Source organism: Copidosoma floridanum, unplaced genomic scaffold, assembly GCF_036245765.1.
Source record: "Copidosoma floridanum isolate Cflo_tuat_1 unplaced genomic scaffold, Cflo_Japanese_pri ptg000016l, whole genome shotgun sequence".
NCBI lineage: Eukaryota > Metazoa > Arthropoda > Insecta > Hymenoptera > Encyrtidae > Copidosoma > Copidosoma floridanum.
In genome coordinates this window covers 15,968,669-16,112,847 of record NW_028321893.1, presented here as the reverse complement: position 1 = coordinate 16,112,847, position 144,179 = coordinate 15,968,669, and the positions used below count along the sequence as shown (strand labels likewise).

General features: G+C 33.1%; 2 protein-coding genes across 2 annotated transcripts in view; one reads left to right on the top strand and one right to left on the bottom strand.

Annotated features, from left to right (window-relative positions):
* Window positions 1-51,718: 51,718 nt before the first annotated feature.
* On the top strand, window positions 51,719-113,472 carry LOC106645443 (uncharacterized). Its single transcript, XM_014361308.2, has 2 exons — window positions 51,719-52,711; window positions 112,615-113,472. The coding sequence occupies exons 1-2, from the start codon at window positions 51,955-51,957 to the stop codon at window positions 112,956-112,958; spliced, it is 1,101 nt and encodes a 366-aa protein (XP_014216794.2). The 5' UTR covers window positions 51,719-51,954; the 3' UTR covers window positions 112,959-113,472.
* Window positions 113,473-137,311: 23,839 nt separating this feature from the next.
* The window catches only part of LOC149374690 (uncharacterized), a 7,312-nt gene continuing 444 nt past the window's right edge, over window positions 137,312-144,179 (bottom strand). The window contains exons 3-5 of the mRNA XM_089592335.1: window positions 143,944-144,179; window positions 143,719-143,883; window positions 137,312-137,471 (exon numbers count right to left, since the gene is read on the bottom strand). The exon at window positions 143,944-144,179 is cut by the window's right edge and continues 12 nt beyond it. Of these exons, the coding sequence (XP_089448461.1) occupies window positions 137,312-137,471; window positions 143,719-143,883; window positions 143,944-144,179 (561 nt within the window). The remainder of the gene's footprint in view (window positions 137,472-143,718; window positions 143,884-143,943) is intronic.

Genomic DNA, 144,179 nt, shown 5'->3' with positions numbered 1-144,179 from the left:
TTATTGTTAATGATAATTTAGGTCATAACGAAGATAATAATAGTGTTTATTTTAATAACGATGATAGCGATGAGAATAGAAATAATAATGATGCTTATAACAATAATAATTTTGATAGCAATAAAGCTGATAATAATTATAACAATGATAATGTTGATGATGATAATGATAATGATTATGATAATGATAATAATGATGATGATAATAATGATATTGACGACTGAAATAATGGTTATGACAATGATAGTAATAATTATGATAAGAATAATAATAATAATGATGTTCAGGATAATAATGATGATGATGACGATGATGATTGTGATAATGATGATGATAATACTGATGATATTGACGATAATAATAATGACAGTAACAAAAATACAACTGATTTTTATGTCTATACTAATGAAAATAACAATTATAATAATAATAATAATACTTTCATAAAATATTTTAATGATATTAATAACAATAATAATGATGATGATAATGATAAAAATAACAATTATGATTAAGACGATAATAATTAATATGATTTTAAAAATAATAATGCCTGAAATGTTTATAATAATCATATTAATAATGATTATGATGATAATGATGAAGATAATGACGATGATGGTACCGATGATACTAATATTTATTATATAGCTTTTAATAATTAGTTTAATGATAATGATAATGATGATGATGATTATAATGATTAAAATAATGATGATGATAAAGATGATTATAATAAAAATAATAATGATGCTGATGGCAATAATATTAATGGTGGCTATAATGCTTAAAATAAATATTTAATAATTATGATTATAACAATAATGATAACGATGATAATTATAATAGTAATTATAGTAATGTTAGTTATAATTACCATTATAATCAAAATGTTAATTATAATAATGATAATGCAGGTTATGTATACATATATTAATTCTAATGTTAATGTTATTGATGATAAAAGAAATGATAAAAATAATAATAGTGTTTATTTTAATAACGATGATAATGATAAAATAATAATAATCATGACGCTAATGACAATAATTATTTTTATGGCAATGATGCTAATAATGATTAAAATGATGATAATGTTGATAATAATAATAATTATAATAATGATTATGATAATAATGATGATGATGATTAGGATAATCATAATAAAAATAACAATTATTGGGATTATGATAATACTGATAAAGATGATAGTGACAATGATAATGATAATGATGATGATAATAATAATGATGACAATGATAATGCAAATGATAAAGATGATAATGATAATGATAATAACCATTACAATGATTATAAGAGAGATAATTATATTGATAAAAATGATATAAAGGACGGTAATAATAATGATAATGATGTTAATGATAATGACGATAATGACAATTATAAAAAAAATTATAATAATAATGATGGTAATAATGATAAAGATGATGATATAAATAATCGCAATGATGGCAATGATAATTTAAATAATTATCATAATCATAATAATGATAATGATAACGATAATTATGATAAAACTGATGATAAAGCTAATATCAATAGTACTGATGCTAGCTATAGTGCTTGAAATGGACATCATAATGCTCATGATGATAATAATGATAATAATTATGATGATGATAGTAATGAAAATGATGATGATTATCACGATAATGATGATAATGATGATAATGATCGTAATGATGATAATGCCAATATTGCTTTTAATAATTACAATAATAATAATAATGATTATAAAAATAACAATATCGATAATGATTATAATGATGATGATGATGATGGAGATGATAATGATATCGATAAAGATAATGACTATCATAATCATAATGATAATTATGATATTGATAGTTATAATAATGATAATACTGACGATAATGATAGTACGATAACGATGATGAAGATAATGATGTTGATGATGATGATGATGATGATGATGATAATGATAATAATGATTATATTGATAATAATAATAATAATAATGCTTTTATTAAATAGAATAATGATAATAATGATGATAATAATGATGATGTCGATGATGATGATGATTATAATGACGATGATGACGATGACGATGATAAAGATCATGATGATGATAATAATAATGATGATTTTGATGGTGATAATGATGATGATCATAATGATGAATATATTTATAATGGTTAGCATGATGATGACAAGAGGGATGATGAAGATCATGACGAGGATGATGATGATGATAATGAAGGTAATGACGATAATGATGATGATAATGTCGATGATAATAATGATAATAGGGATGATAACAAAGGTTTTGATGATGAAGATAATGATGGTCATGATGATTATGATAATAATAATGATGATGGTGATGATAATGATAATAATGATGATAACAATATGGACGTTTACGATAATGAAGATGATGATGTTGATGATGATGATAATAATGATGATGCTGACGTCGATGATTATAATGACACTGATGATTATAATAATAAGGATATGTATTTTAATGATAATGATTATAATAATGTATATAAGGATGGTATTTATAATTTTGACGTTGATGCTGATTATCAGGAGAGTATTTGAAAAAATAATTATTATACTATTTACGATGATTATTATGGAAATGTTTTAATTATCTATGATTATATTGTTGAATATAATCATAATTATAATAATTCTCATAATCTTAATGATTATAATAAGGTTTTTTTTGTAAATAGTGTTGACGTTAATGTTTATAACAATGATATTGTCAATTATGATAATATAGGTGATGTCAATATTGATAATAATAATGATGATGACGATGATGATCATTATGATTTTAATATTGAAAATATTCATTATAATGATTTTAATAATCAAGATTATACTGTCGTTAAAAAAATAATGAGGATGATAATCATCATAAAAATAACACTGGTAAAAATGATGTCAAAAATGATAGTGCTAATGCCAATGACGATGATAATAACGTTGATGATGCTCTGTATAATCAGAAATTAATAACGATGCAAGAAGTTTCTATATTAATAATAATAATAATAAGAAGCGATGATGATAGTTCCATCGAAAGTGTTGATAATGATAATAATGTTAATGTCAATGATAATGGTAATATTAACAATAGTAATAACTTGAGGGTAATGGTACTATTTGTTATAATGATGATAGTAACAAAAGTAATGTGATTATAAGTTGTTGTTATATATTAACTAATGAAAATTATGGTGAGTATTATGTTGATAATTATAAAGTTAATAATACTTATAATAATAACAATAAATATGATAATGATAATGATAATGAAAGTGATAATAATCATAGTAATGTTCATAAAAATGATAAAAGTGATACTTATTGTAGTAATTAAAATGACTACAGTTATAATTACAATAATATTGTTTATCATAATAAACTAATAAAAATAGTTATTTTAATGTTAATTACATTTATTGTGTCGGAATGCAGTTATTATTATTTATGATTATGATAATGTTGATGATAAAGAGAACAATAATGATTATTATAATGATGCTAAAGACAATTATGATATATATGCTATTTACGTTTATGTGAATAATGATGGTGATGACTTTGATAATATTAATGATAATTTTAACGAGTACAATAATTGTAAATTCTTCAATGATTATGATGATCACGATATTAATAAATAGAGTTATGATTACAATGATTTATTTATTGATGATGATTGTTGTAATGATAACGATACTATTATAGATCAGAATAGTAATAATAATAATGGTAATAATATTGACAATAATAATAACATTGTTTAATAATTATTTTCTCTAACACAATAATAATAATGATACAAATAGTAATAATTATAGTGTTGAACTATTGCTTAGAGAAGACGGTATAATCTAGGAAGCTAGGGTTAAGCACTCCTGGTCCGTGGATTTACTAAGTAAGGAGGAGGAGTATCTAATATTGGTAAAAAAAACGCTCTGTTTGCACTGAAATTCAATTTTAATATGTTTAACTAATCTCCAGTAAAACCAATATATGTACACTGAGAAAAAGTAAAAAAGGTGTTCTCATGAACAAAGAAAAGAAATCGAATAATTAAAATTAGATTAAATAAATAACCTTTGTTTTTTTTAAATCTGTTGAATAGCATTTGTGGCAATAAAAAAGCTATTCTCCAGAAGCTTCTTCTAGAAGAAGCTATAGCATTAGCTGCCTACTCAAGAGAGCTACAGAGGCGAACTGCCTGTCTAGACGCTGCTAGCCTTCTTCTCGCTCTCTTGGCCTCACGTAATTTGCTGACCGTCCACAAGCTTGTAAGCTTACAATTCGTGGTCTTAGAAATTTATTCTTGAAAGTGATTGGTGTGCACAGAGAGCAAGACTTTACAGCACGTAATTTAATTAAAGCAATAAACGACAATCTTTACAAATTAATAACACACACGCTTATGTGTTCACATTAAATTCATAACTAAAATTTTAAGTAAAGTATTGATTTTGATCATCATGGTGACAATAATGATCATTTTAGTAATATCAATAATGACAAGGATAACAATGATAAGGATCAATATGATGATTAAATTGATGTTAATGGTAATAATAATAAAGTCAATAAAAATAGTTAAGATAATGACAAGATAAATATTACTTTTAGAAATTATAATGATAATGATAGTAATAATGAAAATGATCGTCGTGATGGTAATGATCATAAGATTGTTGACGATAATAACAATAATGATAATGATACTAATAAAAATGGTAATAATGAGTATACAATCGACAATAATGATATCGATAATAATAATGATACTGAGAACACTTATGATAGTAATGTTAATTTAAACTTTAATACTGATAATAGTAAGGATCAAAAGAACGATGATGATGATGCCTAGAAAAATTATGATAATAATGCTTGTATTATTGCTCTCAAATTACAGATATTTCTGCTCATACCTTAAGAACATGCGGAAAACACAGACAGCTGCTTGCAAGTACTGCGGCTACGACAAAGATGACGCAGAACATTTATTCTCGGACTGCATCAAGTGGCAAGCCGATCAAAACGTGCTGCAGAAAAGGATTGGAACTCTTAATACCGACAACGTCATAGATAAAATGCTACTCAACGAAGAAAGGTGAACTGCAGTAGCCCAATACATACATACACTTCTCTGGGCCAAAAACAAAGATGGTTTTCTGAACGACTGAGTAAGGTGGTGCGAGCGTGGATCCGGTACCATTGGGAGGGGGGGCGTGGGGCTGTGTTTTTGCTGTGGAACTCGAGGGGCTAAGAAGGGCGTGTTGGTGGGGCCTTGGGAGTGGGGCCTCTGGGGTGTAACCGTTGGGTTGGTGGTGTGCAGGATAAGGGCCTGAATGGGTGCTTAAGCGCGTGCAGACTCTTTGAAACCGCTTCGCTCTATCACTTCCGTACCGATGAGCAGCTGCGGCCTGGTGGCCCATGCTTTCGGGTGCTTTGCTTCCGAAATTCTTTTTTTTTGCTGGGCTTCTGGGGTGTGGTCATGGGGCAGTCGCAGTGCGGTATGGGGGCTTGCGTGGATGCTTGAATGCGGGCAAGCTCCTGAGAATCGCTTCGCTATATCACCATCCTATCGATGAGCAGCTGTACCTCGTTGGCCTAGGTCTCTGCCCCTCGGGCTCTGTGGTGGGTTCGCTCCTTGCGCCATTGTTGGGGGTAGCCAGGATTGGCCTTGCGCTAAGGAGCATCTGCCTCTTATTTTGCTCTATTCCTTCCGATAAACAGAGAAGATTATCTTGGATGCATGACGGAAACTAAAAAATATTCTAGAGGAAGCAAAAGTTACAACACAAGTTGGTAACAAACTACTAAAGAGAGCCTGAACCAGGGGCTAAGCCTCCATCGCCCCGGCTTAAAGTGTAAAAGTGTAAATCTCCGAGCGTCCCAGAAAAAAGGTCTTGCCAGTATAGTGGGTATGGTCATAACGAGTCCTACACAGGGGAGGATTCGTACACCGTTCTATCGTGCATAAAAACATACTGGACGACCCCGGAAAAAAAAAAAAAAAAAAAACAATAATAATAGATTATTATGACATTAATAATGGGAATAATGATGATAACAGTAATAATAATGATGTTAATAATACAAATAATAATGACGATAATAAAAATAATAATTTCAACGATAATAATGATTATTATAATAATAAGTATTATCACACTGATAATATTTATATAAAAAATGATGATAATGATGGTGGAGATATTTATAATAATGATGCTACTGACAATATGAATGATTATGGTTAAAGTAATTGTTGAGAAATGCATAGTACTGATTGTAATATTAATAATCAAAAAAATGTTATGATGATAAAAGTACTTTAAGAAAATGATGAAAGTAATGGATATAATAATGATAATATTTATTATAATGATGATGATAATTATGATAAAGATCATAAAGCTGGTGATAATCATGTCAATAGAAAACAAATTATGATAATAATAGTTCCAATAACAATAATACTAATGTTTAAGATGATAATTATAATGATGATGATAATATATATAATGAAGCTGGAGATGATGATTTCTATAATAAAGCGAACAATAGTGGTATTGTTGATAACAATAACGATAATTATTACGATAAAGATCATACTGGTAATAATAATAATGATCATGTGAATGTTAGTAATAATAATAATGTTGATAAGTATTAAAAGAACAATCGTCATAATATTTATGATAATCGTAATGATGACATAATGTTGTGGATCATGTTGATCATGATAATGAAAATAACGATGATAATATTTATAATAATACCGATGACAATTATGATTATAGTAAGGATGATTTTTAAGAGAATAATGATAACATGTGTCATAATAATAATTATTGTAGAATTAAAGATCACAATGGTTTAAGTAATGTCTTTTATCATAAGAATGATAAAAATGTTGATGACGTTGATAATAAAAATGATTGTTATATTTATGATAATAATAATGCTTATGATAATAAAAAAAAAAAATAATAATACTTATAATCATGGTGATAATCATGATGATATAAATGATGATGATAGGAATGATGATGATAATGACGTAGATGATGATGATTATGACAATACATATAAAAATAACAACAATGATAAGTTATATCACAATAATATTGATAACAAAAAAATAAAATAAAAATAGTGATAATCATACTAATAATAACAATAAACATATCTATACAGGTGAAGACGATGGTCATAATAATGATGCTGATGATAATGATAATGATGGTAATGATAATGATAATTATAATATTGATAATACGAGAAAATATTCTGGCATCCATCATAATAATAATAGTAATAATAACAATAAGAGTTATAATAAAAGTAATAAGTATATAAAATTAATTGTTGATAATAAAGATAGAAGAAACGTGTATTGTGGTAAATATGATGAAATAGTTAGTGTCGATAATGATGATAATAATGATGATAATAATTACAAATCTGGTTAAGTTTATGTAAGCAGTAAAAATAATGTTAAAACTACAGCCAATAACAATGAAACTAATTATTATAATTATTATAAAGGTAAAAAAGGATAATCTTTATGATAATGATAGTAATGATGATAAAAATAATGTAGATAATATTAATAATAATGATGCAAACAATTTTAATGTTGTTTATAATAATTACAATGAAAATTTTAATAATGTTGTTAATCATAGTAAAAATGAGACCTAAGATAGTTAAAATAATAACGATAAAAATCAGAAAGCTAGAAATGATTGTGAAAACGCTAGTAAAACTGATAATTGTAATATTAATAACGATAATAATAACAATAAAAATATGATATACATATATATATGTGTGTTTATATATATAATAATGACAACAATAAAGAGAATGTTAAAAATATGAATAGTAATAATAATAATCAGCATCACAATAATAATTATATTGATGATGGTAAAAATAATTATGACAATAACGATGATATTGATAATGTTGATTATAATGATTAAGATATCAATAATGGAAACGATGAGAATAAAAATATCGATATCGGTGATAATAGCGATTGTTTTAATGTTGATAATTATAATAATAATAATAATAATAATGATAAAATTGTTAAGTCATGAAAAATTGTAAAATCGATAATGACGATCCTCCTTTTAATAATAAAATCGATAATGCTTAGAATAATGATAATAGTAATAACGACAAAGATAATCACGGAAATTACAATGACAATAACATTAGTAAGACTAATAAGGATGATAATAATAACGATAATAATAATTATGACAAAAATAATAATAATAATGATGATAATAATAATAACAATGATGATGATCATCATAATGATAACGATTACGATGTTAATAATGATAATGTTGAGGATATTAATAAAAAAAATATTGGATCTAGGGATAAGTATAGTATTATAATTATAATGCTGATAATAATAATAATCTTGATGATGACTGTATCAATAATGATAAAGATGTAATTTATAATGGCAATAAGCATAATAATAGAGATAATGATGCTAAAGATAACGATAATAATAGTGCTCATACTAATAATGTTAAGAACAACTACGATAGTAACGCTGATGATGATCATGATAGTATGAATGATCTTATAAAGAATAATGACAGTTATCCAAATAATGATAATAAGGATAATAATGAATATGATGATTCTAAAGATGATAATGACGACAGTTCCGATATTAAAAATGATAATGATAATAATTATAACAATGTTGATGATAATCACAAATATGATAATGATCATCATGCTGATGGTGATAATGATAATAATAACAATATGTGTTCTAGTGATATGGACAATAATAATAACAAAGTTAACGACAAGTATAATGATGCTAACGATGACAAGGATGATAATGGTATGATGTTGAAGATGTTGTTAGTGATGATAACAACAAAAATAACATAAAGGGATATACTGATAGTTATGATATTGACGATAATGACAATAATGATCATAATATCTGTTCTGATGATTATAATAATGATAACGACTATTGTATTAATTCTAATGATGATGATTCTGATGATATTGACAACGTTCATTATAATAACGATAAAGATTACAGTAATAGTTATAATAATGATAACAATAATATTAATGATGATAATAATAATGACAATGATGATAATAATAATAATGATAATGAAGATCATGACAATGACAATGATTGTGTTGATGGCGATGATAGTAATAAAAATAATTATGATTGTTGTTAATGATACTGGTGATATTAATGATAATGATATTGCTTGTGAATAAAATAAGGACGATAATAATAATAATGATTATAATAATAAGCAATATTACAGTAATGAAAAGTGTAAAGATTATGATTTAGATAATGATGTTGGTATTATTTACTTTCATTTTTACGACGATAGTACTGATAATAATTATAAACTCAAGAATTATGACGTTATTAATGGTGATGGTGATGATAATATAATAATTAAATAATATTCATTATGATGGTAGTCACGACAATAATATTGACAGTGATAAGTATAAGAACCATAATTAATTAAATGTTAAAATTAAAAGTAATAACGGTAATATATATGACGTAGGTAATGGTAGTTATAATAATGAAAATAATAACTATGATTTTGATAATTATAACGATAATTTCTGTGATAGTTACGTTTTTGTTACAATAAATAAAAACAATAACCATGGTTTTGATTATTCTTTCGATGATTTCTATGATAGCAATGTTCTTATCATAATAAAGAGTAAAAGAATAGTAACTATAGTGGTGATGTATGTCTCATTGATGATGGAAATAGTGATGATAAATATAATAAAAATTATAGTGAAAATATCATTATTATTTATGATAAGAATGATAATGTAAATAATAAGTTTGATCATGAGAGTCATGACAATAATAATAACAATGATTATTAAAAGAGTGGTAATGATGATAATGATAATGATCAAGATAAAGACATATGATTATAATAGTATTGATGGTAGTCATAGTCATATTTGTAGTAAGGATAATAGTGTAGAAGATGATAGGGTCAATAATTTAAATCATAATTTTTATCAAAATAACTATAAAAATGATGTTAAGATGATGGAGAAAATTATGATGGCAATAATGATAATCATGACTATAACGATAATAACAATAAAGATAATAATTACAAAGAGATATATGATAATAACAATGATGATAATGAGAACAATCATAGTTATAATAACGATGACAATAATAGCAATGATGATAAACTTAATAATATCTATAAAAACAATGGTAATGATTATGATGACAAAAATAATAATAACGATATCTGATATAGTTATAATGACAATTATTGCTCTGGGCTGAGGCAGTCTGCTTATGGGACGCGTGCTATCTGGGTGCCGAATGGAGGTAAGCTTTCCAAGGGTGTATGGTTCTGAGGCGTTGTGGTGGTCAGAGCTTGTATCTGCTGATGATTGGAACGAAGTAAAATAGCTTTCTTGGACCAAGACGCCGAGGAGAAAACCTCGTGAAAAATTTAAGGGTTAGTTTCCAAATAAAACCAAACATGGGTGACGCTAACAAAAACAACATCCCCCAGGTGGTAACCTCTCAAAGGAATTCCACCACCAGCACGTAAGTGCTCTGCTTTCTAACATTCGAAAGCAAATGACAACTGGACGTTGGTTGATCTGACCAACAAATCACAGTATATAGACCAGAATAGCTAGTATGAACATCAGCTGGCACATGCTGAATTAATGGTAGTTGCTTAACTACAGAAAATCCTGAGTGACACTGAAAAGAAGTAGGAAAAAGTACTAGGTAAGATGACAGACATCCTATGAAGTTTTAAAAAACATTGACAGGCAGTTTAACGTCAGCAGTTTAGTCAAGGACGCCAGAGTTCACCTGGAAAAAAATCTTTGGGCTGTTAAAGGACCTTAAAGGCTGACGGCAGAAGACTGTGGGAGAGATGTTAGTGTTGAGGACATCTCTGCCAGCTCGTGTGATAAGACAGCCTTCGAAAAAGAGAGGTACAGATGATAGCGATACCAAAGATCAGAGCGCATGGAAAAAAAGTAAGAACAATGATGACGACGAACTATGGAGACAAGTCGTAACCAATAGAAAGCAGGCATTTGCAAACCGCAAGGAGCAAGTGGCTGCTAGAAACGAGCCCGTAGGTAGCACACCGACTTCAAACAAAAATAAGCCAAGAAAGGAAATAAAAAAGTGAAAAAAAGGCAAAGGAAAGAAACAAGGCCATCCTCGTGAAACCAGCAGAAGCAAAATCATACGTGGAAGTACTGGGAGCATTTCGCAATGCTGTTGACCCGAGAGACTGTGATGTGGAAGTGACTCAAATACGCAACACAAAGGCTAGTTGTTTTTTAGTGGAGCTTGCCAGAAGCACCAAAGACAAGGAAAAGTTGACGCAGGCCATCTCACTGGCTATCAAGACCGCAGAAAAGGTATAAACAAGATAATCTAGAGTTACCTTGGAGGTACTGAACTTAGAGGCAGTCACTGATAAAGGGGAAGTAATAGCAGCTATCCAAGAGGACGTTTAAATTGAAGAAGACTCAGGCAAAATCAAAGTGGCTATTCTACCGCCAAATCGATGGTAGGAGAGAATGGCGCTGGCCGAAATGGACGAAGCTGGCGCTTTGTTCCTTTTGAGGAAAGGGATGATAGCAGTGGGATGGATGGAGCAACTAAGGCGCAGGATCATCGTCGATCACTGTTACAGGTACCTGGGATGTGGGCACACAAGATACGACTGTAGAGGCCCGGACTGATTAGGCTTCTGCTGGAGATGCATGAAGGACAAGCACAGAGCTAAGAACTGAAAGGCTGAACGAAGATACGTCCTATGCAGTGAATCTGCACATGTAAGAAAAAGTACCAATCATGGGGCTGGATCTGTAGTATGCAGAGACTTTAGACAGGCCCTAGACAGAAGAAAAAGAAGCCTGACATAATGCCCAGAGTTCCTTAAGAAAACAAGAACGGGGCAATGGACGCAAATGCCCTCCTGACACGAATATTATGTGAAAGAAGGTTAGACGTAGCGCTCATGAGTAAGCAGTACAGGAACTATAAGCCACCAAAGTGTTCCAGCCACGCGGCAAATACGTCGGCCATTCCAGTTCTTAGACCAGACGAAATTCACCGATATGCAAGCGGATTGGCAAGACATTTTATCTTGTTTAAAAGTAGAGGCATTACGTATGTCAGCTACTACTTTTAACCAAACACTAGTATCAAGGAATACAGGAAAAGATTAAATTACCTCGAAGATACCATCAAGGATGGTACAGAAAGTGATCTTATAGTCGCTAGAGATTTCAATGCAAAAGCAGTAGAATGGGGAATGCCTACAAAGAATTCTAAGGGTAAGACATTTCACTGGCTTTAGAGAGCCTTGCGCCAATAGTAAAGGAATAGCAAGTAATTGAGGACAAAAATGGAAGGATTCACCAATATGTCACCTTTTAATCTACCGATACAATAGACAGAAGAGGCGTTTAAAGCAAGACAGGATGGAATGTTAAGAAGCTGGACACAGAACGACTAGCGAAAAAGGTATCAATTGGCATCGCTGCTGTTCAAAGCGATGAACCAAACATGAACACAGTAGACGGAGTACAGAAGCTTACCGAGGCAACCATGCGACTTCTAAAAACGGCATGCAAGGCTTCCATGCCCAGGAAGAAGGGATGGAACGGTAAACGCTCAACTTACTGGTAGAACGAGCAAATTGCCGAATTAAGGAGCCAATGTCTCAAACATAGACGCCTCTATCAGAGGGCCAGAAACAGACCAGAGGCTGAACAAAGGTACGCCGAGTATCAGCTTACAAGAAAGACGATACGAGCTGCTATTAAGAACAGCAAAAATCAGTGCTGGCAGACTCTGTGCCGAGAAGTAAAGAACGACCCTTGGGGCAGAGTATACCAAATAGTGATGGAAAAACTGGGAAGACTGACACCAACTGCCAACAAAGACGCCGATGCCATGAGGCATATCTTAGATACGCTATCTCCGTCCCATCCAGAACTCGAGGATCAAGCAGACTTAAAGTTTATAGGAGATGTACCTTTGTTTACCCAGAAGGAACTGGAGCAAGCAGCCGAATTGCTTAAAAATGTAAAAGCCTTTGGACCAGATAGCATTTTGGCAGAAGTCATTAGCACAGTGATTGCAAAACACCTTCAACTGCTCTCAAACTTATACAATGCATGTTTGCAAAAGGGGTTGCTTCCAACTCTCTGGAAAAACGTACGGCTGGTACTAATCGATAAAGGCAAGGGTGAGCCTAACTTTTTGTCATTACTTAGGCCGTTGAGCATGCTGGACACATCTGGAAAGTTGATTAAGGCACGTCTTCTACAGGCCATGAAAAATGTGGAAGACTTATGTGACAGGTAGTACGGATTTAAAAAAGGAAAGTATACCATTGGAGCAGTAGAAAAAGTAGTAACAGCAGTTCAGAGCACTCGAGACATATGCTATGGAGCTACACTTCGTTATTCTGGTGATTTTGGATGTAAAGAACACTTTCAACTCAGCAAGATAAAAGGACATGCTTCACGCCTCTAAACACACATTTATAACACCAGACTGTCTTTTGAGAGTATTAAAAGATTATTTCAAGGACCAAGTCTTAAGCTATACGACAACAGAAGGTGAAACACATAAAAAAGTAACTGCAGGGGCATTCCAGGGATCCGTAGTTGTACCCAATTTTTCGAACGTGTCATACGATGGACTGCTCCACCAGGGGATTTTAGAGGGGATGTTCTTGATAAAATACGCAGACGGTGCTGCTTTAGTGATTGTTGAGCACTTGATAAAATTTGTCCAGATACGACTTAACCAGATAATGGAATGAGTAGCTCCATTGATAAAGAACCATGGACTCGAAGTTGCAACAGGAAAGACGGAGACGATACTATTGACTAGGTAAAAGGGAGATACTATTATCCTTTTTAAGGTACAAAACGAAGAAGAAGTAATAATGAAGGACGCCTTTAAATAATTAGAGTTGATGCTGTATAGAAAGCTCACGCATTAGAGTCATTTAGGCAAGCATCAGACAGAGCGGTGGCAAGAGTAATGGCATAAAGCTAAATCATGCTGAACGTTAGAGGTCTACGACCTGCAAAGTGCAGGCTCCTCATATCTACGGCCCAGTCTATCATTTTTTACGTGGCTGAAGTATGGGGAAATAACATAAAGATCGAAAAAAAAAGTGAAAATCACCCAAGTTCAAAGATTAAGAGCCTTGAGGATAGCTTTTGCCTATTGCTCAGTCTCGGAGTCTGTGATAATGGTAATAGCAGGCGTTATTTCCATCGACCTGCTTGCGAGAGTACAACGATTAAAGCACCTTATGGAAAAAATGGAGTCTAAGAAGAACGCTTGGGAAATTACCTGGGAATTCTGGCAAGAAAGATAGCAACAAAAATTAGAGGTAGATAGACGGCTTGCCTGATAAAAGATGTCAACGAATTGACCTAACAAAGACACGGAGAGGAAGATTACTGTCTTACTCAATCCCTCTCACATTACGGGTATTTTCCCTTGTACCTGAACAAGATGCGGAAAACCCAGATAGCTGCGTAAAAGTATTGCAGCTACGACAAAGATTACGCAGAACATTGGTTTTTTGACTGCACCAAGTGGCAAGCCGAACGAAACATACTGCAGAAAAGGATCGGAACCTTTAATCCCGACAACGTCATTGATAAAATGCTACTCAACGAAGAAAGGTAGACTGCAGTAGCACAATACATACGTACAGTTCTCCAGGCCAAAAAAAAGATGATTTTCTGGACGACTGAGTGGAGGTGGTGCAAACGTGGATCTGGTGCCATCGGGGGAGTGTGGGATTGTGTTTTTTGCTGCGGCGCCTGGGGGGTTTAGGGGGAGTGGTGGCGGGGCCGTGGGGCTGGGGCCACTGCGCTGGGGCGTGGCCGTAGGGTGGTTTGTGTGCGGGATGGGGGCCTGCGAGGGTGCTTAAGCGCGTGTAGACTCCCTTAATCCGCTTCGCTCTATCTTCTTCCTACTGATGAGCGGCTTTGGTCTGGTGGCCCATGCTCTTTGGTGCTTTGCTTCCACTGCCGTAGCTTTTTTTTTTTTTTTTTTTTTTCAAGGGCTGGATTTTCGGGGTATGACTGCGAAGTAGTTGGTGTGCCGGATAAAGGCTTGCATGGGTGCTTTATTGTGGGCAGGCTCGAGTGAATCACTTCGTTATATAACCTTCCTGTCGATAAGCGGCTGTACCACGTCGGCCTATGTTTCCGCCCCGTGGGCTCTGTGATGAGCGACCTCCTTGCACCTCTGTCGGGGGCAACCAGGTCTGAGCTCGTGCTGGGGAACGTCTGCTTATTAATTTGCTTCTACTCTTCAACTTAACATAGAAGAACAGCTTGAATGTATGGCAGGAACTAGAAAATACCCTAGACGACGGAAAGGTTACAAGACGCATTAATAATGATGATGATGATGATGGTAATATTTATGATGATAGTGATTATGATAATAATGGTAATGATGATAATAATTATTATAATGATTATAATAATAACGCTAACAATGATTATAATGTTGGGGCTCATCATCATAATAATACTGATAATGATTCTGATAATAATGATAGTAATAATGATAATAATGATAATGATGATTATGATGATAATGATGATAGAAACATAGGAAGAATACTTTATTGAGACCACGGGGTGCAACTTCAAAATGGCCGTGTTTCAATTTGTTCAAAGAATTACAAAAGATTTACAGAAGATGATGATGATGAGGATGATGATGATAATTATGATAAAGATAATAATGATAATGAGGAAGATAATAATAATAAATGTTTTATTAATAATGATAATAATAACAAACAAAATAACAAAATTAATAAATCTTATTATGATGATGATGACATTGATCGTGTTGATAACGAGGATTATAGTAGTAATAATCATAATTCTGTAAATAATAATGGTAATTATATTAATAATGTTATTGATGATAGTGAAAATAATGACGTAAATTATAATTATAATATTCATAGTAATTAATACGATAATAATAACAAAAAAAGAAAAGATAAGGAAGCTGACGATAATGTTACTAATGTTCATCATGATTTTTATAACGTTAATGCTTACAATAATAAAAATGACGACGATAGTAATGTTGACTTTTATTACAGTGAAAATATCAATAATGGTTGTTATAAATGTTATATTAATAATTTAAATAATAACAAGAGTTAAAGAGCCAATAATTTTAATCGTAATGAATAAAATGATAATAATAATAATCATAAGGCTGTTTATTACAATAATAATCACAATTATAATTATAATGTTTTTAACTATAGAATAATAAGGACAATGATAATAATAACTTTAATGCTAACGATAATAAAAGTAATAATGATGGTGATTATATTGATTATCATAATAATAATGACGATAACTAGGATGACGATGATAATGATGATAACATTATTAATTGCAGTGAAAATGATTATTATTATAAAAACGTTGATAGTAACACTGCTGATAATGGTCTTTACTATGATTATTCAAATAGTGACTGTAAGAAATACGTATGTTGTAATAAAAATAATAATTATTAAGATGATAATACTGAAAATACTAATGAGGATGTCGATAATGATAAATTAATAATGTCGGATACAATAACGACAATAATGATGATGATGATAATTACAATTATTATTACAGTAACGATTACAATAACAATGACCTTGATAACTGTAAAAGTAATTATAATGATAAGGATCATGTTATTAATAATGATAATAATAGTTTTGTTCATGACAATAATAATAATGGTGATGACAACAATGAAAATAGTAATAATACTAATAATAATAAAGTTTGATTATAATGCTGGTAATAGTAACAATAATACTTATGCAAATGATAGTAATAACGATGATATTAATGACAATGTTGATAACAATGATGATGATCGTAATGATAATGATGAAAATAATAATGATGATGATTATAGTGACAGTTATGGTGACAATGTCAATGATAATCATAATGATTAAATAACTATGCTGCAAATTATATTGTCATTTATTAAGATAATGAAAATCGTGGTGCTTATAACGATGATAATAATTATTTTAATGTTGATAGTGATAATGGTGATATCGATAAAATTAATGTTGATAAGATTAATGGAGGTAAAAATAATGATAAGAATAATAACAATAAAAGTAATACTTACAATGACAATAGTACTAATAAAATTAATGATAATAGTTTCAACGTTAATAATTTTAATATTGCTTACAAAAGAAGAATCGATGATGATGTTGATGATGATGATTATGATGCAGATGATGATAATGATGATGAAAATGACTATAATAATAATAATAATTATAATGATGAAGATGAAGATAATGTTGATAATGACGATGACAATATTTATGTAATAATAGTTATGATGATCATTATTATCGTTATGATGATTATGATGATAGTAATAATGATGATAATGATAACTTCGATATCTATGATAAGTACAAAGGAAAACATGATAATAATGATTTTAGTAGTAATAATAAGTATGTTAGAATGACGATAATAATAATAACGATAACGGCTGTAGTACTCATTACGGCGATAGTAATTATAATAATGATAATCATAATGATAACAATGATAGAAACGATGATGGTGATGTCAATCATGATAATGATGTTTACAATAATGATAATATGGGTTATAATGTCCAGGATACAGTGAATGATGATGAAAATTAATATTATGATGAATTTGATGATAATAATAACGATGATGATGATGATGATCATGATAATGATGATGATAACGATGATAATGATAATGATGATAATGATGCTAATAATGATGATAATAACATTAATATTTATAGTTATTATTTTTATAATATTGAGAATGACAGCTAAAGAAGATATAATAATACTAGCGATAGTAATAACAATGATGATAATTATCATAATGAAGATGACAACGATGATAATAATTAAAACGTTTATAGTTAAGTTGATGATGATAATAATGATGATGACGATGATTATGATAATTTTGTTAATGATTTAGTATTAGTAAAATAATCATTATGATAATGATGATGATTGTAATGATGATAATGATAATAGTGATAATGATAATAATAATTATGATGATAATGGTAACGATAATATCAATAGTAATTACGAAGAAAGAAATGGTGATAACGATTTTGATAATGCTAATAATTATAACTATATTAACGATAATAGTAATAACAATAACGTTCATAGTAATTATTATAGTGATGGTGATTATGATAATGATAATAATAATGATAACGATGATGATATTGATATGAATAATAATCACTGTGATAATGTTAATGATTATATTGATGATGAAAATAATAATGATTATGATGATATGATGCTGATGATGATGATGATGATGAGGATGATGATGATGATGGTGATGTTGATGTTAGTCTGATATGATCATGATTCTGACGATTATAGTAATGATGATTATGATGATGATAATATCAGTTTTATCGATAAGGATGATAACGATAACATAGGTGATGATGATGATGATGATTGTTAGGATAATGACAATGGTGATAAAGGTGATAACAATGACGATAACGATATTGACGACTATAGTTATGATGGTTATGATAATGATAATGATGGTTTTGATGTTGATGATGTTTCTTTTAATGATTATGATGATTTTTATGTCCCTCAGATTCTCTTAACTTTATGGTCAAGCGCTTAACTAGTTTTTATTATGACGAAGGCCTTATATTTTTGTTAGGTACGTAATGTGTCTTTTGTGCAGAGAATATTTGCTGCTGTGCTTCTAGTGATTGATATTAGTGCCTTGGTTGGTTGCAGAGAGCGTCAAACGCATTTCGGTTTTTTTACTTATTTTATTCAATTCTTGTGTAGTACTTACCTTGTTGGATTCAGTTTCCAAGCACAGGTGTTTAGGCATGATTCGTGGGATAGATTTCTTGCACAGTGGTTCGCCTGCTTTCGTGCATGCACTAGACGTTCGGTTTAGGCTTTTATCAAGTTTGCTACAAAACAAGTGTGCAGTACATACATTAACAGTCGGTTTGGCAGAGCGCTGTTAAGCAGAAATGTAGCATTTCTTTTACCTTTGCTATATTATTTATTCATACAGGTGGCAGACACAGGGCTAAGCACTGGGCTTCAAGTAAGTCAACTCTGTACTAGTAAAGACCTCGGAGTAGGCCCTTCCGGAGCTGGCCTATTGGCCAGTTTTTTTCTGGTTACCTTCTTATCTCAAATAATAATCGTATGTTTTTTATTATTATAGTAATATACTTAGATATCACAGATATTATTTATTTTTAAAAGGCCACCATACTTACGTAATAAGAGTGTTCTGATTATACGCTGATATGAGTAAATTGAACTATTTTTTGTAATAGCTTTATGTCACTATAAATCTTAGTGTATTGGATTATCATAGCATTTAACTAAAATGGTCAATAAGTTTTATTCTTACAGACCCTTCAGTTAAAAGAAATGTAGAGTTTTTCGATCAGGCACTGTACATCTACAGTAAAAATTTGTTCAAATTTTCTCATATTTCTTTTGAATAGCATTGTGCCATCTTTAATCTTAATATAAATGATTTTTAAAATATAACATTACGATGTCAAACAGTTTTCATGGCACATAGGCTTACAAGGCTTTAAAAATAGAAAGGTTTTCAATTATACGTGGATACAAGCAAATCAAATTCTTAATAAAAAATACTTACTGCTTGTTTACAGCTTAGTACCACTTTTGTTCTTAGTGTTTTGATTTATTATAACACTTCACTATAATGGTTTGTTAGTATATATCAGTGCCCTCTGGTGCATTTGGAAATTCGAAGTGATCAGTGATCCGTTGGGGGTGAAATGTGAGAAAATAAATAAATACAAGTAAAGTGTATTTAAATTTTCTTGTGTTGATTTATTAATGCGCAACGTTTCGCTGACAATATGCGTGAGCCTCATCAGGCTACAAAATTAAAATTAAAAACACACAATGAGTGATCTGGAAGGCTCAAACGCAAAATACAATAAATTTTGATGTAAATTGTTACCACAGATCGAGTTTATCGCCCTTTACCATCTACCTTTGCGGCTCCGCCTATATAAGCGCTGGCTTGTTGTTGTAATTTATTGTCAGTCGATAGCACAACAGGTGACGAGTAAGTCAACCAAACTTACGAATTCTCGCGTACCTGCCGTAACAATTTACATCAAAATTTATTGTATTTTGTGTTTGAGCCTTCCAGATCACTCATTGTGTGTTTTTAATTTTAATTTTGTAGCCTGATGAGGCTAACGCATATTGTCAGCGAAACGTTGTGCATAAATAAATCAACGCAAGAAAATTTAAATACACTTTACTTGTATTTATTTATTTTCTCACATTTCGCCCCCAACGGATCACTGATCACTTTGAATTTCCAACTTCACTATAATGTTGATTAGTTCTTTGGTAATAATGAGCTCTCAAGGGCTGGAAAATATATAGTTTTCCAATAATATGCAACTGCTCGTAAATTAAAAAACTGATTAAAACTAATTATCACAGTTAAATAACTTTGTGCTGTTATCAATTTTAACGTTTTTTAGTATCATAATACTGTGATGCTAAACTTTCTTCGTTTGTAGGCCTACCAAGTTTGGCAAATAGAGAGCTTTATGTTTAAAACCACATACGTGTAAATCAAATACTTAATGATGAAATTTTGTAGTTAACTTAAAGTCAATAACTATCAAAAATCTACGTGACATTAAATTTAAATGTTTTGACAACTTATTTCGTTTATAACACTTGGATTGATAGTGGCGTAAAACTGTTGAAAAATGTAAGATAAAGTTCAACGTAGTTTTTGATTTACGCGTATTTGCGTGTGATCGGAAAACTCTCTGTTTTCTAAGCCTGGGGGGTCTCTGTAAACTTGAAAACCTCTTAGAAGACTTTGTGTACTGTTAAAATAATAAATCGTAGTACGATTTTCAGTGGAAAAAAAAAAATTTTATTGTTTACTATTTGATTAACATATATCTGTGGATGATTAGAAGACTATATTTTCTGTGCCTAGTGGTTCTATTAGTATAAAAAATTTACTTGATATCTTAGTATAATTATACCACTATTAGATGCACTAAGATAAAAGGTATTACAAAGCTGTTAAAAAGGGATATAGAAACTTTTAACGATTTTTTACTACACGGGTATTTACGTATGATTGAAAAACTCCATATTTTCTAATTCTAGAGCTATTTAAGAAAGAGTTTTAGGATTAACTATAGGTTATTTGATTTACGTGTATCTGCGTGTGATTAACGGACTTTTTGTTTTGTAAGCATGGTGGGTCTATAAGCATAAAATATATATTTAACATCTAAGTTTATTATTCTAATAATTAATAACACTTTTTTCTAAACCTGGCTTGCCTTCGTGTATCAAAAAAATATTCGGCAATCTAGTCAAATGTTATAACAATTAGTAATACTAAGATTTCAAGGGTCACAAAGGTTTAAAAAAAAGCTATAAGAATTTCTTAACTATTTTTTATTTTACGCACATCTGTGAATACCGAGAGGAAAAAAAATTTGTCGTGATTGCCCGTACAAAAATTAATAAGCTGTATGATAATCGAAGAACAGGGCAACATCGTGAAACTCTTTGCCTAACTTCATTAGTTTTTACTGTGTTTTACAGTAAAAATCATTGGGCACCCAACAAAATTCACTCTCATCACTCTGTGACTCCGTCATAGCAATATTCGATGAATCGAGAAAAACGAGAATCCATGAAGCTTATTCCGTAACATTACACGGACGTACTGGAGAAAAAGTAAAATTTATCTAAGGACTGAGGGCTCACTACTCTCAAAAACTAGTTTGGAGTAGCAGCTGTATTTAATATAATCATTTTAATGGCTTGCAAAATTTATCACATTTCTCACATTAGAAGTTTTTTCAAAATTGATTGCAAAAAAAGGCCCAATAGAATCGGGGTGTCGCTAAGCCGCCACTGGAGGTCACGCCTACTTCCCGTATGGACACTCTGGAGGTTTTGAGCAAGCACGTTTGAAATAAGAAAGTTTTTTTTTGCAATGAATCTTTAAGATACTATTAATCTATTCATATTATAATTACGCATTTTTTTTATGCAATACCTTTTTATATGCAATCCTACGGTTTTCTTTTAGACGTGAAAAACCTGTTTTGGCCATTTTTGCTATTTTTTGGGGCCTTGGCTGACTTTTGTAGATGTTGAATTCCATGTCAATTGTTTACCATACCTCTAATTTACTACCCTTGTTTTTTCTAGCTAGTCAAAATTATTAAGTTAAAGAATTAATTCTATCATTCTACAACCAGTAATTTAAAGAAGTTTACTATAGTACGTGATGAGCTCAACTTGTGGAACACAGCCCGAGTTCTGATGAAAGTAATAAACGTACTTGGTAAAGAAGTTAAATTTTGTCACGATACAACAAAATGATTTAATATAACAGTTACGACGTATGTAGCTCCCTTGTATGATTTCTCACAATCACGAATCTGTGCAAGTTACGGAAGTTTAATTATTTGGTCCCTTAAATTACCTATTTAAAATTTTCTATTTACTTACTGTATTCAATAGGGCATATAACGTAGTTTACTGTAATAAGTATTGAAATGCATTTAATTATTACGTATCTGAAAAATCAAATGTTTTTATGGTTACAATATTGTTATGGTTACGGTTACGATGAACAATAAACAATCTTTATTAAATATGTTGACAACTGACGTATTTGAATTGCCTTAGCTACCAAAACAATGCAACAGCATGTGTTTGGAAGTATTGGAAAATTTAGCTTTGGCTGTAGGCCTCAAGAATTGTCGATTGTTTTAACTCTCATTCAAAATCTCTTCCTACAATTTTGCTTTGGCCAATGTTCAAGCAGGGAAGCACGGCTCTTTTTGTTACAGACAAACATTCGTCATATTCCTTTCAGAAGGAGCACTGGGTCGAGAAAGAAGACTCTCGACAGCGGTGAACAAAACTTTTATTTAATGTAAACAAAAGGCCGTGCGGGCGAATGATGTACTGCTGGATCTGCTTTAAAGGACTTGAAAAGTTATCGCAAACATTTGACGAATGTCGAGCTGTCCACCTTGAAAGTAGTCGTAGTAAAAACTTCCCCTGGGACCCGGAGTGAGGTGCCGTAGACCGTATCTGCTGGAGAGGCCTTTAGCTTTGTAAATGGTTCTTAAGCCAAGAAGTACCGATCGACCCAAGGCAAGGTGGAGCACTTGGGCGCGGCCTTGAGAGTCCAGTGGAGGCGCTCAACCATGCCGTTTGATTAAGGGTGGTACGCGATGGTTTTGACGTACGTAGCGCTGATCATCCTGGCCAGTTCTTGAAACAGTACGGACTCAAATTGTGCTCTTCTGTCTGAGGTGATAAAGATCGGAGTGCCATGGGCGCTGATCCAGAGGTTTAAGGCCTTTGCTACAGTGTTTGCTTGAGTGTTGGGCAGTGGGATCGCCATAGATCAACGTGAGAATCGATCAATGATCGTAAGACAAAACTGCATGCCCTGGACTAAAGGGAGCTTGATGAGGTTGATGTGTATATGCTCGAACCTGTTGTCCAGCTCTGCGAAGCTACCGAGGGCAGACCTGTTGTGGCGGCTCACCTTAGCGGTTTGGCAGGGAACACAGGTCTTCGATCAAGCAGAGACGTCCTTGCACACGCCTGGCCAAACGTATTTTTGTGCGACGGTACGGGCAGTGGTCTTGACTCTGGGGTGCGATGAGTTATGTATAACCTTAAAGGCCGTGCGACGAAGTTCTGTAGGCAGGTAGGGCCTGACAGTGTTGTGGGCTACATCGCACCAGAGGGAGTGTCCGTCTATGACAAGCTGTTGCAGTTGTAGACTAGAGTCTTCTAGCAGACCTGGTACTTCGGTGTCGGTGGCTTGTGCTACCGTGATGATCTCTGGACTCAAGCATCAGGGCATTGAGATTGATGCGGTGGTAGCAATTGGCTGAGGGCCGGTGTTGTCGCTGACTTTGATCTCAGAGTCACAGCTGGACACGGCAGAGGGTTGCAGGAGGTTGTTTTCGGGCAAACATGCTTGAGACAGTGCATCTGCAACGACGTTGTCCTTGCCTCAGGCATGCATTAACACGGTGTTAAACCGCGAGATGAATTCGAGGCAGCGAACTTGTCTTGGTGTGGCTTTGTCAGAGCGTTGACGGCTCGCAAAAATCAGTGGGCGGTGGTCCGTGAACGTAGTGAAAATTTTCTTTAAAAATGTCTTATGGCAGCGCTGATTGACAGCAGTTCGCGATCAATGGTGCTGTAGAGGCGCTGTGTCAGGTCTAATTTCCTCGAGAAGAAACCTAGTGGTCGCCATGCGCCGTCTTCATCTTGCTGTTTTAGTGCTGCGCCGATAGCTATATCTAGGGCATCGGTCCTAAAGGCTTGTGGCACATTTGGACGCAGAAAGGTGGTGCAAATTACTTCGATGATGGAGTCCTTGCAAAATTGAAAGGCTTGTTCCGCTGTGGTGGTCTGAGGAAGCTTTCTTTTTTTTAGTTCGGCCTTTGAGCAATTCATGGAGTGGTGCTTGTATGCTGGCAGCGCGTGGAATGCATGACCTGTAGTAATTAAGCATTCCTAGAAACCAGTGGAGCTCTAAAACATCGGTTGGCCGAGGAAAGTTACTTATTACAGTGACCTTGGTCTCTGGAGGTTGTATGCCATCTTCAGAGTCCTGAAAATCTAGGTAGAGTACTTGCGGATTTCCGAAGGTGCACTTTTGTCGGTTGACCTTGAGCTGGGCTTCTCTAAGAGCTGTGAAAAGTTGCCAAAGGTGCCAACAACTTTGAATTGTACTTTCAACACCAAGCAATACAGAAAGAATGAGAAAAAAAAAAAAAAGAAAAATACGCACATCTCGCATGTTTATTCCTATTGGCTTGTTAAGTTTTACTCTAAAAAAATTTTACTTGAAGTCTTTTTGTAATCATAAGTGTCATGTCCAAAATTAAAAAAAAATAAGCCAAGAAGATTACACGCGTCAAGCCCATTGATTCAGCAAACTTCTTTTACTTGTAAATTTTATTTAATATAGTGTGTTTTACATGTTTTGGAAACCTTATCCCCTACTAAGAAAAAAAATTCAGGGATGCAACAAGAGGTCTTATGCTTTAAGTGCGTTTAAGCTGCATGATTCTTTTACTTACGTTTGACAATGAAAGAATTTGATTTTGTAGACATAAGTATTAAATCAGATATTAAAAAAAAGTAAGCCTAGAAGATTATACGCGTCAAGCACATTAATTCAGTCCATTTCTTTTACTCCTGAAAACTTACTAATAAAAACGTGTTTAACGTTTCTTGGAAACCTTATCCCCTAATAAGTAAGAAAATTTAAGAACACGAAAAGAGGTCTTACGTTCTAAGTGCGTTCAATCTGAAAAATTCTTTTACTTTTTACATTTTAAAACAAAAAAAATAGATTTAAATTTTATAATAACAGTATTACAATATCACAAATTAAGAAAAAAAGGTAACAAGATTATGCTCGTCGAGTGCGTTTATTTAGCGTGATTCTTTTAACTTTAAGAACTTAATTTTAAACGTTAGATTTGAAGTTTTTCTTAACTCTAGTACCAAATTCAACAAATAAATTAGAAAAGGCAACACGATTATTCGTGTTGATATAGCACAGCTTTTACACTTTTTTTTATGTTACTAAGAAAAAATCATAAACTTTCTTAATTAAAGAAACTTATTATAAAAGAACAGAATTTGAATATTTTAAAAGCTCTATCGCCCCCATGAAAAAATAATTCAAGAATGCGAGAGGGTCTCACACAATAAGTGCGCTTATTCAGCTTAATTCTTCAACTTTTGACATTTAACTATGCAAGGATTGGATTCAATTTTCGAACATGAGTACCATGTCAGAAATATAAAAAAAATCAGACGCGAAGATTATATCCCTCGCAACTCTGTTACTTTTACAAAGCATAATAATAAATAATTATAATAATAATAATAATAATAATTATGATAGTAATAGTAATAGTCATAGTAATAGTCATAATAATAAGAATAAAAATAATAATAACAATAATAACGAAGTATTAAAGAAGAAAAGACAACACATTTTAAGTTCGTGTATTCAGTGAAGCTCTTTAAATCTTTTAATATCTCTAAAAAAAATGTGATTATCATTTCCCTTTTAAATATTAGTATCACATTAGAAATTGGAAAAAACAGGGCTAAAAGATTACTTTCGTCGCTTACGTTTATTCAATGGTATTCTTATGATTTTAAGAACTTATTTTCGAACCATAGAAAAAAAGTTTTTTTTCAACTTTGTTACCTGACCAAAGAAATTAATCGAAAAATGTAAAAAGATCCTATGTATTGAGCGTGTTATTGTTGTGCATTCTTATGGGGATTGAAGTTTATTTTACAATCAGTTGATAATAGATATAATAGTACAGGATAATTACGTAAGTAAACCACATAGGTTTTGCTCAATATCTCAAATTTTTAAAAACAAATAGTAATTAGCAGTATCTGCAGTAGTGTATATTAATTATTTTTAACTACACAATTAAAACGGTTTCGATATAATAGAACACTCCTATTTATAGGTTTGGGTTTCTGAAATCTCTCTGAAACGTTTGTAACATCCAAACTATCGTATCCAAATGTTGTGATAGTGGAATGGGTTGTGCAAACTCTTTTGGTCTCAAAGGTACTGAGTCTGAACAAATGAATACGGCTGCTTTTTGGCAGAGATCATGGCTCAGTGGTTAGCATAAAGTCTATCAAATTCTAGTTATTTAACTTGAGCTGCAGCTCCACTTTTCTGACTGAGCTACGCATTACCAGAGTTACCTGTTCTTTACCCACAAGAGAATCCCTGAAGTTTCTTTCGTAACAAAAATTGTAAAATTGGTGACAGCAGTGGGATGTGGTATGGGAGACTACCTGAGGCGGTTGAGTAAAAAATTCGTGCAAAATAAACTCGGATATATGCCAGACACATCCATCACCAATTTGGAGGACATCTGTATTACTAGCGGTTGTTGATGAAAACTACGTATCCTGATGAGTTAATACCTCCTAATAAAGCTACATTGTCAAAAAGACAATGTTGAGTCAAGAAGACCGGGCAAGAGAGTTTAAAAGAAATGAGGATACAATAACCTGTCAAGGGATGCCAAGACTTATGCAAAAAGACCATGAAGAGTTGTCAAATGCAAAGAAAATACCCAGCAGGCCACGTGGCAAGAAGAATCATGAGGGATGATGACCCATTAACTGGAGAGGCTTCGTTCAGTCAAGCCAGCGCCTGTGTGTTCGCACATCGGCGTACAACTGACGACAGAATAGTTCACCTAAGAGCAATTAGTACAGCAGTTCTTGGTGGCGATCGTGGCTTAGCAGTAAGCGTGAAGTCTTGCAAATTCTTAGTTGATTAATGAGAGCCTCAGCCTTGCCTTTGCGGTGGTGCTACTCACTATAATAATTCAGTCACTTGGATCTAATTTTTTAATAAACATAGTAAGTACGCTACGTGCCATTATAAGTGCAATCGAAACCTTCTAATTCTGTCTGAAAAACATATTGTTATTTCTTTTTGTATTGCAGATGAAGGACGTGCATATTTAGCTAGACTCCATAATGCAGTCAACTGGTAAAGAAAAAAATGACTTGACAGTGGAACAGCGTCCGACTAAGGAAGCTTTTGTTCTGGCTATGACTCTATCATGCTGGTAAATGAGCTATATAGTATAGTCACAAGCGAATCATACTCCAACAGACCAGGCAACTGATTTCGTAAGAAATCTAGATGAGCTGGATCGTTGAGTCGAGAAGACAAAAATACAGGTCTTGTCTACAAATTAATTTTCTTTTAAATTTGACAACTCTTACAAATCTTTATAGTCTTCTTGCATATGGGGCGTTTCACTCAGAACGTCCCAGGCCTGCCACCGGAGCGCTAAAAGTCACTGTTTTCAGCTCATTTTCTTGACCTTATTCCTATCCTAAAAAAATGTTGCAAATAGCATTTTCGATGTATTTTTCAGTCAGCTTTCCGATGAAAAAGACGTTTTTAATGTAAAAAAACCTCAGCTTTCCATCTAGCTATTAAAAAAAAATATTTAAATTGCCTTTTTCGAGATATAGCATATTTTATGTTTTTTTTAGTGAAAATAAAATGTGTTTGGAAAACTAACCACTTCATCGGAAAGCTGACTGAAAAATACATCGGAAATGCTATTTGCAACATTTTTTTAGGATAGGAATAAGGTCAAAAAAATAAGCTGAAAACAGTGACTTTTAGCACTCACGACGTTGCCTGGGACATTTCGCGTGAAACGCCTCATCTATTTGAGTGTCTCTCGACAAGTTTTTGTACCGTTTTTTTCTCAATTGAACTATTTTACCATGTCTTCTCACCTTAATATCGTTTCTCGATGAAGAACGTAGCTTTAATAGAATTGACTGACCAAGAGATGCAGTTTTTATCGACCACCAAAGGTATTGCGAATTTCTTTTGAGTTGGTAATAAATGTGTCTGGCACATATAAAAGTTAATTTTGTATAGATTACCCACTTGACCGCCTTTGACAGTATCCCACACTATATTTTACCTAGTGTCATTAACTTTGGTATGTTACTAAAGAAGCTCCAGGGACTCTCGTGTTAATAGGAAGCAAGTTGTTATGGTTTATCAAACAAATGAATTATTGTGGCCGAAAAATTATAGGTTGTAGCATTGCCATAAAGCTGGAGCTGGGGCTTAAACCAATCCATTAAGGATTCTCGATACTTTACGCTCTTCACTGATCTACGCCTTCCACCAAAAGTGGATGTATTAATTGCACTCTTAAGTGCACTATAGCATCGTTAGTTATACGCTAACGTGCCATCATGCAGGTAATGGCTTGGCTGGCTGAGCGAAATCACGTTTGTGACAGTATATATCTCCCTATCGATGTCCAATCTACATTCAAGGAAAGATTTTTTTTCATTCTTGTGAATAATATAAAATTTCGTCAAACATATATCTTTCAAATTTTTCAGATTCAACTGAAAAATTATTTACCATTATAAAAAGACATGAACGGGCTAAGAGGGCTTGAAACAGTACCTCCATCCGTATATGAGCCGATAAAATTATTGATCCCTACGTATCACAAATATTGCTTGTTATACTGGTGATAGAGTTATACAAAAATTTTCTATATCTCCCTATATTGTAGGCTTGTATGGACAAAGGCGAGTCCTAACTTCCTCCCTGCCTTCCCTACATTTCCTTAACTTTTTCTCAGTCCCCCTTGATTTAGATAGTTGTTCGCTCCCCCCTCAGCTCACGCTCGTTTTTCCTTGGCTCATTGCCTGTATTATTGTATAGACCAACGTAAATCTCAGCTATTTTGCTTATAGATGACGGATAATCTTTTTTTTTTGTTTTACTATGTATAAATTTTTTTTTATTGTTTAGCAGCTTCTTATAGTTCAGAGAAAATAGAAAATAATTGTTTCCACAGTAAATGACGTTACTCTTTACGTTAATACGAAAAATGTATTTAGCTACCGTTATTTTATAATGGAAAATGTCAATAATTACTTGAGTTACTTTACAAATTATTTGGTTGTGCAACGCTTAATGCGAATGTATTGCAATGAAAAACCCAACTCATAGTTTAAATTACCAAGTTTCAAGATTGTCATATTAACTTTTTAAATTTACTGATTCAAAGTAAGAAGTCTGTTTTACTTTTATAATAATATTATACCCATAAAAAACACTAACATTAAACAAAGAATAATTTTAAATAATTTTAAAATTTTTAAAGAAAAGTGAAAGAAATATATATCCAACAGCAAAAAAATAGAAATAATGATTATAAATACATTAAAAATAGAAAAATGTATTTTCTACGTCGAAAAGAAAAAAACATGTAAAACATAAATTCAAAGTAACTAAGTACAATGCCACAGTAGTATAAAAATCTAAAACAACTAAAAATTTGGATATTTGTTATTCGTCAAAAAAAGCTAAAGAATAACTTAAATGAAACATTCTCTATTTTTGTCCAGGATATTATTTTATTAATTTTTAATTATTAAAATAAGTACTATTTATTTATTTTAATCGTTTTGTTTGGAATTGATTTTAAAAATGTGATGCGCAGTTCCAACTTCAAACTTTGCGCTTGATAGTACCACCTACCACTCACTAGATGGCAACTACTATCTTCTAGCAGACATAGCAAGTAAGAAAGTAGCTTATAGTACATGAGAAGGGCTGCGTAACTTCTTGAAATCATTCTCCCAGGTCACCTGATCTAAGCTTAAGCCAGGTTCTCGCTTGACGAAACCTGCGCTACGTCAGGGGCTAGAGTGATAGTTAATTGCAATAAATCCTAATGTATAAAACTACGCAAAAGCTTTGTATATTGGCTCTTTCTTCACCCACTTTTGCCGTCATCGTCTGTATTACTTGGCATTGTTGTTCAACCACTGCGAGAATCTGAGAAGCATACTGGCAACGGGCTCTTCTTGACGCTGCGAGTCACTGCCCAATCACCTACCAGTGGCACCAACTCCAGCTGTGGTATCAGAATCCAGCAGAAGTGCACTACTTCTTCACGCCTAGAGCCTCTAGCACAGGGTGCTTACTATCGCTTGATCTCAACTGCCGATCGACACACTCAAAGATGGCTCCAGCCACCCTCAACTTTCCCTATCTGCTTTAAGCCACTAACCCCTCTAAAGGCCAGTCAGTGTTGAGGGCGGCTGTCTGCTCGTAAGTTGGTAAAGGTCTTCTTTAGAGATTCACTGGGTTAAGGGTACATTGGTTTGCTGTCATAAATTTCTCATTATGTAGGATACATTTATTGAAAGAAAAAAAAAATCATTTTAAAGCACGCTGGGGTCCAGTTAAGATAGATTATCTTGCTTATGGTTTTGTAGGGTTAGTTTTTTTATTTTGAATGGTTAGAGGTTATGGGTAGCTTGATTATGTTATATATTTTGCTAGTCATATGAGAAATATTTAATAAAAAAAAAAAAAAAAAAAATAATTATCATGCTGTGGCAGAGAATAGTTCGGTTAGCCTGATTATGGTTTTGCAAGGGAGGTTTTTTGGGGTTAGGATGGATAGGGGTTAAGGGTTGTACTTTAACGACATAACTCACTTGTGATATAGGATGTATTTAGTTAAAACAATAATAGATACACATGATGTGACCAGGGTTCCGTGATTTTACCTGCTTCTGGCTCGATAAATAGGTTCGATAAGTGATTTTTGGACATTTGAGGTTAAAAGTATTAAGTTAGGGGTAGCTTAGTTATCTAATATATTTTACTAGTCATATGGTACATGTTACAGAACAACGAATAAATAGGCACACTGTGGCCAGGGTTAGGTATGTTAATCTGCTTGTAATTTGCTAGTGATGCATGTTAAGATTAACATACCCCAAAAAAACTTTTTCTTAAAAAATCCTGAAACACGCCAATTTTAATCTCTCATTTGCTTATTATAAATGCAGCTTTTAACCTGCTTGATCTAATTCCACAAATTTAAAATCACAAAACAGGAAAAAATAGAACTTTGGCCCCTACAGCAAAAAGATTTGTTATTCCTTCGTGTTGAACTTAAATCAGTAGAAGTGCCTACTTATAAGAAATATTTTGGCGTGGATTATATTTATAAATATTCATTAGATGCAGAGGTATATTAAAAAACGATTATTTAGGGTGGTTTTTAGGCGTGTATTTCACTACTAAAAAGATGACGTCAGCCATTAAAAAAAAAACTGTCAAGTAGATTTTTAAATACCACATTATATCTTAAAATTATTATCATCGGTGGGATAAAGTAGTAGTGGTTCTGCTATTAAACTAGTTTTTAAATACTCGGTATTTTTCAACCTTAAAAAGCAAACTTAAAAAATACAGTATTAAGCTGATATTTAAGAACACAGGGGGTTCTTGCGCAGACCACACAAAGTGGAGCCCCACTATATATATATAAAGTTTTATTATTCATTTGTTTATGTAGTGAATTTTACGCAAAACCTTCACACCTCCTACAATAACCCACAACCTTCTACCGCCACCCACAGCCCTTCACAAAATGAGGTGAACCCTCATCACCTCCACAATATTATTATAGAAGACAACTAAAACTTTACTGATTATCATGAACCCTGATACCTACCCATACACTCAGCTTCGTTTACAAATAAAAAAAAATTTAGAATGAAATGAGCTGTACGCTTATATATGGTAATGGAGAAGTTCTCTAGGAGTATGTTGACGTCGTTTCTTTTATTTTTTGCTTATAACTTCATGGCATGGTCTAGTGGTGCTACTGTCAACCTGTTTTAACTGTCAGTAGGATTGCTGTCTGACCTACGTAATACCTTTATCACACATTTAAAAATAAAGCTATGGGTTGCGGATTGGATTAAAGAAAGTTTTTCTACCCTTATCTCAACTATCATGAGCTATATACTAAGATTGCCATAACGAATAACGCACAGTGTTGTGGCAGCATTTGTGGGGTACAACAATAACTTAAGATTACATCCTATATGTACTTAAGCATATACTTCTAGAGAATGTACAGAATTATATTTACTTAGAGAGTGACAAAGCAGCTCAAATTTTAGTAGTAGAGTGGGTCAAGGGATGGTAGCACAAGTCTACTATGCTACAGGCGTAAGTCTGCTATGAATGGTTTCACTATATTCGGGACCCACGCTTACAAACATAACAACCGTATCCATGTGTCAAAATTTACGTTACAGTATCCACACACAGACACGCACACCCCTTGTATATGTATATATATATTGAATTCTATTGTATACTATATCCATACATTTGTCTTACTTTTAACAAAATTTTTTAATCTTGACTTAATTTTAGAAATATCAATACTGAGATATCAAAATTCTGGATTAAAATCCTAAGGTAGATTAAAAGTTTTATTAAGTTTACGCTCAAGAGAAGGAAATTAATTGGTTATAGTATTCTTCACTTTGTTGGACCACGTACTTGATTTTGATGTTATGTTTACGAATCAAATTTTATGCCTAAAAAGTTTTCAAGTTTGATGTATTCGTTATTTGATAATTTGTCTACATGTCAAAGAAATTTTTACGATACAGTCACCTATTTGCTTAAATTTAACACTATGAAGTTAATGCATCGTAATTTATAGTCTGAGATGGACTGACATAAAAAATGCCAAATCGATTAAAATATACTTAAGTCGTTTTTAAGTTATACATGTATACACAAAAGCAAGTTTTGCAAACTATTGTACATGTAAGACCTATCAGTTTTAAACAACTCTTCTTAAGGAGGTTTGGAAGTGTCATTCAGAGAGGCGAGGAACGGGGAGTCTCCCCTTTCCACGCAGCTGGGCCCCCTTTACCGCGCACCTCCTCTTGCACTCTACAAACTTGAAACTGTACGACTGCAACTGCTTATATTTTTGAAAAATGCCTGGCAAGGCCTGATTTTCTTTGTCAAGCATCTTCCTTTGGCACTAACGTATCTATGAAAATGTTTTTTTTTATTTCAACACATTTAGAATGTACCTTAATTTTAATTAAAAGGTAAACCTAACCTTGCTCTCTCATAAGAGACCGTGTTAAACTGTCAATATTTCATAATTTTTTTCTTGAAAATTTCCCCGGGTGAAAAATGTGGAAAAATTCATGTGCACTCCTAGTATTCTCAAATAAAACATACACTTTTTTTTGACGACTCTTTATTTTCAACTTTTCTCCCAAACCTCCTTAATAATAAATAAAGCAAAATTGCTGAAACCGTTGTAATCGCTAACCACGAAAACTACTCAGCCGGTTTTGGTAAAATTTTGCATACTAGTTCTTGACACTTTCTAGATGGTTGTATTATCGTTTTTGTCTTGAAAAAATTAATAACAATAAGAATAAATAAGCTAAAAGTTTTGTAAAAATACACAAGCTTTTTACTGCAGTTTAAAAGGATTCGCTTACAAGTGACAAGCAACTTACGTGGAACTTCATCCTGAACCACCAAGCTTGGCAAGTGCCACCGATGAAAAAGTGTTCTAAACGCTAACGTCTCTAGCGAAATACCAGGAGATGTGTCTAGCGAAAGCACAATTTGCTATAGCATTTTGAAATTTTATGATTATTTTTTCTACCATCCTGGGGCTACCAGAGCAGATTTTGCTACAACAGCAAGCCAGGGAAATTAATACTGAGAAGCCACAACGGCCTCCTTCTCAGCAGTCGTCCCAATGGTATACCTAAAGTCTGTGGGCCACACAGAAGGTATTCTCCAGGCCCACTTTTCAGACTACTAGTGAGCAGTTGGTTATCTGGGGAACGACCCGAAGACGAGATATTCTTTAGTCAGTGGCGTACCTCTCTCCAGCACATTCTCCGTATACAGAGACTCCAAGAGTACAAGTTAAGCTACCCAAAGACAGCTTACCATTATCAAGAATTTTAATAACGAACAGCTAGAAATTCACCACTGGCTCTTTCAAGGCCATTATAAGTATTTGCGTTTCCTACTTAACCATTAATCTCATCAGTTCATTCAAGGTTAAACTACCTTGCCAAAAAATACGTTTTTACTACTATTTCCGGCAACAGTTTGTCGACTAATAGACTATATGAAGCCAGCCACTATCAAACCAAGTCGGTTTTTCATTGGCAGACGTCACGAGCGGAATAGTCCGTCGCAAGGATGGGAACTCCGATGACCGACGACCCTATACTACCCTTTTAACTCCAAGCATTTAGCCAGGGATTACCAATCCTCTCCGAGTTTGTGCAAGGGGAACCTAACAGCTATAAAGGAAAAATAAACTTTAGACAACGAGATCTCTATAACGGGTAGGCATCACGAACCAATCTTCTTATCTTAGATCATTAAAATAGTTGAGCTAATACCAGGAGACGTTCGTAAAGGTTCTACAACTAGCATCAACGCTTCAAACTATGTTGTTCTCCTTCTGATTAGTCTACAATAACAGACCAGAGAACGTTACCCTGAGGTATAGAGGAAGTCACGTTGGCTTGAAACTCTAGTCAAGAAAGAATTTAGCTTACCTGTCCTTTTTGGAGCCATTGGACATCAAAGTATCTTGCCAACAATTATATAAGAACCTTAGAGAGTTGACAAAAAACAGCCTTTAAGGCTCACAAAAGTCTTAACCATCCCAAAAGTCATAAGAGGGTGACTTAGAAGAAAACTTAAAATGCATCTAATGTATATAGTTTTGGGCGTCAAGAAATTGATGCATGTTATTCATCGAGATTGAAGTAGCAGCATTAAAATTGACAAATAAAGAATTTATTAAGTGAGTAATCAGCTTTTCATTATAACCCTCACAGTAATCTCTTAAATCTTCCAGATTTTTTAATAGGTACTTGTATTTTTATTGCAATAAAAAATGCAGGGATTAAGCTCCAGGGCTTGGTTCCTCTAGTAATAAAGTTGTGAGATAAGAGAAAAAAATTTTTTAATTATATTTTTTTGTGAGTTCTAAATTTGTACAGTTTTAAAAATCGCTCTTGACGTAGATTATGTACGGGAGAAGCTACCAATCCATGGCCCTTTAGGGCAAACGATTATTTTATGGCATAAGGAATGCACGTTACTCTTGAGCATAATTTTTTTTTTTTCACGCTTGACAGCTTGTTACTTAGCAAAATAAACTGTATGTCTTTCAAATAAATATGCTTTGAATAGGAAGATTTCCGTTCTTAGAAGTGTCAGGAATATATGTAAATTTTTTAACTAAAAACGTTTCTCATTACATGTCAATACTTAACGGTGCTCCATTTATTGAGTCTCGGGCAAAGCTGGGTTTATTACAAATAAAGTAACCATTTAACATGACTCTTAACGAAGAAAATGTTAACTTGGGAGTGATAATAGAAAACAACTTGATCATAATGTTTTGAGTGTGTATGTTAAAACTAAAATATCTTTTTGTTACGTTAAACTGCAACAGAAGAGAAAAAAAAAAATTAAGAAATACATTTTAAGTCAATTGATTGGATAAATAGTAAAAAAAATTTTAACAATTTTTTGTTGATAGCAAAAAGTGTTATTATTTATACGTACAATAATATCTGTTAAAAAATATGAAGAATAAAAAATATACTTGAAATATTAAAGTCTATATAGTTTACAAGTATATGTTTTCTTTTTCTGAACAAATTTCTATTTTAGTCTTTAAGTAAAGTCTCTTATGGACCTTACTGCCTAAATTTAAAGAAATAGTATTATTACTCTCTTTATGGATGAATAAATTATTTACTTAAAACTTATGTGCAGTGCCTAATTGTATAATCGTTAGATCAGAAACATTTAGGGTATATAGAGAAAGGTGGCCTAAAGTGGGTTGGTGGCCTAAATCGGATAGTCACTTGTGTGCTGGTGCAGATACCGCAAAGGGCAAGGTATGTGTATATCGAGGTTACTTGAGTATTAACCTCCGAGTTTCGCTCAGTCTCAAACAAGCTGTTACACATCGCGTAAATACACGCAATTTTTGAAAAATCAATAATTTGATATAAAAAACTAGATGTATTTTTTTTGTGATTAGATAAATACACTTATTGTATCGTTATGAGTTTTTTATTAATTTAAACCCATTAAAGTTTAAATTAAGCCAAAAATATTGATATTTTCTTGTGAACACTTAAAGGTAAGCATTACGTCAATAAAAACATGTACTCGGGTAAAGTGCACTCAATATTCTTCATTTATTTCACAGTTCAATAGGTCCTCTATAAAATAAAAAATATAATTCATCATTTTTATCATAAAAATAATGAATTTTTAGGGCTTAAAACGTTCACTAATTTGCTTGGAACACCTTTCTCTAGCGCTAGAATTCCATGTTATTCACTGTCTACTATCTTCAGAATATTGTGTTTATTTTCTTCCTTATCATAATTTCTAGTATTCTGATATGGGTATGCTTCTATTGTAATATAAAAATGGTCCATTTTCAATCACATTCCATGTTAAAAAAATTAAATTAGAGGCCTAGAAACATATCATATCAAATAAGTACGTTCTCAAAGAAAAATATAACAATTTTAGGAGTTTAAGAAGGCATGAGCGGCCTCCATGCAAAAAATTTTAAAAATATCGATTGAGCTGAAACCGTACAACAGTTTGATTTAAGGTTCTAATTTTACGATGGCATCAAAAAAATTGTGGGTTAACTACCAAATTTCAATGTACCAGTAGTTTCAAAATCGTATGTTTAGTGCATGTCTTATGGGAACAATTCCTAAGTAGCACAATGAAACAAATCACAAGCAAATACAAATTTATGAATACGCATGAAAAAGCGATAGCATGTACATTTCTTCACGTTCTTTACGATGGCAGAAAAAATATCCAATCTTAAGGTGGCTCCAGCGCCTAGTGCCGTATCAAAATGGGGAGACTAAAAATTAATCATTACTTTCTTTAAAATATGGTATAAAATTATCGTAGATACTGTTGTAAGCCATATTCTACATTTTATCTGTTACTTTAGTGAATTAATATAAAAAAACAAAAAAGTTTTATGGTGCCCTAATTGATGAGCTGTTACGGTACGCTCCTAAGTTCAAGAGTAGTTATACCTATATATATGTACTCTGCAGAATGCAGACAGCTGAGAGCTGACTTGCACTCGCAACTGTATACTTAGTCTCCGATTATTTAAAGATTTTGTTCAATAACAAGACACTTTTCTTATGTCATCGAAAACTGCGTCATAATATATACAAGATAGTATGTTTTTTACACCTTACGGGTTATTTATATAAGTGCAGCAGAAGGTTGTATATCGCGTAAGTTTGAATTTCCTATCCAACCCGTCTTAAAACTACAATTTTGTAAGCATGATTTCTTACAATTTTTATGGTCAACCTTAATTTTTTTTTATACGAATAGAAAGATGGGAATTCGAAGAATATAATTCAATTTTATTAACCTCGGTTGGGTTATTTATAATTTTAACATTGAGGCCACTGGAGCCACCTTAGCGAACAAAATCTCGAAATATTTATAAATCAAGTAAGTCAAATCTATATGTACAGGTATAGAAAAAGCATATGAACGCCCTAGAGGTATGTGCTTTGAAGCAGTTCTAACCAGACAATTCGTACTATATATGTCACTTGCATATATATTGCGCTCATACTTCCTTAAATGATAAACGTATTACGCAACTTGGTGAACTTATTAATATCATAATGAAAACTCTAAGTACAACTTATTTTTTGTAGCTCAGTAAATTCAAAGTAAAATTTATATCCAAAAGTATGTTATTATGGCAACAGTGTGGATAGCCACACCATAACCGTCCATCACTTTAGTGTACGTGTACAGTTTATGTGTGCATTAAGAAAGTTAAAGAACCAGCTAACTGCATAGAAAGAATCAATACTAAGCTTTAACAGAAACTCAAACGTAAAGGTAATGTCAATTAGAAGATATTTTACCATTTAACTTTCTACTCATTTTTCACTTAATAAAATCGAATGGGATTTCGTAAATCGATTTACATTACGTAAGAAAGGGCACTTAACTCTAGAAGTTACCTAAAATCATCCGATAGAGATATTTCTTTTTTAAACATCACCTCTTTGTCCTACGTTCTCTTTAATGACAGTTATGTGCAAACATACATAAGAAATTTTTTTAAGATTTCATCTCCTCTGTGTCCAATAATTGAAGTACTAAAAAAAAAAAATTTCTTGTTCTTATTTCTTAGGTAACGGACTACAATTTTTGTTTCAAAGTGGCTCTGAATAAAAAAATGATACAGCTTCTGACAGATATAGGTTATGTTACCTCAATCATTAGTCTAATACCGATTGTTTAATTGTTTTGCAATGTCAGGGTTCTGATTTAACCTAAAAAAAGTCAGAAGTTTGACGTTCAAGTGATTATTAGATATTTTTTTAACAGGTTTGACAGTAACGTAAAATATAATAAAGAAATATTAATTAGAGCTAGGTCTTTATTTACATTTCTCATTTTTATAATGTAGTTGAGTAATTTTGTGGACTGTTTTTTTCCGCTGTAAAAAAATTAAAAAAAAAAAAAAAAAACATCTTGGGAAGACCAAAAAAATGTAAATAATTTGGTATATTTTTCAATAATCAACTTTATATATTTAATGAGAATGTCTTCGTTTATTAGAATTACAATTTTATCGGTCAATAGCGGTTACGTAAATTTTATGGTTTCATTTTTTTCTTAATGTATGAGGTATTTTTACTCCATATTGCATAACCCATAAGTATTCTAATGATACTAAGCATCTTAATTATTACAAATTAAGCAACTTTGTAAGAAATCAAACTCCTTACGCTTTACGAACCTACAAAGACCTCAATGCACTAATTGGCTTACTTGTTCGCTAAAAGAGGCCAAATACTTTCAAAAATTGCGTTTGATATCAAAATATTTGAAATTATCGTTTCTTGATGTGTAAAGGTTTCTTTGACTAGTTATTTGTATTTACTGTCACAAAGATTTTTTAAAGATTGGTTTTTTCAAACAAAAAATATTTTTCTTTCCTCAAACACGGTGCTTTAACACCAAGAAGGCACTTTGGGCCCTGTAATTACTTTGCTTCCACAGTTGGGAATAAAAGTTCCAGTTATGCAAGGCTCAAAGTTAGTTCTTACCTTAGAGTGCACTGTAATTGGCAGGTGCCAACGTGTCTTATAACATATAACAACCAAGGTTTTTGGGCATGCAAGTTATACTTTATGCCCAAGGTAGAAAATACACTAAATTATGATACAATACATTCAGAAAGGTTAAAAGTTCAGGTGTGTTGTTTGTTTTTGTATTTGTAAACGATAAAATGAAAAGGTATAAGAATATGTATGAAGGACAATTTTTTGAGTCCTTTTAGCCTTTATTTACTTTTCTTGACCATAGGAGCTTTGTTGTTTAGGATGTCAAATATTTATACGATGTTCGTTTTCGTCTCGACTTACACAATCATCTACAAAGATTGTTAAAGGGAAAAGAAACAATGAGTTGTAGGACCCACGGAAGAAGTGAAGATTCGATACAGTTTTTGTTAGAAATTATTTTTTTTAATCATGTAATTATTGTCAACGTAACACTATTTTATTAATAAAATACAAAGTATGCTCATTCATCATTTTATATTCATAAAAATTTATCGCGTGTAGTTTTGCCGTTTTGATTTACATACTTCAGATTCTTGCGCCGTTTGGGAACGTCATGCTTACACATATTCTCAATCAGAAATTTAAACTAGACTGTCCATCTAAAAAATGGATGACAGAATTCCATGCGTAATTACTTTGGGAGAGCCATGAGGCATTCCATATGGTTTTACATGTAGGGTTTTGTATTGGTGATGGAATTACAAATTGAAAAAAAAAAGCAAAAATTTATCATCTAGAAATAACTGGAGAATAGTCTAATCTACCATACTTTTGAATTTCAAAAAGTTTTGTTATTCTTTGCATGAACAGGGCAACGTACTTAAAAACGTTGCCTAGTTTGCTTGTTTTTTGTAGGTAACTACATTACAGGTACGTTGAATAAAATGGATAAGCATAGCAGAATACTAACTTAATCAGTGATTTTGAAAGGAATTTTAACGATTTTAATGCTCAAATCTGTAAAAAATCTTGTAACATGGGTTGTAACTTTGAAAAATTACTGCTTGATTAGTTTTTTATCAGTCCTGTAATTTTTGTCGACATGCATTAATTCTATCATAGTTTTTAATACTGATTAAGCAGTCGTCTCATAAATAACCAATGTTAAACACGACTTTTCATCGTGTTATTTCTTCATTTTTGATACTATAAAACGTGCTAAAAAAATATGAGTGGATTTGTAATTGCTTAAATATTACTTTTCTTCTTTTTTATAAGATTACGTTATTATTTTACATAAATAGGCAACGTTTTTAACTATCAAAATAATACATAAGTATATTATGGTTTACAAATTACTAGAGTCAATGAGGATAATTTAAGTGTTTTTAAAGTAGATATTTTTAAAAATCATCAAAGTTCTATGTACCCCTTACGTAATAAATCATTTAATTTTCTTAATCGATAGCTCTTTTCTTTAAATTTCGAAAAGTTCTAAAAATTCTATGGAAAATCGGAAAATTATTCTGTAAACTGTACCTAAATAGGTAGATACAATTACTTCATAAATATATAGTAATTGCATGTACCTATATAGATACAGTTTAAGACCAATGTATGCTAGCTAGGGTGCTTACGTAGAAAGTTTCCGATCAGGGTTTTTTAATATATTCCTGGCTCATATGGTATCTTGGAAATGTATACCTTACCTGTTATATTTTCGGGTTTCTTGTCTAATTTCACTTTTAAATTCTTGCGTCATTCGGTGATGCTGAGAGAAAGAAAAAGAGAGAGCGCGCGCGAGTGCCTGCCACCGTACAGTATATACTTACATACTTTTTTTTATATTAGGGGAGACCGGGGAATAACAAGCTTACTAGGTAACTCTAGCACCTCAGTTTCTCCCAAATGAAAAAATATTTTCAATTCAAACCGTGTAAATAACAATTCCTAATGCGATTACTTTTTCCCTCTCCAAGTAAAACACTAAACAACGCAGCGTAAGTTTAATGAAAAACATGTAAAATTTTATCTCATAGAGTGCCTGCTCTCGCATTTTTAATCGCTCACACTCGATACAATCGAACCTGTTTTAAACTATCTAATTATGTCTATATTGTAGAGTAAACCTTGAGCTTTAACACGCTTTTTTTAAATTTGCTCTAGGAGGCATGAAAAAAAAGTTATTTAAAAAATAATAACATGTTCTATATAGGGAATGACCGGCACCTTAAGGCGGGGTGCTACTAGCATAGGAGTTCTCTATATTATCGGTGATCTCCGACCGTAAACACATTTCCTAACCTTATCCAGACATGTAAACATTGTGATGTACAGTGATACACCGTGATACACAAGGTAATTTAGTTTTTAAGATGTTTATTGTTTGAGCAAGTTTTACAAATGGTGCGTCACAAAAAAAAGTAACCGAGGGAACTGGGATGAGAACTAAATGCCAATCAAAAATCAAAACTATAATTCCAAAGTTACAACTTCAATGTAATTTAAAATACTTGTAATATGTATACACGTATACAATCGTCATTTTTTATTTCAATTTTATGAGTACTCAATAAAAAAAAAACTTCTTTTTCAAAATTCATTTTACGAGTAACCCTAACAAATCATCATGATTTATCAGACTAGTGGTACCCCGCCCCCTGCTAGAAGTACCTCACTATGGAGCACCACTAGCAGTTTTAAGAGGTTTGGTTTGTGCCGTACTTAAACAAAAAGTTTTATTATTTTTATATAATTTGCTTGTGTTGTGATAACTACATTTTCTTTTCTTTACAAATCGATTTTTTTGGTTAATCTTACTTTAAAATTAAAGCTGTAATTAGCTGTTCAAGAGAAGATGTCCGTCATTCCCCGGTATCCCCTATAGTGCTTTACGTCCGGCTCCTATAAAGGGCACTACTCTGGGCACTTAGCACTTAGGAGAAGGAAGGAAAGACGGATGGGAGGCCTCACATTAGCTGGTGAAAATTAGGCAATTTTGCTGCGAGAAGGTCACCTAAGCCTCCTCGAGGAGAATTGCGTGGTGAAAAAGCACGTATGAAAATTCACAGAAGTACTTGCTCGAAAAAGTCGCATTAGCCAGGAATCAAACCGCGGTCTCCCGCGTGCTGACCCACGACCTAGCCATCTGAGCCACGGCGCTCTCACCAGTATATATATACACTACTTTCAATGTTGAGAGAGCATGCGGAGGTGGGGGGACGAACACGAACGAAGGAGGCAGGAAAAAGAGTGACGCTTTCTCCTATTTTTGTCAAGTGAGGACCCTGCATAACAAGTTTTACTTCAAAAAATTTTGTTGCAATCATGTATGTGCATGCCTAAACTCACACCACGCTAATAGAATCAGATATAATCATGTATTTTCTTACTGGTACAAACTTAGTACTTGTACCAGATTTTTCTTACTATCATAAAATCAAATAAACAAATGGGTTGGATAAGTTTTTTTCAACTATTTATGAAATGTGTTAGTTTTGAAACTTCTGATATCGTTTGTTTTTTTTGCATTAACAATAAAATTGTTTATTTGAACTATATTATTAAGTTAATATCTAACAAGGTTTTGAAAAAAAGTAAAATACCAATTTACTATGTTAATTTCTACATGGTCTTAAATTGTAATGAGAAGTATCATGATGTGCAAAATGAGTTTCTAATAATGATTTGATAAAATAATTACAACTTTTTGTTAAATCTCTCAGATAGTGTATTATTTAAACATCACTTGTTCTTACAACTGATTTTCAGTGTAAGTATATAATACATTTTAGAACTTGACAACTATGTAAATTTTTTTTTGTAAGCATAAATTTCAGATATTTAACATGGCCGATGGATTGTATTGCGGTAGATATAGAAATGTATACGCGGACGAAGATGTGCCAAACCATGATGACTCTAACTAAAGTAAAATTTTAGCAGCTTCGATTAAAAAAAAGGCATTTTTATCATGTGATTCTCTTGAACGCAATAATTGCCTATAGAAGTGTTCACTCAAACAAGCCAATGATACATCTCAAGACAAGATTTGGGAAACTCTTCCTGCTGATGCAGGCAGTAATAATATTTCAGAGCTTACTAATTTTCATAATTAATCTCATGCAGTTGATAATTTAGATAAAAATTTAATATCGCGCTTAAACGAATTAGAGAATTCATTACAAGGACTGAAACACAAATGTTTAAGTGTGGAAGGTAACGATCTTATGAAGGTACGAGTTCTAACCATATGTTCACACAAATGGAGCTGTACAAAAATTGCAAAGCAGTTTACCACAAAAAAATAATTAGCTTAAAAAATCTAAAGAACTGAGAAATCCTGGTGGGCTTTCAACTAAAATTCCAAGACTACTGAGGTAACTCTGTGAGGAGTAGTGTATTGTGTTTATACTTCGACTAAAGCTGTATTATGTCTAAAATCAGTGGAATACACTCTATGTGTGTTTGCACAAAACAATAAAAAATAGTTTTATGCAATAAAAATAGCAGACATAACTAAAAATTCTGATAATTAACTAACAGATTATAAGGACTGTTTGAATGGGATAGTTTGTAAATCTTCCACATCTTATTATTATTTTAATGATTCCAAACAACGTCCAAACAAAAACTATTTATCAGACATACTGACTAAGCCCCCAAGTAAGGCAGAGGTTAACAAGGTGCAATTTTACACAGAGCTTCGTGGTTCTGGCTAACTTGAATATTGTACTTGGTTATTTGGAATTTCCGTAGTAAGAATGTTCTATTTTGCTTGTACAAAGTTAGCTTTAGCCTGTCTTTGCCGAAGGTATTGACGTTACATCCTACTTTTTTTAAAAAAAAGCCTCTTCTTTGTGAAGTTGCAAATAAAATTTTACGCCCTGTTGATACCTGAATACAATCTTAGGGCTTATAACTATAGACCTTCTAAACTGCCTGTTTACTTGAGCCCTATTTGTAGGCTTGTTATATTAAACGCTTATCTTTGCAGCCAGCGTACTATGCACGTCCCCCAGGTTTTAGTTGAATTAAGTTAAATTTTTTGAATTTATGATGTTGTTCATCCCTGTTTAACTAGGAATATTTAAATTTACTAAGTAAGTTACAAACATAAATTATGTGGATACCTACCAGAAATACAAGCTTAACGTCGGCATACTATTCTGTTACAGAATTTATTATCAGAAACAACAATTCTTCTGTGTCATTTATGGTTTATATACTGCGTTAGTTATAAGAATGGTAATTTTGGATTTAGTAATTCAAATAACTTAGAAGTACTCTATACGTTACTGTCTTGTCAGTTAAAAAAATGTCTATGAATTACTTGAACGTCAAGCTTCTATTTTTTTATAGGTTAGGTTGGAATCCTGATATTGCAATGTAATTTAAGAAACAAGTATAAGTCTAATGATGTAAGTAACTTGCGAAAGTCTTATTCGAAATTTATATTTTTATTCAAAACACAAGGGTAACTTGTAATATTTTTATTTTTTAAGGTTATAAGTTTGTTCAGACATTGGAAAGTATCTTCAGTTAAAAATAGTGATTAATTTTTCTCTGTTATATGCAAATGCATCATTTTTGTTCTCATTGATTGTTAAAAAGTTAAACTTAAAGCTTTAAAATTACGGTTCTTAGCTTTATTTAAGGTTAAAAAAATGATTACCTTGTACGGTATGTTAGACATAGAATTCTTATTCAGGGACCTAAAATGTACGTTATTATAATCATTTTTTATAAAGTTACCCATTTTTATACTTAATATAATTGTATTAATACATTTTTTGGTCAACATTACCTTATATAACCTGTATCCATCGTAAGCCATATCATTTTTTTATCAAGAGCCACGTTCTAACAAAAAGTGTTGTACAATATCTTTAAAATAAGCACAAAAAATTTTTCTCATATTGCCTTAATTTTTGGGCAGAGAGGGGAAGGTCGAATCTGAAAAAAAAGCCCCATCTTCATACACAAATTTTAAGTAACTTTTCACGTAACTCCTGAATATAAACGTAACCAGGTTACTTAAAAATCTTAACGTACGTAAATGCATACCTACTTTCATGCATTTATACAGCCGTACAAATGTTTTCTTGCCCATAATTATGCATGCACATACATACATGTACAACATATACAAATTATACCAATAAATAAAGACGCTTTAAAAATTATATATAAAAAAGTAATAATACTAACGTAACGTTTAACTAAAGTACCCACAGGGGTGGCTTAAGACATTCTGGTACCCTGGGCAACACTGACCAGTTTGGCACCCTATATAGCCCTATAAGCTTTTGAGATAGGTATAGTACTTCATGAGAAAACTATTTAGTAATTTTGTCTGATTTTTTGACAAACATCTCCACCGTCAGTGACGGTCACAAATTTTGAATTTTTTAATTTGACCGCACTGATGAAAGTGGTGTTAAGAAAGGATAATAACTGTACTCAAAATTTCTATATTTTTCGGAAAAGCTAAGACATACTCACCTTATGACGCCAATCGTTACGTTTCAAATAATTTTTATTACACTTGAAATATTTATTTCTGTGTAGCAGCCGTACAAAAATAATTACATTCGTTTTAAAATGTCCCATATTCTAAAGTAGAATTTGCTTTGTGACATACTAAAATATCTCATTACACTGCATTGCTATTCAGTATAGTAAAAATTACTACGAGTGAAAGTAAGTTTGTATAACGTCTATAGGTATACACGTCTAATGATTTTCAAATTTAGGGATATATTAATGTAATCATGACAAGAAACATATTTTTTTAATTTACAATGGTTAAAAATGAATACCTGCAGACAAATACTTTAGAATTGACTGATTATTCGTTATTAACAGTATTGTCAACAGGAAATCTACAAAAGACGAAGGTTGAATTCCCAGTCACTGCAGATCTTTTTTGGAATAAAACATTTTTTAAACACTTTAGTAGGTATCTGTATTCTGAAAGGAAAAAGATATCTATGCACAAAAGAACTATGAATTTTAATCTTCTGTTAGTTACATTTATATATTTAGTGTAAAACATATATGTGTATGTATATATTCCTTATCTTACTTTAATATAAAACTCATTCTTGCACGAAGTAAAAATTACTATGTCAAATGACAAATTTTAATATAATCTGGTTTTACTGTGTAGCATAGTAATTTTCATAATATGGCGAGTACATCTCAGCTTTTCTATAAAATATAGTAATTTTTATTATAGTTGTAATTCTTTTTCTAACACAAATTTTCTCAGTGTACAAACTGTAGAATACAATAAAATTATTTTAAATTTGTAGGTTGGGTTATTAGCATATTACAGCAACTTTAAATATAGAATAGTATATTTCTCACCTAGGGCAGCAAGTAGAATTTGCGCGCCCGAAGGGTGCAATTTTTGTTATATGTTTGTGCCCGAGATGAGAGCCACATATTTTGTATCGAGGGTGGAAAGTGCAACTTTGCGCCCATGGGCACACTTGCTGCCCGCCGATTACCTTCTACCCTAAAGCGGGAACAACCTTTTGGTCCAGCAGGGCCAGAATGTTTCTTCCTGCACGTAGATGGAAACTAACTAGTAGACGGAAAGTTTGCACTAGGGTGCAAAGCACTCCGCGCGAGGGACGAAAATGTATGTTTCAAAATATTTTTTGTTTTTAATTTCATATCAGTACTACAATTATGCCAATGCACGTCGTAATCATATTGTAAGACTATTTTAACAGAGACATAAGCTCAATGACTGCAAGATACTTGATACAACTAGGTGATAAAGGTCTCAAACAAACACTACGTATTGGTATAAGGTATTTTTGATACGTACTCAAATACGTAACAAAACTACGTAAATATTTTTAATTGGGTATGTACTTTATGAAAAAACAACAAGATATACTGTTTACTATAAATTGTATAAAAATCACAGTGTATTTTTGAAAAATGCAAAATCTTTAAAATTCTATGTATCGATCTGCCATATGGGATTTGTCTTTTTTTTAATTAAATTTTTAAGACCATGATATTCATCAGCGACCTTACAAACGTATTGTATATAGCTTTTTTCCAAAATGCTTTTTATTCTAACAAATAAAAAAAGGAGAAGAAAAGTGCATCTTTTGAGCCCTGTAGTGGTCAGAAAGGGCTTAAAACAAAAGTTTATGGCTTACGCTTGAAAAAAAAAAGAAAAAATAAGTTATAAGGCTTTCATACTTTCCTAATCTTTGATTTCAATATGAAAAACTACCGTCATATGCTGGAAACCCAACCTACAAAATTTTAAAATAATTTTATCGTATTTTACGAAAAAACGTTAACGAAAACGTATTTCTTTTTTTTTTGACCCGCATAATTTTTCCCCTAAAATTGGCAAGGTTGCGGTCAAAGTGAAAAATTTAATATTAGTGACCGTGGCTAACGGTAAAGATGTTGGTAAAAAATCTGAAAATATAATATTATAGCGTTCTCATGGAGTTTTACCAATCCCCAAAGTTTAAACAAAAATTTTTTTCTGTTTCAGTTCACGTGAAAAATGACCCACGCACAAATTTGCTTATAAGTGTGCCTGTGTACGTCTATGTGTGTATGTAATTACGTACGAATAAAGTATTCCAAAAAGTAGTAATCTAATTAAATACTGTTGTGAAAAAGTCTTTGTCTCAATTGACTGTTGCGCAACACATTTTTATTGCGAAAGATACTAATGGACTAATTGAGTTATACCATGTGACACTTCAGTAGAATATTAATCATATATATTTAATAATCGTTTATTAATAATACTCAAATATCACTGATTCCAAGGAAAATATGGTAAACTAAATTTGAAAATGTAAGTGGTGAATTAGTTTATTATGATGGTTTAAGTTTTATATTAACATTTTTTATTTTTACCTAGAAAAAATGGTTTTCATAATGCAACAGTATTCTGCGTTGTCGTTTACTTGGCACCCCTGCCATTCTGGCCCTCTGGGCCAGTGCCCAGTTTGCCCCACCCTTAAGCCGCCCCTGACTGTACCCAGCTTGCTTATGCAGAGAAATAATGGATACAGTCAAGGTTAATCTGAGCTGCCGCAGTAACGGGATGTTCACATGGGATTCTCAGTAAATAAAATTCATAGATTGGAAAACTTGTATAAACGTCTATTACTTAAGTACAAAATGAGCCAAACACGTTCAGTATGATTTTCAGTGAACGAAGTTCGTTCATTCTCATCATTAAGCAACAACACGTGTACGTACTTTCCCTGCAGGGAACGAAAATTCGGCGTTCAATGTATTAGGTACAAACTGTTCTCCGAATATCTATAAGCAGATTTCATTCTGAAGAGTTTTAAAAAAATTTGTTTTGCCTTACACAAGGACACACCAGACAATGCTTTATAAATCAGTTTTTATGGAACCATTTAAGCTCTTGTGCAGTGCCATAAAAGAAGAATCGTACGTGAGAACATGTTACACAGGTGCACATTAATACATGTGTGCAGAGTTGATACATGCACACCTAAGTGTTTGTGTACTTATAAATATTTCTATTTTTCATTATACAAAAGGAACGCTATGAGGTAAAGAAAGTTTTTTTTGGAAATTCTTCTGCTTTATTTTCTGTCTCCGTAAAAGACAATTTAAAATTTGCTCTACGCAGTTATTAAACATTAAAAAACATGTAATACACCCACCAAACAAAGCACCTGACCTGCTTGAATCAAAACAAATGAAAAGGCCGTGTTCTCGTATTATCAATTATTTATAATAAAATTTTAACGCAATTCATGTTTTAAAGTCTTATCCATTGTATGTTTGTTAAAAAAAAACAGTATAAATTTTTGCAGTAAAAAAGTAAAATCATGATTTTAATGAGTATTTGTGGTGTTTTTTTAGTTTTATTTCTAACATTATTACCTTGCATTTATTTAGATTAAGGACTTAATTTATTAGACTATAATCCTTTATGAGTTATGTAATAATGACATTGGTAAATATTATCTCTAACATGATTTAAAGTGATTTGAGAAAACAATTTATTTTCTTCATTCAGTACAACGTAAACAGAATAACTTTTTATCATAAAGGCTTCATGAGTACTTTGCGCATACGTATTCTTTATGTGCTTATCCTTTTCATATTGTAACATCGTAATGCAAAGCATAAAACGCTTATAAAATATTAACGTTATACATACATTACCCTATCCAAAATATCAGTGATAAATCAATGCTGAAATCAGTCGTAAATTACATCGTTGATTCTGCGTCGAAGAGGCCTCGAAGATCAGAAATCAATTTACAACTAAGTTTCCTTTGTTATTCTATAAATATCCTTATTCTTATGATCAAAAATAAAGCATGAAAGAGCGGTAAATAATGACTGTTAACATTTTTATTCATTCATTATGAGCGTATTTATAACTAAACTATGTAACATTTATGACTTATTAAACTAATATTAGCTTAAAAATATGTATACAATGCAAGTAAATTAAATTACGAGTGTAATATGAACAATATTTGAAAAAAAAATTTCAAATCATCTTAAAAGTGATAAACTGATGTCAACGAAGTGTACAAAAATACATTATCGGCAAGAAACTAAAAGAAAGAGAGGGTTATACATAAAAACATGACTATAAAAAAAGTAGTGAAGCATGCCGAAAAGGAAACATACGTTATTTTGAGCTTCCATTTCAATAGGGTATGCATAGAAATGATTGGTGAGTAAATACAAGTGGTGGGCGTGGTTATCTGAAGAATAGGGGTGGAGCAGCTTCAAGGTGGTTTGTTCTCAAGTCTTCTCATGTAGTTGTAAAGGTAATAAAATTATAAAAAACGTTTTGTATAACAATTTCATTTTGAAGTTTCTAACTGATGGGTGGTTTTTATATCTACTGGTATTATTATTTAAATGACTATTTACTTACTTGTAGTAACAAAAGTTTTGAGTTTACTGAGGTAGTAGAAAATCATTCCTTATAGTTGTCTTAAAATAATCATGAACAAAATTTTGTTAAATTTTTGAAGTTATTTCCAGTACAAAGTTTCGTCTCAGGAATATTTTAATTTATAACCTCTTAGGTTTTTTTTTTTTTTTTTTTCAGAAAGGCACAAAAAAAATATGAATAAAATAAGAAAAAAGTTACTTTAGAATAAAAAAGAGCCGTAAAATGTATTACCATTAGAATAAGACATATAGTATATCATATAAGTGTAAGCTACCATAAGAATACAGCAACTTAGCAAAGATTACATTAATAACGCATGCACAAATAGACTACATGGAAAGTAACCAAGTAAAACAAAACAGAGATACATGTAAGCCCGCCTCACCCCCTCCTTAAACATGTAACTGCATTGGGTACTAAGCTGTTGAAAGGCAGTCGACGAGTAGAAAAATCACAAGGGTGGGGAATCACCAACTAGTATCGAATCAACATTGCTTCAGGATTTTGTGGGAGGAGCTATTACACTGGACCTTGATAGAGATACAATCGAGGCTGTCTAATCCAGTAAACTCGTCAGCCTATCGTAGAAGAAGTGATGGAAGGGAGTGAAAGTGGGCATGTCTTAACAACTTTACACCTCACTAGGGGCTAACGCCATGGCCAGCGAAGTTTAGACATCACTAGGCGACGGATGGATAGCCAGTCAGAGTTGTCACGGCAATCACTTCGGTCCTAAGAAGTTTTACGGAAAACTTTGTTAAAATTATGTTAAATGTACATAGTCAGCCAGTATGGCAGAAAAAAGGCTGAACAAGTTGGTAGACTTCCAATTTTACTATTTTATTAGCTTGTTGTTGCATTTGAAAGCAGTACAACTTAAATGTTTCTTGAGTCTTTGAGTTGATGATCCAGTTCGTGTGTGTATTTGTGCTGTGAATAAGTGTTAAAAGTTACAATAATTTTAGTTCTTAAAATACTTATGTTCATAAAAAGCAAAGATAAGACATATGTGTGTTCGTAAAGTATACTTGAAGCTGTAAAAAAACATGGTTCTCCAAAGGTTGAGAGTGCATTTTTCAGACAAATTTAAAATAATAACATTTTCATGCAAGTAAAGACAGTAATACCTAGTATTATAAAATAATGAGTGTAGTACTGGCAGCAATGGACGTAGCACACGCCTTTAGCAAATTTGCTATTTCAAGCCAACAGCAAAGTATTCAAATACAACAACAGCAGCACATGCCAAATGAAGATAACGTTGCAACGTCAGAGCCGAAGCACGGAGAAGAGCTGCATAAATCATCAGAAAACTCATTGCTACATTTTAGTGTTGTCAATATACTAAGGCCAGAATTTGGCCAAGCAGCCATTCTAAGCACTCGTAACTTATCTTTGAGGCAATTGACTCCAGTAAAGGTATTACAACTACCCATTGAGAGGTCACTTGGCCTCCCCCAAAATCTCAGTCTTGCGTCATCGAGCTGTCTGTCACCTAACTCTTCCTCATCGATATTTGACTCTGGATTTAGCATTGTTACCGCAGTTCACAGAGATTCACGTGATAGTCTCTCATCACACTGTGGACTTGACTCACCCACACATAGAATTTCCTCTTGTCTTAGCAGAAGTGGTAGTCTTGAAAGCTTGGCCAGTAGCCGCAGTTCTATAGTAGGAGGATCAGTTCACTGTTCATCTTCATCAACATCATCACCGTCCTGTTCTTCCTCTACTTTCTCGTCTTCTGTTACTTTGTCTACAGTACTCAGTACCAGTCCTGAGTCTCACAACAATGACAGCATTTCTGACAGTTCTTTAAACTCAAAAAACTCCACTAACGCACAAAGTCTTTGGCCAGCTTGGATATACTGCACCAGATATTCAGATAGACCTTCTTCAGGTATTTTTGGCTTTTAAATCATTAAGACAAATTTTATGTAACAGTATGTACCATCTACTTGTTTTTATGATTTTTTCTTGGTTACTTAACTTTTCTACACCTTTTATTATTATATTTTCTGGAAGTACTTGTTAAATTTAACTTTTTAATTCTTACGTTTCAATTAATTAGTCATTTTAATCTCCTATGCATAACAAAATTTCCTTCCCCCCTTGAAACATAATATTTACAAGATTGGCAATAATTTTAAAATCATTGCAATACTAATTGTTTCTAATTGTTAACTTTAACTAAAATGCTTAATGCAGAATATTGAAGAATTGTACTAATAAATAGTGTGAAGTAACTGCAACTAATATTAAGCAAAAAGTAAGTGATATTTATTCATAGTATATAAAATATTTACTGCTCTTAAAATCAACCTCTAATGAATATTATTTAAAACGAATTCTAAAAGGTAAATCATTCTAAGTCTTTAACATAAGAAAAGTGCTTATAACATTACAAGTTATTGGTTTCTTTACAACTGCAATACATAAGTATCTACACACGTACGCAAAAATATTTTCTTAACAGCTAGTTCCTCATTAATTAAATTAGTTGACTTAAATAAGCCCGACAGTCTCCATTGTTTTTAAAGAGAAACTAAAAAAAAATTTTAACATCTTGGGTGCATAGTTATAACAACGTTACATCATGTAGTCGGTTCTAGTTTTTACAAGCAAACAATTTACGTGCTGGAGCATTAACTTTATTTAAAAATCTTATCTTTTAAGATTGATTGCCATGTGGCTAAAGCCATTTTATTCGTAGTGGGATTGATTGAAAGAGGCCAAGTGTATTATTTGGCAGGATTTTTTCAGAATCAATTGCGTTAAATTGTAGATAAAAGTAAAATGAAATAAGCTTCTATTGCACATATATTCATTAGTAACTCTTATTAATTTGTTGACTCTGAAGATATATGTTTTGACAAAAACTTGATTTAATGAAAATTAGAATGAAACTACATGTTATTATCGCAAGTGTCTTTTACTAATTAAACTACACTGCACGAATTTTTATACAAAAAAACATTTTAATTTATTACTTAATTATTCATTTGATAATATAGCATTTCAACTAAAAGTTGTCTTTAAAGATTTGTTTACTAAGTGGTAACATAAATCTTGCAAGGGAAAGATTGAGAGTGTTTATGTAAACGTTTATAAAGACTGAGAATGAGCATAATTGTGTTCTGCTAATTCAAAAATAAAAATGAGTACAAAAGTTAAAAGTTGAAATTTACAATAACCAAAAAACTTCAAAAATTAAGTCTGATACACATTAAAAAAAGTCTACTAAGAAGCAATTTTTTAACAGACACTACTTCTGTAAAACCGTTAGATGTAATAACCGTTGGAGTAGCAACTAGCAACCAAAAATCAATTCGTATATTACTTAATAATAAAATAACATCATTTTTAAGTAAAGATTGTTGATAAGATTTGCAGAAAATGAAAAGATTTGTATTCCTTGCTTGTAACAAAATAGTATAATGTGACCACAAAGAACCTTTTATATTTACTACTTAGTTTTGGAAATCAAGCTTAAATTACTTAATTACAAAACTCTTTGTACTTATGTTTTTCGTAGAATGCAGGATTTTCTAATTTAATTAACCAATTGAATTATGCAGAATATTTATAGAAGTTTTTTATTTTAGATAGAGAAAACCAGTTCATATAATGCTTAGAATCAAGAAATATCTTCGTTAAAGTATTCCCGTATAAAATAGAATATCTAAAATAAATATAAAATTATTAGTTAAAATAATTTAAAAATAAAAAATTAATTAAAATTTTCTGAAGTATAAAAATACTGTTTAAAAAATACTAAAATGATACACGTTGCTTGCCTGAAGGCTTATTTTTTTGAATGTATTAGGAATTGACAAAATACAGTACAACACTGATATAAAGGTCTTTTAAAAATACGCTTAAGATATTTTGAATGCTGATGGTATGATTGCAATACTTTTAAAGTTATTTTTATACATCATTATAAATCATGATTATTTTTATTAATTTAAAAAAACGTTGTATAATAGACATTGAATCTGATGTCTATGTAAAGAAAGAGAAAACAATCCTGAAAATTTGTTTGCTAGAGTGGTAATCAGGTACTTTTCTATGGTTAAAATACCTCTTACTTTTGTACTATTGTTAACTGGTTAACTGCGTGTACGATGAATTTTACCGTTATAAACAGTATTTTTGTAGTAAGTCCAGTGCCTTCAGCTGCTAGTACATTGAAAATTATAGTCTAGCATAGAAAAAATAAGATTGCCAAAAAAAAGTCTGTAAATAATAGTGACTCCAGATTATTATTCTAGTACAGCAATTTTTATAACTCCTTTTTTTCTTTATGACTATATTACTCTCCTTATTAATGCGATTATTTTTTTACTAAACTGAAGAAAATGTTGTTAGAAAAATTTTTACAACAATAATAAAAATTACTACACTTTTTAGAAAAGCTGAAACATACTCACTATGTCATAAAAATTACTACGATACGTTGTTAAACAAGATTATATGAAAATTTACTATTCAATATCGAATCAATATAATAACTATTTCTTGGTTCCAAAATAGTATTTATATTTAAGTAAGAGGAAAAAAATATCTATTACATTAATGGTTCTCCATAAGTGAAAAATACCGCTTGCTACCTGGGTGGGATTTCTCACTTACCAAGCGCCAGAAGACGTAAAATCGTATACGCACAACATTCGGAGGTTAAGAAATGCCCTAGATTTCACATTAACCGCCCACGGTTTTACTTCAGGTGGTTATTCGTGTAAAATCTGCGACATCCTTAACCTCGCTCACTAGGTGCATAATTAGCTAATTCCTATCATATACACTGAGAAAAGTAGTGTTGAAAAAATTATTCTACCTATACTAAGAATTACTATATTTTTAGGAAAGCTTAGACATACTTATCTAATGACGCAAAATTATTATGTTTAAAATATTTTTTATTTTATTTTAAATAATTTTTATCATGCAGTAGCCCTACAAAAATTATTACACGGCATAATGAAAATTACTATGTCTAACATAGTAAAAATTAAATAGTATAATCTTTGCTGTACAACACAGTAAACTTTATTGTAATTTTTTAAAAATGTCCCACATTCTAAAGTATAATTGGCTATGTCACATCGTAAAATTTCTCATTTCACTGCATTATTATTCAGTATAGTAAAAATTACTATGTTTAAAACTAGTTCTGTACGATGTCTATAAGTCCATACGCCTATTAAGATCAAATTTAAAATTATACTTATGTAATCATGACGAGAAATATATTTTTTAATTTATCACGGTTGAAAGTTGATACGTGCCGACAATTAATTTTAAATCAACTAATTACCCGTTATCAATTCCGTGGTCCACAGAAAACCATTTGATTCTTAACTTTATTGTGTGTATGATAATCCGTACACGTTTCCACACGTACTTTATCCATACTCGTGTGAACATCGTATCCCGTTGTCTAGTGGTTGCGGAGCCTGACTTGGAAGCTGAAGGATGGAGGTTCAATTCCAGTCACAGCAGATCGTTTTTAAAATATTATTATTTTTAAAGCACATTAACATACCTGTATACAATGAAAAAAAAAAAAATTTATACACATTTAAATGTACACATTAACCTTCTGTTTAACACATTATGTAGTATATGTGTAATATATAATGTATTTTTCTTCTCTTACTTTAATATAAAAATCATTTCTGATTAAATTAAAAATTACTATGTTGAATTATAAATTTTAATATAATCTGGTTTTACTATGTAGCATAGTAATTTTCATAATATGGCGAGTACATCTCAGCTTTTCTATAAAATATAGTAATTTTTAATATAGTTGTAACACTTTTTCTAACACCATTTCTCTTAGTGTATGCGCAGGGAATATATATTTAACCGTCAAGTGATTAGGATATAGTTTTTATTTATTTACATATTTTTTCCATAAGACCATAGATATAGATGCATTTTAAAAATAAATTTCATTTAAAAAAAGATCTCCTCTGACTAGGAATGAAACCACTGACCTTCGGCATCCAAATCAGGCTCCGTGAACATTAGACCACGATATATGTGATATATCTGCTTAAGCATCGATATAGTACATGTACGAATATGCACTATTTTATGATACACAACTTAAACTTAAAAATCGAAGAATTTTCTGTAGACTACGGTGTTGTTTACGGATAATTAGTCGTTCAAAATTGTTTGTTTGCGCGTATCAATTTTTGACCATTACTAATAAAAAGTATGTTTCTCGTTATGGTTACATCATTAGTATAACCTCAAATTTGAAACTGAAGAGGCGTGTATTCCTTGAAACGTCGTGTATAATTATTTTCAAACATAGTAAATTTTACTGCATTGAATAGCAATGAAATGTAATTAAATATTTTATTATGTCCTATAGTAAATTCTACTTTAGAATCTGGGATATTTTAAAATGATTACAACAAAATTTACAATGTTGCATAGTAAAAATTATACTTCGTTATTGTGTACAGTAAAATTTTTAAAAAATTTTTTACTATGTTTGATACAGTTATTTTTATTGTGCTGTGTTTTAATTTTTGTAGGGCTGCTACATAATGATAATTATTTAAAATATAATTAAAATTACTACAAATGTAATAATTTGCGTCAATGAGGTGAGTACATCTAAACTTTCCTAAAAAATGTAGTAAATTTCAATACAGTTATACTTTTTTTATCAAAACTTTTCTCAGTGTAGTATTACAAAACTCACAATCTTACATGTTAACATGCCGAAATAATGATTGTCAAACCCTCGAGACAAAGTAAATGTCTATGTTATAACAAAATTTCACGAATTAAGGCTCTTTAGTATTTTTTTAATATCTGAATGTCCTCGGTAGTTACCTATGTTGCTGTACATTTTAGGGTAATTTTATACTCAGAAATTTTGTTCTCGACTGATGCTTGCACTTAGCACTAACTCTTTTCGTACGCCAGTTTTAAGGGGGCTCCAGCGAGCACTGGTACCAACCCGAAAACTATTCGGTTAGTTGGTATCACTTCTGTGAGTATATATCTATACATACGTGTATATATAAGCGAGCACCATCATCTATATATATGATGTGTCCGTACCTATGGTAAACAAATAGCAGCTTCTGTCACGTACAGAGCGTTTTATTTAGAATTAGTTTTTTTGTGTTATAAAAAATGAAAGAAATCACACATCACTGTAAGAGTCATCAAGACTTTTAGGATGCTGAAATTATTTTGCAACAGCAAAAAAGAAATAAAAAAGTAATTGATGATAATAAACAAAAATTAATTGTATTAAAATGTATTATTAATGATAAGATAATTTATAAAATGGCCAAAAAATCGATATCAATAGAAGTATTAGTAGATGCATATAAAAAAGATCCTACAAATGGCATCACCTCATTATTATCTAGAGTGTAAATAATAAAGTAAGAGTTATTTCAAATAAAAGAATTATTGACGCAATTTTTGATAAAATAAAAAATAATTGCAGTTAAAATTTTTCAATGTTCTATTTTATTTAAAAAAAAAAATGTGTAAGTAATGCATAGGAGAACACGATTAAAAAAGAGTTACAAATGACATGAAACTTATGTAAGTACTTGCAGTGTAATTCTGAAATATTCAAAAGCGCGCGCCTTACAAACAACAAGATGGCATCCCGTCATGACCCTGCTAATTCAATGACTTGATCAATACTTTACAAAATATCTCAAATATTTCCAGGCTTACCTATATTTTTGAAGGTACCATCTAAAAGCTGAGATGTTTTTCTATAAAACAGTTACCGTCCTGACATGTAACTCCTCAATTATTGTTAGAAAATACCGATGTTTTCACGTTGCTCTATGAGAGGCTATGTATAATGTACGAACTTTGAGAGCAAATATCTCAAAATTTTTCAGGGTTAGAGGGGTAAATCAGGACACCGTTGGAATCAGCGTGTTTTTATCTATCAATTAAGCTACCTGTGACCTCCTAACTCCTCCCGCTGGAGCCCCCTTAAAGTCATCATTCATGGCAACAGTAAGGTCTTTTCTAAAAAAAGTTGTGTAAAATAGTTTTTTGTACGAAGTCCACCGAAAGTCTCAGTATAGAATGAAAAAGACACTAAAACCAGTTGGTAGTTATATTGTCAATTATTTCCACGTTAACTTACTGTTAGTTAAACAGCATGTTATTACAGCATGATGATGAAAAACGTACGTCTTACCGTTGACGTCTGGTCTCGAAGCTGCTTCGTTAAGTTCAAAAACAAGTTACTAATTCAGTTGGCTGGAGTCAATTCGATAGTTGAAGATCAATTTTTGTCTATGTAAAGGACCATACATGAAGATATTGGTTTTTTTTATCGTTTTTATTTGATTTCCGTATTCTCTCAAGATATTATTAAATAATAAGCAGCTGTTAAGCGTTTCATAGTGTTACGGGCGTGGATTGATTCAGTCAAGCCAGTGCCTGTGTATTGGCCTACTGGCGTACAACTGACAATACAATAGACTGCGTCGGAGAGTGCAACTAACACAGCCACTCTAGGTGGCGGTTGTGGCTGGTCATCGTAAGGTTTCGTGAATCCTTAGTTGACGGGCTCGAGTCCCTGCTCTGCCTTTTTAGCGGAGCATTTCACTACAATATTTTGGACTCTTTAATCCATTTATTTAATAAATTGGAATTACCTGCTTTTAATCTACACGAGAATCCCCAAAGGTTGTTTCATAACAAGCGTAATTTGGTATCAGAAGTGGGATGTAAAATGGCCTAAGACGGTCGAGTGGGTATTCCATGCAAAAAAATTACTCAGATGTGCGCCAGATATATCCGTTCCCAACTTGGAACAAATCTGCATTACTTCCGGTGACCGATAAAAAACTACATCTCCTGGTCAGTCAGTACACTAATGCAGCTATACGGAGAAAAAATCTCAAAGCAAACGCATAGCAGCGATGGAAATGCCCCTAATTTTTTGAGCATATGCGATTGGCTCATGACATGTGTGCTTTCAACGCATGTAAGCTATGCCCACAAGCATAAGCGCTAACCGCGGAGCAAACGCATAAAGGCACTGGCTTTTTTCCATCGTGCCGATACATTTTAGGAAGAGAGGGGGTACACACATCGTTTTAATCTCTTTTAAATATAGTCTAACTATTGAAAAAAATATTCTTGTCCAACAAAAGCGTTGGCTTAATTGTTATTAAATAAATGTTATGAACAAATTAGTTTATTTTACGGTTGATCAATAATTATTAAATTTTAAGACAAGAAAGTATCTTCTTTTGTTTTACAGGTAGTCTGCTGTTATTATTTACAAATTATTTATATACACACCGATAAATATATATTTCAATAATCAATATGTACTTAAGCTTTAACGTCTGTAAGTGGTAGGTAAGTAATAAATGACATGCATTAATGCACCAACGGTCACACCTGCAAAAAGTAAAATGTAAGAAAACCAATTTCATGAAATATTTAATGTAATATTGACTTACAAATGATTTTTTTACAAAAATTTTTTCTAATTAATAAATTCAAAACTTATTGAGCTGTTGTAAAAAATGCTAATTTGCTTATAAAATTTGCCAAGAGCATCGTATCAAAATTAATTTTTTTAAATACGTAGAAAACTATTTATTTTTGTTAGAAATTAGATGCGTTTTAGCATACCTTAAATTGACGAAGTTTTAAGCATTTATGTGACTGCAAAAATTATTGTTAAAAAAAGAAGTTAAAATTGAAAAAAAAAAATTTTCTGTATCATTGACGTTCTTTATATTCTTGATAAAATGCCGTAGGAATTTTGGGTCTAACTTATTTTTACGCTTTAAGCAAGTTAATGAATTTTTAAATTAATAATTTGATTGTGGTATCATTTTTTTAAATAAACAAAAAGCTTGTGCACAGTTAAATATGCTTATAATAGGTACTTAACACCAAATTTTCAATTATTTTAATTAATAAATAAATATACTACAAATTCGTAAAAAATAATTTTTAAAATAAAAATTTCACGCTTTTTTGCAACTTAACATTGCAAAAAATAAATTTTTAAATAATCGAAAAAATCTTAATCGATAGAAAATTTTATCACGAACAATTTTGCTACAGTCATTTTTTAATCAGACCAACAGAAAAGAAGTTATGAGCCAAAATGTTTAAAAAATTCGATTAATTTTCACAATTTGTTAAAAAACAATTGCAGTCGACGCTTTTTTTGGCTTATGAAAAACCATGTCACAAACCCTTAAATTCATGAACACGATTCTTCCCTTGTTATTGAGGGTACATAGAACAAGAAAAAACTTATTTCAAAGGTGTGCCTTATAAAAAAATTTAATTTTTTTCTGGACGCGTAAAGGAAATTTGGATTGGATTTCATCATATGCGAGAAAAGACTAATAAACAGTTGTTGAATTTAAAGAAACAATACCCAGCAGGTGACGTAGCATCATGTGTTATCGGGGATGATGACCCATAAACTGGGAAGGTGTCGCGGACGTGGCTTGGTTCAGTCGAGCCAGCGCACGTCTGTTGGCACACCAGCGAAAAACTGACGACACAATAGTGCACTCTAAAGAAGTGCAATTAATACAGTGGTGGTTGTGGCTAAGCGGTCAGCGTCAAAATTCGCAAATCCTTAGTTAACGGGTTCAAGCCCCTGCTCCACCTTTGGGGCGGAGCATTGCACTACAATATCTCGGACTCCTTCATCCATTTATTTAATAAATCAAAAATATCTGCTCCCCATCTACACGAGAATCCCCAAAGCTTGTTACGGAACAATGATTCTGACTAATTAAATAAACGGAATAAAGAGCATGAAATATTGTAGTGAATTGCAGGGGCTCGAACCTGTCAACTAAGGATTCGCGAAACTTGACACTGACTGCTCAGCCACGACCACTGCCATGCGCGACTATTTAATGCACTTCTTTAGAGTGCACTATAGTGTCGTCAGTTGTACGCCAGTGTGCCAACACACGGGCACTGGCTTGACTGAACCAAGCCACATTCGTAACAATAGGAATTCATTGAACTTTATTTTTTAGTATCTAACTTTTTGAAGTATTGAAATGGTGAGTGCTCAATTGTTCTTTGCAAACCCAACAATATATTGAGAAATAAAAGAGATGTTCGGGAAAATAAGGAACAACTGCTAAATACTAATCATTCATATTAAAATACTTTCGGCAACAACTATTAAAAATTTGTTTCCTTATTAATTTTTTTCAGTACGTTCCATGGTGTTTACTTTACCCGTTGAACAAAGTTTTTTTTACCAAACAATTGCTCACTTAAAGCCACATAAACGCTGATCTTAACGCATTTTCAGTGCTAAATTAACTTTAAATCAAGCTTATTTCACGTTCAATCAACTTAAACTGAACAGTAAAAGTTGACCATAACCTTAAGATGACTCGAATTTTTCCGATCACTTACCTATTTACTTAGGTAATCTCACAAGTACCTACTAAGGCTATACAGCTAGTCAAACGGTGGGCACCCTTTAAGCAACCTAATTAGTCTGTGGACTACGTAAGTAACGCTGGCAGCGCTATCGAAAGACACGATATTTCAATAAGAGTGTCGTCAAAAGAAATAAATTGCTATTTTTTAACTAATGTTTTGTTTTTAAGTTCATTTATAGTACTGAATTAAGGTATAAAATAATTAAGTAAAAACAATATTTCTTAGGAACAAAGTTCCTCTAAAAGGCTGAAATCATGTGAAATAAATGGCTATGTGGATCCGTTGAGGTATGGGGGATCAAGAAAGACAAGTGGTCTTCTTAATTCTCTTGCTCACTTTAAATGGCTACAATGGATATAAAGTAAGTATATTTTATATGATTACAACTTGGTAGAGACTTCATCTCCAAAATACCATTGTTTGTACTGCTTTGACACTGAAATTCAATACCAAAAACATTGTTGTGCCTCATAACGCTTAAAAATGATTTAAAACTTATTATACTATTTCTGACAACACCCTTTTCAATAAATATATATATATATGTATATATCCACTAGTGGGCGCGACTGTCTCACACCGCGATACATATACCTATGCATATAGCTGTATTTATGTACTAGTATTACGCTGCCCATAAAAAGAGCCAAACATTATGAAAAAATATGACCTGTACTAAGCTTTACCCTACATGCGGATGCAAAGACACGTATATACAATATCGTGACATGTTACGTACTAATTGTTTGTTTCATCAATTTCTCATTTTACAAGCACCCACAGTTGTTGAAACTTTCTACAAATTTTTTTTTATACCTTTTTGAAGCTCTGCGCAGATTTTAGTTTGAAATTGACTGTCAATTGCTTAAGGTAGTCAATCTCCTAAAATTCTAAAATTAACGAAATACTGCGGAAGAATTGTTAAACTAAAAATAATTACCAGTAATTAAAACATTAGAAGTAAAATTTTGCCGAACAAGTAAATTTAATTGCTGTACTTTATTGTAGTGCAGATGAGTGTGAATATTATAATGTTCAATCAATGATTAATTAGTTAATTGTTTGTAGCTAATTTTTAAGAATGCTAAAGGTTGGTCTGGAGGAAAAGCTACAAGGACAAATAAAGAAAACGAAACTTGCTAGTATGTTATGTAACTTAGTTGGATCAACTTTTTTCCCAAATTAAGATAAGCTCTTAAGGGGGCTCCAGCGAGCACTGGTACCAACCCGAAAACTATTCGGTTAGTTGGTATCACTGCTGTGAGTATATATCTATATATACATGTATATATGTTACCGGCAAAGTGTATAATCAGGCATTCTATGGAATGCCTAGGCATTCTATAGAATGCCTAACAGAGTTAGGCAAAGTATAGAATAAGTCTATATTTCACACTTTGCCTAGGCGTTCTATAAAATGCCTAAGAGATACCCGGCAAAGTATGAAATTATCAACAAATACTCGTTGATTAGCGAATTTCTTCTCAGTTTGCTGTTTACTTTTGACGTACACGGTCATAGTTTGAGGACTGGCTTAGAAATGGCTCAAGAAGCGAAAGAAATCATGAGGCAACGTTTTGAGAATAAACTGAAATCAGTAGACAGCAAATCGAATTTGGTTATACAAAGTAATGTGAAAATCTTAGATCTAATAAAAGTAGTTAAAGAAGAAAAGTGCAAAGAGACTGGTAAATCTTCACGACATTATTGGTTGCTGCAACACTACGATGTGCTAAACGTTGAAGGACGCGAAAAGTTAATTTTGCCAATTAGTGAAGCGAATGCTGATATTAAGAATGATTGTGCCATGGAAGATTTTGACGTACTGTACAAACAATTGTATGCACGATCGCAATTTAGTGTTTGTGAAGAAAATTTGATTCGTATTGACGAAGTTCCCGAGACTGAATCTTCGGTGCGAGCTATAGCAACTGCACAAAGTAATGGAACTGGGCAAGGAATAAAAAAATGTTCTTGCAAATCGCGGTGTACGACAAAAAAATGTATATGTTTTAAAAATAACAGACTGTGTAATTCGCGATGTCACAAAAGTTTATCGTGTTGTAACAAATAAGTTTTTTTTAACCATATTAATTTAAATAGATCGTCTGTAAATAGTTTTGTAATTAGAATAAATGCATTTTTTCGATGCAAATGCAAATTCCGAGCCTCAAATAAATTTACTAATAGCAGATTATACTTAATTTTTACTTTGCCGGATACCTCTTAGGCATTCTATAGAATACCTAGGCGTTTCATAGAATGCCTAGGCAAAGTGCTGAAAGAATCTAATATTTCATACTTTGCCTAAAACAGCCCAGCATTCTATAGAATGCCTGAATTTCATACTTTGCCGGTAACATATATATGCGAACAGGCGAGCACCATCAACTATATATATGATGTAGTACCTATGGTGGACAAATAGCAGCTTCTGTCACGTACAGAGCGTTTTATTTAGAATTAGTTTTTTTGTGTTATAAAAATTGAAATAAATCATACATCACTGTGAGAGTCATCAAGACTTGCAAGATGCTGCAATGATTTTGCAACAGCAAACAAGAAAAAAAAAAGTAATTGATGATAACAAACAAAAATTAAGTGTATTAAAAGGTATTATTAATGGTAAGATAATTTATAAAATGGCCAAAGAATCGATATCAACAGAAGTATTAGTAGATGCATATAAAAAAGATCCTACAAATGGCATCACCTTATTATTATCTAGGAGTGTAAATAATAAAGTAAGAGTTACTTCAAATATTAAAATTATTGACGCAATTTGTGATAAAATAAAAAATAGTTGCAGTTAAAAATTTTTCAATGTTCTATTTTATTAAAAAAAAAAATATAAGTGTAAGTAATCCATAGGAGAACACGATTGAAAAAGAGTTACAAATGACATAAATCCTATGTAAGTACTTGCAGTGTAATTCTAAAATATTTAAAAGCACGTGCTTTACAAAAAACAAGATGGCATCCCGTCATGACCCTGCTAATTCAATGACTTGATCAATACTTTACAAAATATCTCAAATATTTCCAGGCTCACCTATATTTTTTATGGTACCATCTGAAAGCTGAGATGTTTTTCTATAAAACAGTTACAGTCCTGATATGTAACTCCTCGATTATTGTTAGAAAATACCGATGTTTTCACGTTGCTCTATGAGAGGCTATGTATAATGTACGAACTTTGAGAGCGAATATCTCAAAATTTTCCAGGGTTAGAGAGGTAAATAAGGACACCGTTGGAATCAGCGTGTTTTTATCTATCAATTAAGCTGCCTGTGAGCTCCTAACTCCTCCTGCTGGAGCCCCCTTAACATTTCTAGCTTAAAATTTGGGCCTGAAGTATGGTTACTAATTCGAAAAATATATCAACATATAGTTGTTAGGAGTCAATTTGCTACACAGATAAAAAGTTTTAATCTAATTAAATTTCTTGGCTCTTTTCCTATTGTCCTCATATATTAGATGTCTGTCAACAAAATCTTCATGTTCGGTTAGGTCTAAGTCAATCAGTTAGCCTACTCAAGGCGTACCGTTTGTTTTATTAAATTGCTTTAGTAGGCCCTTAATAACTACGAATCGGCAATCTACGGAGGCTGAACGACAGCAACTCTAATGTTTTTGATAGAGCTTCGAGCTTTTTATCGAACGTACATTGAGTGTAAGCCCGTAATAAAATTTCTGGGACATATTATGCAAGATATTCTACAACATATCTTACAACAATATTCTACACGAAATTTTATAAGATATCGGGAAAGATTTCTCGCACGAAAGCCTACACAACACCCTACACAATATTAAGCAAGATTTTTAGCAACTCACAAAGAAAAACGTATAGTATGTAACCCTTAAATTTTTAATTTTTTCTGTCTTAACCCGTTATAATAGCTGATATTAATAGTAAAACAACAACAAAAGAAAGAACCTTTACTGCTGATGAGGAAATGTAAAGAAATGATTCTTTTCTTATTTTAAGTATATCGTTTATCGTTTTGGTAACCTAAGTAATAATTTATAAACAATTTAAGAATATGAATTCGACATTGTTTCGTGTGTCTTAGTACGTTTGTCAGCAATTAATCTTGTCATTTATTTAACGACTAATTTCTGTTTACGGATTTTACTTTAACTTTCCAAAAACTTTTCATTCAATAGAAGAAATAATACATCATTAAAAAACTAATAAATTTATTGTAACTGTTATAAATAAGTGGCGGGTTACCTTTTCCTCTTCAATACTTTAATATGTATCGAATACCAGAATAAAAACAGATTCTTTATTTATTTTTACAGTTAATAGGTAAATTCTATGACCTATGAAAATATAAGTTTATACACAAAATAGGGTGTTCTTAAAAATTATTTGATTTCACTAAAAAATTAGGAAAACTCCTTTTTATTTAGTACTGACGACTGTGGAGAGTATTCAATTGAGGGCATAAGAACATTATTAAATGTTGTTTTGTATGATGTTGTTTTGTTTATTTTATGTTTCATAATTTTAATAGTAGCCGTCTTTTTTACGTAGTATAGTTTGAAAAAAAAAAATTGGTAAATATGGTAAAGATGTGTTCTATTTAGTTAACTTTAAACTTTTACCATTGCAAGATGAATAAATATTGCAAAACAAAACAATTTTTAAATAATCATTTCAAGATAGTTAAGATCCACACATTTTAAAACACAAAAAAATTTTTTTATTAACAAATTGTGTTGACTTTCGTTAGTTAAAACTATGCTAAAATGTAATTTTAATACTACTCCATAAAGTAAGTACATAATACACGATTATTAGACAATTTTAGAGTTACTTTGCAACTGAATATAAAACTCATGGCAGTGGAGTCCCTCACAAGCAGTGCACACGTGCGGAGGAGCACACATAAGAATAAGTAAAGAGTAAAGTTAAAAAGTGGTTTAAGGTAAGAAAAGTGGGATTATTGAATAAAGAAGTAACAGTAAAGAGAAGTAATAAATACTTTAGGAGCATAATACAAAAAAGCACTTTGCAAAAAAAGACTCAGTTTGTTAGAGTGCAGAAGACAGTACGAGACAGAAATACGCTTACAAGGATCAAAGTAAATGCATAATTCAGGAGCTGTGGTTTTGTGTTATATAAAGGTTAGGCTTATTGAGAAAAGCAAGTAGCAAAGCTGAAAGACGAAATAACAAAAGAGATCAAAAAGGTCGAGACAAAAACCATTAAGAAAATACAGGAGCTCCAAAAATCATACTGGAAAAAGCTAGAAAACAAGATGGAAGACCAAGCGAACAAAGAAAAAAATTAATGTAGAAAAGAGCTACATTAATTCAGAAAATAGAAGAACTGGACATCAAGGCTGAAAGAAGGAAGAGAGAGCAAAAAAAAAAACCATTATTGTCAAGGGTAAAAAGTTAAGTGACTACAAGTTAGTACTACATGAAGTACGTAAGTTTTTAACGGACCAGTTTAAAATATCAATTAAGATTAAGAAAGCATATATGGTCAAAAAAATGAGGATAAACATGGCACAGCATTACGGTGGCACCTCTACAAAGTGATACAAGAAATAAATTCATATAAAAATATAGCGTTCTACCACATTACGTTTTGATAGACAGTGACATGATAATAAAAGAGAGAGAAATACAAAGAAAAGCAGTAAAAATAACAATAGGGGGAGAAAAACAAGGGTAAGCAGATATAAATAAGGGTCAAAAAATTTCAGGTAGATAAGATATAGGGGAAGCGTAACGAAAACAGTGGAAAAATTTAAAGAGCAGAAGCAACGCCCAACAGCAGAAGGAGTAAGGGATTGAAGGGCATAGAGAGTCTTAAAACCAAATTAGAGAAAATTATGAACAAGATGAGGGCGACAAAAGAGAGAAAGAGAGAGAAAGAGAGAGAGAGAGAGAGAGAGAGAGAGAGGAAAGCAAGAGTAAAAGATAAAATGTAAGATCAAAAAGTATTAAGTTAAGTGTAAGTTTGTGTTGATGTAAGTGTGGAAAGGCATAGCGTCAAAAAAAAGCTAACGTAAGGTGTCATGCAAAAGATTTAAGGATTTAAAATGTCGATGAAGTAGAGACATTAAGAAATCGAATAAGCTTGGTGTATTCAAAGTTAAACAAATATAATAATAATTTAAATGTATTATGCATAAGAATTATTATAAGCAGGTACAAAAAAATTTTGTAAATTTTGTTATAAATCCAATTAAAGTTGAAAAAATTCTTGTAAGCTTTAAAGTACAGTAAAAGCTATCCAAACATAAAAGAGTTGGATGTAAATAATTGAAATATAATGTAAATAAATAAAAACAAATCGAGTAGTGACAGCAATAATTGCACTTTTTAAGAAGAGTTGGATACTTAATTTTTATTTTTAGCCTCTAAATCTTTAAACTTTTTTAACTGAAAAAAATTACAAACAAACTACTTATCTACTTTCCATTAATATACCTATATGTATAAAGTCATGAAAATCAATCTTCCCAACGCAAAACAGTAAGTATTTGTAAGCGGTGTAAATGGTAAAACTTGCATGACATAGTTAATTTATTGATGATTTGAACATCATTAGTAAGCCCTAATAATGTTAGTGATACTGCTTGTAATGTATTATTATTAGAATTCAAACTCCTAATACACATATATTTTCATACTCTTTAAAGAAATAGTATTCCTGTCTTATTTTCAAAAATTTCATTTTGATAAGGAATCTTTGAAAAAGCAGTAAAATAATACTTTAACCTTTAGTGTACCTTTTTAAGTCATCATACGTTAAACAAAAAACTTGCAGTCTATTATAAAAGTATGAAATGTTTTAAGAAATAGAAGTTAACAATTAAATAAGTCATTTAATTGAAAAAAAATATGATGAGAATATCTGAGTCTTTAACTCAAAAAATCTGCATCTAAAACCAATGGCTTAGCTGACAGTGTTAGACCTAAAATGTTAGCGTATGCGTAAAAAGTTCCATGTACTCGTTATCATTTTTGATTATTTAAGGCTAAAAATTAAACTTTTCTCATCAAAAGTACCACATTATAAGTAAAATTAGCGCTTTTATTTACCAAACATTATTTCAACGCATCGACATTTAACCTTTAGTTCTACAGGTGTAAATCGTTCACTGTTTGCATTGCAGCAAAACTGTAGCACTAAATAAACTTAACATAATATGTAAAACACTAAAAATTAAATTGTATAACAACTTGAATATAATCCTTTTTTACCATTTTTATAATTCGTTCTCATTAAACCATGTGAATCAAATTATTATTACTATATCCATGAAATAAATGACCTAAATCAAACCTTATATAAAATAATATTTAATGATGTTCCTACGTCTTCAAGCAAATGTTTTTTGAAAGCTTCTGTAATGTTTAAAAAAAAAGAGATCTTCTTATTTAAAAAATACTTATTTAGGAAAAGTACAGTTTTCGTTTTAACTGATATTTTAAAAAATAATTTAATTTATCCTAATACTATAAAAATTGCTTTAAATAGCTATTTACACATCTAGATAGTGGAGGATGATCAAGATTTGATGTGTAGTATCCTGAGGCAGTATTGAAGGTTACAGATACGAAATCTGAATATTTCTCACTCTTACGAGTGGTGTGTGTACAATTTTATACCTTAGTTTAAACAGAAGTGCTACTTGACTGTACAAATAGCGGGAGGTTGGAGATTAGTTTTGGGCTGGGTGTGGTGTACATTTATTTTTGGCTGGTATTTGATTCCCTTATTTAGGTATAGAAAAGAAAATGATTATTTGCAACTTTGTTGTAGCAATTATACTAAATACATTAGTTTTAATATAGATTATTTTTTCTTTAGAATATAAATGACGTATAGAGTTTCAGTGGAATTTGTTAAGGAAAAGTAGTTGTTGATGAAAAGTGTATGTTAAGGGTGGTAAATGTTTTACACATATTGAGGGAATAAACGTTCATTTTAGATAGGATTTTTTGTACCAGGTAACTTGGTGGTAAGGGATGCCTTGTTTGTTGTTATTTCTAGTACTAATATTAGATATTCAAACAATTTTTAGACATAAAAATTTTTAAAATTCAAGATTTACACGTTAGACATTTATATTTTTGGTTGCTGTAGATTTTTCTTGATATCGTGGAGGATTTCATGTAAGCTTTCGTGCAAGAAATATTAGACAGTATCCTATAAGATCTCATGTAGGATATTTTGTACGATATAGCACACGAATTTTGTTACGGAAAACAGTGAACAGTGGAATAGCTACGTATTATCACAGATAATGTCAGGTACATGAATAATACTTGTACAGCTCAGGCAAACAGATAAGGTACCTTACAATCAACGTATCAATCTCAAAAAATATTATTGAAGTGAAAACTTCTTACGGCGCGTTGGGCACTTTTGTGGGTGAGCATTTTCAGCCGTTCTCGCGACAGACGAGATTTTACACAGATATACTCCGCGTGTATTCTTATAATATATATATACTGTGCGCGCTCTTTGCATGGGAATTCGTTCGTGCTCTCGCGACAGACGAGATTACATACCTATATGTTTACTCAGAGTGTATAGATATGCGAGAGCGCTGCTGCTATACGCAGCAGCGTTGGTCTGAGCATATCACAGTTCATGCTTGATCGCATATAGCGCCGCTGCCTGGATCTCACCACGAACTACTTGGCGCGAGAATTCAAATTCAAACCGTATGATTTTTTCAGCAGACAGTAAGGCGCAGAAATTCAAATTCGAAAGAAATCTTTGTATGTATTGGCTAATTAATGCCTAAAAATATTGGAAAATGTTGTATGATTATAGAGATCCAGAGGTCGTCTGTAAGAGAGAAAAAAGGTGTTTCGTCCCGAGAGCACGCCAGGACTTATCAGCAAGGCTGATGACGTGCTTGCTGCCTTAGACACAGAAGAGGTGTGGGCTTAGAGTGACTCGATCGCGCTTATATATGAATCGTGCGAGAATTTCGCCGCTTGACGGGAGCAAATATCAGGGGCTTGGCCACCTGGCGAGTAGAGCCCGAAGCGCGAGAGATGTGAGACGCCACATGATTACATACATAAATAGTATACCAAGAATTCTTTCAAATTTGAATTTCTGCGCTTACTGTCTGTTGAAAAAATCATACGATTTTGAATTCGAATTCTCGCGCGAAGTAGTTCTCGGTGGGATCCAGTCAGCGGCGCTATGTGCGATCAAGCATGAACTGTGAGCGTGGAATAATGCTCAGACCAACGCTGATACGCAGTCTTTGCATGGGCATTCGTTCGTGCCCTCGCGACAGACGAGATTGAGAGTTTTTTATATTTATTTTAAAAATGAATATTAAACGGAAAATTTATTTATTTAAATATTTCATTTGACTTTTGTTGCTGTTATGGTATTGTGTTAAAAAAATTGATAAATTTTGTATTTACTATTTACTAATATTTACTGATTTAAATAAAACCACTTCCTTCGAATATAGTTTCTGTATTATTATACTTCATGTCCATTCAAAAAGTGCCCACATTGCTTTGATAAACTTGATTTTTTATGTACAATTTCTCATGTCGCGAGCGCACCTAAAAATGCTCACCCAAAAAAGTGCCCAACGCGCCATAAGTTCAAGTTTTCACTTCTGCCTGCACTCCTGGAGTGCTACTTGTACTTGGTTTAAATCTTTTTTTGCGATTCAATTTATTGTGTACGTAAGGGTGTATTAGCTTCGTAAAATAATGATGTAAATCAAAAGTAAAAATATGTACCTAGTAAAAGACATTCATACCGATGCACTTTATGACATATTATATTTAACCTACCTCTAGTAGTCCAAACATTATGTAGTGGTTTTTTTCCATTTATTACAACAATTTTTACTTGATGGGATTGATGGGAAGCTCCAAATCGGTCATAAATACAAAAAAAATTGTTTGAGTCTTGATTTCAGTTTTTCGGAGGTAAGACAGAAATATAAAACATAACCCTTATTTAAAATATTTTTTAACCTGCTAAATTTCTTTCTACCTTCCACGCATTATAAGAGAATACGATAAACCATAATTATTACTCTAGCCTCACTTTGTTGACGTATTCTAGTCAGTTAGCTTCAAGTATTTAAGAGATTCGCACTAAATATATCACAGTATTAAATTGTTGTTGTCAGCTTTAAATACCTAAAGCAACGTAATTGTTAATTTGGGTTATTAATATGCGAATATTGTTTGGATTAAAATATTGTAATTTGTTATTTACAATAATTATTGTTATCAATAGAATAGTTAGTTTTTCTTCTTCAACTTATATCTGATTTTTGAGTTATTCAACACAACTCTTAACTTCATCAGAAGTTTTCAGTTTAAAGAAATTTTGAAATTTATATGTATGAGCCAATAAATGTGTTTGCCATAAACTGGTAAAACAAACAATGTTTGGGATACGTATGGTGTGCATACAGCATTTTGATGGAACTAAGTGCAATTAACTCTACGTTGCTCTGCTTGTTTCTGCTACTGATCTTGTTACTGATGTGCCTAGTAAAAAGTAAACAAACATCTTAATGTAAAATTAAACTGTACTCTATATCTTCAAAATGGTGTTTTTAGCCTTACTAAGCTATTCAATTCAATTGAGAAATAGAAATTTATTTTATTATAATAAAAAGATTGACTCAATTAACTTTTTGCATTCGACACCTCTTACACCACGAAAAAAAAACTGAATTTCTCCTTTAAGGCCTATAGTATTTTTCCTGAGTAGTCATATTATATAGGCATGTTCGGTAGTACGGTAATATTCCCAATAGTTACATCAAAGTACATAAATAACACTTAAAGCTACTTCTTGAGTTAGTGCAGCATAGACAGCTCATGGCACGAGAAAAACTGCACTATTTGAGTTCAATCGAAGAAAGACGAAGAGAAAAAAGCTGTCAAGTCTTTCAGTGTCTAGGAGGGCTTTGCCTAGTGATGTGTAAAGTCCATACATGGCCATAATCATACAAAAAAGTATTAGAAAGAGCTTTTGTAACACTTTTTTTGTTCCCACTTTCTTCCACTTAGAACTTGTAATACACCATGAGGAACTTTGTTCGAAAAAGTTTTTGTAAAAAAAATATTGATTTCACATTTTTTTTAGCGAAATATAAGTTATACTTAAAGTTTTTTCTGAATATAATAGCTTAAATTCTATAACCTGAAAAAATGACAGTTTAATTCAATGTTTTGATGGTTATTAGACTTTTTTAAAAGAGACAAATTTCTTATAACTTTTTTAAAGAGATCATTTTGAGAATAAATAAAATTATAATAAATTCATCTTAAAGTGATGTTATTAGAATAAAGATTCATAATGGCTCCTTGAGAACAGTCTGGTGATTATCAAAACTTCTTGCTTCACCGATCGTGTTGTTTTGTCTTGCAGTATATATATAGTAAGCCCTTTTTTGGTCTTAGATAAAGACTCTGCCCTTTTTTAAAATCCAGACGAAAACTATGCCCTTTGCTTGAGTCCAGACAAGTATTATGCCCTTCCTCCTGAGTCTGAGCGAAAACGATACTGTTTTTTTTAGCTTGAATAAGAACTATATTTTTTTGCATCCTGGTACACACTATTATTTTTTCTGTTCTCGAACAAATACTGGAATATTTTGCGATAGTTTACTGTATTAGATCAGCTATTCTTCCGAAACTGATCAATGCATCAATAGTACATTAATGATTAAAAACGTTGGCAACGTAGATAAACATTTTTAATATCTTCTTTAAGATCAGAAATATCTTATTATAAACATAAATGCAACGTGAGCTTAGATAAATTGCACTTACTGTTAAATTAATGATACTCCATTGCGACTTTAAAGGGTATGCTTACATCCTTTTTCTAACGAAACAAAAATTTTAAATGACAGATAGGTTTCATTCAAGTTTTTTAAACTATTGTTTTTTTTATATAAATAAATAGTTTATTCCCACCTTATTCATATTTCAAATTTTTATTAACTACAATTCTATTTAGGTATCTTCACAATAATATAAGAAAGTACTGATTTTTACTCAATTTGATTTGAAAATTGAAATAATATATCCAGAATTAGTCAGAAATTTTCAAAAAATATATTTTAATACTGTAAATGTATTCATGTAAGTATTGTATTATGAGTCTAAACTCAAAAACAGGACGTAGTCTTCGTCAAGAATTCCAAAAAGGCCCATAGTCTTCATTGAGACTGTAGGGTAAAAGGCACAATTTTCGTCCAAGATTAGAAAAAAAACCACTCTTCATTTAGACTTGAAAGCAGGACATTGTCTTAGTTCGAAGCATTGATATATGATCTGAAAGTAAGGAATGTCCATTGTTAGAAACAGAGATTGGAAATGTAAAACTAAGGACTAATTTTTTCAGTTTCTTTCAAATGAATAAGAGTTATTAAATTTATAATAAAACCAATAATAGTAATGATGTAAATAGCTACCCTAAAAAAATTAATTTTTCTATCTCATGAAGAGTAACAACATATGCGACAAAAAAAAATATAGAATTGAATAAAAGGAGTAAAAGGAAGCTTACCTTACTTACTACTTTATTAAAATGTAATAAAACAATATCTTATACATTATATGTATTATAGGGAATACAGAATTAAAAGATTGTTTTCAAAACCAAAAAAATTTATTTTTTGTGGAATTACCCACACAAATCCGTACATGTAACTCCAAAATATATTTATCACAATTCTGCACAGCATTTCGTGAAAGTGAAATTATTATTTTGAGGTTACATTGCACAAAACAATAGGCAAAAAAGTATATTTTTTTGTATTTCATTGTTGCTTGTTTTGTTGAGCTAAACATTTTTTTTCAAATATGCATTTAAAATTCTCTGGCAGTAAATTTTTTCATTACAAAAGTGTTACTTTGTGCTACAATCTATTTACAGGTTTTGTGATAGAATGGCATAGAATTTTTTTTTTTTATGAATAATCGTTTTTTTTCTTCATTTCAATTAGCAGTGTAAAAAATTCTTTAAATTATTTTGTCTTCCAAATAGTTATTACATTAAACCATGAGTTTAAAGTAGTCTTATGTTCTACTCTCCTTAAAAAGTCAATTAATTCTTATTCACTACGAAAAATTGTATTTTTTGGATGATATACTTATATAGTTTTGAAAATAAACCTATTCGATGACTGTTCTTAAAAAAAAAAAAAAAATAAATGACAATAAAGAAAAACAAATTGTTACTTAAACTTTAAATCTGGATAAGGTAGATTGGAACTTTTTGATGTAGTTCATAATGCATAAAGTATTACTGCAATCAACTCAAGAAAAAAAGACCAATCAAAAAAAAATTCTTGCACTTTTGGCCACGTTTTCAGTGATAGAATCTACTGTGCGTTTTCTGAAGACTTAAAAGTTTTTTAAAGCAGATTCTTAAGCTTTAGTTACTAGCAATCCAGCACGTCTTTCTGTTTTTTCGTATTTTTTTCCACCATTTTAGAGTTTTTGAATTACAACTTGGTGTTTACAGTTTACGTCACTGATGATCCGTAAGTGAAAGTTACCTGAAAAAAATTAGTGAAATAATGTACACTCTTGAATTTTTAATTTTTACAAGCTCTTTCTTATAATGCGATATTTTTTAAGTGTTCTACTTAAAGCAAATGGGAACTTGCTATTTGCCTTCTATCGGAAACCAAAAAAAAAGAGTGTTTAGCAGGAGCCACTAAACTCAGCAATAGTTTCTGCCATGTATTGCAAGAATATCAAGAAAACCTTAATTTTTTTTGATATATATTAATCGAACCTTGAAAAACAAACATTTTTAGTCAATAAGATTATTTTTGAGGATAAATAATCATTTCAGCTCTGTAAACTGTCCCACTTTAAGGCATAATTGTTGGAGTGTCTTAGTACAAGATAGATTACCTTATTGTTAACATATTTTTGTCACTAAGTACATGCATAAACATTATCAAGATTCAATCGTTGTAATACAAAAATTTTAAACCTCTGGTTTATTCATTACTGCTTGTATCATCGTAACATATTATCGAAATAATCGAGTATTTATTATTCTGAACATTGACATGCATCCTTGGGTAGAAATTTCACTTCAAATAGTAATAATAAAATAACTTATTCAATACTAGTATTGTCGACCTCATACTAAATATGTTTATGTATTACCAACCATCAAAAAGGTTTATTGGATTATCAAGTGACCAGCTGTGGGTTGATGAAATGACAAACTGAAGCTAACGTTCTATGAATGGCACAGATATTCCACTTAATGTGGCCTACTGTTTCAGCGAGAGGTGCTCTAGCAGTACCAGATTAGTTGGAAGGACGGCAATGACGCTCTAAAGCGTTAGAGCTGGTTGTGCTCACCCAACATCTCCTGGTGTTATACTACAGACAATGGTGTTCAGAACGCTTTTTTTTTTAAGGCACTCAGTATCTTGAAAATCCAGGGTTGAAATCAGCATACGTCGCTTACCCATTGGAGACTGTAAGAGTCAATAGGGTGGTGGAGGGTCGTCCGTATCCTGTGTACCAAGCTGGGTAATAAACAGCTTCATTCTTAAGCAAATCTTGATGTTTTTTTAGTGATGCAAATGACCAAGACTTCTAAGACAAAAACAAAATTTTTTATCAAAAAAATCTACTTCACCCTATGAATCTCATGAAAACGTTCTTAAAAAAAAGAAAAAAAAAGATTCATTGTATCCTATCAATAAGACTTGTTCATTAGTACTGATTAATATTTCTTATTGTGCAAGGAATACTTACTTTATTATTAAATTTTTATATGTACTTTAATCAATATTAACCTTTTTGGGTGTGATTTACTAAAATTAAGAAAATAAAATACATCTCTTTACTGATGGATCAATAAATTTAAACTACATAGAAAGCTTCTAATTACTTACAAAGTAGTAGAAAAAAATAAGTTCACCAAGGTATTGAAAGCTAGGGTAGTCATTTTTTCAGTATTCGTTGCTTATTCAATAATGATATTTTACATTTAAGATAGACACAACAAATTTATTGACACCCTCTCTGCAAACTAATATCTAAATATCATTGTACACTCCTTATTCAATCAACTCAATTTTGAGTGTTGAGACTGTTTTTACCTGATTTTTCTTTAGTTTTTCACAAAGTAAAATATAAAACACAATAAGATTTATACTTAACTAGTAAAAATTATGCATACAATGTGCATTATTACTAACCATGAGTTATGAATTCGTATAAAAATGTACTTTAGGAAAGTGTCAGATGGGAGCTGTGACCATTCATACACTATTATAGGACATTTTATTTTTGTACCACTTGCCAGTGATAAGAAATATTTACCATGTATTCATAAAAATAGTGCCCTGTCATCCAACCATTTAAACTTTTTACAACGACAAGCAAATGAGACAACAACGAAGCAATGTGGCTTGGTGCACTAACACCTTTAAACACGATCATACTAGTAGCTAACTGGCCTCTTTAACTGCATGAAATTGAGGTTGCAAATCATTATTTATTATCTGCACAAACGTTATACACTAATTTTGGCCCTTCTGAACAACGACTTCGTCAGTTTTTGGTGATAAATAAAAAGCACTTTTATTTTCATTGAATATCCTGGAGCAATTATTATTCAACAGTCTCTTTAATGCAAGGTGGTCATGAATTTCCTGGTACCCACCACGGAGAGCAGTTTCAGTGACAGTTGCTCGTTATTGAGTCAGATTTGGACTTGCCTTTATTGATAATTACGAATGTCGTTGAAAAAAAAGTGTTGTTCCATTTTTAATGAGGTCGTCAGTTCGTAAAAATAATATTTTTTTTACCCTTTTAAAACTTATTTTCTCACTATCTAATAACTGATGTTTTGTTAGTGTATATCCTTCAGATGCCATGTGCAGTATCTATTTCGTCAACTCGATCTCTTCAGCAGATAATAAAGTTGACAAACGACTTTTTTGAGTGTCAATGGCAAACTTTCCGTCGTGTTTGATCTACATCGTCGAGTATAAAACATGATTTTTCCTCGATGCATGTTAGCATCCTGTTGATGCAATCTTAATACGAAGCTTGTTTTACATTTTTCGTAGAGTATTATTTTTCTTTTAGTTTTGTTCGTGCCGTAGGTTTTCCCATCTGTAAATGTTATTGTTCATTAAGAAAAATAATATTTTTCGCTTTCAAGAAGCAATAATTCAATGGAAGCCCAAAGAAAAATTTTTGTTAAATTATTTTAACATGGACTAAACCTTAAAGTAAAGTAACCTCAATACTTATATAACATGAACAGTATATCTGGAGAAACTTGCAAGATTTAGTAAGTCGCAAATATTCAATATCTTCTTTAACACGAGAAATACAATTGCTTACAGTTTATGGAAGGAAAAAAAACCACAGTGTGATTGAAAGTCGTGGTCAATTTTTGGTTTGCAGGCTTTTTGGTAGAACCAATTCCAAATCATTAATTTTTTATTGATATACGCTAAAAACTCAAATTTTTTGGATTTTTCCAAATGCATGCCTTTGTTTGAATCTTAATAAAGTATTATTACTCTGCCTTGACTTTGATTTCACTGTACAGCACTCTATCTTTATCTCTCGAAATAACGACCAAATTAACTTTTGTTTTACTTTATATGCGTTCGCATACTATATAAACGCATCACTAAGGAAGATTTAGTACGGCAGTTTTCTCTCTTCCTACAGCAGTTATACCAAATCATGATGAGTCTGCTGTCACTAACTACTGGGATAGCAGGTATCCCAGTTTGAACAGCCTGCGTACCAGCCCAAGCACTGTCGTATCCTAAAGTAGCATCGTAGCGTTACCTATAGTGAGGTTCAACATAAATGCCATAGGTTAGGAGCAGTGCGTACACAAGTTTTAAAGCAGCTCTTGTTTCAACCAGTATCGCTGACACACTAAACTCCCAAACTAGTACTGTACTACTGGTAGTACTTTGACGGTGCCAACTTTTCTTAGATTGATAGTAGTAAGCACTGCAAGAGTGGCGGGCTAGTAGTGTAGTGTGATAGTCGAGCGCAATATAGTTTATTGACTCCATCTAATGTTCAATTAATTTTGAATTTAAATATTTTTAAATCTCACTTATTTCATTAATAATGGAAAATTTTATTTTTTTTTTTGCGTAATATCCATAATGTTACTCATACAATTGGGGCTGGTCAAGTTTTAGTGCCTGATCGAGTGTTAGGTCCTCTACCTCACTCACTTTGAGAACGATGTTGGAAGAAATCAGAGTATCTACGGCAATGCTCTAGGTAGAGGGATTGGCTCGTAAGCCGACATTCGCATTCACTGGGCTCGGCTGCTATACGATGGTTGAATAAAGACGTTTTTATTTTGTTTTAGTTTTCTCGCATAACTGGAATTATGCATCTTATTATAAAATATTAAAGATGCTTCGTGATAGCATTGCTATCGATAAAAATGAGACAAAAAAAAATTGTTTTGAAGATATTATCGAGTACACGATATAAGAGACATCTAATTTTAAAATATTCAATATAGTAAGCAACGTATAGCATCATAAATATACCTTAGCTTTATTTGGATCTGTGAGTCTGTTTTTGAGAACCGTCAGATTCAGCTTTTTCGATTTTCGGCTGGTTTTTTTTAATGTAAATAAAGAAAGAAATTATCAAAAAAACGTTTCCCTTTTTTGGTTGATAAAAGTTTTTAAAAAACGTATACTCAATACCAAATATATAGTTTAATTGTTTTTTAATTAAAAACACACTCGATAGCTTAACAAATGGAAGGGAAATAATAATTACAATAACAACAACGAAATCTTCGTAAGTTTAAATTTCGAGGGCACTCGTTATACGTAACGAAAAAAACAAGATATATTTTCGTACCGGAGGCTGGGATTGACATTGTGCGACGTTTAAAAAGGCAGCCGATGAGACGTAGATGTGTGGTTGGGCTCTGGTGGGAATGCCAGAAGGATTTACGCGCCATTCGCGTTCGCTAGGCTTAGCTGTAGGGAATCATAAAAACGATATCAACTTTATCGCATCGATAATTAGGTAAAAAAAAATAAAAACCTACGAGCTAAAACTGAAAAATTGATTGAGAAGTGTGTGAGGATACGTGTTATGTGTAAAAAATAAAAATGAAATATATTTTAGTACCTGAGGTTGCGATCGGAATTGTGCTGTTTGTGGAAAGGCAGTCGGTAGGATGTGGGACTGTAGTTGGGCATTGGCGGGAGTGCCAGAGGGTTTCGACCGTACACCGCCATTCGCATTGGCTGGGCTCTACTACACGAAATCATTAAAATTTTATCAATTATATCGCGTAAAAATGTCAAATTTTACGTTAAAATAAATATAAAAAGCTTAAACTGAAAAATTGTCCAACACGTGTGTTAATCGTCGAAGTACGCGTACTCTTATGTTTCGAAAAAATTCGTTATGCGTAACACAAAAAGCAACATATACTTTTGTACCTGAAATGCCGAGTGATATTGTGCGGCGTTTGTAAAGGCAGCCAGTTGGATGTGATCGTGTGGTTGGGCTTTGGCAGGAGTGTCAGAGGGATTCGCTCGTTCACCGGCATTAGCGTTCGCTGAGCTCAGCTACGGGGATTCGACGAGTTGTAATTAGTTTTTTTTTTTGCGTCAAACGTGTCAATTATTAGTTTAAAAAATGCGAGATATAACTCTGACAATCTGCCCGATCTAACATTCGCTTTTGCTTGGTTGTGCTTTAGAGAATCATTCAAGCATCATTTTTTCTAGTTAGATACGTCGTTTGTTAGGTTAAGAAATGGAACCTACTGAAACTAAGAAATCATCCTTTATTTGACTTCAGAGGAAATAATACCACTTTTACAAATAGATAGACGTGCACATGCATGAAATATTACATTATGCGATGTAATAAACAAATTTATATCATAATAAATACATAGGTAAAATTGTAATTAACTACTTAATAATAACTTACCCTGGTGTCCAAATCACAAAATAATAAATTGTTATGAGTTTAACTCAAACTAAAAAAACAAAACAAATGGACAAATTCAGTTTTTAATAATAAATATATATATGACAAAATGCGTGAAAAAATTTTTATGCGAACTTCATAGTTATACCAACGAAGGAAGGTTGCAATTTTTTTACCTGTATCTGCAAGTAACAACTTCCGGCAATCTGCATAGCATTCGGGTGCATTTCGATTGGAGCAAAAGCAGAATCTACGCCGGTCGTCACGTTTTTTTTTATTCTATAATTGTCGCTTCATTATTACACTTGTGATTTCTTACTTTTAAATAACTACATATTTAAGGTCAGCAGCTCTCTATAACAGGAAATAAGTCAAAACGTGAATTATTATCGGGTTCGTGATTATTTACAAAAAATTATTTTCAAACGTAAAAAAACTTTCAGTTTTTGCTTTTTTTACGTGCTTTTATGAGAAAATCACGGGTTTTATCGTGTTGTTGTGGCTCAGTGTGACATAAAAACAAAGCTGTCACTTAAATAAAATTCTCATTGATAAATACCAATTTGAACATAGCAACCGATCCGTTGCTATGGACATTTCTCCCGGGAGAATCGTCCTTTGGGATAAATGTCCGTATCTCGTTTAACCTAACATGAAAAAAAAAACTAACTTTAAAAAGATGTTTTCAGCCTTAATAAACGATTTCATAATATAAAAACAATGACAACCCAACTCTCGTAATGTTAAAAATATGTGCTCCGGGAACTTTTTGTGTCCAACACTTTTTCCACCACGAAAAAAAATAAGAACCTAATTCCTCTCATAAGGCCTGTACTACTTGTCCTCTAAGTGTCATATATATCGCCATGTCACGTGATACAGGCATGTTTCAAATAAGAACCAAGTACACTTTGATTTAATTTTGTTGAATTATTGAATTTTTCCAAGAAATCGTATGTTACGCACCTAGTGAGCACGGTTAAGAATGTCTTAGATTTTACCTAAATAAACGCCCAAGCTGAAGTTGATAGTGGTTAACGTGAAATTTAATGTATTTTTTAACCTTTAAATGTGACACGTACACTGTTTTTTACCACTCCTGTACTGGGAGAAGGAATTTTCATCCTACGACGTGAGACAAAAGTTTTTTTTTCCCGTACCCCTGCCGAAAGTACAACTTTGTTTCCTGTTTTCATGAAGCAAAGTGCAACATGCCTTCTAGATAAAAAATCGTATGTACTGCTTGTAGGAGAAGTATTTTGATATTCTCTGCAAGGTTGCTGCCCTTTTGTTCGGCTTGGGAGGCAATTCCCTCGCAGGGAATGCCAAAATACTTTTCTTCATAAGCAGTAAGTGCGATTTTTACCTGAAAAGTTATTTAGCATTTTTCTCCCAAATCATAAAAAAATGTCGTATTTTCGGCAAAATCAATCACGCCTTCGAAAATTATTCTCGAAAATTTTTTTAATTTCTTCCTGCAGAACACAAGATATTTTACGATCTCTTGGTCATCATATTAATACGATATGACGCATCATGGATTATTCCATGGATAAATCTCTGATAGCTCCCTTTTCATTAACTTAGAGATTAGAACTAAAGTTAGTAATTACACAAGTATTAAAATAAGTAATTTAACGTGCACTTCCTTTAGTGTTCACATCAGTACGTTAGTGCCTACGTACGTAAGAAATGATGTGAGTACGTACTCAATCTTTTAAGGGGGCTCCTTCGCGAAAGTCCCCAAACAGAGATATATTATTTCTTGTAAATAAAAGTCTACTGAATTTAATGGTGGTCTAAATTATATTTCGAATGGGTCAAAATTTTGAGAAATCCGAGCTCAAAGTTGTAACTATTAGCACGTGTTCCTATGGGGCAGCGTGAAAAACAATTTGTTTTCGTTTATAATAAACCTAAATTAAAAGTCCCAGCAGACTAAATATATCCGTTTTGTAGATGAAGTCTTCCTCTGTAATATGCTGTATTAAAAATTGTGGATAAAGGACCATTTTAGCGAGATATTTGTGATGGAAATAAATAAATAGTGTCCAGGAGGTCAGAAGGTCACGTGGGTAGCAGACGTACTTGTTCACGACATATATATACCATGTACCTATATATTACATCGCTATACTACACCAACACAGGTGGTCTGGTCTGGTGGTGTACCCTCGTATGCACTAGACTGGTCAAAACAATAATTAGTTTTTCGTACAAAGTTAAACTGCACACATAAATATCATTTTTCCCACTTCATACGTTATTAAAAATATCGTAATGATTTTCAGACACATTTGTTTATTGAAAAACAAAACTTTGTTTTTTGTTTGTCTTTGACCTCAGCAGTAGTCGTAGGAGCCCCCTTAAGAGGTACTAGTTATAAAATTTCTTCGTAATATTATGCAAGTTATCCTACAAGCTGTATTTTGTAATATTGTACACAAAATCGTCAAAAATATCTTGTACAATTTCTTCTATAAAATACATTATATACGACATGAAGTAAGATTTTTGGCATCTAAAAAACAAAACAGTAAGACTTGTTACCCTTGCATCTTGAAATTTTTATTAGCTTAACGGTGTAAAAATAGCTTATATAAATGGAAAAACTAAAAAAAAACAATCCTTTTCTTCAGTGAGGGAGTTTGAATTTAGCCCAAAAATATCCACTTAGCTAAAGAGGATCAACAGTCAACGAGAAATTGAAGTCATTTTATGGTACATATGAGATGTATATTTCTTTTCTTGTTTTGTGCATACAACTTAAACTTTTGTGCACAACACCCTTGTCATACATTTGAAATTTGTATTATTGATAATTAGTACTTGTTGGCTGATAGAAATGTGTGATTTTACATCGATCTTTGTTTTATGTCCGTAGTATCTTTCTCACTAATGAATCTAGTAATTAATTTTAGAACTACTTCAGTCCACGAACTTTACTGAATCTTTACTTATACTTTTTGTTTTAAAGGCTAAGCAGTTTATCATCACCTAATGTGTGATTGTTGATGATTGGAATTTGACAAGGGTACGCCACTAGGTACAAGCAGGCAGTGTACGTAAAGAAATCTCAGTGTGTGAAGTTTAATGTGCATTTATTTATTCTTGTTACTACTAAGCACAGTACTTTACATAATCGAAAGAGAAACGTTAATTTACTTTCCACATTTCAACATTCTTGACAATTACGTATACACACATCGTCGCCAAGAACCAACGCATACGCAAACTTTCTTAACGAAGATGTTGCCAGTTTGGAGGTTGCGAGTAAACAGAACAGACTCAGCCAGCAGCAAAGTGCAGAGCCACATACACGCATGTGCCAGTAACAAACAAAGGGATAACAGACACACACAGTCAAAACATGATACATATGGTGCATAGAGCCACCGAAATAATGCCTACCTATTTTACACATATAAAGTCTATCCATTTCTCTCGCTCTCACAATATACCTTAGACATACGGATCTATGGTTACAGTGAAGCTGTCATCTGTAGGCGAATAAAACTACTATACCCTCAGACAAGCCACCCACCTTGAAATATATTATTTTAACAGATTTTCATTTGACTTTTAACTGCGATTTAACCTGAATAGTGTGCTTTTATTTTTTAAAGAGTAATTACTCGATAAAGGTATGAACATAGTTGACAAAGTAAACATAACTAAACACAAATGTTACACAAATCAATGAAGTAAACTTAAAGTATTAAAAAATTATTGAGTCAAAATAGTGTGTCTATTTTTATTATTCTTACATTTGCGGACCTTCAAGTTCAATCAGAAGTAAAACGATTTTAGTTATTGGACGAGTATATTCTGACATTGCAGTCTTTAGTTTTAACTACACGTACGTAGCCATCGAAGCTACATGAAAGATTGTTGTTACCAGAATAAGCTATACCCAAAGTGATGAGCATAGAAAAATAACGTACAGGTCTCGAGATTTCTGCAACCAGTCTTACATTTTTTATACTTATCTGGATCACCGAAAAACCTGTGACTAGTCGGTTTTATAACTATACTTGTACAAGTTTTTTAATAGCTTTGGTACAGGATTTTTCTGTACCATAGATAGTCTATTAAATTTGTATACTGCGCATGGCTTTCTACTGTACCGTCTACCACGCATAGTACGTGCGCTTATAATATACAGTGGAGATATCTATGTATATATATGTATTACTTGCGTACATGTATGGGATTGTCATTGTTATTTTGGCTCAATATGTAAATTGTTCTTCGCGAGTGAAAACCAATTATTATACGCAACAGGAAAGTGACTACAAGTGCCTACTGCACTTATCATTACATCTTGTTGGATTCGTATCAATGTATTGAACTTTATATTGTGTTGTGGTGGATATACTGAAATCCTAACCTCTTGAACTTTTACAGCTACGTATGTATGTATATATATACCGACATTCTGAATGCTCCCACTGGCCGACTAACTTTCTGTACTAGTACAGGAAAAACCCGTCCCATGTATCGGATTTTGACATACTAAGTATAAGGTTTATCTATACTCAATAAGATACTTTAAAGTACACTACCGTACCAAATATACCTGTACCAGTACACATTTTTCTTGTACAGAGTATCGAAAATACTTGTACTAACATATAGAACCTGTTTTTCTGGTAACAACAATCTTCCGTGTAGGGTAACATTTAATTACTCGAGCTAGATTCTATTTAGCTGGAGACAAGTTAGGCTTCCTGAGCAGTACCGTATGCCCCACTTTAATTTGAATCTGAGGAAGACGCCACTTAGTTTGATGTTGTAGGGATTGTAAATAATTATGTGACCAGCGCTTCCAAAAAATCTCAACCAATTGTTGCTGGCATTGCCATTAAGATAGTTAGTTTTTGTTTATGTCAAGTAAGCAACATTGGGGTACTGCATTAAGTGGTCCTCCAATGAGGAAATGTCCACGTGTGAGAAGGTTAATATCATCAATATTGTCGTTTAAAGGTTCAAGAGGTCTGGAATTGAGAATTGCTTCGATTTGAAACAAAAGGCCCTCTAAAATAAGGAGCCACAAATAGAATAAGCTGCCAAACCACGTTATCGTGAGATAATAACGACTGAAAAGAGGACCCTGACTTAAATTTGGGAAATTCTTCTTGTAGTAGTCGATATGCTCCTTTAAATGTAGTACCACGATCACAATGCATGAACTTAGGAATGCTGTGCCGTGATACAAAGCGGTTGTATGCAGTGATGAAAGCAGCAAAAGAGTAATCTGATACGACTTCCAAGTGAATAGCTTTTACTGATAAACAAATAAGAACTACACGTCCAGGAGGGTTCACTTGTGATTTGGGCAGATCTGACATTAATTGTGTTAAAAACTTTGTCTAAATTTGAGCAGATGGAAGGCATTTATACAAAACTGATTTGATTAGTGGGCGTGGGATTACAATCCAGATAGTTTGACGTAGAGTACTAGAAGTAAGTTTCATACCTCTATGTAGACAACGAATATGCGCTAAGTGAATAAAGGCATTTACAAGAGGTTGGTCCAGAAAAATGATTGGATGTTTTGACTCGTAAGGCAATTGAGATTAACTCAATTTCCCTCCTACGTGGAGTCACCCAGTATTTTTATCAATAAACAGATTTAAAGAGGAAATTTGGCTCTTCGGTAACACATATTGTCCATTTTTAATTTCTTTAATTTCTGAGGCTAAAGTTTCTTGGTTTATGTGCCTGTATATGGCGATTTGTGCTTTTGAAAAATCTTATGCCATCAGATTTAGTCTTGAAAAAGGACTTTGATCATCGATAGTTGATTGCCCATTGTGAGCCTTGAACTTCATATTATATACGTACTGAAGTACATAAGCCGTAACTCTGACTGCCTTTTCCCATGAAGAAAGTTTTTTGGAAATTCGTTCCAATGGCAAGTCTTGAAATTTGGCCACGTGATGAGTAACAGCCTTTATTTATGTATCTATATTCATACGAGGCTTGGGAAAAGTGTTGGGCCAAGCATTAAAGGTCAGTCTGAGCCAATCGGGATCCAACCACCATAAATTACAGTTTACCAGAGCCGCCGTCTCGATTCCTTGTAAAGCTAGGTCAGCTGGATTGCTGCCAGTCAGCACATGCCTCCATTTGTGATTCGGAAGCAGCTTATGAATCTCTGCTACTCAGTTAGAGACGAATAATTTCCATGTGGAAGCATGTTAACTTAACCATGATAAATGATGCTGAAGTCAGTCTAACACTGAACTGGAATGTTCTGGAAGGTACGGATTTCCCCAAGTGTTTTGATAAGCTGAGGAAGCAACAGTGCTGCTTGCAATTCCAAACGATGAATATTGAGCTGCTTAAGAGGCGCAATTTTGGTTTTTGCCATGATCAGAGCAACATTCACATGACCTTCTGAATTAACAAAGTGAAAATACACCACAGCACGATAAACGTAATTTGCATCACAAAATCCATGGAGTTATGAACTTTTGTAACTTAGTTTATAGTTATTTTCCCGAGGAATGTGAATTTGTGATAAATAACTGAAAAAGTTAAAATAACGAAGTCACTGCGTAGTTACTTAAGGCAGGTTATCATCCCACTGATAATCATAGAACCAGAGCTTTTGCATTAAGATTTTTCCTTTGATTATAACTGGTGAATAAAATTTCAGGCAAGACATAATTTGTTAAATCAATGTCACTAAATAGGTTAGGATTATTGCTTGCCAATTTTTTAAACTCAAGCTTAGCTTGGCTTAGAAGCTGGATTACTTCATTTCTTATTTGAAGAGTAGAAGAATTATCATATACGCCAAAAAGCATATCGTCAACAAAGGTGTCATGGTTAAGCACCGTTGATGCATGAGGTAATTCTGCTCCTTTATCTGAAACTAATTGTTTGATCACTCGAAGAGCTAGATAGGGAGCTAATCAGGTTCTATACGTAACTGTATTGGGTTCATATTCTTGCACAGGCTGATCAATGGAGGAACGCCAGAGAATATGTTGAAAACGTCAATCATGAGGGGCAATCAGAATTTGACGGTACATCATTGTTATGTCTGCTGTTAAAGCGATGGTGTTAGAACGCCATTGAGATATGACAACGTAAAGGTCAAACTGTAGTTTGGGTCCATTTAGGGTATGATCATTTATTGAAGTGCCATTCAATGTTGTACACGAAGCATTAAATATGACTCTTAATTTTGTTGTCTGACTGTTTTCATAGAATATCGGGTGATGCAGAAGGTATAGTATGGGAGTACTCTGTGAATCAACTTGCTGTACTAAATTCATGTGACCTAATGATTCATACTTTTGCATAAATTCTGAATACATTTTTTGATGTACTGGATTTTTTATAAGTCTAGATCCAACTTTAGTAAGAATTTGTTGTATAATAGTACGAGACTGTCCTATTTGGCGAGATCCATTTGGTTTGAAAGGGATGCAAACAACGATTCTACCATCCTGGTTTCGCGTATGACTTTCTGCAAAATAGAGTTCACTAAGCTCATCTTCAGGATATATAATCAATTTTGAAGATAAACTCTCAGTTTCCCAAAAACAATGGATAAAAGCATTTAAGTTTTTTTAAAATGTCGAATACATAACCTGAACTGTCTGATCATGAGAACGATCCAAGAGTGTTGTTCTTCCAAATACTGCATAGCCAAAGATAGTCTTTTGAGCAATGGGCTCACCTTGTTTTCCCTTTTTAATATCTTTTAGCAAGAGAGAACCATACAGATTAATCCCTATCAACAAATGAATTTCACTGTCATTGTTTGGATCATCAGTGAGAGGAAGTTTAGATAAATGAGCATAACTTGAGAGAGAGACATATGTTTATCATGTAAATATAAAGATATTTGAGGAATAACAACCACTTGAGTTTCAACTGCTGGAATGCCTGTATGAATGCAAAGAGTTAGATTTACGATGGTAAATGTGGATCCAGCCAAGATACCACCTAATCCAGTCATAAACGCAGTTACTTTCAGTCGTTTCTTAGTAAGAAGCGTTGCAACTTTTTCTAAGACGAATTACCATGTTGAACCATATCGAGCAGAGCACAAACTTGAATTTTTTGAGCAGAGACAGCAATAATCTAAACTTTGGCAATAGCTAGAAACGTTTTATTCATCTTTAATTGAAGAAGAGAAATCATACAAGTTTAGACGATATTTGCAGTGGTTTTGGCAATCAAATCCTGCTCAGTCTGCCCTGTACTCAACTTGCTTTCGTTCATGAAATCATGATGGAGCATTGTATAATGGTTTTTGTCATATTTTCTGCACAATACTTTGCTTCCACATGCCTTATTTTTATGTCCTTTCGCAAGATCGTTTATGCAGAGCTGTAGGAATCTTACAAAATTATAACGCTTAGTCACAGGCAACTCTTTGAATTTCAGATACTGATAAAATTAGTGCTCTTGATTACAGACATGATATTGACTACGTGGTTCTGATCCAACATAAGAATTAACAGCTATTTCCTTTTGTTTGTAATTTTTAAACGAAGCCGATGACTGAGCGTTGCTTCAGTTTAATTAAGATTTCGTTGAGTGATTCGATATTTCAGCTTGATTGAGAAATTCGAGTACTCAAATTCTTTCAACTAAAAACTTATCTAAGGTGTCATAGGTAGGATAGGCTAAGGTTGATGCAATGCTAATCTCCCAATCACGTTGAGTTTTCGAATCAAGCTGTTTGGTCTTTAAATTAATGAGAATTGCACCGTACTGGTCTGTGGGACAACATGAATTTTTAAGTGCTGATAAGTTTCTTTTTACAACATTTCTTAAATAAAGAAGATTAAACACGGACTCATTTTTTAAAGGTTCAAACTTAAACATTTTATAAAGATGCGCATAAGTCGCGGCACGCGTAATTAAATAACGATTTTCAAGTGATTCCCATGCAATATTAAAATTACCATCAATAAGTTAAACATTACATATGATTCCATTTGCCTCATCTTTCACGCATACTTTAAGATAACATAATTTTTCAATATCTCTTAAAATTGCGTTTGTTTTTACGAGGGCTTTAAATAAGTCTTTGAACGCTGCCCATTCCATAAATTTACCTGAGGAATTAGGAATTCTCAACTGAGGTAGTCAAGCGTTGAAGTCTGCCATGTACATCTGTTATTATATAACCTCCAATGACCCTTGGGCATGGGTTTGCTGAATTTGTATCCTAGGTTCATGCAGCATGCAACCAGATGGTCAGCTGGTCATTGACGCTAAGGTATTCAACTTCTATGGCTTAAAATTTATGGTCTTTGAAATAGCTTCGGTGCTGCTGATCCATGTGAGTTGTAAGTTCTTAAATTTCTTTGTTGAGAGCGATGCATTCTTCCCAGCACTTGTTGACATAGTCTGCGCGACTATTTATAATCGGTACAATTTGATGCTTTTGTTCAAGCGAGCAGGCATTCGTAACTGCACGCTTCAATGCTGATATCGCGGTGACTTGGTTTATGTATAAGTCGTCAAACCTTGCTTGGATTTATTTTTTTTTTTTTTCATCTTCATTAGTCAATATGAATAAAGATCACGACTCGTGCAACTTTTGCACACTATCGAATTTAAGAGAGCCAAGCGATGAGACACTGAGAAAATGACCGACGTGCAACCAACTTTGCCAACAAAAGTTCTCGAATGATCACGTGAATTTGAATATCATGTCCGTCAACAGAGGAAAACGTTTACGTCTGTGTAGGTACACTAGAGAGAGATTTTAGCACACACACATCGTCGCTGAGAACCGCGCGCAAGCAAACTTTCTTAGCAGAGATATTGCCAGCTTGGAGATTGCGAGTGAACAAAACAGACTCAAATAGCATTAGAGCGCAGAGCCACACACACGCATGCACTGGTCTCAAACAGAGGGATGACAGACACACACAGTCATAACATGATGCATATGGAGCATAGAACCGCCGAGACAATGCCTACCTACTTAGCACATATCAAGTGTATCCATTTCTCTCACTTTCGCAGTATACTTTAGACATTTGGCTCTATGGTTGTGGAGACTCGGTGCTCTGCCTTGCGGACCTTACTTCGCCTCCCTCTTTCCCACTTACAAGCGAGAGCAGGGCTTCTTCGTTGGGCGTAAATCCGGCGCTCTCTTTCTTCTCTGTATGGCTGCTAATGAGGGTAGTAGCATACTGTACGCTAAGATTAATAAAGGTCTCTTCTGTTGTAGTTGTACCACCTGCGTACTACTCATTCATCCTCGCCTGAACACATTGGCTTATGAGAGCCATCATCCCCTGCCTGCCAACCAGCAGGCATCACGTGGTCAAGGTAAGGTTTTTTAGTGGTTAGCGGCCATCTTGAAGATTTTCTTTGCTGATGATACCACTACAGCAGAGGAGAGAGAGAGACAGCGCACGTGTTCCGGGAAGTGCAACGAACTTGTGCTCGTTTCTTTACCAGGCTGCTGCTGCTGCGTGCTCTGCACGCCTTCTCCATTACTGCCGCTGCCGCGTATTCTGCACGTCTTTTCTACTACTACTGCTGCGTGTTTGATACGCCTTGTCATCCCCGTTGCTTCATGCCTCTGCATGCCTTTACCATGAGTGCTGTGGCCATTGCGTGTTCTGCACACCTTCTTCACTAGGTTGACATATGAAAGCAGTGCAATTGAATATTTTTATCTATAATATTCTTAAGCTTCAATCTTGTGGTGACTTAGTGACAATTTAATAACATTTTAGTTAAGTAAGCAAGAGATTTACAGTTAGGTAGTGGCTCAACGTTTGACTTCCACCTTACACCCCATCCTGAACTGCTGGCTTTTGCTGCTGCATTCAGTAGTCAGGCTGTGGTTGTGCGAACACCGTGACTTGTGGAGGTATGATAACATAAAATTTGTATTATTGTTCACCGTCAATGCACACTTATGTCAAAGTAACAGTCCTTGCTAACTTGTGGTTTATCTTTATCGAAGCTCCCTTACAGCTCACAGACACTGCACGCTACAAACAAATTTAATTGGTGCCTTATCTGATCACTGTTTCGAGTACTTGTGAGTACACTTATTTTTTATTAATTTACATACGAATTCTAGCTTATTTCTGCCAACCTGTGATCAGCCTTTTTGCAGCGCAGAGGTGCTTCTTATTTATTTTTTATACAGTTCAGCATATTTTTTATTAACTTTGCACTTTTGGCTAATCCTGCGACTTGGCGTAAACTTTTGTTATTACTGAACTGTTGTATAGTGTAGCCTTGGCAAGTCCCTTTACAACTCCCAGGTCGGAGCTTTGTTGACCAGGGTATTCGATTTGGCAGTGTTGTTCAACCTTGTGTCATCGCTGTTTATTTTGTTGTAAGTCGTAAGGGCTAAATATTCTTCTTACTCTTACGACCAGATTCCAAAGAAATAGGAATTAAAAGCTGAGTTGCAAAACCTTAAGGAACAGTTTGCTGCTGCTGCTGCTGCTGCTGCTGCTGCTGCTGCTTAGCAAACCCCCACAACACAGACTACCCCTCAGGTAGCCGCTTACAAAGCACCCAAAATTCCTCTTTTCGATCGTTTAAACCCATCAGCTTGGTTTACCTTGGCTAAAATCTCCTTTCGTAATGCACAAATCATAGTTTTCTCTATAAAGGCTGATTTTGTGGCAGAAAAGTTTGATATGGATACAATTAACTGTGTCATGGATTGCTTTTGCAGACAATTTCGTCCTGAGGATCTGTATCAATGGATCAAGGAGAAAGTTATTGCTAGGTATGATGGTTCCTCTGAATAACGTTTAAGACAGCTTCTTTGTGGTCAGGTTTCTCTTGATGAAATACCTTCGACAATTTAAGACCACATAAAATCTTTGTAATACGGTGCCATTGAAGCAGTCTTCAAATCTGTCTTCCTTGATAAGCTGTGCTTATTTTATAGAGCTACACTTTCAATCTAAAATTGTACTTCATTGATAGACTTAACAGAGGCTGCAGACAGGATCTCTTAATCAAATCTCTGCTATCGATGCAACGGATCCCACTCCAAACGTAGATACTTTCAGTTTCTCTCTATCTAATATAGATAAAAAGTTGTCTTAAATTACCTTAATACTCCATAAGCTGGAAAAAATATCAGCGCAGTTATTCTCGCAGTCGCTCAAGGAGCAAAGCTACAGCACTCAATGCCAATTCTTCGGCCAATGCCTCTTTCAGTGATCTATGTTGCCTTCAGAATAAGTATGGCAATAAGGCACACTATTGTAAGGAAAACTGTGCTTGGCCTCAACTTTCCGTATTGAAAAACTAGGCCACTCTCCTTAATTGGAGACTTTGAGCAAGGGTGGCAGACTTTAGTTATACCAATAACTGGTGCACACGCCGTTTCAACCTCTTTAAAACTTTACGCTACAAATAATACTCTTATCAATACGTATGGGGAGGTGAAACTTTTTCTAGGCCTTAAACTTAAACGCACTATTTTTTGGAACTTTACAGTGGTCGATGTTCCTTATCCCATCATAGGAGCTGATCTGTTACACTCCCATGGGCTGATTGATGACATTCGCAGGCGTAGACTAACTGACCCCTTTTCCAACACCTTTACAGTCGGTGTAATCTTAGCTTTTCTTTACACAAAAGTGAGCATTATTGATCCTTCTTCAGTATGGTCAAGGTTCCAGCTGAATTTCCAGAGATAACAGGTAGCAAACCTGCCAAACCCATCACAGCCTCAGATATCTTTCACTTCTTCGAAATCACTGGTCCTCCGGTACACAAACGTCCTCGTTATCTTGACCCTGTCAAACTCAAGGCAGCTAAAAAGAAATTCAAGGCTCTTGTTCGAGAGGGTATTTGTAGGATTTCCAAAAGTCCTTGGGGCAGCCATATCCATATGGTGAGAAAAAAGGACAAAAGCTGGCGCATCTGTCGTGATTACCATCGCTTAAATTCACAAACTGTGCCTAATAGCTTTCCGATTCCTTGCGTTTATCTAGAAAAAAAATATTTTCTAAGCTCGATTTATTCAGGGCTGACAACCAAATTCCAATTACACCCACAGATGTTATTAAAACTGATGCCACTACTCTCTTTGGATTATTCGAGTATGTCTTTATGCCTTTTGGAATGCGTAACGCCTCTCAATCTTTTCAGAAGTACATTTCACAGTCCTTAGGTGGTATCAAGTTTGCCTTTATTTATCTAGATGATGTGCTCATCTTTTTCACTTCCATCGAAGAGCATGAACAGCATTTAAAAGTAGACTTCGAAAGACTGAAGCAGTTTGGTCTTCGGTTAAACGTCTCTGAATGTGAGTTTGGAAAGTCCGAACTGGTCTTTTTGGGTCATTTTATTAACTCCAAAGGATCTCAGCCATGTTCTGACAAGGTAAAAGCCATTCTCAGCTTTCCTTTACCTGTCACAATGGCTAATCTTCGCATATTTTGTGGGATAGTGAACTTTTATCGTCATTGCATTCCGCATGCAGCTTCCACTGACGCCCTTCTGTTCAACTATACCACTGATTCGAAGAAAAATAACCAGAGAGTTATTGATTAGACTCCTGATACCAGGAAAGCCTTTGATGACACCAAAAGGCACCTCTCAGAGGCAACTCTCCTTGTCCATCCTTCTCTTGAAGCTGAAACGCGTCTTGTCAGTGACACATCAGATTTCACTATGGGCGCTACCATTTAGCAGCTCTTTGAAGTTGTCTGGAAGCCCTTTACCCTTTTCTCTAGGAAGTTTAGTTTGGCTCGGCGTAATTATAGTGCATATGATCACGAGTTAACAGCAATTTACGAATTCGTAAAATACTTTAAACATTTCTTGAAAGCTCGTTTGTTTCAGATCATTACTGACCACAAACCACTAATTTATGTATTTTCTCAAAGAGCTGACAAGGCCTCTCATTGCCAGCGGCGTCAGCTATGCTTTATCTCGCAATTCACGAAAGCTGTTGAGTATCTTCCAGGCTCCAGTAACGTGGTTGCTGATACTCTTTCTAAAGTGGAAGTAATTCGCTTTCCTCTGGAAATTGAACTTCAGGATTTGGCTAAGGAGAAATTGCTAGACTCAGAGCTTTCTAAGCTGCTTAAGTCGCCCAGTCATTCTTTCAACTTCAAACCAATTGACCTGAGTCACAGCTACACAAAGCTATTCGGCAACCTTACAGGAAAAATTATCCGTCCTTTCATATCCATATGAAGACATATCCAATTATTCTGTTCTTCGAGCTTCTTATGAGTCCTGGGTATCACGTTTTGGAGCTCCCAGGTTTGTGACCACCGATCATGGGTTACAATTTGAAATTCAGCTTTTCTTAGCTACTTATCTTTTATTGGCTATCGAAGAAAGAGAATGGTGACTTACCACCCTGTTGCTAACGGCATGATAGAGTGGGGGCATCGCAGTTTTAAGGCAGCCCTCATGCGTCACAATGATCCTGACTTTGTCAAACTCTTGCCAATAGTTCTCTTGGCCTTCATACTGTCGTGAGAGTGCCTCTTTGGCAGACTTTCTTTATAAGACAAACATTTGTATCCCGGGTAAATTTTTCATCACCAGCGACTTCACTGCTTATCCTCAAAAAAAGCTTAAACCTATACCTGTGGCCCATTAGCGTAAGCCTCGTCCTTTCTTTTTTAAGGATTTACACACCTGCTTGCATGTCTTCTAGCAAAAAGCTGCCATTAGAAAACCTCTAGAAAGGCTTTACACCGATCCTAATAAGATTCTGGAAAGGTTTTCTGATCAGAACTTTAAAATTGATTTCAAAGGTAATCCTCGAGTGGTCACAACGGAGCTCTTAAGGCCTACTCATTTTGTTTCCGAGAACCTAGCCCCTCCGTTGCCTTCAGCCAACTCTCAGCCAACCCTGAACCTGCTCCAATGCATATCCTTAAAACTTACAGTAAAAAGAAAACTTTTGACGCTTTCATTAAAAGCAGCAAGCCTACGAATTAATTTTAAGTTTTCTTTCAACTATTTCTTCTTACCAATACGTATTCATTTAACATTGTATTTTGTATACGTTTAAGACTATAAACCAAGTCTTTCAACAACTAGTCGGCGCGGTAAAAATTTTGTTGTTGTTATGCTAGCTTTAAGTAAAAATGATTTGTAATAGTACATTTTTATATGATTTTAGCTTATAAGACTACAAATCTAGCCTTCCAACAATCAATTGACTTTTTAATTGCGTTACTCACGTTATTTTATATAATTATTTAATTAAGTCCTCAGGTAATGAAGAATTTTGTACTTGGGTAAAGTAAACATGGACCAGAAAGAGAATTAAAATGTAAAAGTTCAGTCAAGTTAAACGAATAATGGTACTTCAGAGACATTTAGTAAGTAAGGGGGAGCGGATAGACAGAGGAAGACCTGTGATCAGTGATTTAAAAACCCTAAAAATGAGCTATGACTTGAGTACTAAATTATGTATATTTTTTAACAATTATGATGCCGAAACACTCTATAAATAAGTATTTTTTGGGAGGGGGGTGGTGGAGGGGGAGTTGGGGGTGCTGAGGAAGAGTTGAGAAGGGCGGGGGGAACTTACTCAAATATAATGTGATCAAAAATGATGTAAAAACAAGCAAATAACTAGGTAAATTGAGGGGAAGCTGAGGGGGAGCTGAGGGGGAGCGGGGGGGCTGAGACTCACTTTTGTCAATACAACTATATAATATAGGGAGATAAATTGTTACTGGGGGGGATGTGTGTGGGGACTCGGTGCCTTGCCGACCTTACTTCCAGGGTAAAGCCCTCTCATTGCACTACGGTTAGGTTGACCCCTGCGAATATCCCTAATGTGGATATTCTTCTTTGTTTGGCGTAAAACTAGCTCTCTCCTTCTTTTTTGTACAGCTGCCGATGAAGGCAGTCGCATAGTGTACGCTAAAATTAATAAAGGTCTCTTCTGTTGTAGTTACACCACCTGCGTAGTACTTATTCACCCATTCATCATTCCCTCCTTAGCAACCAGCATCATTATAATTTCCCATATGGTTACAGTGAAGCTGCCATCTGTAGGTAAATAAAACTACTACACTCTCAGACGGTAATGAATTTATCATAACTGCTACAATAAAGTTTCAGATTATTTCTTTATCTTTGATAGTTTAATATGGGTTTCAAATATCAGTCAAAAAAAAAAATTTTTCACTAATTCATACATCAATTATGTAAATTAAATAAAGTTTTTAATCATAAGCTTATACTTTAAATGATATTTTTTTTAGAACTTTTTGATTGAAATAAGAATAAAAAATAAATTTTATTTAACCACTGCTTAAGTTAAGTATTGTAAATGAAGTAGTATATGAAATTTATTTAACATTTTTATAAATGCGGTTGAAATTAAAATACCAAAACAAAAACTTGTTCATAAATAATCATGCAAAGTTTAGTTGGCCCTATAGTTTTGCTTTAATGCAAAACTTCAACTTTAAGAAATCATGATTTAACATCAATGCGTTTAACTAATGAGTGGTTAATAAAATCATCTATTTGCCTAAAGTTTGATTATTTCGACCGAAAAAGCTTGGTAACTGGCATAAAACAACTGAAAATATGTTGAAGTCAAAGCGTATGTAGAACATTCAAACCTTTACTAAAAATTTTAAAAATATTGAACGTTTTATTACATTGAAAATACTGTCAATACATAATGCTTTTTACTTGCTGTATTGTTTATAGAGAGTCTTCGCGGGTAAGTAAGAAAAATGCTACAATATAATGGTATTAAATTTTTTTTTGGATTTTACTATATGAAGTAAAGATAAATCTTCACGATTATTTAAAATTTTTATAAGTACTTTCTTGTTTTTAATACAAGAGTTGTAAATCATCTCCTTAACTACTTTTCATATATAAGCCCACATATATAGTCATAAAAACTGATTTAACAATGTAAATGGTTAATTTTCATAAGAAGCACTAATCATTAGGAAATGATCATACGTTATTAAAATAATACATAAAAAAAAATTATTATAAATTAAGGGATGTCACTGAACGGGCTTAAAAATTTGAAAGTGAAATTAAACACAAAAAACTCTTAAAACAAACAAATCAGGTTGCGCTTTCACGCAATCTTATTAACTTAAGATTGGAAGACACGGGAAAAATGTAAATTATGTTTGAACTATACTTTCTTTAAATAATTATTCAAACTATGAAAAAAATCATCTAATAATCAAAGAAAAAAAAGGTGAAATAATACTTTTTGTTGGCATTAAATGTTTTGTTACCCCTATAAGGTTAATGTGAGTGAACCAACTTACTTACCATCGAGGGCTGTATAAAAATTGTAAGTTGTAACTTTACAGAACACAATATATTGTGATTTTATTTTCTTACTAAAATGTCGGTAAATAGTCTTTTCTTCGAGTTTGTCGTATTATTTAGAAAATTTCTGAAACCAAGGAAATTTTAAGCCTTACCAGGGTATTCCGATCTCAATTTATTGAGATTGCATGTAAGTGCAGCCCACAAGGAAAACTTTTTAAGATAAAATATCAAAAGATTATAAGTAACCATGGGACGCGTTACCAAACGGCATAAAAATCTTAAATTAAAATTAAACGGAAAATACTGTTAGTTCAGTAGAACGTTCAAAAAATCATTAGGGTGGGCTTCTATGAAGTCTGGGAGTCTGCTTATAAGTCTGCCAATAACCCCTATAAAAGTGAGAGAGAGGTTTATCACGTTACCACATCTAACCTCTTTTTTACTCTTATAAGCTTTAAGCGAGTCTGGTAGTCTCCTAGACTTCATCTAAACTTACCCTGAGCCTGTCAAACAAAAGTTTAAGTATTTCAAATGAGATGGCAAAAATTTGCGCGATAGTTGTAGGAAGAAAGTATTGAAAAACGGTTCCAATAATTTTTTTTTTTTTTCCTATATTACGCAAAAGTTTGCACAATGATTGTTTTTAATATAAACGGAAAATGTTAAAAACAGGTTTAAATGAATGCCAAAGAACACGCAAAGGTACTTCTGATTAGTACCAACAACAGTGATATTGCATAGTGTAAAGCAAAGCCATGAACTTAAGATATTACTCGAGAATCATCTAAAATTTTTTGCAGCCTTTTACGCTTATAACTATTTTGACCAGGGCCACGCTGCAGCTTTCTTACTTTCATAAGCTAATTGACGATTCGCTTCTTCCATGAGTCCCACTACCCATAGTTTTTTTTCCTCCATAATAAAATGTATTCAATGTTTCAGTATAATCTGTGGAGTAGGAGTACTCAAAGAACTAATTGGTCCGAATACTATAACAATAAGTGTTAAACGTAAGTTGATACAATTTTTTTTAATTATTACCTACGAGTTATTAGAAACAAACATTTTTTGTTGGCAAGAGTAATTCCCTCGGAACTTTCACTAGCTCGTTTTTTAGAACTTGAATATTGTTTAGGTCTTACATTAACAATAAAACACCACTTGGTTTTTCTTAAGCAATCATTTTTTATTTATATACTTGTCAATATTTCGTCTCATCATGGAAATCTAAAATTTTTGCTCAAGAAAAACCAAGTGGTGTTTTATTGTTGATGTAAGCCCTAAAAAATATTTCATGTGTTTACATCTTTTTTTTTTTCTTCTCTTTTTTCTTAACCTTGCTGTGTATATTGGACCAACGATAATAATAAAAGTATTCATCAAACAGCTATATAGAAAATGTCAAATAGATTCGTTTGTGATTATCTGCGTCACCTCCGATGGATCGCTGATTTTAAATTTGTACACTATCAAAAATTTCTATCATAAGTATATTAACGGTAGTAACATTTATACATTTGTAAAATAAACATTTGTTTTAGACGTACCTGTTTCGAACGTGAGTTCTTCTCCAAGTTACACGAATCCTTTGTTGATCAGATTGAGCTCCCACTCCGTCTTTTTAGTGGAGTACTCACTACAATCTTTTAAATACTTTAATCCATTAATTTAATACATTGGAATTGTCTGCTTTCTATCTACACAAGAGTCCCTGAACCTTGTTCTGCAACATCATTCACCTTGATCTAATTGTTTTTGTCTTTTTATAAATTAAAGAAGTGTAAAACTTCAAATAACATTTATTCACAAATTCATTTCAAGTAATTAACACAGTCAATTATGACTTTTATTGCTCACCAAGACTCCTAAAGTAACGTGCAGGTTACTTAAATTTTTATTTAACATTTTATTGATTCCCCATCGATGAGATCATTGATAATGACTGTATAATTATTAAGAACCCAGGTTGTGTTGAATTAAATAAGCCTTAGGTCTAGAGTTTGTTAGCAAGGACCATATTTATATGATCGAAGTTACTTGCCTTGTCGATTATATTACGTACATGTTTGAAGTTTTTTTTTTATGTAAATAGGTATTTTATAAAAAATTGAATAAACCATCAAATTAAATGATTGCCACTCTTACTCATAGTACACAGTAAGAAAAATGGAAAATCAAATTATTTTCTGAGTGTTTGCCATCTCATTTTTTATTATATTTTTAAAGCTACAAACTATGACACTAAATGCAGACTTGCTGCATTGCATAATGGTAAAATAAAGTATGTACTTCTGTTTCCAATAAAATAGTTAGTTACTTAAGAATTAAGAATGAATAGCTAGAAAGTGTGAGTATGGTAGTGCATGTAGAAGAATTTCATTGTCTTTGGATTGCCCACTACATATTACTTACAATTAGTGTTCATCAAAAAATCGAAGATTTACCATAGTTTACTCAAGTTTATCACCTTCAAAGACAAAAAATGGTGCATGTAACTTCTACTGTTAAACAACAATTATTTAGTATGTTGCTAATAATAAATTTAGTTATTCATAACCTAAATTTTGACATTGGACCTAAAACCTTGACGCTTAAGACGCATGGAGTACAGGACTATAAGAGTGTACATCAAATGTATTTGGGATACTTTATTTTTTAAAATATGATATTTTCTGCCTAGTAGGCACATACTTGAGCAAGGCTGCTTGCTACCTACCATGAGTAATGTGACCTCAGAAAATTTCTGTAGTTGATGTCAGAATGTTTGCACCTATTCCAACTTTACAGAAATAATTTGGCTGGTAACTAACTTCACAATAAGACTACACTATAAACACTAAGCTTAACAAAATCTATTTTTGAGTACTTGAAGATCCACATATCTCATTTTGGTCATGTCTCATTTCGTTGTAACTACTTTGTGGACCATATGTGTCGGTAAAGCTGTATAATAGGGTTAAACAGGCTAAACTGAGCCAGAATACTTTGTATACTAACAAGTAAAATTTTTTGTTATTTGAAAATTTCAGCATGCTTAATTTATGTAAATAGTAGTGCTGTTCCCGAGGCTTTATCTACTCCCTCAATATAGTAATTCTGTAAATAACATACAAACGTGTTCTGCCATGTTAATCTTAAAAATAAAATGTACTATAGATGTATACATATTTCGAGTCCCTTTTACCATGTGTAGCACCATCGATGTGTGTGTCGAGTTATAGACACTATTTTCTTTCAGAATTGCCTAATTCCTACGATTTGTCCTGTTCTTTTCATAAGAACATCGTGGTAGCCAATAAAAAAGTGTACTTTTATTCAGATCCCATTTAGAATATCACTTATAAAACTTACTAGCAGTGCTCTCAGGCTACTGAGTAATATATAATGTACATATGTGCTAATACACTCAGACAATACTACATACATTTTTAAGTTTCCTAATCTTGACAACAATGTTTTGATCCCCATACTGAAAAAAAATTCCACGAAAAAGTTAAATTTAGTCATGGAAGCCTTCGATGTTACTGGTCACACATACGTGAGCAAAGACTTTTGATGGACAATTCTATTTTAATTCTTATCAATATGACAACATAGATACAATTTCTTTTATCAGAAATAATAAATATTTTTTAAGAATATTAAAATGCGAAGATATACTAAATTTTATCATATTTTTCGTTACGTATGCATCTTCCTATATTAAATAAAGAATATCAAAAGTAGTTCCACACATTTACCTCCACCCTTCCACAGTCTGCTCTAAAAAAGATAAAATTCTATTCGTTTCTACTTTATTTATGTTGGGTAAAATTTTTATTTGGCCCCACTCATAATTTTACAACTCAATAAGTCTCTTTCGCAATTTTGAAGATCTCCCTTTTGCCACTTTTCAGCCGTACCTCTGAATAAGGTAAAATTATATAGGTCATCATGAAACTTTCAATTTAATTACGTTGTACATTCTTCCTCTTAGTTCTCCTTATACTTTTTGAGTCATCCCCCTCACCCACTAATAATTTCTAAATATATTGTCGTACCAACGCTCCAATATTGTTCTAACCATCTTCAGCCACTCAGTAATACTAGCCTTACTAATACTTTATATAATTTTTTAGCACATTGCCACACCACCCTGGAGATAGTGCTACGGGACGCGGGTTTTTTTTTTTTTTTTTGTTTGTTTAACTGCCAATAAGTTTATGATTGATTGCATTATCTAATATTCAGAAGAACATGACATGATAGTTTCATACTTTATCGAAAACAATGGAAAATTTTATGTACTGTTCGAACCTTGGACCTCTCTCGTAGCCCTATTTACCACAAAAAGATAGAAACCATCTTTTCCTTTCTATTAAAATATGTCAAGTATTTCAATGAATTTCTCCCTATGGTCTTCAACCTACAAAATGCTAAACGTACAATAGAAAAAACTTATATGCAATAAGAACCCTACTTCATTTAAAAACTTGGTGTACATTATATTTTAATACATTTGTATGTACGCTCTGATTAAATGTTTTAAAATGACACATGATTTCAAAATAAATCTGTGATTCAGGAATATTCTTTTTTTAATTGAAAATATTTAATAAAACTAAACAGTATACGTTAGAATGACATATACGTATAGTAATACAGTATAATTTCGTTTTTTAATATAAATGAACAGTATAAAATAATTTTAAAATTTACCTTGTGTCATGACACAACATTTTATTTAATCTTTAATATTTTCCGGGAATGAAGACCACGCAACAAACTGTCTTATGAATTTATAAAGAGGTATTTAATAAATAAACACTTTTTGGGTAGTGTGCTCTTACACTACTTTACAAGAATTTTTGTATTTTTTTAACTTTAAAAGGCAAACTAAAAAAGTAAAGTATTCAACTCATACGCGAGAACTGGGGTTATTATGAGGCAGAGACTTTTGACTGTTTACGCTACTTCGATTCTCAACACTATAAAAATACAAATGCAATTAGATAAGTATAACAAAAAAAGAAAACAATTATGAATGTTATGTTTTTTTATCACAAATAAAAATACACTGATACATTTGTAAAATGGAAAGATATATTAGAATCAGTCACATTTATTAATTTAGATATATATATATCCCTATATTATATAGTTGTATTAACAAAAGTGAGTCTCAGCTCCCCTTTTCTCCCCCTCCCCTCAGCTCTCCATAAATTTACTTAGTTACTTGTTTGTTTTTACGCGTTTTTTGATCCAATTATTTCCAAGTAAACTCCCCTCCACTCCTTCCCTCTCCCCCTCAGCTCCCTCTCGCTCCCCCACCCCTCTGAAAATACATATATTTATAGAGTACTTAACCCTCTGAAATATTAAAAAATATATGTAATTTAGTACCCAAGTCGCACCTCGTATTGAAAAATATATGTAATTTAGTACCCAAGTTGCACTTCGCTTTTATGGTTTTTCAAGTTTCTGTTCATAGGTTCCCCTCTGTTTATTCTCTCCCACATGCTCACTACATGTCTCTCAAATTGCGTGATTTATTTAATATGATTTAACTATTACGTTTGGATAATCTCTTTCTGATCCTTGTTTACTTTTTCCAAAGATAAGATTCTTGATTTACTGAGGACTTTATTTACAAAATGATAGAAAATATACATGAATATTAGTATAGTACGTCACGAGGCAGTAAAATGGCTGAATTACGGCAACGTGGACTCCGTCATCTGAGGTGAAGCCGAGGGGGACATCATACGGTCGTCCATCAGCCACCTTACTGCCGAGTAACATATACGATTTTTCATCATCCCGTTTAGAAAAATTTGTTCAACAGGTTAATATTAGATGACGTAAGAAAAAAGAAATAACTCGGTGATTTGTACGTTTCTTATAAGTATTGGTCCTATGCACTGAGGTCCTAATGGAGTGCGAATAAATGGTTGATGAATAATCAAACGTGCCCAATAGTGGGTACGTTTTTTTGTAATCGGTCTTCCAGTCATACCGATTGTTTTAGCATGTATATATCTATGTGCATAGTAAACATAGATATACTTTCGTGAGGAATTGAACTGACCGATTGACAGCAAAAAAATGAAAGCATAATTCAGTAGTTTTTACTAAAATAATACATTTTTTTTTGAAAGTTCTTTAAAGTACACTAAAAAAAGAACCTTCATCAAACAATACTTTATTTTAGGTTTTTCAGTCCATGTATTTTTATATAAAGTGCAAGATTTTTGATGTAACAGTCCAATAGCCAAGAAATTTACTCATCATTACCTACAAGTAACCCTGAACTTGAAATTAAGTTTGTAAAAAAAAGCACGTAGTAGTAATTCTAAGGACACATACACAAGAGACGAAAAAAAGATCATACGATCAACGATTAAGTAAATAAAGGTGAAAAATCGGGCAACACTATGAATAATATAGAAGTTAACTATCTTTACGCAACGACAAAGGCGGATAGTAGAAGGCACTTAAAAGACGATGCGTACATATGTCTGGCCGTCAAAAGAAAATAACACATGGCCACCATATATATGTAGATGCAAATATTCTTTATAGATCTCATATATAAAGATACCTATACAGTGTACTTTTAAAAAAATAAACCTCCTATAAATGCCTCACTCAGTAGACATAAGGAAATCCCGTGGCCCTACATTTGTCATTTTACATCTTACCAAGTGGACGTAAGCAATAAACTTTACATAAAAAGTATCTTCCAATATTATATTGAGATTTTAAAGGGTCATTTCACACAACTATCCTCCACACCCCTTTAACCCTTATTGGTTTCCATAAGTCCCCCTTCAGCCCCCCTCTAAATAAGGTGAAATTCAAATAGTTTTAACGTAATTTTTATCAAGTTAAATTATTAGTGAGCCTTCCCTCCAAATCTCATCGGCCCCTCTTTAGCTCCTTGCTTAAGTTTGATGAGCCCTTCATAGCCTCTCCACCACTCTCTTCAGCTACCCTCTAAATAAGGTAAAATGAGAAACCGAATAACACAATGAGCCTCCCTTACAATTCAAGAGAACTTCCTTCAGCCTTCCCTCAGCAGCATCTTTAAATGAAGTAAGATAACATCAGTTATCATCGTATTTTTAGTTTAATTACTTTTAGTATTTCCACTCTTAGCTCTCCTTATACTTTTTAAGAAAACGTCTTAGAATTCTCACAATTTTTAAACAGCTACTTTTCACCAATCCTTAGCTCCACGTTATGATTTCGTATAAGAATGCAATAACTATTTAAGCTGTATGACTTGATAGCACATTTTTATAATGTTAGTTTTTACCTAATTTTTATTGGGTTGAGTTTTTGTTTAGTCTCTTTCCACCCCTACCCCCTTGTTACTCAATAATCTAATAACCGGATAATCCAATACAGGCTGAAATTGATTCAACTTAGAAGTATGGTAGATTTAAGAAACCTGAACTTACACGCGTTTTTTGAGCATGTGTTATAACACTTGAAAGAGAAAAATATGAGACTAAAAAAAGCTATTCAACACTTGTTATATGGGACAGTGGTAAAAAGATTCAATGAAAAATATTAGAAACTACACATATGGATAATTTTTCGATGGTGAGCAAAAAAACTTTAGTTCAGTAAACCCGTTAAGTTTTGAACCCATGTTACAATACTTTTTAGCAAGATATATTAAAAACAATAATCAAGTAATGTGTTTGAGGTTAGCTTAGCAATTTTTAATTTAAGACAAAACAAATGAAATAGAGCAAAAAAGATGGTGGCACTCATGAATTAATTTAAATGCAATGGCACTGTACGCATAAAATTTTTAAAATGCATTTAAAGATAAAAATAAACTTTAGACGAACGTTGATTATGAAGGTAACTGACTCAGAGATAAAAGTCCAGGGCCACGTTTTTAATGAATAAAAACACTCTAATACTATTTAACCAAAAAAGACAAAGAAGGACACATTATTTAATTTCTCAATTTTGATTCTTAAAATCACTTTGATTATTCATAGTTTTAATATGACCAAACTTCAATTCGATTATAGATAATGCTCTCAGAACAAATTTTTGTGTATGTGTGTGCAACTATATTGCACTAACTTATGCATACAAAGTATTATCCATACCCGTATTGACATTTGTATTTGACGTCTAAAAATTAGGAGAGTAAAGTACGTAGGATGAAAACTTAGGAAAAAAATAATTTTAGCTTCAATCGCTAGCTAGAACTCATTACTACTTTGGCACACTTATGAGTTTCAGTGAGTAATCAAGATCAATACTACTCCATGTTTTTTTCTTATTTTCTTGTATCACATTTTTCATAATTAATCTATCTATGGCGGTACGACTTTATCAAGCTCAGCTGAAATTGTACCAAAGAGATGAAACTACCTTTACATTCTCATGTACATAAGATTTTTAAGAGCTCCCATTGGCTAAAGTCTTAGCTTCCTAGCATCCAGTACAAAGTCGTCAGTTGTCTTTCTTATATACTCTGCACTCCTTTATTGAGGTGCAAAGTATAAAATTAAATAGGAATGTAACTTGCTTAATAGTAATGATACGGTGTAAACATGAGGGCGTACTATATAATTTCCTGCACATATGCAAATAGATAGATCTGCTTCGATTTTCCATTGGAGATTCATAGATAATTAATTGAAATAAATTATATATTGGTACAAAATCTTAGAATCCCTAATTTTGAAGTAAAAATTTACACCCATGTTTGTAAAAAAGGTAGCATGAAGCAGGTAGGTGGCGTTAAGCCGGCTGACGCTTGTGATCCAACACATTAAATGCCAGGGGCTAGGTATATATATATATATATATACGTTTACAAGTAGTGACTTATGCGGACTTTACGTGATTCTAATATATATATATATATATATATATATATATATATATATATATATATATATTACATGGTAGGATTATGCGGACGTCCACATAATTCCCTTTTGTCCTCATAATAACCCTTACATATACGTGATTGTCACTTCACCCACCTGTGCGCTCCGCGCGCCATCCCTCACTAACAAATTGAGTAGACAAAATAACAACATTACTCGTGTATTTATCAATGCAGGCTGATAATAAGTTTACAACAGCAGAATACGTGACTCACAAAGGAGTTGATAAAACATAGGATAACATAAATAATAATTTTCCAATAGAATTTTTTAATAATATCAGAGAAGCTCTTCCACCCCATGAATAAAAATTAAAAATAAATGCTATAGTAATGTTGATAAGAACTTTGAGTATATCAGACGGTCTCTGTAAAGGCACAAGATTAAAAATAACAAAATTATTTAAGTATAATATAGAAACAGAAATAATAACGGGAGAAAAAAAAGAGAGCAAAGTTTATATTCCAAGAATAACATTGAATACTGGCACCTCACCATCATTACCTTTTGTCTTCTATAGATAACAGTTTCCCTTTGTATTAGCATATTCTACGTTTATCAACAAATCACAAGGATAGAGTTTTGATTCCTTAGGATTATACATTAAAAAACCTCTATTCTCTTATGGACAATTATACGTTGCTTTATTAGGACGTAAGAATTCAAAAAAATGTTTATTTAAATTGAATCCGAGAATAAGTCAGAAATTAAAAGAATTTTTAGCAGAAATTTTTCAGTAATTCAAAAATATGTAACTTTGAAGATCGTCACATTTAAACAGACGTATGTTAATTTATAAAAACCATGAAAAAGAAATATGTGACACATGTGGAAAGGGTTTTAAAAGAACAGATGGGTTAAAACGAGACATGAAATGTCACAACATTAAGCTAACAGAATGAATTATTGTTTTAAAAGCTTAATTGTGTTCGTCTATTTAATTATACCTTCTCCTGAATTCTGTCTTTTTGTAAATAAAGTCCTCAGGTAATCAAGAATTTTATATGTGGGTAAAGTTCACATGGACCAGAAAGAGATTTGAAATGTAAAAGTTCAATGAAATTAAACAAATAATGGTACTTCAGAGACATATAATAAGTAAGGGGGAGCGAATAGACAAAGGGAGACCTATCATCAGTGACTTGGAAAACTCTAAGAACGAGGTATGACTTGGGTACTGAAATACATATATTTTTTAACATTTATGATTGTAAAACATTCAATAAGTAAGTATTTTTTGGGTGAAGTAGAGAAGGTGGTTGAGGGGGAGCGGAGGGGAGGTAACTCAAATATAATTTGATCAAAAATAACTTTAAAATAAGCAAATGACTATGTAAATCGAGGGGGAGCTGAGTTAGAGCGAGGGTGAGTGGGGGAGCTGAGACTCACTTCCGTCAATACAACTAAATAATATAGGGATAAGTATATATATATATATATATATATATATATATATATATATATATGTCAAAATTACCCATCACTTCCAAGTTTCGCTCAATTCCGAATGATCTTTAATCCACGTAATTTAAAAAAATTAATAATGTATTTAAAAATTTGAGGCTGTGTAAATTATGATTAGTTTAAAACCATAACAGTTATTATTTTAGCGAGATATATTGCAATATTAAGAAGAAAAGTGAAAAATCAGATCACATCTTGGCAGTCCAACATCTAATTTTTCCTTTTCATCTTGAATTCTTAATTGATCTTGAAAAGAGTGAGAAATATACGTTTACTTTTTTTTCGATAAAATAGCTAGTTGTTAAATAAATAATGTCATAAGGTTGTAAAATTATAGTAACCTTATCTGTAAAGTAGGAAACTTTGACTGTCTCTGGACTGCCCTTCATGTTTGGGAAATTAAAAATGTTCTGTTGAAAAATAGAAATTTTTAAACAGTGTAAACGAATTTCTTTTACATTCATCTTTTGAAGTATCTGGACATCTCAGGTGTCAATCAATTGTTTTATTAGCTGAACAAAGAAAAAAATTTTAGGTTAAGTATTGGGTATTTTATTTGTGAATCTAACTTTTTTCGTAATCCATTTTAAGTAATTGAATCTCGTTTTATTTTTGAGTCAAGAACATCTTGTACTTTTTCGTACTTTCTAGGATTAGTTTCATAAATTCTACAATATTTTCATTAAAGCAATCACCTTTGATTTAAAACTTTCTAAATTTTGTGGAGTTATTTAAGATGGCTTGGGCGGTTGATACCATACCTTGGGTAGGGTGCTATAAGGGCCCCTAAAAAATCAACGCGGTTCGACAGTATATTTTTCAATAAATATGGTTATTTTGATAAAACCAAAGCACAAGATCAAGAAATTTCCAGAAAAGTACCGTGAAATTATAATTGTAAAAATTGGGAGATGTTGCGATGCAAGCCAGATTAATATTTCATACTTCTCTTTAGATTTTCTCTCAAGTTAAGTCATTGACTCTAAATTTTTAAGAATTTAATAGATAGTTTGTAATAAAAATATGACAGAACTATTTTTAATTTTTTAGGTTACCCAAAGATATCTGAAGATATAGTCGATTTTGTGACTACTGTCCATAAGAATAAGTGATAAATTGGTGAACTTTGAGTAATTTTCAGTAGCAATTTGCGGAAAAATTAAGTCGTTGACCAAAGTATTTTCTTAGCGTGAATGAATTTGACATATTTTATTCATTTAATTCTGGAGGTTTTGATCAAGCCGATAAAAGTCGCCCAAGCCTTTTTAATTAATGTTACGAAATAAATCGTTGCATCACATAATTATAATAATAAAAAATGCTATCAATAAGTATTAATAGATTTCAAGCAGAAAAATAATAGTGACTAAAATAAAACTTGTTTAAGATATAAAAAAAATACATGTGATTAGGTTCACAAGAAACCAATTTACTTATGGTACAGTTAATTTAAAAGTATTGTAATGTCATTTTACACTATAGTTACGATGGAAATTTAATCATAAAACCTTTGATCTTATTTTAGATAAAAAACAGAGTTGTATAATCGTTATGGGTAGGTGCTATGTTCCTAAATTATTAGTTGGAAGCAACGTCTAATGATAGTACTGTCATACTTTTGTATTTATTTAAAAACAAAAAGAACGTTTCAACCGTTTGGACAATGTCACAGCCCTCATTAAGTACAAAAAGCTATGAGCAATAAAAATAGCCCTTACACTCCAAATTTTAATGATACACAACAAACGAAAGTTAAAATGAGTGTATAAGATACCTCTGGCTCTTACAAAAAGAATGTTAAATCGTAATGTTGTCAGAGTTACAAGTTTAGCTGCTTTTATACTCCATGTATACACAATTGACGTAGTACAAGCATGCAATACAATTATATAAGAATCGCAAGCAGTTCCTTGTAATAAGTATATAAACAGTATATATGTTTTTAACACTATAAATAAAAGAGGCCCGCCAAATTATCTACATCAAGTGAATCCTTTTTCCTAATTGCCTTAACAAGAAACTTACACCAATTTTTCAGTTTCTCTCTATCTTGTTGTCTGTTAATATTATTATTACAGTAATGTATATTTAACATTTCCGAACAAAGACATTTTATGTAGTATAAAAGCAGCCAAACTTGAAACTCTGACTGCATAACGATTTTACATCCCTTTTGTAAGGGTTAGAGGTACGTTACACACTCAACTTAATTTGCGTTTATTGTATTTTATTCAAATTCTTATAGTAAAAAATTTTTTATTACTCATGATTTTTGTACCTGATGAGGGCTTGGGCGTCACGTCGTCCAAACGGCTAAAACGTAACTTTTTTTTTTTTTTTGAATAAATGCAAAAATATGACAGTACCAGCATTGGACGCTGTTTTCTATTATCAACCAACTGTTATTGGACGTCTTTTTTAATAAAAATATTAATGTTGACGATGTCCTAAGACTTAATTCTTACTATATTATAGTCTTAATGTCATAGATTTAAGCACTGTTAGAAAACTAAAAAACTTTTATAAAAGTTGAGTGCTGTAAAAATGACTGTCCTCAAATCTGATACATCCGTGGAAAATGCTTTCTTGCAACTGAACAAATGAATGTATGTTCACGAGGTGTAAGTTATCAACTCAGAAGTTGGAAAATTGGAAAAAACATGTTAAATTCATATTACGATGATGGCTACGTTTAAATTTCCTTGGGTAAGAGGGTTTTCTTATTTTATGATAATTTTCTAAGATCATAGAACGCTTCTATTTTTCTATGAAGCTGTAATGCATTACTATGTTCTTAGATAACAAACAATTAAGAAAAAATTATGGGTTCTTAGTAAAAAAAAAGACCAGGATTGTAAAAGATTCTAATACTTAATTCAATACATTCAAGACACACTATCTGAAAACTGATAAGTGTTTTAATAATAATAATAATAATAATAATAATAAAAAAACAAATAAAAAAAAAAAAAAACAACGACCATGACTAAAATGCCTTGTATTTATATTGAATTTGTGTAAGAGATATTACATTAAATAATTTTAGAAGAAAGAATTTAACATTTTTCAATAATCTCTTAGAGAAAAATAAGATGTTGACATTTTTAAATGTTGTAAAGAATCAATAAGGAATATAACATGTGTTGGATTTAATAAAAAATGGTTCTTGATACACTAATCTTAGCCAGTCCCAAAGAAACAAATATTTTCTCTAACGTCACCAAACGTTACAAGCACAGGAATAGCAATTAATAGCAAAAGTTGTAGCTAGTATAAGTTTGTAATCATAGAGTAAATTTGGGGACTTAAATTCAAAATCATGTCAAAGATCGTGTTATTTTCTGAAGCAAAATCCGTAAAAAAATCATCTATTTATTGTCAAGACACTCTTGTCAAACGCATTTTATTGGTATTGTCTTCATAATAAGACCTACTTATTGTGTTGCATATTGTCTTGAAATTCAAGACAATTCATAACTCTCGTAAAATCCTAGTAATTTAGAGAAGCAAATAAGATTTGTTTCACGTTATCTCTTTTGAACTCACCACCTGATAACAAATAAAAATATTTAAAGGATATGTTTGTCTGTACTTAGATACTGTACCTACAGAATACTCATTACCAATTTTCTAATAAGCTACTACAGGTGTTCTTCATTTGCTATTTATTTCTGTAAAAATATAAAAATGATTTAATTCATTTAAATAATTATATTTTTTACAGGACCACGAACAAGACGAATTAAACGCATGAATAACGATAAAAATTTGAGTGTAGCAGAGGAAAAACGACCACGAACTGCGTTTAGTGCTGAACAACTAACGAGGTTACGGCATGAATTTACAGAAAATCGATATCTGACTGAGCCTCGTCGTCAAAAGCTATCCAAAGAGCTGGGACTTCATGAGCAGCAAATTAAAATCTGGTTTCAAAATAAAAGAGCTAAAATAAAAAAAGCTACTGGTCAAAAAAATCCACTAGCACTTCAGCTGATGGCTCAAGGCCTCTACAATCACTCAACAGTTCCAGTGGACGAAGATGGTGATGAAATGTCTACAAGTCTTTAATAGATAAAAATAGTACTCCAGTGTGGTAAATAAAGTTCAAATATAAAAAAATGGTTTAAAAGATTTATTACAATGATTAAAATTGCAATGAATGGACGTGCTAAGATTTTTTAAACGAATCTAATAAAAAAGGGATAGTACTTGCAACCGATAACTTGTTAAAAGACGAACCTTTAAAATATAATGCTGAAAATTGCATATTCAATTAATTATCTATTATAATTGTGCTTGGAGTTAACACTAGTATAAAATACATTCATATAAAAATCTTACAAACTTGTCAGGGGTACTTTTTACAGAACTGCGGAAGCAACAGTTTGTCGCTAATTCTATTTTCAAACCTTTTGTTAATTCTAAAATTGATTGCGGAAAAATCTGTAATTATAAGTACTCATAGATAATGGATTATACGAGCATATTACATGAAAGCCAATTTAAAAATTTTATAATATTTATTTTTTAATAAACCTAAAATTGTATACCTCATTGATTGTTACAGTCAAGAAATTTTCAATGCAATAATTTTTAAAATACTCTTGATGAAGCAGTCGTATTCAAGAACTGCTTATTTGTTTTTTTCGATGTAAATATCTGTATATAAAGAATAAATTAGTGCATATGTAAGATAATGCTATTTGTGGCATTTTACGTACAAACATGTAAGAATGAAAGTTATTATGCGTACCATTATAAGTATTCAATAATAATTTACCTAAAGATGATTTTTAATACTTTATACATTATTATAATTTTAAAGAAAAGAAGCAGCGTAATACTTTGTGTTTACACTATAAAAGATACAGCAAATGACAAAAGTGACGATTTGGTATTTTTTAAAAGTAACGATCCATAAAAATTTTAAGCACTCACAAATCTATGGAAAAAGTAAATATTCAGCTTCTTGGAGATTAGATATTCCATGTCACTATGCAAATAAGTCATCTGTTTTTATCCTTAGTAGTAGTAAGCGCTGACTGTACAGTAATTATAATAGCAAAGGCTGTTAACAAATCGTTATTTGGAAATGCCATTCCACATTCTCTTTTATCGAATAATTTTTAAAAGTAAGAAGTAAGTGAGTAATTCTTATACTGTATAGAATACTTTTTAATTGATCTCGTCATATTGTAACTGTGTGAGTAGGTGTACTTAAAAAAATAAAAAAATTTTAAATAATTTTTGTTTTGTTTTTTTTTTACTATGTGCAGATTTTTTAACGAAGAATTATTGTTTCAATACTATTATGTACTATCCTATGTTTAAAAAAATCAGTGATTCAAAATTAAACAGGAAATTATGGTCGAGCTTACTTATTTTTTTTTTGTATCTTGAAATTAAAAAACAAATTATTCGAAAATGTAAATAATCTACAAACTTGTACTTGCTGTTTTTGGTATTCGCTCGAAGCCGATACAAAGGCCCTACTCTCTAAAGCAACAAATTGACAAAAGTTAGTAAAAAATAAGTGATACCGAGAGAGGAGATAGTTATTCTTTATCTAGCCTGCCAATCACAAGTAGCAATATACATGCATATGATATACACCAAGCACTTTTTCGCAAGCATGAACTTTTGTCAAATATCTGCTTCAGAGTGCGCAGTTTCTACATCCATTTGGAGCAAATTAACTAACTCTGCAGTTCAGAAAAATTAAGTACAAAAGTTTCGTATAGACATTTCTACGTCATAAAATTATTTATAGTCTAGCACATCACCACTGCCGTACCTTTTCAGATACAAAAATTAAAAAAAAAAAATTTAACATCAGTGACAATAGGGTCAAAGCAAAGCATAATATTAATTATAAAATATCATAATTGAAATAATATATATCCGTTAGAAGAATTCATTCATAGTGTCACGGACGTGACTTGGTTCAGTCAAGCCAGCGCCCGTATGTTGGCAAACCAGCGTACAACTAACGACGCAGTAGAGTGCACTTTAAGAGTCCAATTAATACAGTCCCGTCCGGCTGCGGTCGTAGCTAAGTAGTCAGCGTAAAGTTTCGCGAATCCTTAATTGATGGATTCAATCCCCTGCTTCACCTTTTTGGTGAAGCACTTCACTACAATAATTTGGACTCTTTAATCCATTTATTTAAGAAAACGAAATCACCTACTCCCCATCTACACAAGAATCCCCAAAGCTTGTTCCGTAACAATAGATAAAGAAATTATTTAGTAGCTATAAAAAGTATTCGGATGAGATATAAGTGTTTTTTGACTCAATGATTGTGTTTGCAACAACGTTTTTAGATCTTATACAACCTGGTGGTTAAAATAGTAACCGTAGCAGGAAATAATGTAACATACATTTTATTGCACTCAGTATCGTTACAACAAATAGACCATAACAAAGTACTATAATAAGGTATTATAGTGGGAACGATAACACATTGGCATGGACCGAGGCTCTTGTAATTTAAGGACTTGGTAACAGATGCGTACGAGTTTGAGACTCAGCCTTTACTGACTTGGCTCACACCTTTGAAAAACTAATTTATCATGTATGTATTGGCAATTGGGATCCAATGGTTCAGAAGCCATGTAAAACAAGATGTTCCCGTAAGTGGTAACTGAAAATAAATCTGTTAGAGTTTGTTAATATGTATCTTGTATGTGTACTAACACTATTTTGCAGCTGCCGCCACCTATATCATCTCCAAGAGCAAACCCATTCACGCAATTTAAATTATAGTTACCACATGCTGTTCAACTTTGGTCAACTTCCTGAAGACTAGAGCCGAAACCCCAACAATACCTCCCACTTATTGTAATATTTTTGAGGATGGACAAAGTCAACTAAATAAAGCCAAAGCTCAATGACAACCTTCTCATAACTTATCTGGATGAATAACAATGGTGATTATTTGCCTGCATCATAAAATAGTGGCTTTACCCTGTATATAATTGTTAAGATTAAAGATTTTAAATTAAGTGTATAATAAATATAAAGTCATACTTCTTAAGCAGTAAAAAACTGTACAGCATTTTATAAACATACTGCGGGTTGAGAAGAAAATTCAATTTCCAGCTGCTGCGATTTAAGTAAATAATTCAAATGTATCCATCTATTCACAAACAACGATTCACGTTTGATCATTTACAGATAATAGTACTACGAGTTTGTATAAGAAAGTACGAAAAACTTTGCTACACTTTCTATACAAATACAAATAAGTACTAAATCAAACGACAAAATAACAAAAGAAATTCGAGATGATCTCTTGTGGAACTTACATAGAGATAAGCTGAGCACTCCTAATAAAATAAGGTGAGACTACCAAATTATTGACATTCATTGAAAAAATGTAGATAGATTATTTAAATGTAGCCAAATATAGGTCACATTGTTCACGTACATTTTAAAAACAATTATATGACGTTAAGTAGTAACCACAAACAGTTTCAGCCTCTCCTTTTCGAGGCTAAACAGTGGCCACAATGTAAAAAAATGCAATGAATTAATTGGCGCAAAGCTAGAAAACGTCATGAAACATACTTTTTAATAAGATTTTTTATTTTTATATACTATTATTTCACATGTACTGTATTATTATTCTGTTACTTTAACAATCAAAAAAAAAAAAATTTTATGGTGTACATCCAAGAATTTTTTTCTTAGAAGTCATAAGAGTCCTAGAAAAAAAGGCCTGAGTTCAATCAAAACCAGTGAGAAAACTCTGAGATTTGGTTGTATATTCATAACACCCTAATACAAACCCATATATATAGGCATATATTATACATATGTATATACATATGTATAGTGTCATGGACGTGGCTTGGTTCAGCCAATCCAGCGTGCGTGTGTGTGTTCGCATACCAATGGAAAACTAACGATACAATAGAGTTCACCTAAGAGTGCAATTAATACAGTCACGCCTGGCAGAGCGCGGTGGTGGTAATGGCTGAGCGGTTAGCATAAAGTTCCGCAAATCCTTAGCTGACGGGTTCGAGCCCCTGCGATGCCTTTGTGGTGGACCATTCCGTCACAATATTTCAGACTCTTTTATCCATTTGTTTAATAAAGGTAGATATATATTAGGGTGTTATATATATATATATATACGAGGTGTGTTCAAAAAGTAACGAGAATTTTTTAAAATTCGCAGGTTTGAAGAGTCCGCCTGCATAAAATTGTTTTCTTACTATGTTGATACACATGCCCCTGAAGTACGATAAAATTTTCAGCAATATTTATTGCTCACTTTTTAAGTGGCAGCCGCTAACGTTAGACGTGTTTTTCGAGCTCAGCGATTTTCGTTTGTGAAAAAAAATGGATCAAAGAATTTGTATTTAATTATGCATAAAAAATGAAATAAAGTGTAGTGAAGTTTGTAAAATGTTAACAAAGGCATATGGTAAGTCTGCTTTCAGTAAAGCAAGGATTTACGAGTGGTATAAGCATTTTCAAGATGGCCGCAAAAACGTTGAAGATGACGAACGACCCGGATGCCCAAGCACATCAACAACCGATGAAAACGTAAAAAAAGTGGCATAGTGCATCATGAATTCTTGCCACAAGGTCAAACAATCAACGAGGAGTACTATCTACAAGTTCAACACCGTTTGCGTGAAGCAATCCGAAAAAACGCCCAGATTTGTGGTAAAACAATTCATGGCTTTTGCACCACGATAATGCACCTGCTCACAATTAATTGCTTGTTCGTGAATGTTTGACCAAAAACAAAATTGTTACGATGCCTCAGCCTCCAAATTCACTAGATACGGCTCCATGTGACTTTTTTCTATTTCAAAAAATAAAGAGAACATTAAAAGGCCATTATTTTACAAGCATAGATGACATTAAAAGCAAATCGCTGAAAGAGCTAAAAGCTATTACAAAGATCGAGTTTCGAAAGTGTTTCGAGGATTGGAAAAAGCGTTGGCACAAGTGTATTATATCTGAGGGGGATTATTTTGAAGGGGAACAAATAGATATTGATGAATAAACAAATATTCTTTCCACAAAACGAAAATTCTCCTTATTTTTTGAACATACCTCTCATATCTTAGGGTAAACGTTAATTTTTTTCAATTATTTTTTTCCATCAGGCCTAGTGAGAATCAATTCTAAGTACCTAATAACGGATGCAGAATGAGTAAAGCTTACAATGCAAACTTTTTATCACGTGCTGCAAAGCCCCAGAAGTTTTTAAGAGATTTGTGTGTAAGAAATCACTAAAATTCTTTATAATATAGAAAAACTATAAAAATGGTTGAATCTCATGACTTAAAGTATGGATTTTCATATATTTTTTCGCCTAAGTGTGATGGAGTCATTAGTTTCGGCCTTTATATTTGTGTGTAGAGAGTTATAGCAAACAATTCTGATGAATGCCAAAATAATCTAAGAAAAGACAGACCAAGAGAGAAGAGATCCTTAATGGCAATCAACCAGGCATTGAGGAGTGGCTCAAGTACGATTATTTGTTGAAGAATTTAAGGAGGCTCAACACACCCATCGAAGTACTTGTGAAACGGATGAAATTGAAATCCACGGTCAATGAGTATGCTTTTTACCTCTGCGCAAAATTTCAGTTTAGGTTGCTCTGGAAAATTTTTAGTAAAATGCGTTACAAGTGAGCGTCTTATACAAAGCCTCTTATGAAGACAGCACTTCTTTTTACCGGAAATCTCATTACAACTCTCTTACATCACTTCCTACATGAACAAAAAACCAGAGACATGTAACTAAAAGTCTTTCCATTAAACAGAAGAAATACATAGGTCACTGCGGATTTTGTTGAGATATTTCCTTCTGAAGTATACTAATAGACACGATTAGAAAATGTTGGTTAGAATGTCGTCTGCAAAAATACATATGGCTACGGTCATAACTATACCTACATATGTTGTTGACTATATATGGTGTGTTGAGCCTCCCTAAAACCTACTATTTGACGTCCAGTTAAATTCCGTGAACATTTCTTAATTGAAGTTATGATTATTTTGCGCTATATGATGTAAATTTTTTGACATTCTTAGAATCAACTTCTAAACGATTTTTTCGCAAATAAGTTTTAATTTTCTGTGACTTGTATAAGTTTATTGAAGTATAAATGATTCTATATTTAACAAATAGTACATCATCTTAAACTTGGAATTGTTTTACACGGGTCGTTGGTTAACAGCACCACGGTATAGGACGTATTACGTAACCCGTAATTTATACGCTCCACGCACGCGTATTATCGTGCACGGAAAGGTACCTTCAATGCTGCCACTACAAAATACGAGGGAAAAAATGCTATCTGATCTGACATATTCAATTACAAATGGATCTTTTCCGGCAAAAATTTGAGCTGACACTATCTCCAGTCCAAATTTAAACTGACACTGTCTCTGGATAAAATTTGTGTTGACACCTTTTCTAACTAAAACGTAAACTTACACCTTTTCTGTCCATAATTTGAGCTGACTTTTCTGATCAACTATAGATCTAGTTGTACGTATAATTACTATTAGGCGTGTGTACATGGGACGTCAGACTTCAGAACGTTCTAAAAACTAGTTGTACATTCTCCCAGCGTGCGTGAATTACGGAATAGGTCTATAATTAAGAGGGCGTGGGAGGGTGTGGTTATGTTTGACGTGAGGTACTTAAAAGCCAAGTCACCGTTACATACTTTTCTGTTTTCCTACTAAACGGAATTGCATCAAATTTTGGAATTGGTCCAAAAATTAATAGAGGAAAGGCACTCTACTCTTATTTTTGTCAAAAATACTTGGAAATAAAATAATTTTTAGTTTATACAATACTTTTATGTGGCAAGGCAGCAGTAAATTTGAATTTTTGTATTGTTTGTGAAAAATAATCGAAAGTATTCAAACAACAAGTTGAGCGCCCTAGTGTGATACCTTTATAATATATTACAACCGATTTCGTTATTTATTATTAAGTAATTTTTAAGAAAACTTTGCAACGGATAATAAAAAAATACTTGTGTTTCTTGTAGCTCAACATGTCAGGTTTATTGGTTAGGCTAGGTCACATAAATATATGTTTGAGTTTAATACATATGTAAAAGTATTTCAAATCGATAACAGATAGCGTTAGAATCTTTTTAAAAATTTTCAAATATCTGTTATTCAGTATTACTAATACCAACACCATCAATAACCCTAAATAGCATATGTTAAATAAAACATGTAGTCTCAAAAAAAAAAATTCAAATCTTTCTATTAAATTTATCTACATGTTTATCAATCGATCAATTAATGAATAATTGTCACTGCACCTGTAACTTGTGACGTACTATCAGGCAGTGGATGCTTTGAAAATTTTTCCATTAAAAACAGTTAAGTTGCTGTTAGCGTCAACAACTTAATTTTTTTTAATGAATAATTACACGTTAACAATAAAAAAATTACTTTTAGTGACTATCATTATGCATGAATAGAAATATCTGTTATCATTTGTGTAAAAAGTATCATTAAATAAAAGTAAAAAGAAAGAAACTGTATTTTTACATAAATTTTTCTTGATTCACTGATTGCAATTAGAATTATAAAGGTCGACGATCGGTCGAAACTACAGTTATATTTTTGTATTATTAAGATTATATTAAATATCTAATAAAAACTCATGTAACTAGCTCTACGTTAAGCATAAATATTTGAGAAAAACATTTATACGTACCTATTTCATATATATCTATGGTACTTGGATATTTATACAATACTCTAACTATCTTCATAGAAGTACGTTCCTACATGAATAGTGTTAAAAAAATTAGAGCGCATTGTTTAAAAATTATTTATTTACATGATTACAATTAATGTTTTTTTAAAACAGAATACAATGTATTTTTTTAATAACTAAACGTTTTTACAAAATACGTTTTTTTTAAACCACAGAAAACATGTTTGATTATATCATGAGATTGATATTTTTTATTTGAAATAGAAAACTAGATCACATAAATAATAGCGCGTAATTCAGAGAAATTAGTGGTAACAAGAATGACTACTCTTTTTTGTATAATACATGCCTCCTGCTTATTTGATTTTCGTGTAGAGTAGAAATACAAATTATATACTAATTACTTATTACAAGATTCAATCGTTAATATGAGAATGTTGAACAAAAGTGTTTGGTCACTCTGGAAAATATCTTGTTTAACTATTTATTGTTGCGGATGACAAGCTTAATGTAAGATGAGGGGAATAATAGTAGTTTTATTGTTGTCATGAAGTCCGTTATCAGCGAGCTCAAGAATTCAGCAGCCAGGTATTTGATAACAGCCTCAAGATATTTATACAAGGACTCCGTGTCCACACTTCTGGCATATTTCCATTCACTGTGAGATGAAGAACACGTTTTACTCAAAAGTGTAGCCCAACTAATGTCAATCAGGTCTTGGACTTTCTCTTGACTTTAAACTTATCTTTGCCACGTTCAGATAATATATTGTTGATTTTCAATAAGGGTGTATTGACCTCTGATACACACAGAAGTCATTGCTATTGCTTTCAAGAATAAGTTAACTGGAGATAACTGCACACCTATAAAAATAATGAAAATATATTTCGACCATGAGTCACTATTAGGTATTGTATTGATTACAAAAGACGAGTAAGCATTCGCATAGACGATTACAAGGTTACTAATCAGATCTTTACGTATTAAAAATAAACTTACTAACACAATAGAAAGCCAGTAGTATTATAATTGGTGGGCTTTCGAACTCTTTCATTCTTAAATGCTGATAAACATCATGTTTAATTTATGTGATTCATTAATTAATCTGTAACAAGTGTATGCGTATATCAATATTATTATTTTCATTCTACCATATGTGAGCAGATATTTTGTCATATACTTTAAACCAAACATCTTTGAGTTTTTTTTTGATAAAAAAAATTTCACAAAATACGACTGTGTGTGACTATAAATAACTCTTACCTAGCATCACTGAAATAGATCTAATGTTTGCAGTAGTCTTGGTACTGGTACACCCAGGAAAACCAAATTTTATCTCCAAATTGTCTATCCTGGTCTCTTTAATTTTTGGAATATTGTAGGTGTCTATCATATTAAATTTCACACTTTCTCAATGAAAAAAAAAATTGATAAATAAATAAAATAAAAAGAAACCTTTGCATAGTCAGATTTAAACCTAGCTCATTTCCATAGAAATCGAAGGATAAAATTTATACCTAATATAGTCCCTTAGTGATATCAGGGTTGCTATTTACAAATCGCACTCACTGAAATTATTGATGGTTGTACCAGGCCCCGATGCTTACCTGCAACTGACTAGTAAGGAACTAGTACATGCTGACGTTAACGAGCATGTTCTTCTCTGGAACCGACGTTTTACCCTTTGGTGGAGGTTGTTAAACAACTAAAACAAAGTCAAAGCATCTTTTTGGGATGCCATCACCTATCAATCATTTACAAGGTGGAAAGCAAATTAGTAGCCACTCACAACGGATCTCTCGCTGGGACGCTTGAACTATACTTGGTAGGTCTTGAGCAAGTTTCGCAGCTTGGTACACTGAAGGGTATCCTGGTAAACTATCAGATTAAGCATAGCTGGGTCCTCGAGATCCTTTAGTTACTTGAACTTGGCCTTGGTCATACTGCCAAACTTACACTTGAGTGTCAGACTGTCGACGCTGCAGAGTCCTCAAGCACGGCAAACTTCTATTTGTCAATTTCCTCGTCGGCGTCCATTTCGTCAGTGTCGTCGTTTGTCTTTTGGCCATAGCCTTTATGAAAATCTCCTTCGTGGTGCTGGTGCAAGATTGCATTCTAGAACTTAGTAGATAAATCCGAGAACTTTGTATAATGTGTAAACTGTCGATACTAGCAATTTTATGATTGTAGATGTCGGCTTCTGTGACTGGTTAAACATTTTGACAAAGTTCTCCAAAAATAACCATTGGTACTACTTCTTCTTTATTTTTCTGTCAGTACTTGTTATACTTGACATTTAAACACAACACATCTTATTTTATAAAATAGTCGGTAAATCAGTTTCATTCATGATCAAGTTATTGACGTTTCCTCAGAACATAGCTGTCTCCATCGTAATACTAAACGCAAAGTGGTTGACAGTTTTTCTAAAGCTTCAAAGCAGATATTCTTTCACATTGTAGAGCTCTTCCTGGACTGATTTTATGTAACTCATTCTGTGAAGTATACATAAAATGATGTTTAAAGGCAAAGCTGTTTTACATGTTGCCAAAATAATGTTGTTAAAACAATTTGTTAATACATTATATTTTATGTATTTTCAAGGGTGTATAATGTTTGCATTGATATCATAAGCAAATAAGTTAGTTCCATTTCTTTATCTCGATCCTTGGAATTGAACATCAACAATCGGCTGGTGTATACTTTTTTATGACTATTATTGGAAGTATATTGTTTATTACCTTTAGGAAAGGATAACAGTCCTAGAATCCTTGTTATTTTATTGTGACTGAGAATATATGATGCCTGAAACAGGACACTATGATATTATTTCAAAATTACAAATATGAATTTTTTCAACAATTTTCTTTATGGTAATGTGGGAACGTACTCTACCTAGCATTCCTAAAAATGACGATTTGAAAGATCTGCTCGCTCCTTAAAGTCAGACAAATCAAGTTAAGGTCCTCGGGTTACTCAAATGTCATTAACAGTAAAAAATACACCGAGGGAGTCCTTTTGAACCAGAGTTTTACCACCTGCTCTATTAAACCATTGTTTCAGATAGGTCTGTCACAGCTCCCTTGTACTGATAATACTAAAATACATAAGGAATATATATTCAGTTAATGTCAGTGAAAATCTTACTAAGTACATAGTCTTCAGATATTATTGCATTGTCTAAGTTAAAAAGCTATTTACGAGTTACCTCACACTAATAACACTTGGGTTTTAAATTAGTTTTGCAGAAAAGACTTTGCCTGAAGTGATACGACAAGTAACCCATTATGACTGTGATCGCATAGGGTCTGTTAGTTAAGGTCTCGTGATCATTTTCCATGAGTGCGAAGGAGACATGATCTCACCGTGTCTCCCTTGCACTCATGGTAAATGATCACGTCACCTTAAATAACGTGCCTTACGCGAACGCAACCTATGTACTCACAGGTATTTTAAAGTATTACTTGTACTCAACTAATAGGCTGTAGTTTGTTGCAAATGTTCGTAAAAAAAAAAATTTTAGCTTCAACTTTAGCTACAAAAAGCATTTTTCATTGATTATTATAATTTAATTCTAACAGAAACAAATACCCAACAGTTGTTTGTTGATTTAATGTCGTACATTTCTATTTTAAACATCAGGAACGAATACTGGTTCCAAAAGCGTTGAAAGTAAAGCTTTTAACCAAACCTGGTCACCCTGATTATTGTGTCAGACAAAGGTCAAGGGGGCCAACCGTTGGTATTCCATGTATCCTGCTTCTTTGTTTGTTGGCAAATAACTGTGATGCTATGAAAAAATGCTATCTGTATCTCGCACAAGAATTGCATACTATAAAACCACCTTGCCCATGATTTTAAATATTCAAATTCGAAACATCGGAAATGTCAAAATAAGTGTCTAGCGCCATCTACTGGATTAAAAAATAAACTTTTTATCAAGAAGGTTAGGTGTAATGGTATTTGGTTTTTTCAAGTTGTTGACCCTGTGCTACATTAAACAGTTTTCTCTCACGTCCTCTTAAGTAATAGTATCTCTATGTATTGTAACATTTAATTGACACTCGACTTTCAACCGTAGTCCATAGTCTTGTACTACATGCGAAGAAGCCGTCTTAAAGATTAGGGTATCTGTGCTTGCATACTTATCGAAAATATGCTAGTAAGTGTATCGACAGATTAATTATTTTTATGCTGTATTGCTAACAAAAAGTAGTATTTCTACAGCTTTATATAATGTAATTTCTCTAAAACTTATTATAATGTGTTATGTTATAAATATTATGTTTTTTTTTTTTCATTTTCTAGTGATAATGCAAGTAGTTACTCATGGCGTATAATCTACGAGAGGAAATAAATAACATAGAATATATATTTAACTAAATAACTGTAAAAATAGTTTACTGTCAATAAAACAAGTACTCAAAGTTTTATTTTATAACATTTGGAGACAAAAAAAATGTACATAAAAGCACACAACTAGCAATCAAAGAATGTATAATTTTTTGGAAGAAGGCTCGCATTTCAACTCAAAAAACTAACAAATGTCTTGCTAAGACTATCCAAAGAGCTTAGAAGATAGAATAGGAGGTAGTATATCCAAAAGAGTGCTTTTTGTAAGTCTGATATGCCAAAAAAAAATAAAAAAGAATATGAAGCGAGCTTGAACAAATTGTTCAACATTACCAGAGTAGACTCCTACAGTTATGATAGATGAATATAATAAACTGATTCTATCACAACAAAGAAGTAAATTGTATATTATATTTGAAATGTCAACGCACAGTTGACATAATTTCTATTTGTGTTTTCAAAACTGTGCAAAAAATCTTTGATGAATGAAAAGTAAAAATTTACTATTGTCTCCTAATAGTAAAAAGTGATTTTCAACTTGAAAATTAACTATTTTTCATAATTCTTATTTTTCATAGAACTTGATTCACATTGAACTAAAAAAACTTGTATTTTATCCGAGATGATCTAAAATAAATGAATAATTTTTGTAATCTTAAATAAAAGTCATAGGTAACTTTTAAGCTCTTCGTAGAGTCAAGTAACTTCGAATAAAAAAATCGGTAACTTTGGTAAATATTTTCGATCTCAATTTGCATTATCATTAGGAAATTGAAAATTGATTGACATTCATATTTTGGTTGTGTAAAATGAACTTTTTAATTTTTTCTTTATAGTAACGATGCAACCACTTACATGAAATGTCTTTAACATGACTGTTTAAGCCTTTGGTGAGCTCATTTTCGAAATTCTGTATTAAAATATGTTCTATGAGTAACTAGTTTCACATTACTTGCTAAATTTTTTTCAGAAGTATTCCTTTATTATTAATCGACTTGAATCTATAGCTATTAACTCTGAAACATGTATAGAATGTTTCAAGAAACGTAATTTATTCTTAATATTTTCGACATCTCTAGATTTTTTAAGACATAAATAGAATTGTCTTTGACTTTTATCCAAGATAAAAAAAATATTCAAATTTATGTTTACTCTCCACGGTATTTTATATAGTCCAAAATTATTGGAATGTATTCGAAATCATTTTTTCTAATTGTAAACTATCATCATAAAGTGTGGACTAAATTTTTAAATTAAATTTTTTTTTATCCAACTTGACTTGTGGCAGGAGTTAATCGTTGAATTGAATTTTTTTCATAAATTCTTGGTACAAAATTGCCATTTTGATAAAAAAAAAAATTATTTGTACATCAATTATTTGTTTAAGCCATTATTTTTAGGACTACCATCAGATATTATAAATGAAGCAGGATTGAGATCATTTAGAAAATTGACCATAAATTTCTAAATTTAGAAAAGAAAGATCCTGTAACTGATCTTTAATATGTCCATCGCGAAATTCTACTATCATCAAAAGAAGAATATGTATCAGCTACAAAATGCTTATACATCTTCCAGTCAATTGCAGTCTATTATCTTAATAGTTGTTTCCACTTGTTCATCTCAAAATATTTTTCATGAGCATATTACTTATATACAATTCAGAAACTTGTAATCATAAAAATTGTATTTCATTTTTAGAGAAGCTTGATAATTTGTTAGTACCAGAGTCAGAGTCTCAGTCATCTCAACACACACCTCCAGAAAAACGAAGAGGTACATAGTTAGTTATCACCGAGAAGTTTACAACTGTATTAGATAAATATAAAGTTAGTAAATGAGATTTAATGCACCTCTTAATACCTACTGCACAAGCTCTTAAAGTTAACATTCGAAATGTAATTCTTAATGTGACATGAATCCATGAATCTTGACAAAAATATCGCAAAAATTGATACAAGGCAATAAAAAATAACGTTCCACAGCTTTTCTTAAACACAGCAAATATCATTCACTGAGATGGTAAATTACTCCCAGGTCTCACTAGTACAAAGATCACGGATAGATTAGCTATCATAATAACCAAGATAACCATATCATAATATAATTAAGAGCAGCTTTTGGGAGTACCAATAACTGAGTCAATTTTGGCAAGGAATCAAGCTCAAGCTGTTTTTCAAACTCTTATCGACTGGTCCTTTCAAAATAACATTTAAGCTCTATGCTCTGACTCTACCTCCAGTAATACTGGTCGATTTAATAGTGCTTGTATTTTATTAGACCATCTTATGGATATAGATCTCCCTTATTTAATCTACTGGCACCATGTTAACAAGCTCATCTTGAGATGTGATTTTGAAAAAAAATTTGGTAAGACTTTAGGGCCCAATACTCAAAATTTTTTTAAAAATTCGAAAATTTTTGGAAAAGCGCAGATAAAAAAGAGTATGATACAGGAATTTTCGATAGTTTTGAAGATAAATCTGCACAGGACGTGAAAGAAGAAATTTTAAGTTCTTGTATAACGTTTCTAAAAACAAAACAATCCAAAAATGACTACCAATAACTCTTAAAGCTTGTGGTTGTTTTTCTTGGCTAAGAATCATCTAAAAATTCTGATTTTCATCTACCTGATTCAGTACATGATGCTAGGTGGATGACAAAAGTTACTTATATAATTATAAATCTATTGATAAAAATATATCTACTAATTCTGTGGAAAAATTTATTCGCCATCTGTGGTACTCAACACCAGAGTCAGCAGCTCTATTATTTTTTCATAAAAGTATTTCGATCGAAGAGAAACAAAAAATGATTGATGCTAGAAAGTCAGATCAAAGTAAATTGTTACATGACAAACGCATTTTTGCAGCTAAAAAAACTATGGATAACATGGTGAAATCAACTATTTGTAACTTTTTATTTAAAGATTCATTACATTTGTTTAAATGGTTTGACATCAATTCAACTTTTTTACTAAAAGATCTGTAAAAATGGTGTAAAGATGCAATAAAGCTTTTAAAATTATTGAAGACTCAAAAGTTGTAAATAATGTTGCAGAGATAGAAGTCGAATTAATGTACAATTTTAATGCTATATTGACGACAGATGAGCAGCAATAACAGTATCCAACGCTTATAATTAAAGATTGTTATAGTCTATTTTTGAGCTCTAACAGAGCTTCTATAATGAGTGTATGAAATGTACATAAAATATTCTTTCTCAGACTATAACACGTTATACTCAAAAAATTATTTGGTAATATGGTAAGATAATATAATTTTTTTAAATAAAATCAATGATTATTTATTAATACTTTAAGCACTACTTATATTTACCTTACTCCAAAATATGAAGAAAAAGTTACTATAGCAAAAAAGTGTTTTAAGACTAAATACGAACAGCTTTTTATAAAATCCTTAGACCATAATTTTTTTTCTAATAGTTACTGTAAATAAAGCAATCGTTATTCTGGCTTGAGAACCATTACGAACTTTAACTGGACATCAAATTGTAGGTTTTTAATTCTTCTTTCAAATAATGGTACTTGAGCCACTTCTCAAACCCTGGTCCATCGCCATTAAGGATTCCTTCTGTCTTGGTCTGTCTTTTTTTTAGATTATTTTGGCATTTATCGCAATTATTTGCTAAAACTCTTTACGCATGAAAGAAGACCAAAACTATTGACTCTATCGGATTCAGAAGAAGAAAAAAACATGGAAATACATAAGTTTAGTCATAAGATTCAATCATTTTCACAGTGTTTCTATGTAATAAACAATTTTAGTGGTATTTTATAAGTAAATCCCACAAGAAACTTCGGTGGCACTTGATAAAGAGTTCGGATAGTTAAACTAACTGATTCCACATCCGTTACCGGGTACATAAATGATAAAAAAAAAATCTTTCAAATTAACGCTCACCCTAGTATACATTCATTTTTACGTTATGTAGTTATCAATAAACTTGTACAGTGTGTGAAAATTATAGTAAGAGTTATCACTTGACGTGCGCAGAGAGGTAGAAACACATTAGTGTGTATTTGTATAAATACAAGCACTGATTATCTAATGCTGTGGAGGTTTATTGACAACTGCATAATACAAGGATATACGTTCATACATACTTATAGTATAAACAAATAAATAAAAAACCTCTTAAAAAACATTTTTAAGGACATTTTGCCCTTTCGTGCCAATGAATTGATAGCACCTTGCTTACAGCAATTACAAAGTTATCTTACAATTACCATGTGATTATTTTAAGATTATCAAGCAATTAATACTTGCTAATTACATAAAAAATAGGACACATTACTCACGTGATAATTGAGTGAGAATTGCATGGTTTTAGCTGATTTATTTAGCAAAAACAGTATTCAATAATGTATTGGTCTACAATACAATTAAAAAAAAGTGTAATATGGCCGAACAGTAATAAAAACTGTGCCCGATATCATTTTGTTTACATCATTACTCTTGTCAACCATAAATCTAGTGATGGATTTGACAACCACTCCTTTTCTACGCTTCTGAGTATTTTTATTCTTCATACATTAAAGTGGGTATCAAATACGAACCAAGAAACATTGTGCTTCCCACTTACTCCTAACTAATCTATAACTACTCACTGTATGAGTAGTTGCATATTATTCTCGGTCCATGTGAGGTGTAAAATTATATAAACACCACGGAAAGAAGTAAAAAATACTCAGATATTGTGGGCATTATCATTATACGTGAAGCCCAGTTTTAACAATAGGATTCGTTTAATTAAAGACAATAAAGTAATGGGCAAATGCGGAATATTGACATTTATATTGAAAATTATATATATTGTTTCGTATTGTATATAATGTGGTGAATTCTATTTATGGATTGTTATTTAGGACAAAAGTTTCCGTACTTCATTGTTGACAAATCAGTATACTTATTCTAATGAGAATAATTCAAGAAGTCATTACTACAATAACAATCCTGATTATGACAGCTGCACGTAGGTTTCACAGTAAGCTGCATAATCAACGAGTTGAAATGGTATGCAACAAGATGAAGCTACTCAACAACAAACAGTTCAAACAGCGCTTTCAAACTTTTGAGACGCACCTGAGCTGTAATACTAAACGCACAATACGGAACTATCTGAGCTCAATGAAGTAAAAAAGAGTCGCCTAAAATGTTAACAAAAGAGGCCTCTCTCTCACTTTTATGGTCTTAAGTTGTTATATGTTATACATTGCGTACTCCATGTAACAGTGGCTTGAAGCACTCTTCTTTATTTAAACCACTCCCATATAAGAGCGTGTGAACGGCATCGAGGCGCTTAGGCCCATTCATCTACGTTAGGATGCATAAAAATAGGTGGTATAGTGTAGCAATAAACTTACTTATATTACGTATCTTTAAGTAAATGTGATTCTATTTTTACATTTTCCCAGAGTCACCTGAATGAAAACATTCCATATTGTTGTCCCTTGATCGATAAGAGATAGTGTTAGATCTACAGGGCCATCATCAATAATAAGCAATGTTGCCATTCCGGGCAAGTTCTGAGTGAGAATCACATTTACTCAGGTATACAAGCTGAAAATTATTGTCAACACTTCTATTTTTTGTTACAAGCTGTAATAAGTTACTGAATGCAATACATGGTCAATATAGTATCATAGCGTACTTCATCTAACTATTAGCACTAACTAACTTATATGCATACACTACATCATGTATAAGTAAAGCTTTATTAGTAGATCATAGTCCGTATAGTCTTTTGTAATCAACAATGTAGATCAAAACATAATTGCATACTATTTTCCGTTTCAATTAGTAAGCCAAAATTGAACGATTCTAAAGTGATTATTTCGTGAGAAATCTGTCTAATTTCTCACAAAAGTTTTACGTACTAATTGCGTAATAATCGCAGGATAGTTATATGGTAATTTTAGATCCATCCTGTCAATCACAATCAGCCGTATACTTTAAGGCCTTTGCTTGTATACGATACCTTTTGCCGAATATTTGCTATAGAAAGCACAGGCCCTGCATTGTTTTGAAGAGAATGTCAGCTCCCCCAGATTGCCCCCTGGGTGGTGAAAAACAGTTAAGAATAGATGTATATGTGACAGCTGCTGAGATAGTATTGCACATATTATAGTGTTCTTACAAGTATTCTATTTTTATAAATATCTGTCAATTTAAGTTATTTATCTCTTATATAATACACTCATTAAAACGTTTTTTTTTTCAAATTCTGGAAGCATATAAATTTTAGGAAAAAAGAATGTTGGAAATGAGAGCGACCGACAGTAGGCCCGGCTTTTGTGTACATTGTGTACACTTGTAGTCTCTGTCGGCCCAACGCTCTGTGCATGTGCGCTTGGTCGACTTGGCGCGCTGCAGGTGTGTGTGTGTGCGTATTCACGCGGCAAGCCTTGTATACTGTAAGCGCCAGATTATACTCAGCTCTCGTCGAAGATAGACTCTCTTAATTTACGTTGCCAAACTCTAGCATTTAAAGGTGCATACATCACCTTAAATGCTAGTGTAAATCTTCTGATTAACTCTCTCAATACAGTGGACAAAACTCAGTTGTGCAGTGCAGTGCACTTAGTGCTTTGTTTAAGTTGCTCACTGCATAATCTGCAGACCAGATCAAATAGTTAATCTCATTGAACTACCAGTGATTATCAACTGCAAGATTCAGTGAAACTCTTGTGTATTTCTACAGACAGTAATTGTGCATTTCTACAGACAGTAATTGTGCATTTCTACAGACAATCGTTTTTCGTTAATCAATATTTCAGTCAGTCATATTATATCAGTACTTTCATTTTCACATTTATTCGTGTAACTTTCAAACTCTCTTGCGAGCTCAAGGCCAGTGTGTGTTTACATATTGTGTTATTCAACTAGACTTTTCTCTTTCTACATTCTTCGCTTTTATATATTTCAATAGTTCATTGCTTTAAGACTATAGACATTATTTCTTTTCTCCTGTATTATTTTGACCTTTACTATTTTTGTGAATATTAACTGTGATTTTTCTTGGCCTTTGCGTGACATTAAAAGTTGTTATTTTATGCTGTTTAATTTTATTGTGTTTTATTGTGTCTTCCCAATCACCCTATCCAAGCCTAGTGTGTGCTAACGCATACGCCTCGAACAAAAAAAGTCACAAAGGGCCTGATTTACACAATATGGTGACCAAGAAAGCATGACTGTATTATTTTTAACCAAAAATTTGCGCAAACGAAACGATATAAAAGCAGGAATACTGTCAATAATACTCTTTAAATTGTCACTCAGAAAAATCAAAGTATAATGCACTTTACTGAAGGCCCTCTAAATCTTTTAGAAAAAATTGCTAATCCAGGAGATCTTACTTGGCTGGTGAGACTGATAAAAGATCTCCGATAATAGCTTTGCTAAGTGTAAGAAGTTAGTCAGTAAGAGCTCTCAATCTATTGGAACTTGAGCATTTTCTAGTACTTTGTTGAACTTTGAGGCTACAGAGGAAAGTGCTGCATCTGTTAAATCTTAAGACTTTTCAAAGTGACCATTCTTGGTCTGTGCCTTATTGTTGAGATCTGTTAGAATCTCTGAGCTCATTTCTGGAGCTTTGAGAATAAAACTGCCTGTTATTAGTATAGTCCATAGCAATTTGTCCTTTATCGCATTATCCATCAGTCTCGAACTGGTCCAACCTAATAAGCTACAGATTAGGTGTCTTATAAGAACGAGATTATGATCTTTTTTTCTTGGATCAACGCTAATGTATCAGATGATTCTATCATAAAACTCGCTCCCCTCTACATCCACGTCACTAAAGTACATGTTTTGATCTAAAACGAAAAAATTTTTTTCAGGAATCAGGCACAGTTGTCAACTTTGTTTCAACAATCGTTTGTGTTTTAATAATTAGTTACTACACAAGATTAATTATCATTTCATTCGCGCTTACTCAGCGCAGTCAAAGGTAATTCTGCTTTGACAATCTATAGATATTAGTAATACAAAGCTTCAAAACATATACTCCTTTACCGGTTTATATTTGAATATATTCTATTTCAAGGCTGTCGGGGGTCAGGATACAATCTAAAACATTGAAAACTATATCATTTGTAATAAAAAATTAGTATTTCAATCAGTACTTAGATTTCAGATATATTTCTATGATAATTACAACATATGTTGATTATGAAAAGATACAGAGGAGGAAGCAGAGATAAAAATTATTGTGAGAACTGAATTATCCGTCTTGCCATATTGGGGGTCCCGTTGATGTACTTTGTTTCTTCTCATTTCTTGTATTTACTGAGTGTTGATTAGATCTACTGTTTGTTGAGTAGATTTTCTTTGCTACTTTAAGTTTTAGAGAGTTGGCTCTGTTTCTCCTTTGTGCTTTTTTTGCTCTCTAAAAATTTCAATTATGGCTTCCATTTGAGACTTCTCATCATATACCATAATTACATTCACTCTACAGCGTTTTTGCCAGACTAGACAGCCAGAGTTGATACTCTTGTGATCACCCTTGCAATTGGCTTACTTGGGGGCATCAATGAACCATGAGCACTCATGTTCAGTTTTGCCGCATATTATGCATAGAGTGTTTTGGGTGCCATTTTTGGGTTCGGGTCGCACTTGGACGTGACGTGGCAAAATATAAAATTTTTAAGGCATTGTAATGGCTTGCTAAAGTTAGATTTAGACTTTTTATAAGCACCATCGTATAAAATTTCAATGGGCAAGTTACACCCTTCAAAAATCAGAAGTATCGTTTCACTGGGGATCTGCTTCTCTTGTGGAGTGGCATTGGGTTATATTTTCCTTCTATTAAACCTTTTGTACAACTTTTATATCAAATTCTTCTTCTTCCGTTATTTGTTGTTCTGTATATTCAACAGGATAAACTTGATCATACCCTTTCGTCATTGTTTAGATTTTAGTGTAAACACTTGTACGTTTAAATGTGAGATTATAGGGTTTCTTTGAATGACTAAGTTAGCCTCAGCTAGGAACTTGCAGATATCTTTCATATTCTGTAATCCTTTCTGTTCAATAACTCTTGATTTGAGATTATTTTAAATCAGGATGCCTCCTACTCTAATTTTATTGATCTTTTGTCCATCATCATTTATTTTGGTGATCCAAACTGACCAATTTCGTGTTTGTCGTGTTTTAAATACCAATCTTATTTAAGCTTTTCTGTGGATTCACTAAGCGAGGTTTGTTCCAGGTCCTTGTGAGACTATATTTGTTTGCAGTGGCAGTTTTTACTTGTTTTTCTTTTTCCGGAGGTAAACCGTAGTTGTATTCATTCTATAGATATTTGCATTTTCTCTTGTTCTTTGTTTCAATTACTGTCATCAAGGAGCCAGTGCCACTGCTAGAATCAACTATGGCATCCAATTAAAGCCACTAATGCGTGAGCGCCTGACATTTTGATGCAACGTTCCTTCACTTGCTTGTATCGCACTTACTTAACACTGTCAATAAGCAATATATTTTTTCATTTATCGGGCACAAGAAGGCTTGATCAGATAAGAACTTGATCCGGATTTTTAATTCTCTCCATCGCATTCTTAATCGTAAATAGTTATTTTGAGATAACAAGAGTGCATTAGACAAATCCAATGGAGTATTTTCCACAATAGTGGGATTAAATAAGTAAATACGAATTCCAAAATTATTTTATTAGTAGGACCATAAATAAACCATAATAAACTTTCGCACTGCACTACATCATTTGTTATACTACTAAGCTAATTATGCAATAAAAACAATTGTCACATTTTATAACTTTTTCTTACATTATAGGTTGTCTCTTGTGCTTTTGCTTTAATGAGCTGAAAAACTTGTAAGGCAAACTGTGCTGTATGGAACCTTAGTACAAAAACTTTTCCATCATTGAAGCCATTACAAATCATAAGTGATTATAAAAAAAGCATTAATGAAGTCAATGAAGACTTATTTTGGCAAGGATTCTGTGAAAGGATGTTACTTCCATTATTCGCAGGTACCATTCTTAACTTTATAAATATCATTCGCGAAAGCTGTACAAATATTTGAAACATCTAGTGTATGTGATTAAATTGACAGCATAATCCGTATTTATGTCTGATAAAATTCGGTATATGACAAAATCCACAAAAAATATCCCATTTTTGTCTATTATTTTAGTAAAAAAAATTTTTTGATGCACACTGGACTCTTTTTACTTGTAATGAAATGTAGTTTGAGGACAGAATTTTGACTACGAGTTGCGTTGAGGGTGACATCCTTTTTCCACGATTCACATGTTAAAAATATATCTATACATATAATCTACATGGATATAATTTTAACAAGTAAATCATGGATGAAGGGTATCACCCTCACTGAAATCCATGTTCAACATTTTTTCCTCATAGTACATGACATTACGAGTTAAATAAGCTCAGTTTTAAGGGTGTGCCTCGAAATAAGTTTTTTTAATTGAATGTGAAATAAAAACTTTATATTTTTTGGGGATTTCCTCATAGACATTCTTTGACTTAAGCATACATATTCTAAATATTATGAAATTTATGTATAAGTATAAATACAGGTAGTAAAACTTTAACTAGTTTTAGTTGTATTTTTTTTTTTTTTTTTTTTTTTAAAGAAGGTGAAATGTCTTGATGCGCACTACAGAAACAGCAGTAGTGTGGGACTTAGTGGATTTTTTTTTATTAGACCACTAATACCCCCTTTACGCTACTTGCATTTAGCTCCACCCCAGAACCTCGTTAGCATTACTTCAGGGTTTAGCAACTACGGAGAATATGAATCTCACAACATTAGGGAAAAAACTCGCCACCAGTTGCTAGAGGTGCCAATTCTCTCGAGTCCTGCAAAGGACTTTGGATCCCTGAGGACTGGTACCCATGTCTAGCGCTCTATTGTAGATTACAATCTTTGCAAGCACCACTAAATGCTTGATGCTTCGTGCAGCGTGGACTCGTATGAGTCTTTACTCATACTTCAAGACTATGCTCTCTAGATGTGTCCTGATTGAGACTTCTTTCTGGCATCATCTAAAGCTCTTCTAAAGATTATGCAGCTTCTACTGCCTGTCTCGTGTTTTGTGTCTCCTGTCTTACAAAGGAAATACTGTGCTGGATTACTGCAATCTTTTTTGCGATGGTTTAAGCTACCACATTGAAAATACAGCTTTAACCTATCTTCGTTTTTGAAATCGTGAGATACATACTTGTACCCTACATAACGGAGGCACCTTGTAATAGTAAGACTTCGTCTTACATGGCAGGAAACAAACTCTGTTCTGATTTTATCTTCGTTTTTTACTTATTTGGCAGCCGCTTTTTAAAAGGTTAATGACGCTATCTTATGTTCTCTACTGTTTGCCTTAATAAGTTGAACTTTCGGTTCTTGATTTTAATTTCTGATAATATTTTTGACAGATTTCTCAATGTCTCGTTCTTCGACAATATCATCTTAATCTCGTATGTCGAGCGTCACTTTCCGTGCTGTAGTTACTACCAATACTCAACTAACTACTAACTTTTTGACATGTTGAGTTAATCTTGCAAAATTTTTCACTCCTTAGGTTTTTAAGAGCAAATCTCCATTCTTAGTGGCAACAACACTTTGGACTACAGCTCCTATCTCTTTGAGGTTAAAGCCAGCAATCATAAACTTAAGTACCCCGACTAAGGTTTTCCCTTCCCCAACCTTTACTAGGACCCTTGTCATCGTGTTAAGGATTATTTTTTGGCAACTTCTATTTCAAAGAGGGGCCTTTTGCCTCTTGCTGTTGCTAGTTCTTCTTTTTTTGTGGTCACTGCTTTTTGCCATTTCTCATGGCTTTCTGAATTTCTCCTTTTTTTCGTTCGTGCTACTTCCTTAAGGGCAGTATTAAAATTTTGTTCTGCATTTGCCCACGAAAATTATCGTTCCTATGATCCCTGATTTGCAAGGATATGAAGTACTCCTTCTACCATTTAGGATAGCTCTCTTCTTTAAAAAAGACAACTTTTCTAGTCACGTTGGCTGATCTAAGGTATTTTAGCGCTTCCTTGATGCCATTTTGACGGCGTTTACACTATTTCCATATCTCTCGCTTATAACTTCGAGTATCTTTTTCAGCTGATATGCTGCAGATTGAGCTTGCTCAATCTCTTTATTTCGCTTCACTCTTAAATCAGCACCATCGCTTTCCATAAAGGTGAGTTACTTTTGAGTCTGTTTGCTAAGGACGGTAACGTTGCTGCCCTCACTGACATTTTTGCCAATACTAGAGAGACTAGTTTCGTCCTCCTTATCCAAAAAAGGCAATGGGACATGTAATATTCACTGTTGACCACAAGAAGTATCTTTCTAGCGCTCCCCAGAATCCGTAGGGACTGCAACATTGTAACGGCCGACGGATTCCCTCAGAGAGGTGACCACCTGGGGTACTTGTTTTTCATCGATGTTCTTCATTTCGGTGTCTTCTTCGGTGCGTGCTAACTGACGAAGGTCAGCACTACCCTTTTTTCTGAAATAATAATTTGAAAAAGGTTAAAATCAAGGTAGCGGTCCTCTCTGTTTCCAGAGAAGAGTGCTACTTGCTGGGCTGGCCGGGAGTTACTACTCTCCCTCAGTCCTATCTGTGAAGACTGCCCTGGCGTTGTGTACAAAGTATGATAGTAGTGGTTGTGTGTAGTGAATGTTTATGTAGGCAAACCACAAGTGCCTGAGTGTGACGAGCAACAGGCAAACAGTTCCACGACTGGAGCAGAAAGTCCACCAGAACGAGCTGGCTTAAACAATAGTCTAAAAGTGCCACCATGTAGATTTAAGGGAAATGCATTGAGGCACACCACAGGGACAGCGGTAGTGTGGGACTCGGTGGATTTTTTTTATTAGACTACCCACACCCACTAAAACCCCCCCTTGCCGCGTGGCTTTTAATCCACCCCGGAACCGCGTTAGCATTACTTCAGGGTGGAGCCACCAGGGAGACCATCGCGTCTTACAGCATTAACGAGCTAGCTTGCTACCATTTGCTAGAGGTGCTGATGCTCTCGAGTCCTGAACAGGACTCGGGGTCCCTGAGTACCAGCACCATGTCAAGCGCTTCATAGTAAGCCGCCTACTTAGCCAGCACCACTATAAGCTTAATGCTTTCCCTTGCTGATAGGTAAGAAGTACCCAGTGCAGCGTGGGTCCACATAAGCCTGTCTTTCAACTTATTTTAATCCTGCTTGGGCATTATCCCTGGCCTCTTTTAGGGCTCTTCTAAATAGAGGGCAGCTTCCGCTGCCTGCTTCGTGCTTGTCGTCCGTTGTTGGGCAAAGGAAGCACCGTGCTGAACCTAGGCACTCTTTCTTCCGGTGGTTTGTGCTTCCACACCGGAAGCAAAGCTTGGATCTGTAATCGTTTTACAGTTGCCTGGAACGTGTCCATATCCAAGGCATTTATAACATTTTTTTACTTTAATTCTTCTTCAGATTCAGCAGCTTACAAAGCAAACTCGTAATCTGCCTTCTTCCTTTGCATGTCTGGCAGTTGTTTCGTCCACCGTTATCAACGTCAGACTCTGTCCTCTGGCATTTGGTTATAAGAGAACTACTTCTGGCTCCCGGCTCCTAAGTCTAAAAGTCTAAGCAAAAGCCTCTCTTCCCTTATTTTCCTTTACAATAGCATCCAGGTCTTAGAGCTCTAGTGTCACTTTTTTGTTGCTTATTTTGACAATACCCTGCCCAACTACCGACTTCGAAATTTGCTGTAAGAATGCAATTGCATTCTCTAAACTTGCGGCCTTAATAAGCATGTCTCCTTTTTTTAAAGGAATCTGGACTGCCACATTAGCCTTATCAGGATCAAAATTTGCCTTCATCGTCTTTAGCACCTTTGCAAAGGACTGGCCTTCGGCCATCTTCACTACTACTGTTGTTGTCGTATCCACTTTTTTCTTCTGGCTTGTTTTGTGGATCAGGAGAATATCTTCTTGTCTTCAACAAATCGTTTTCTTTTTCTTTGAAGAAATAGTTTTCTGGAATTTTTAGGGCTGCTCAATGGGCTCCTGTTTCTTCTACTTCGTTCTTTTTCTTTTAGGGCAGTACTAAGGGTTTTTTTTTGTACATGCCGTCGAAAATCATCTTGCCTTCCTTCCCTACACTTCAGGGATTTGAATAACGCCTTCCAAAAGTTTGCGACCACTTATGTTTTGTAAAAAAAGCCTTTTTTGATCACCTCTGCCTCTTTAAGGTGTTTAGGCGCGGCTTTGAGCCCATTTTTAACAGCGGTCGCGGTGTTGCCGTACTTATCGTTAATTATTTGTATCGTCTCTGTAATGTCTTTCGTTGCTGATTGGACTTTATCAGCAACTTGCTGTCACTTGACTCTGAGCATAGCGACACTTTCTTCTGAAGAGGCAAGCTCTTCCCGGGTCTAGTTGCTAAATACTGACACGTTTCTGTCCTCGGTGTCGTTAGTGCCTATACTCCACAGGCTTCCTCTTTGTCTTTTGTCTGTAAGAAAAGGCCATGGAACACTTAGCAGTTACTTTTGGCCATGGAACACGTCTTTGGGCACTCCACCCCCCTAGAATTCGTGGGGCCTGCAACAGTCACCTAGGCTATCACCGGATCGAAGCTGCCGGCGGATTCCCTTAGAGAGATTACCAACTGGGGTACAAGTTTTGCATCAACGTTTTTTTATGTTGGCATCTTTTTTAATGTTGTACCGACCCGTAAAAGCTAGCACTATCCTTTTTCTAAAAATGAATACTTGGAAAGGGTTAAAACCAGAGCAGCGGCCTTTTCTGTTGCCAGAGAGAACCACTACTTGCTTGGGCTGGCCAGGAGTCGCCACTGTCCTTCACTCCCATCCACGGAGACTGCCCTGGCGTTGAGAAACAAGTCTAAGAATAGTGTTTGTGAGTAATGTATGTATATGTTGGTACACTACAGTCATCCCAGCGAGACGAGCGGCAGGTGTACAGTTTCATGATCAGCGCAGACAACCTGACAAAACGAGCTGACGTAAGGCACAAAGATGCCGCCATATAGGCTCCTCAGTGGTAGTAAGACTAGATTAGTCAGCCCACCAAGTCTTTTTTGTTTATGAGGCGTACAGCCATATTAAATGTAGTTACCCAGACTTACCTGGGCAACACCATCTGGCTTCACCCACCACCAGGCCTCCAACGCGAGCCTGGAAAAGGCATCACCACCCACAGCCCGGGACAATCTAGAAGTAAACCTGTGTTTGTATAGTAGAAGTGTAATGCATGTATCTTAGAAGCATGTTATAACCACCTCTTACTTTTGTTTACCATAGGTACTAATTTTTGTTGGCCTGCATCAAGCATTAAGGTGCCACCCACGGCGGCAGCAGAAAACAAAGAACAAGGAACACAAGCAGGGCCGGCCCATGCATCCACATCAATAAAGACAGAGGGTTACAAGTTTTCTGTCCACAACGCTACAGATTTACATGCCAACGCCACACACGCCTTCTTATCGACGCCCACAACCACCACCACAGAGAGCCACCCCAACTGACCATCGTCACCTTACATCTTAAAAGGATGCCCCTATCCGCCACCCGAGGAAGCAACTGGTATAGAGAAACTACCAAAACCTAACCTGGGAGTCGTAGTAGTAGTAAAAGTAGTAGTAGGAGTAGTATTAGTTGTAGTAGAAGTAGTTTTTTTTTTTTTTTTGTGGAGGGAGAAGAAATGCATTGAGGCACACCGCAGAGACAGTGGTAGTGTGGGACTCGGTGGATTTTTTTTATTAGACTACCCACACCCACTAAACCCCCCCCCTTGCCGCGTGGCTTTTAATCCACCCCGGAACCGCGTTAGCATTACTTCAGGGTAGAGCCACCAGGGAGACCATCGCGTCTCACAGCATTAACGAGCTAGCTTGCCACCATTTGCTAGAGGTGCTGATGCTGCCAAGTCCTAAAAAGGACTCGCGGTCCCTGAGGACCAGCACCATGTTAAGCGCTTTATAGTAGGCCGCCTATTCAGCCAGCACCACAATAAGCTTTATGCTTTCATTTGCTGATAGGTAAAAAGTACCCAGCGCAGCTTGGGTCTACATTAGCCTGTCTTTCAACTCAAGACGGTTTTGCCTTGTTTGATCCTGCTTGGGCCTTATTACTAGCCTCTTTTAGGGCTCTTCTAATTAAAGGGCAGCTCCTGCTGCCTGCTTCGTGCTTGTTGTCCGTTGTTGGGCAAAGAAAGCACCGTGCTGGGCCTGGACACTCTTTATGCCGGTGGTTTGAGCTTCCACACCGAAAGCAAAGCTTGGATCTATTATTAATTTTACAGTTGCCTGAGACGTGTCCATATCCTAGGTATTTGTAACATCTTGTGACTTTAATTTTTCTTTGAATTTGGCAGCTCACAAAACCAACTTGTAACCTGACTTCCTTTTCTACTTGTCTGGCAAATGCTTTGTTTACCTTTGATAAAGCCAGCCTCTGTCCTCTGGCACTTGGCTTCAAGAGAGCTACTTCTGACTTTTTGCTTTGCTGTTCAAAAGTCCTAGCAAAAGCCTCTTTGAACTTATCTTGCTCTACAATGGCATCCAGGTCTCGGACCTCTTGTGTCACTTTTCTGTTGATAATTTTGACAGTACCCTGTCCGGCTACCGACTTTTCAATTTGCTGTGAGAATGTAGAATCATACTCCACACCGTTGGCCTCAATAAGTTTGTCTCCTTCTTTTGTAGTGACTACACTTTGGACTGCCACTTTAGCTTTATCGGGGTCAAAGTTCGCCTTCATCATCTTTAGCACCGTTGCAAAGGTCTGTCCTTCAGATATCTTCACTACTACTGTTGTTTTGGCGTCCACTTTTTTCTTCTGGCTTGTTTTGTCACTCAGGGAAATTTCTTCTCGTTTGCCACTGCCTGTTTTTTTTTTCTGTGAAGACATAGTCTGCTGGCTTTTTTCAGGGCTGTTCGATGGGCATTTGTTTCTTTCACTTTGTTCTATTTTTTTTAGGGCAGTATAAAGGGTTTTTTTTGTACATGCCGTCAGAAATTATCTTGCATTTATTCCCTACACTTAAGGGATTTAAATGACGACTTCCAAGCGTTAAAATACACATCTTTTTTAGTAAGACCGCCTTTCTTCAGCACTTCTGCCACTTACAGATGCCTAAGCGCGGATTTAAGCCCATTTTTTACAGCGTTTGCAGTGTTGCCATACTTATCGTTACTTATTTGTAGCGTCTCTGTAATTTCTTTCGTTGCTGATTGGACTTCATCAGCAACTTGCTGTCACTTTTCTCTGAGCATAGCGACACTTTCTTCTAAAAAGGCAAGCTCTTCCCGGGTCTGGTTGCTAAATACTGACACGTTGCTGTCCTCGGTGTTGTTAGTGCCTATACTCGACAGGTTTCCTCATTGTCTTTTGTCTGTAAGAAAAGGCCATGGAACATTTAGCAGTCCCTGTTGGCCATGAGACACGTCTTTGTGCCCCTCGTCCCCCTACAATCCGTGAGGTTTGCAACAGTCACCCGGGCTTTCACCGGATCAGAACTGCTGGCGGATTTCCTCAGAGAGGTTACCGCCTGGGGTACTAGTTTTGCATTGAAGTTTTTTATTTTGGAATATTTTTGAGTGTCGTACTGACCCACGAAGGCCAGCATTACCCTTTTATTTCTAGAAATAAGTATTTGGAAAGGGTCAAAGCCAGGGCACCAGCCCTTTTTGTTATCAGAGAGAACCGCTACTTCCTCGGGCCGGCCGGGAGTCACCACTCTCTTTCAGTTCCACCCGCAGAGATTGCCCTGGCGTTGAGTAACAAGAGTAGAAATAGTGTTTTTATGTAATGTATGTATATGTTGGTACACAATGGTCATCTTAGCGAGATGAGCGGCAGGTGTACAGTCCCACGACTTCGCAGACAACACAATAGAACGGGCTGGCGTAAGGCACTTAGGTGCCGCCATATAGCCTCCTCAGTTGTTGTAAGCCTAGATTAGTCGGCCCACCACGTCTTTTTTGTTTATGAGGCATACAGCCATATCAGATGTGGTTACCCAGACTTACCTGGGCCTCATCGTCCGGCTTTACCCCCTGCCAGGCCTCCAACGCAAGCCCGGAAAAGGACCCGCCACACGCAACCCAGAACAATCCGTAAGTGTCCCTGTGTTTGTTTAGTAAGAGTGTGATGCATGTATCTGAGAAGAATGTTTTAATCACCGCTTAGTTCTATACACGACGGGTGAGCAGTAGTAGTAGTAGTAGTAGTAGTAGTAGTAGTAGTAGTAGTAGTAGTAGTAGTAGTAGTAGTAGTAGTAGTAGTAGTAGTAGTAGTAGTAGTAGTAGTAGTAGAAGTAGTAGTAGTAGTAGTAGTTGTAGTAGTAGTTGTAGTAGTAGTAGTAGTAGTTTGTTTTTTTTTTGTGGAGGGAGGGGAAATGCATTGAGGCACACCGCAGGGACAGCGGTAGTGTGGGACTCGGTGGAATTTTTTTATTAGACCACCCATACCTACTAAATCCCCTCCCCCATGCTACCTGGCTTTTAATCTACCCCGTAACCGCGTTAGCATTACTTCAGGGTGGAGCTACCAGGGAGAACATCGTATCTAACAGCATTAGTGAGCAAGCTCGCCGCCAGTTGCTAGAGGTGCCAATCCTCTCGAGTCCTAAAAAGGACTAGGGGTCTCTAAGGACCGGCACCCGTCTTCTAGCGCTTCACTGATGCTTCCACTTGCTGATGAGTATAAATACGTAGCGCAGCTTGAGTCCGCATCCTTTACTCTGGGGCCCCCGTTACCTGCACGGTGGCTCTCTTCTCTTTTTCTTCTGCCGGAGGACTGACCCGACGAATCCATCTACTGCCGTCCACCCTTCTTCGCTGCTGAGCATCTCAGAGATGATGGTTTCAGGAGTGAGTGCCACGCCGATCTTGTCCACCAGCTGCTGGCGCTCACGGTGCCATCTCTCACACACAAAAAACGTATGTTTAACGGTATCATTCAACGTAGGGCAGTAAAAACACCTAGGAGATGCCTTCACCGTCATGCGGTGAAGATAGGCATCGAACTGGCCATGCCTGGAGAGGAACTGGGTGAGGTAGTGGTTTACCTCTCCATGCCCTCTCTCCACCCATGGCCGAAGGAACGGAATCAGGTGGTGCGTCCATCTACCCACAACAGCCCGACCCCACTCCTTTTGCCACGTCGTCAACGTTTCCTCCCGCCTGTCGCTATGGCTTTCGTCACCGGAGCCCAGGAA

Coding starts and splice junctions, on each gene's coding strand:
- LOC106645443 (XM_014361308.2), top strand. CDS start 51,955: ATGAGTGTAGTACTGGCAGCAATGGACGTAGCACACGCCTTTAGCAAA. Junction 52,712..112,614: donor TTCAGATAGACCTTCTTCAG/GTATTTTTGGCT, acceptor TATTTTTTACAG/GACCACGAACAAGACGAATT.